Source organism: Sturnus vulgaris, chromosome 12 (assembly GCF_052056855.1).
Source record: "Sturnus vulgaris isolate bStuVul1 chromosome 12, bStuVul1.hap1, whole genome shotgun sequence".
Lineage (NCBI taxonomy): Eukaryota > Metazoa > Chordata > Aves > Passeriformes > Sturnidae > Sturnus > Sturnus vulgaris.
The window spans coordinates 9,482,104-9,626,282 of NC_142254.1; the positions used below are offsets into that span (position 1 = coordinate 9,482,104).

The 144,179-nt window shown below is 40.7% G+C and overlaps 1 protein-coding gene across 1 annotated transcript; it reads left to right on the forward strand.

Annotated features, from left to right (window-relative positions):
• The first annotated feature begins 13,282 nt into the window (after nucleotides 1-13,282).
• Nucleotides 13,283-117,972, forward strand: NKD1 (NKD inhibitor of Wnt signaling pathway 1). The gene is made up of 10 exons (XM_014882816.2): nucleotides 13,283-13,434; nucleotides 13,576-13,608; nucleotides 13,967-14,124; nucleotides 82,033-82,090; nucleotides 99,836-99,942; nucleotides 102,503-102,598; nucleotides 110,795-110,942; nucleotides 111,973-112,057; nucleotides 115,805-115,935; nucleotides 116,671-117,972. The coding sequence occupies exons 1-10, from the start codon at nucleotides 13,410-13,412 to the stop codon at nucleotides 117,243-117,245; spliced, it is 1,416 nt and encodes a 471-aa protein (XP_014738302.1). The 5' UTR covers nucleotides 13,283-13,409; the 3' UTR covers nucleotides 117,246-117,972.
• Nucleotides 117,973-144,179: the final 26,207 nt, after the last annotated feature.

A 144,179-nucleotide genomic window follows, 5' to 3' on the forward strand; every position in this document is an offset into this window, starting at 1 on the left:
ATGTGCACATCTGCCAGCAGAATAAGGGCTCGTGTCTGAACTGCCAACAGCAATAGACTGCGCATGTATCAGGAAGGGTTTGTCAACTGCTCCCTTCTTTTAATTTGCACGGTTAGTGCTGTGAGGTTTATGCAAGGCAGCTCTCAGGGGAGGGGACTGAAAGTTCTTTGAAGTCCTTTGTGGTGGCTGTCTAATCTGGAGAAGAGGATTACTTTCTTTCTGCCAGAAGCACATGACAGTTTGGTAATTAATGAGCATCATAAAGTTCTCTTTTTCTATTAGATACCCATTAGTAAACCTGGGATGGTTGTCATTTTGGACAAAACCATGCATATCCTCATTTTATCCCAACATCAAAGGGGATCTCCTACTGTCTGATGCTGAATGCTCTAATTGTGTTTGCGTTTGGTGGAGTTGGTGCAGAATGCATCTGAAACAAGCCTTGACATAAACTGTAGGTCCTGTGATTGGACACACAGCCTGAGCCTTCCCAGAGCTAACAGCTTAAATGAGTGGTGGGTTTCTCTATTATTTTAAACATACTGCTCTCTTCCTCTCCTGTCTGTCTGTTTATGCTATTTGTTTTCCTTTGAGAATACGGGAATTAACATACTTTCCACATCCATATCATGCTGAAAAAAGGAAAGCACTGTGTTGGGCTATTTCCCTTTCCCCTTTTGATATAGTATTACAAAAAGTCTTTCTTTAGGATTTAAGAGCATTTCAGGTATTAAAGCTCTCTTGGGTTGTCTTTTTCACATTATTCTGAAAGTACAGAATGGTTTCCTGCTCTTTATATTTGGCTCTTTTATACTGAAACAGTTGAAAAGTCCTAGTCTGTGGACTTTTTCTTTTTGAGAAAATGTCACCCTTTCTTCCAAAGGGTCCAGTTTCTGAATGCAGTGTAGTTTCTTCAACTGCATTTAATCTCCTTTAGAAATAAGAAGAATGGCTAAGCAGCCTGTTTTATATATTCTGAATTTAAGATTTTTTAAAGGTCAGATGCTCATCCTATACTCAAAATCTGTGCCGAATGCAGGCTGGAAAGAACTCAAGGATCTGCAGCTGCCTTTTCTATGCACAGGGTTGGACCAGAAAGCTCCACTGTAATGAAATGTGATGGCTTCAGAGGGACTGCTCAGTTGTGAAGCCTAAAGAGGAATATACATACTTAAGATTCTTTTTGCTTTGTTTTCTCTTATATTATTTTATCTTTTTAATAGGATTATGTCTGTACTATTTGGAATATCTGATGGGCCCAGAGTTCTTGTTCAGGGTCAGGCTGGATGCTGTATGTAGTGACTGTTAACTCAGTATTAGCAAAACAAAGTATTATTAATTTTTGCATCTCATGTGGTGAAAAAGCCCTGGTGTCCTAACAAAGGAAATGTAAAAATCTGCAGTGTAAAAACACATAAAATAAAGCTGACTGGCTTTAACTGGCCCAAATGTTTAGCATAATCAGAGGCACCCTGCAGTATGGCTGTAAAGGAAACTGACAGAAAAAAATGTTCTTCCTTTATAGCAAAACTGAAATGGAGACACTGAATTACTTCTGAAATGAAAGTGTACCTTCCTTAATAAAATCTCTGGGAAGATGAACCTAGGTAAATAAAGAGTCAGAATTGGAAACTATTTTTTTTCAGATGATATCCTAAATCTTTAAAATAGATAAAATAATAAATATAATTACTATATTTGTTATATCTAGGACCTGAATTTTCGATCATGTTTTTCTGAGTCATCCTTGCCCTTAAGAGATGAAAAGGAAAAGTAATACCATTGAAGATACAAAACTACTTGTAACACATAATCTCTGTATTCTCTCACATTTCAAATTGGAACTGGTCAGAAAATTTATTGTGGAACTGCTCTTCATTGCAAAATGGCAATCCACATAAATGCTTCACTTTTGACAACGCTCTGTGTATTAAAATACTGGAGCAGAATATTTGAATAGACTTGAAACAGAAGTTCTTTATATTTTTGGAATAGAACATTTTGACCTTGTAAAATAGCTTTTTTAGCCCATTGTTTAAAATTAAGAAGACAAACTCTTTTGTAATAGGAAAAGCCTAAAAAATCAGAACCATCAGTTTAAACTCAAAAAGAACTTTAAAAAAATTATGAAAATAAAGAAAGAGTTTTTTCCTCATTTAGAATGAAAAATGAAATTGTGGAATTTCCTACATAGCTGAAAACCTATTTTCTGCAGAGCTCTGATCCCAGCTGTAAGCATGACAAAGGGTTGGACCATTGTAGCAACTTGAAACCCTTTACTTGTAATATTTACTTTTGTCTAATTTTCTTTAAATGAATGCAGAGAATCACATCTGGATTCTTTTAATTGCTAAAGTGAAAATTATGGATGGCTGGGATAGTTTGTGGTCCTTGCAAAATCAGTCTCCTGCCAGTTTGTACACAAAAGACCATTCCATGTTTACTTCTGAGGTTGGTACACGGAATTTGTGATTGGCACAAACTCCAGGCGTGTTCCAGCAGCCCACGCAAATGTGGGGCTGGAGCTGGGAAAGTTCAGAGCCCAGCTGGTGTCTAATCAGGAAAGGGATGGGAAGGGCAACACAAAGGGTTTCTGCAAGTGTATCAGCAGGTAAAATGTGGGTCTGCTGCTGAATGAGGCGGTGGGCTTGGTGACAAAGGACACACAGAAGGTCGAGGCACTCACTGAACTCTTCAGCTCCTTCTCTCCTGGTAAAACCAGCCCCCAGCAATCCCAGGGTCTTGAACCCAGTGAGAAAATCTGCAGCAGTGAAGACTCACCCTCAGTGAAAAATGTCAGGTCAGGGGGTGTTTAAAGAAGCTGGATGTACACGAGCCCTTGGGAAGCAATGGGATGCACTCATGGGGGAGCTGGCTGATGTCTCTGAGAGGCCACTCTCAGCTATCATTGAAAGGTCACCTCTGTCAGGGGAGGCTTCTGAGGACAGAAATAAAGCAAATGTGACACATCTTCAAGGAGGACAAAGAGAGTTACAGACCAGTCAGCTTCACCCTGATCCCAGGGAAGGCTATGGAACAAATGCCCTGGAACCCATTTCCAAGCACACTTAGAACAGAAGGTGACTGGGAGCACTCAGCATTGATTATGCAGGGGGGGAAATCATCCCTGGCAAACCTGGTAGCCTTCTATAAGAAAGGTGGATGTTGCAGAGGCTATTGTTCATTTTGATTTTGATAAAACTTTTGACACTGTCTAACAGTAAGATCCTTGCTGACAGAGGGATGGAGGATGGTCTGGATGAAGGCACAGGCAGGTGGGCTGAGCCCTGGCTGAACTGCTGGGCTTGGAGCCTTGTGATCAGCTGGAGGTGGCACCAGTGCTGTACCCAAGGAACCAATACAGCAGCCAAATACTGTTACACCCCTTCCTTCATGACCAGGGGGAGGCTATGTCAGCTTTAAGTTGTTAGTCCTGTTTGGGCCTGATTTAAGACTGATACATTTAGAATGCTTAACTATTTGCCAGGGTGCCATAATTCTGAGTATGATTCCATTGTGTGAAAAATGAGCTATTAAAATATTAGACGTTATAGTAAAGAGAATATAGAATTTAAAAACAAAAGTTCTATTATTCGTCTCATTGGTTTTTGCTACAGAAAAGAATTTGTGGAGAACCATAGGGTATTCAACAATAATCCAACAGTGGGGAAGAGCTGAAATATATTCTTTTTCCATAGAGATTTATGCTGATTTGTAGAATTTTAAATCCAGTTTTATTAATGCCTTCCCACTCTCAGTAGGAAATACTCAGAACATACGAGGAAACTGTCTTATGAAACAAGATTTTATTTTAATAATGTGGATATTATTGTACAGTTACTCAGACATGAAGAGACTGAATAGTACCTCATGGGTCTCTTGAAATCAGTATGGAGCCTCCAGACCAGCTCAGTGGCTTAGTTGAACTCAGTGCAAGAATTTTCTTCTTCTCTTCCATGGGGACTATACTAATTGAACTTCTTCAATTGGTCTGAAACACTCATGATCCACTTTATTTTTTTTTGTGGTAGGTAGATCAAGAATTGCTGAACAGGGCACTGGTCTCTAACAGTGACCAAAAGAAGATGCCTGGGGAAGAATATAATAGGGTTAACATATCATGATACTTCCACTCAGTCATCTCTCACAACTTGTTATTCAGGGAATTCTTGAGTCTGAAGTGACTTCTCTGTATTGAGAAACTGTCTCTGGATTTCCCTTATGTTGGTTTGCCCAAACTTTCCCTGAGCCTATGTAAGCTATGGTACTCCCACTGTTTGGTTGGTTAGGAGCACCAGAGGAGCAGAGATTGCATGGCTGCTCTTGCATGTGTTTGTCTGCCTGAGGCTGATGGGAATGGCTGATCTGGTCACAGTATTTTTCTGGACAGTATCTCTCTGCACAAGAGGGCTGATTAGAGCAAACTCTAAGAGCAGTAAGAAACTTTTTGTGACGACATTCTAACTCCTTGCAGAAACAGAAACAAAATATTCCACAGATGCACAACTGCACATTAAAAAAATGGGCTTAACACACCTGTAACTTACACATTGTCTTCTGTACAGTGACAGAGCTATGATCTCCCAAACTTTTGTGCATCCCACTTAAGCCTTGTCCAGCAAAATAGCATTTTGTTCCCTCTGATCTCCTGAATGTTTTACAAAGCATAGGATGCAGAAGTATCCTTTCTTATGATTGAAAAAATAAAGTCACCTCTCCCTTCGAGATCAGAGGGAAGAAGAACTTTAAAATCTTGCTCCATATGCACAAAGTGGAATGCATCTCACTCAGCTTTAGCTATCTACAATATCTTCACTTGATCTGGTCACCTGGTCTCCCCTTATAGCCAAGGGAGGGGAATAACCTGTTCATCTGACCTATTTTAAGTGTCTATATTAAGATGAGACAAATCATGTTCTAATAGGTACTTTTAGAAGATGATTCATTTCAACTTCATAGAGACATATAAAATAGGTCACATAAATCACCCATTACTCTCCATTGAGTATAGAGGAAGATAAATTCTACCTAGTATATGTTCAGGAATTTGTATTTTTTAAAATGTAAATTTAGATGAATAAATAAGACACTGTTCTCTTATATTGTGAATGTGATATTAGCAGCACTTCCCCAGCCAGAGTCCTATACCTGCCTCATGATACTGAAGGACTCGTCTAGGGAAAAATTCTCATAAGATATTGCAAGAGGCTTTTACAAGGGAGGCTGTGAGGAAGTACAAAGTGTGTGATTTATGTACCCAAGCTCTTTCACTCGTCTGCCCTTTGGCTGCCAGAACAGAGGCAAAAGGGGAAGCATGCTATGATGCACCCTGCCTTTGCAGGACGCTGGCAGAAATGCTGCCTTGGTTAGATGTGGTCTGGCACTGGTTCAAAACCACCATGGCAAAATTATGAATGCCAGGAGAAGAATTGAGGGCTTGTTGGTTTTTTCTGTTGTCCCAGAATTCCTGTAGCTTCTGTCATGTATTTGAAAATGCACAATGTAAAAGGACATAGAAAGTAGAACAGAGCAGCAAAGTGGATCTCCATGGGTTATCTTCATTCAAACTAATGCAGCCTATCTGAATGCAATAATTATGTCATTAATGCCATAAGAAAATGTTTCAGAGGTACAGTGAAGAGGCCATGTATCAATCACACAAATTAAATCAATGTGCAGTGTGCTTGGTAGAAGCAAAGTCTTGTAACACTGATAGTTAATGGTAAAAGAAAAGCAGAGAAATAGAAATTAAATGTTCAGAGCTTACTTGGTCATTTTGTATCTGTCCATCTGCCATTCCTTCAGAAGTGTCCATGTAGAAGTGAAGAAGACTTTGATTTTAAGCTCATTTAAGATAGTGTCTTACCTATATGAGTCAGTGTTGTGGCTCCTTTGGATGCACCTTGTGAAAAAACGAGGAAAATTTTGAAAACAAAGCTGTTTTCCACAGCAAAGTTTAGAGAATATAGGTAAGCAGCAAGGACAACTTAGATCAAGCCGTGTGTGCTGTGCTGGTGACCTCAAGATAGTTGAACTGCTCTAGTGATTTCTGTTTTCCTTGCAAGGAGCTCCTTGCACACGGGGTTCTGTGCATGTCTCATCACCTGGAGATGAGTGTGCTGGGCAGTGCTGACACCTCTGTGCTCCTGCATCTCCCTGGGTCTGTGCCTGAAACCAGTCTGCTCCTGATTCAACAGCCTTGGTAAGTGCACAAAGGCTGAGCACTGAGCCAGGACCATGCTCAGCAGTTACAGTTTGAATATTTTCTGTTGTACTCTGGGGTAATTCATCCCCAAGACTGTCTGTGGGTACAGGCAGCTGGGCTCTGCTTGGTACTGCAGAGCAGAAAAACACACACAGGGAAATGGAGAGGGGCAGCTCCTGTGCCTCACCCCTCACCTGTGCCAGTCTCTGTATTCCTGCTGCATCACAGGCTTTGCACCACCACCACTCCTTGGTGTGCACCGGGTACCTGTGGGGAAACTCAGCAGTAACCAATGACTCAACGTGTAAAGACCTTGGAGATAAATCTGATCATTTATTCTGCTGTATCTTAATTTTCAAAGAAGGCATTCTTTTATAGCCAAGTTTATTTTAGGATGACAAAATACTTGTGGCACGTTACTGGAGCCAGATTTGTATAGTGACATGGTGGTCCAGGCAGAGTTTTTAGAGCAAAGTTTTCTTTCCCAGTACGATATGGTTATGAGTGTTTGCTAAAACACTTTGGAATTGTTATAATTCATGCAGAGCTTAAAAGGTAGTTTTGCTAACATTTTTCATCCTTTTCAGATATTTATTAAGTTAACACTTCTTACACTTACTTATTTGTAAGCACAGCACCAACTCTGTTTACTATACCAACAGAATTTCAATAAACTTTCTGCTTATTAAAAAAAAACCCCAGCAAAACTAACATAGAAGTGCTGTGCTGAACCACCACACATTGAATTCAAGCCTTTCACGTTTCATGAAAGTTTTGCAAATGCTATCATATTGGAAATCAGGTCTGGGTGACTGTCAAAGTCTTTAGTTTCAAAAATACTGAAAATACTCCAGACGTGGAACCTAAATACAAAATATAAGTGCAGATCCTGATTCTTACATTTTCTTTCCAAAGGTCACGGGTTTGTCAACATGTGACAGTATAAGACTATACCACACCATAGTGGTAAATAATGAGACAGTGATCAAGCAACTTTCTCCTTTCTCCACCCCTTGCTGTGGGTTGCCACTATGTCAGAAGTGACTTCTACACAAGCAGTGTGCTCTGTGTGTAAGGTCTGACTGGTCTTACTTTGATCCCATGCCAATTGTTTTTCCAGCCATAATTTTTCCTTTTTCAGAAAGAAAAGCACCAGTGAGTTACAAAATGAAAAATGAAAACAGAAATCCAGCTTCTTGTAGTTTAAAAAACCCCAACAACACCGAGCAAGTAGCAGCAGAGTGGAGAAGCTCAGCTGGCTTATCTGACAGTAGCCATTTGCTTTAATGCAAGACAAGTTTCTTTTGTCCATGTGCAGTGAGTATCCTCTAGAATGGATATGAAAAGTAATAGGGAATTGTATGATTTAATGGTGACCCTCAGTGCCATGCTTTGAACAGATCTATGATGTCTGTGTTGTCAGCTGTGGAGTGGGGCTCTCTTCAGTCATCAAAGCATTTTAGCAGAGTTTACAGTCTGCTGTTTATGTTATTGGCCAGTACTTTACTCTCCTGAATACAGTCTAACTATTCCACCGCCCCTGTGATGAGTATTCTTTTCGGCAGCAGCAGTCCTCACAGCCTTGGAACATTGTTTTTGGACACAAACATACACAAGTTATTAGAACACAAGATCAAAGGAGGTGTCCCACTGTCTTCCTTTCAATGCTCCCATTGTGTTTGTATGCTGAAGCCTGCTAGAGAGTTAGAACCAGAGAAGGGGGAGAGGGGGGGAGGAAACCTTTGTACAAAGGTACTTGTCACTGAGAGAAGCCCATAAAAGATGATGTGAGAAAAGACACCAGGTGGAGTATAAACCACCCTTATTGTTAAGAAATGCAAATAAAAATTCTCTCCTATATTAAAACTTTCTTACTTGTCATTTCTTAGATGGCAAAGGAAAGGTTCTGATTATTGAAGTCATGGCAGTACTTTCTACTTTGCTTCTTTTTATGTGTAGTACACTATATATGATGTGGAAAAAAGTTATTTTTCCACTTTCTCTGCATATTGTTAGTTACAGTTGTAAGCAAATTTCATCTCAGCAAAATATCCACTGGAAAAAGAAAACTCAGAAAAATCACACTTTAAAATATCTCAAGGATTCCCTTTTAGGAAGAACATCCATAGTTTTGGATTAGTAAATAATTTGCAAGTTCATTTTATTTGGATAGAAACAGTGTTTTCCTTCGGGAAACGATGACAGAAAATTTCCTGCTAATCTTGTATGATCTTTGAATTTAAATTAGTGGGGGGGTCTAACACCCACTAAAATATGTGAAAAAGCCAATTGTTTCTACATTACTGGGAATGTCCTGGCCTGCTATAAAGAGCTATATGGTGGAAGGAGTCTCACTAATTTTAGGCAGCATCAACTGTTTTTTTTTCACCTTTTCACTCTTCTAGTGAGCTGAAATCTGGATTACTGAATTAGCTATGCAAAGGTCTTTGAGAGAGAAGTTGCAGGACAACAAGTTACAGGTGACAATTAGGAATTCACAAAAACAAAGCATTTCTAAGCTCAGGCCTTCACTGAAGGCAGTTGCTGATGAGGACTTTCAGAGTAATAGATAGAGAAAACAAATTAACAAAATTAACCTGGCATGAACCTTTATCCTCATCATCATGGATTCTTCCATTTTAAGACCTCTGAAATGAATTTTCCTGAATACCATGAAAAGAAGATGTGATACTACCTGAAAAAGAGCATTTTAGTGGGGGCAGTACAAAGGACAACTGGGGGGCTCCTGGTGGTTGTGGAAAACAGCTCATCTACCAAATCAGCACTTGTCACCCTGAACTATCAATCTCTATCTGATGGGTTTTCTTGCCTTGAAGAGAAGTGAAAGAGAAAATACTTTAATAGTGGAAACTATATCCACTGGAGTGTGGAGACACAGTAGTCTTACAATCCGGGACTATGAAGTTTGCCGGGGTTTTCTCCAGACAATCATCACAGGCTCTCAGAAGATTTATAGGAATAATCTTGAAGAAGGCCTGGAAAAGTTTCTCATGGTACCTGAGCATGTGCAATATCTGGCAAGTGATGTAGTGAATGTGCTCATTTGTGATAGACATCTTTCTGCTGCACAGACACTGTTTGAACTTGCTGATCAGTCTTTCTTCCCCCTCTAGGGTCAGGGCAGTTGCTGACATCCAAGAAAAACCCAAGGAAAACCTGTGAAGCGAGTATGTTTGGAGTTGAAAGGATGCCACAGTGCAGACTCATGCCAAAGCTTTGAGGCAATAAGCTAAGGCTGCAAAGTTGCTAAAGCCAGGAGGTGCTAACATGCCAGATTGCAAAAATGCCTAAGGCAAAAATGCTGAAAAAACTGCCAAGACCAGAGGTACAAGGACAAAAGCCCAAAAGCTAAAACAGTGTCTTGTGACTGGCATCCCATTTATGTGTTGGGAATGAGCAGTCAGAGCACTCATGTGGTCACCAAACCAAAATTTAAATGTTCATAAAAGAGTTTGTGGCCCTAAGTGCATCAGCAAGGTAGTAATTGAGGCAACTGTTGAAGAGGTATCATTGCTGTGGGCAGCTCTTTGTTGATGGAGTAAAAGGGATTTGGCTGGTAAGTGGTTGAAATGGAGGCTGAGTGTGGTTTGTGACCATCTGTGATTCTGAGAGTGATGAGGTTAAAAATTCTGTATCAGCTGGATCCTGGAAATATGAAGATCTTACACATGATCCATGTTGTCCCTGGTAAAGCTGCTGAGAGCACCAGAAGCATCTTTAGAAACATATAAAACATATGTGTTTCCTTCACAACTGAGCAACCTTTTCTTAAAACCCTTCTGTTCAATATGGACTTAGATTGTTTAACACAGAGGAGGAAACATACAGTTTGCACTTTACTGCTTCTGTGTGCCTTTTTTTTTTTTTAAGAATTACATGGGGCTTTTCAACTTCAAAAAACACGTCAACTCTCACTTATTCTGGAGGTGGTGTAGCATGACCAGCATGGCACTTCCAGGTGGAAGAGAACAGCACCCACCTGAGACTGTGGGAGGCCAATACCAGACTTCTTTCATCTCCAGCTGGAGGGAACATGGCAGGAGAGGGGAAGAAAAGGAAGGAGATAAAGCAGAAGAACTGGAAAGCAGTATCTTACCACTACCCAGACAGGAAAATCAGAGTGGTGTTTTCATCTATCAGGTAACTCTTGCTATTGCAACTATTTTCCTTAATTTTGCTATGCCATTGAATATTGACAATGAATTCCTAGGACAGTCTTACGCACTTGTTCCTTAGCTAAGATGCATTTCCTATCATCAACTGCTTTATAGTATAGCAAGGCTTCAAAAGGTTTTCCATCTTCTGAAGAAGTAGCTTGGAGTCAGCACTAATGAAAGGGCAATGAATAATACTCTATGTCATAGCTTTCGAACTTTAAGAATTCCACTGAGGTCACTGGGTTGGAGATCCTTTAATCATTAGTACTGTTTTGTGAATGGTGTACTTTACTCTGATATTTTACTAGACTTCACTACTTAACACAGTTCTGGCCCCATGGAAGGAAAAACAAAAGGCTTTGTATGCCTTGAGGTCCCTGTTGTTTGAGAGTCTGATTCAAATCTTGAAGTTCCTGTTTAGTTGTTACACCATGTTAAATTCTCCTGAAATCAACGGGAATTTGATGTCTGAGCAAAACCATGCTATGAATTGCAAGATTTGTCACTTTGAGAGTAGCTAAAACTTTCTTGCTCCCAGATGGAGCAAGAATTAGCTGCAGTTGTGATTCATACCCAGGGTAAAATAACCAGCTTGTAATTGTGTTACTCCTGTGCCCAAGCAGCACAGTCATGAATCCCATTGCACATGGAGTCAGTTACTGACGTTTAGGATTCTTTTGTCAGATTTGCTCTCCTGTGAAAACCTTGGTTTTGCAGGGTATGTCATGGGCTGTAATTAGAAAGGGCTTGCTTTAAACCCTAACAAGTTGTGTATGGGAAGCAGTTCTGCACAAGAGTGGCTGTGTTATGAATGCAAGTTCCTTGATACAAGTGGACCTCTGTAATCTGCTGTGAAAGCCAAGGCTTCTTCCCCTGGCCACTTAAGCAGACCTGCTGAACTCAAGACATTTCTAAGGCCTTGTTTTATTCCCAAGAGCAGAATGTGAGCACCATCTCACAAGACAGACCCATCCCATTTGGGATCACTTATGCTAAGCTGTTCTCTATTTCTCATAAACAGTGAAGGTAAGTGATAGTCCAAATAAAATATTTGTTGATGAAGTTTTAAAGGGTACTTGTGTATATGCCAACGTGAGGTATTAGGATTTCGAATTTCTTCATATGGTTCAGAAAATTTTTTCTAGTTTTCACAGTCTAGGTGGGGCTCGTACCCCAATGAACTGCTTCATCTAAATCACTTTCTTCCCCTCTTTCACCTCCCCAAAACAAGAGACAATCTTCAAAGGAACAAATATGTCACTTTAAATACACAATATAAAAAATGGGCCAAATTATTAAAATACATAAAAAAGAAATTCACAAAAGATTCCTGTTATTAGCTATTTGACAAGCGATTGATGCTGTTGCAATGGTTGCATTTCACAATGCAAGGGCTTTCTCTTCTAGACAGATAAATAGTTGGAATAATGTGAGAAATGACTTTGCAATCATCGAAAGAACAATTTGGGTTGAAACGGTCCATTTAATGGCATTGCATTGGCTGTGCTGTACAGTTGTTTCATACCAGACATTCACCACATCCATGTGCTTTGGAATTCCTTCTAAAAATGAGCTCCAAGCCTGACCCTCCTCTCCCAGTCCCAATTCCCTGCAGAAGTGTTACTACATATGCTTTGAATCTTTTTTTCAGATGAGCTCCCAAGTCTAACTCCTTCCTCCCTGTGCTTGAAACATATGGATTTGAAAGCACAGATGTGGCCTTGAAGTTTTTGGATCAGGCCCATCTGGGTCAAACCCTACATAGTTTGACTAGTAGTTTCTTGAGTTAAATTCTCAGAAGTCTTCATTTTTTCTTGTTCTGAATCTACTACGCACTCCCTTTTATCTCTCCTAGTTGAACTACAAGGATCTCAAGGGAGATGTGATTTTCATAAACAGAAATATAATGACCAGCCAGAGGAAAAAAAGCAAATTTTTAATGACTGTGAGAATTATCTTTATGAAACAGCAAATTTCCTTTTAGTTTATGCTATATGTAAAAAATACACCATTCATAATTTGGAGAAGTAGGGGAGATTCTTTGTAAATCTCACCTACTTAACTAATAATGAAAAAAAAGCTGAGAGAGACTTTGTCCTCCTGCTGCCAACATCTTGAATCACTGAGAAAGGGCTCCGGACCTGACCCTGAGAACTGCTTTTTGGCATTAACAGTGACTTCATTAGGATCACTTGTGTGCGAAGGGATGCCCGTGAAAAACAATCTGCGCGCCTAAGTCAGCGGAACAGCCGCTTTTCCAGGCGGGCTGTCTCCCTTCGCCATGCAGGGAGCGCAGCAGGGCAGAGCAGCGCAGCCGGGGCAGGGTGCGGGGATCCCGGGCAGCCCGGGCAGCCCGGGCAGCCCGTGGGGAGCGGAGCGGAGCGGCGGGGGCGCGGCCCGCGGGATCCGCGCTCGCTGCGGGCGGAGGGCGGCGCTGGCGGCGGGGCCGGGCCGGACCGGGCCGGGCCGGGGACAGCGGAGCATTGTCCGCCCCCGGGGCTGTGCGGAGCGGGGCCGGCCGCGCCGCCCGTGCCTGGCTGGAAGTGAAACGCGCCCCGGCTGCTGCTCCTTTTTCTTTTTTTTTTCTTCTTCTTTTTTTTTTTTTTTTTTTTTTTTTTTTTTTTTTTTTTCCTCCCTTTTTCCTTTTTGAGCCTCCAAAAGGCTCACTCGCCCCTTTCATCTGCCGCCGCGGCCCAATGGGAAGGCGGAGGCTGCCTGCAAGTGGTCTAATCTCAATGAGGTGTCAATCATGTTCCCCGGTGGGTGAAGTAAGGTCTTTTGTAACCGCCTCTGTCTTTGGGAAAGAGAGGAGAGAGGAGGAAGGCTGGAGCGGAGAGGGGGACGCCGGACCGTGCTGCAGGAGAGGAGCTGAGATATGAGCTCGCTCGTGTGTTAGCAGGGAGAAGCGGAGCACATGGATTTCTAAACACGCTGGGATTTTATATATCTACAAAAAATAACAACAAGCGAACCAGACCCTACTGAAAACAGTCAAATGAATCGTAATTGCAGATCAATGCAGAGAGATGGGGAAACTTCACTCGAAACATGGTTAGTTCCTTTCACTTGCTACTTCCTTAGCCCCTTCCCTTTATTCGGATTTTATTCGGTTTGGTGCTGTGATTTTTATTCTGGTGTCTAACGATCTTCCTTTATTATTTCCCTCACACACTTTCCTCCGGATCTGCCTAGCTGCCGTTTGTAAACCCAGAGAAAGTCCAGAAGGTAGGGATGGCTCCTCACTGTTAGTAACTTTGAACGCCCTCCCCCGGTCCGGCTGGCTGCCCCCGGCCCCCTGCCCTGTCCCCTCAACTTTCCGCCGCGCTTTGCTCTCTGCGCGGCCGGTCCCGGTCCCAGCTCCCGTGCCGGTACCGGTCCCAGCCCCGGACCCGGTTCCCGCTCCAGCCCCAGCCCCGGTTCCCGCTCCAGCCCCAGCCCCGGTCCCCGCTCCGCTCCCAGCCCCGGTGCCGGTCCAAGCCCCGGTGCCGGTGTCAGCCCAGCCCCAGCCTGGCTCGGGGATGGCCGCGGGGGTCGGGCGGGCTCTGCGGGCGGCTCAGCGGCGGCATTGTCTCCTCTTTTCTAGGTGATAGTTTCGCGGTGAACGCCTCTCTGGCTCGCAGAGGGCTGGAGGACTGGATGGTGAAGCAGAAATACTCCGGGGGCAGCAGCAGCGGCGGCAGCAGCTCGGGACTCCAGCACGGCTGCCAGCACCGCGCCGTGTGCAGGCTCTCCAGCGCCAGGGTATGTCAGCTCCTCGCTGCCCCCCCGCCCCTTCCCTTTGAAATAGTGAAAAGCAAAAGCTCTTTCTACATCCCTCTTTCCCTCCCAAGGGGCGGTTGTGCAAAGGAAGGTTTTCTTTGCCCTAATGTTGCTCCGAGGCGCTGCCCCGTGGGTGGTTTCCTTCAGTTCCTTTGATGAAGTTAGAAGCTGCAGAGCAAACTTGGTGAGGGTACAAAAGCCAGAGGAGTAAGGGAACCTGAGTGCCGGTGTCTGGGCAGTACGATTAGAACAAAACCTTTCACAAACAGGAACAAACAATGTCTGGGGAAAGCCCAGCACCCAGCCAGTGTGCGATAGCTTGTGAACCCTGATTAGTGCACAAGTTTGCCTGTGACATTTTGGGAGGCAAGGAGAAGTCCCCGAAGAGTTATTGTTATTTATTTGCTCGTTGCTAAAACCGTGAGGCTGACTCTCTCCACGAGAGTAACTGTGCCAGTCACTTGTCCTGGCTGTTTCACCCCTTCTCTTTCCTTCAGTCCTCCATGTAAAGCAGGGCTGCAGGAAATGTTTCAGTTGCCGTTTTCTTTTATTTATTTTTAATGTTGTCTCTTTAAACAAAGAGGCATGATGGGAGGTAAACAGACTTAACGTTACTTAGATATAGTCCTCATAGTGTTTCAGGGTGTGATCCAGAGCTTATTGATGTTTACTGAAAGACTCCCATTGACTTTGGATCAAGCCCTGAAAGCTTCATCACTGGAAAGGTAACCTGAGAGATGGGGAGATTGGAATCTGTGCTTCCCAGCAAGCAGTGTGGCTTTGAAAGCACAGCAGAGCCAGGGCCACCAAACCTCCTGCAGACTCTTTGCTTTGTTAGCTACCAGTTGTATTGTCAGAAGCCTGGGCTTCTTGTGTCTCAGGAAAAATTAACTTGCAAGTCAAGAATACTAAATTTTAGGTTGGACGTGTAAGTGAGTAGAAGATGTGTAGTATGGGAAAAGCTAATGATGACATTTTACATTCCACCAGTATTGTATTTTGAGAGTCACTAGAAGTAAGGCAAAGGAGGTAAGAAGTTGATTTGTTTGTAACTGATTAACATAATCACCTTCAACTTGCAGGTATGGTTGGTTGAAGTGATATTTATTGTGCTTTACTTGGAAACAGTATGATCAAAGAAAGAAGTTCTCATTAACTATGAGAGTACAGATGCAAAGAGTAAAAACGCTTGTTTTTAATTATTTTCTAATTATCCCAATTTTTGTAAGTCATGGCTTTTACATATGTTCTGCCTTTCACATGTATATTTTCTAGAAAAGAAGCTCAACTCACCAAACTAAACATAGATTTAATATACAAGAGTTAAAAGCAAAACCTCTGACTTTAATTTGTGAAATGTATTTTCTTGCCCAAAGATGATTTGCTTTCTGGAAAGAAGGGGGAAATATCTTTTGCAAAGATACTTTCTATTCACAACACTCTTCAGTTGGCAGTTTCGTGAGGTCTGCTCAGCTGGAATGACAGTAGAAGAGTATTTCCCCTCTTACTCAAGAGGAAGTCCTCCTCATGATGGCTCAGCAATTAGCAAGCTATTAACTAAATATTAGTCTACAGTTTTAGTACATTATAAAACTGTAAATAGGTTTAAGTGTGTTTAAAAGCACTGTTCCCATGAGGCTTTTTACTGTCATCCTTATAGAGATGTTTCTGAACGTTCAAAAATATTTGCCATTTATTGCCTAATATATTTGGTAGGATCTGTGTGCATGCATGGCCTGCTCATTGATTTAGTTTGTCATCCTGTCACAGGCACACTGTGACAGCTACATTAAAGTTCCTTTAAAATACTAACTTTTGGAATATGGAAGGATGCATTTCTAATCCTACATTGGAACCAGATGTGCCATATGTACAGTCATTTTGACAAGGATTATGGAGTCACAGCTATTGACTCCATAACTGAGATTGCACGACTGCTTCTCTTCTGAGATCTCTTTGATGTCTTGTGTAATTATACCAAGATACAAAGGGAATTGTAGCCTAACCTCTTGGTTCCTTGGTCTCCTCAAGATGTAGAAATAGTGGTTTCTTTTGCTAATGGTTAGTCACGGGTTTGTGTGGGACAGTGGTGTAGTCCCCAATAGCGTACTAGTGTTGCACTTGAATTGACCAAGGACTCTTCTCTTTACTGCTTCAAAGTTGATCCTAAAATGTTCAATAAGCTTGCAAGACTCCGTGGAATGGTACAGTTTTATTGTGTCACAGCTGAAACTGTGATTTCTCAGTAAAACATGTTTTTTCTCCTCCAAAATAGAAGCCAATTTGCTGCATTTGTGACTTATGGCAGAGAGAGCTAGATCAAACGCTGATGAAAATACCTGCATTCACAGAAACATACAGCTGTGGACCTAGAAATAATTTTCCTGGTAGGCGTCCTTAACCAGAGCTTTGTTGATGGTGGTTTTGTTAGAATGTAGGGCCTATTGGATGAAGTTCAGTTTACTTCCAAAGACCTGTTGATGGGAGAGGAGAACTAGCCTGAAGACCTTCCAAGACTGAAATTCAAAATTTGGATTATTTTTATCAGAACTTGGATGTGATAGTGCAGTTTGATTTATTTTACTGTCTATAAGCCAAAAATTCTGTCTTGGTTGTAGTTGGAAGGCTGTTTGTCTCAAGAACAGACAGTGAATTGTTCTGCTAAAGTTAGGGGAGATGACACTGAAGTTCAGGGGATTCGTGCAGTGTTTTACAAGAGGAATGAGTGACTAATAGAGGAAAGCAGTAAAGTTTCATTTGTAGTCCTCTCTAGAATGACTGAATTTACAATTGTTGTGGAGGGGAGGTCTTTACATCACTTCACTCGAGGAGAGTTTAGTTGTATTGACACCTTTCCTTTTCCTGAGCAGAAGTTTTGAGAGTTTCTGGGTTGGAGAGCTTCCCTCGGCCGATGCGTTGTCCGTGTCGTGTCCATGTGTCTGTCCCCTCCGGATCACTGGAGGAACAGTAACTCGTGTCCAGCTGTTGCCCAGAGCAGCAGCGTTCCGAGCAGGGTGCCGTGGCAGATGGCTGGGTGGAGGCATGTGCCAGGGGAGGGGAGTGTGTCCGGAACGAGCGCTGTGCCGTGCGTGCCGAGAGCTCGCTCTCATTAAACCATTGCCACCCGCCCAGCAGGGGCTGCTCTGCTCCAAGTGTTTTAATGACTCCGAGGGCTGGCCCGCAGCTTCCATGGAGATTAAAGAGAAAAGGAGTTCTGTTGCATCCATGAAAAGTATGAGGTCCAGAGTCATCTTCTGCTTTCAAAGCTAATTGAAACCACTGAGGCTGTAAATCTGCTAGCAACTGAATACACTTCTTTTGCTGCTTTATGAATGAGTTAACTTGTATCCAGAACTGATACTGTGGATTATCCCGTATAATTCTTCATCTTAAATTTATTCAGTGTGTTTACTTTTACAAACTATTTTTGGAAATCAACATTGTTTGCAAATATTCATGTATTTTTTTATTTCACTGAGAAATGGTTCTATGCTAGAGGGGGGAATATTAAATATGACATTTGCTTAGTTCCATTTACTTTTATCTTCAAAGCCATGAGAAATTTTACTGGGTTCTTGTGCGTCTCATTGACATCTGTGCTTGGGAATGGAAAAAATATCATATTTTTAATTAAATTTCAAACCAACTCTCAGTGAGTTACATTGTAGGTAATAATTTTAGGTAAAATAGAAATTACTTTAGCCTACTACTTCTTCTGGACTCGTTGGTGCTAGTGATCCTCATGTTCAACTCTAATTGATAATAATTAGAGTTGAGTATCTGGTTTGGGACTAACACAGTATGAAATTCTGAGGCACATCAGTACTTCAGAGGTGGGGCTTGTTCTCCATTTGTTCTGTGCCTGTAACTGCCAGTGACATTAATGGGCATTCCTTGCATGGCTGAGAGGAGACAACACCAGTGTCAACTTCACTGCTCCTCTAGTATGATCAATCTTAAATTAAAAAAGAAGCCTTCCCTGTCCCCCACTGTTAAATACTGTGTGTGTGTGTACATATTAAAAATACATTGCCTTGTGGAAGACAGAGCTGGGTAGGTCATTCATCCAAAATGAAAATAACAAACAGAAATGAGACTTTTTTAGTGTTGTGCACATACTAGGGCTTAAAGGCTGTTGAAATGCAAGATTTAATTGTGGCATTACTTTGGGGTCATTTCATGGGTAAAGTGACATTTGAAAGACTGCCTTCTTACTGGTATGGTGACAAGAGCAATGAAAGTTTCCTTGGATGTTATCTTCTATGACTGCTTGAAGAGATCTTTTTAACGGAAATATTTTCAAGTCCACTAATGTCAGTACTATATAAATAGTTATTTTTATTGACTGTGAAGATTAAAATAAACAACTGGCTAGAAGTTCTTGATATTGGTATGACTAAAAAGTATTTTAGTGTGCAAAAATATTGTCTGTGACATTTAAAATAAAATTACCAAAATTTGTATTGAGAGAGAGAAAAGCAGAATCTTATTTAGTGTTGAAATTTGGTGCCAACAAGCCAAGATAATTTAATTAGTGGTGTACATAGTATATCTTGACAGCTCTGGTTTGGGAAAATTATAATATGAATATTAACAATCAAAGAGTCTCTGAAAGTATTAGTGCCATGGTGATGAGATTAGTGAATTGGCCAATACTGTAGCAGAAAGCTGGATTCCAAGGGAATTATCCTTGAATGATACCAGTTGGTGCAATTAAAAGCCACAATTCAGTTGCCATATGGAAAGTGTTAGGCATCCTTATATGGTTTCAAAGCTATGTGCCAGAGGTTAAATTGACATATGAAGAAAAGCATAAATTAAATATTTTGTGTTATGAAATTAAAAGTTGACTTTGCTTGAGCCATATGGAGGAGGTAGATGGAAGACTTGTCTGTATTTCATCAGGGCTCGTTTTATAGGTGTTTCAGATTTAATGTGGTGCACTTTTAATTTGGCATGTTGATTGGAAAGCCGAATGGCCCATGAAGTTTCTGCAAACAATCTCATTAAAGGAACTTTTTTTTGATCTCTAACAACCCTCTTTCTCCCGCCCCTGCTAAAGTGGAGTTACTTAGGTTGGTGTTTGTAAGAAGAAAACATACTCTCTGTAGTAGCTGGGTCAAGTCCTCGTGTGTCTCTTGGGCTCTTGACAGTCCCTGTTGGCTTAGTGAAACCTTAATTCTTCTGAATGAGAAGGCCTTGGTTATGGAGGAGATATTCTTCTGTAATCCAGGATGAAAAGTAACAACAATACGTTATATTCTTTAATGTCTTAAATGAAAATAATGCACTCCAGACTTCAGACTAAAACTTTAGTTATAACAAAAATGGGACATTTCTAGCATATGATTGTTGACATATGGGAATGTTCTTTACAGCAGCATGCATTAACAGAAGGGTTTTCTGTAGGTTTTGAGATCTGCAATGAGACCCAGGAGAGGAGCTCAGTAAGTGGCTATTTGTATGCACCCTTCAGAAGAAGATCTTAGTTGACTTTTATGGTTTCTTTTGCGTTGAGTTATGAACAGAGGAAAGAGAAGTCTCTTGAGTACTGAAACTTTGTAGGAGTTAGTTTTTCCAAAGTTGGGGAAATAATTGTTCGGTGATGATATTTAAATCAGAATGGAACATTGCTCCCAGTGCTGCAGATGTTGGCCTTTATAGAAATCCTTGCAGACAGATTTTTCTTCGTGAATGTCAGCAGCAAAGCCTGGTTGGGAAGCAAATGGTAGATGTTCAGACGTACAAAAGACTGGAAGTTGGGTTTGTTTTTTTTGGGGAATGGAACTACTTTTCATCTTCATATACCAGTTACTTTGAATACTTGTGAGTTTTCAAAGTATGTGATATTTATAGATATATTTTCATGGAAAGTGAGGTAAAGTTTTAGTTTAAAAAATTGATGTGGAGGAATGGTCAAATATACTTTCCCTGTGAATTTATTTAGTCATATCTGCCAGCATTGGCAACAAAACTAAGCCTGTATTTACTCCTACAGAGTAACTACAGCTATGGGGGACTGAGCTGGACTGTATTCCATTCAAGAATTATTAACCAAGTTCCAAATTCAAAATCTTCATTGTGTCTGATTTTTGAGCCAGCAAAGCATGTTTGTATTGCAATATCTCATGACATTTCTGTTGCAGTGGTGGAAGGCCAGTGGTGTTAGCTGTGGTGAAAGGGCTGTGCTGGCTTTTAGTGTAAGCTAAGAGAAAGGGAAATTATTTGTGTACCTTCAACCACTGCTCCCCTGGTGTCTCTGCAAGGGGTACTGTTGTACAGGGCATTCACTTTTTGTAGGCTTCTGGGTTTATTGTCATCAGAGCAATATGGCATGTGTTTTGTTTTCTAACTAGAGGAATTACAAGGGCACTTCTGAACATGAGGTGGAAAGTCCTGTGTAGTCAGTGTATTCCAAACGTATTGCTGCCATGTAACCTGATGCCCACTGTTTAATAAGGTGATCCATTGGCCTGCCATGGGACTTGGCTTTCCAACAGGCTTGTGTCTGTAAGCAAGAGTTCAACTGGATTCCCTAATCTTTGTTTGTGTCTCACATCGCCTTATAGGTGCCCATCATATGTCAGGAATATTGTGGTTTAAGGAAGGGAGTGCTGCAGTGTCTTTTGAGGAGATCCTGTAGCACTTTCAGAAAAGGTGACTGAGAGGGGACCTCATCAATGTCTATCAGTACTTGGAGGGAGGATGTCAAGAGGCTGGAGCCAGGCTCTGCTTGGTGTAGTGCTAAGTAATAGGAGAAGAGACAATTGGAAGAAACTGATGCACAGAAATTTCCACCTGAACACGAGGAAGAATTTCCTTCCTGTGCAGTGACCAAGCCCTGGAACACATTGTCCAAGAGGCTGTGGAGTCTGCCTTCACTGGAGAGATTCAAGAACCTTCTGGACACAATCCTGTGGCCTGTGCTCTGGAATGGCCCTGCTGGAGCAGGGAGCTTGGATCAGATGATGTGATCCCTTCAACTCTGCCATTCTATGGTTTGGCCTGTTGTATATTACAGGGCAATAAATGATCCTGTTGTTTTGGTCTATAAAACTTCTGGAGGTGTAAACCTTTTTGCTCTTCAGATGACCAGGCAGTGGCCACAGGAGTCTGAAATGCCATCAGTGCCTGAGAAGCTCCTCAATGGCCAAGAAGAGCCCTGTAAAAATACACCTAAAGGGTCCTCCCCAGACACCAACCCCTCAGCAGGGGGAGCAGAACATCCTGTGGTTCCTTGGTTCAAAACAAGGTCCCTACCAAACATTCATGAAAAGTAGTTGTTCCTTAAACCTAGGGCTATTGTTAATAAAGTTTAATACTTGTGAACAAGACTTACCAGGCAAGCAGTTTTTCTACTTTTTGTCAAAGCTCCAATAGTTTGGTAATTTTGTCCAATAACCCTTCTCAGTCTGAGAATTCAGTGGACTCTGAAACTCATTGAGTGGACTGTGATGGGGTGTGGGGGGTCTTGAAAGGGGACATTATCAGCCTTGCTTTCAGTTTTAGTGGGTTTGGATTTAAATGCAGGTTCAGTGGCTCTCGTTCCTTGTGTCATTTGCAATGAGAATGCCTTGAGAATGTGAGATCCTCCCTTAAATGTTCAGTTATGTTTTGAGCAAAATTTGCAGCAGAGAACATTTAAGGTGCCTGGAATTTTCAGCCATGTATCCTTGGACTTCTGACTAACAAATGCAGGCAGTGTATGTTGCTTTAGCTCAGAGGTGGATTGGCATGTGGTCAGAACAGTCTGTTCACTGTCCATCCAGAGAAATACTTTGTATTTTGCGATTAGGGTGGAATTTAATGCATTTGGGGGCATTACCGTGGCAGCTTTAAAGGGATTAAATATATTGAGGTTCCTATTAAAGTATAACATTGTGATTCAAGATCTGTGAAAGAAAATCATGCATGGGTGTTTGATCTTGGGGTGCAGCCACACATGCTGTGAGGCATAAAATAAGGGGATAGACTCAGTAGGGAAGTGACAGAACAAAGTACCGTCTTGCAGGAGAAATGGGATTTGGGAGCAGCCTTGGATCTTTTGATCCATGCTCTGATGCGAATGATGAGTGGTATGGAGGTGACAGATTTGTCTTGGGGGAGGAAGGAGAACGGTGGGTAGTGTGTCACATTGCCCTCGGAGGCGGTTTGCTGTCTGATTCCCCAAAGATTTGACAGTGGTAGGTAAGGACTAAGCTGCTTCTTGTCCTATCTTAAAAATCTTTCATGCTTCCAGGACAGTTAGTTTCAAGAGAGTTAGGTAAAGAGGGTAGTAGCTGTAAGGCTAAGCCTTGTGCGTTAAGTGCATAGAAGGAACAAATGCCTTTTGGGGGAGTGGGGATTTTCTCTGAGCAGAGAGTGTCCCAGTCCTGAGCTCAGAATAACAAGCAGTCTCTGTATTGTGTAAGATGCTGTGGTTAAGCCTGTATCAGTGTTTCTGTAATAAACCACTCTTTTTGAAACAATAAATAATAATTTTGCCTGTGAACTTTCCAAGTCTCCCTCTGTTGGTGTAGCGTACGTGTGTATACACTACGGACACTCGTTCCCCTGTAAAGAGAGAACATCACAGTCTAGCAAACAGAATATCTGTCATTCCAGCTGAGCAAAGGTCTAAGGCAATAACCCAAAATATCCTGGAAGAAATTCTAAAAAGCATTGAAGAAATCAATCGTCTGATCCTAGAGGAAGGTCTTTGATGTAATCCTGGTAAGTTTATACTGGGAGCCTGCCTATTTATGGTCAGCCATAGACTTTCTATATGAAAAGTGGATCAAATAATTTCATAAGCTCCTGCTGTAAAAAAAGATGGTTGATAATTTTCTGAAGTGTACACACTGTTTAAATGTAGATTGTGGCTTTTAGCAGAAGGCCAGGTGGGGAGGAAAGGCTTTTCAAAACAAGTACCTACAGGAAAATAAATAATACTTTGATATTTTTTCCCATGGAAAAACTGTGCCTCATTTAGCCATCCCGAATATTTAATTTTATTTTGAGGATAAACTTCATAGGTTATCTCAGTTAAAGCCACTTTTATTTATGCAAAACTTATGTGCGAGGTCTTGTTCTTGATGTGGATATATATGTAAAAGGAGGTTTTTCAAGTATCATAAATAAATTACATTTAAATGTGTATTTTTAACTAACTCAGTGCAGTTAGGTAAGACTGTTTCTATAATTTTTAAAAATTCTGAGTTATTTCTGTTATGCTTTGATGCAAAAGTCCTGCTGTAATAGAGGGGAAGCTTCTCATTGGTTTTAGTGGTTTTGTGTTGGGTTCTCTGCCACATCAGTGGAAGATGAGGGAAGGTTCAAGAGACTAATGTTCTTTTAATCTGGCAGCTACATTGCTGGTGTAATGGCAGTGTATTTTCCCCTGCAGATGCAGTTTATCTGATCATTTTATGACAGATTCACAAAAGTTTTTCCCAGCTGTACTGCCACTTAAATTCCCATTTGTAATTAGCAATGTAATTTTCCAGATAGGTTTAAAAAGCATGTTTTGAAAGAGGCTATTCCCACAGCACTGCTTAATACCCATTAAAATGCCACATTTTTATTGTATGAAGGTGTTTTTTTATCTAATTAGGTTGGTTTGTTAAAGTATTGAACCACAGTCTCGTTCTTTTTTTTTTTTTTTTCTTCTACTCTAAGGGTGTTTTCAATCATTTATTTATGACTAATAGGAAGCACACAGATCTTTAACTCTGGACTAATGCACAGCATAAAGAGGTAAATGAGATCTCTTCCTGTGTAAGCTATTGTGAAGGGCTTTACTTTGAAAGACGGTTGCTCTTGGACTGCAACATGGTGATGTGTAACAGAAAAGAAAAAACCCCAGAATTTGGAAAGGGAGTATTGTATTCACTGATGCTATATAGACTTCAGTGGAATTTGGTTATCAGCCTTACCATGGCACTCTTTTCCAGATGGGTGTTGGATTTCTTTTTTTTTTAAATGCCATTTAGGAAAAAAAAACCAAAAAACCCCCAAAAAATGTTGTGACAACTCTGTGCTGAAATTCAAAGTAAGGCACGTTGAAGTAGCTCTGTGTCCTTGGACATTTGCTGCTTTCCAGGAAGGACTAGCTCGACTGCAGCATGCAGGTGTTGCTTGTGCTTATTCATTAAACATACATGTGCTGTTCAAATACAGAACAAACCTCTGTTAAAACAATCTGTCCTTATCTATGGCCACCTCTGATTTTCCCCATTTTGGAAAGACAGAAACCAAAGGCACTGCAGTGGGAAGCCCCCTAGATTTGTCAGTAATTGAATAACAGACAATGGGTAGTGTCCTGTGGGAGAAGCAGAAAAGCTGTGAGGTCCCTTATTAGCTCTGCAAGGGTAATCTGACCCTCCTCATGTGTTTCTGATGGCAGCACTGGCAGTCCTGTCTCCTCAAAAATGAGGGGAATTTCACCACCACTGGGGAAAGTAGGAAAGCTACAGAAGAGCAGAATGGTTAGATGAGAAAAATAATGATGTGCCTTTAGGGGTATGTTTTAAGAAAGGAAAGAGTCCTGGCCTAGCATACAGTCTTAGTGTCTCCTAACCCTATGCAAAAGCAGGGTGAGGCTTGTTCCTTCCACAGTCTGAGCTGGCACGGGCTCTAGTCAGGATTGTCTGCTGTTTCACATCTATTCCAGTATCCAGAGTATGAGGATTGGGTAGCCACTGCTGCCTTCTGACTCTTCTGAGAGGCACTCCAGCCTGAGAGAGCTGCCAGGTCTGGGGGTGGACGTGCTTTAAATTTGGGCTGGCACAGCACACTGGTGCTGGCTGGCTGGGTGCTAATAGCTGATGGCAGGGCTGGGTGGAGGGAGCTGACTTTCCTAGAAAAGTCTTCTGATGTTCAGTTCTCTGTGTGTAAGTGGGAGAGGAAAAAGCCCCTTGTGTTACCTGGACTCAGCCATCCACAGCCAAGGATCTTCCTTCTCCTGCCGAGGGTGAGGAGCCCTGTTCTGTGTCACGCCTGGCTGGGTTCCAAACTCTGCTGTGCCTTGTGCAGCACTGCTTTGCAGTGGCTCTTCTTGCAGGGTGCTGCCTTCCCTCTGTCAGCACTGCTGTGCCCAGGGAGAGTGCCCTTTCTTCTGCTGACTTCCCCAAACTTCAGGTCTGCTGGAACCGCCTGCCTGTGTTGTACAGAGAGGGAAATGGAACGTGCTTTGCCTCGCAGTTTAGTGACTGTGCTGTTGATAGGAGAGGTTTTGGAGTGAGTGATCCTGTGGAATATAAAGGGTTACGTTGTTGAAGTTACCCAGGCGCCAATCCACTGGCACACCGCAGGTGATCTCCAGTGAATGTTGTTTAAAGCGCCTGTCCCACGGTTTCACAAATGTGCTCTGACCAGAGGATGTTTTTCTAACTTCAAAGGGCTTCTCAGGCTGGCTCGGTGCCTCACTGACTGAGTCCACAATTCCTCTCTGCTCATGATGTGTTCTAACCATGTGTGATTTTTTTGGTATGTGATGTTTTCTTAAAGAGGCATTGACCTGTGTTCAAGCGAAACTTGCTCTTAAGCTTGTAAACACAAACTTGTCGTGTGGGCAGTTTTCATCTTAACTTGATGTGTGTGGTTTTTTTAAGGGCAAGAATAGATATCAAAAGGAGAGATAATTTATAGGGGAAAAAAAAAAAGAAATAAACTTGTAGCAGCCTTTTGAGTTGCACCATCCAGAGTCTTTTCCTTGAAGATCAAAGTGTGTGTCCTTTGCTGGCCATAAGGAGAAGAGCGTGTTCCCACCTCGGCACTGGGAGCGTTACAGGGGTGCTTTGTCCAAAATGTGCCTCTGCACACGGGGAGTGCAAGGGGGCAAAGCAAGGCAAGGAGGAGTAGAAAGCAGAAAGAACCTAGGACACTTGTGAGTGACCTGATTTATTTCTTTTCTTCTCTCCTTCTTTAACAGTTATATTAAATTAAACTTTTAGGAACATGTTTGTATGTTTCTAAATATGTAAGGTTTCTTTTTCTTCTGTAGTACTTTGTAGTGTAGTTTTTTGAGGGGGACTGGATTTGCTTTTTAACAGTGAGAATTAGAAATGGCTGAGATTTTGTAGGCCAAATCCTTTTACTGTTGAAGTTCAGTAACTCTCTGTTAATTCTGCTGAGAGCAGGATGAGGCTATTAGTGAAAGATCTTCTGAGGTACACTCTGCTACATTAGCTGTGGTTGTGGATCTGGGAGGGTTTAGTTAGTGTTCACTAAGCTGCACTGGTGGACACTATTTTTTGCAATTCTTTTTTTGTATTTAGTAAAGCTAGAAGAAGTAGGCTAATTTAAGATTTTAAAGTAGTAATTCTTAGTTTACTGTTATTGCTACTATGGATGGGTTTCAGTTTATTAAAAAAAAAAAAAAACCAACAAAAAATCACAGTAGCAAAACAAACTCTTTCTTCAAAGAAACCAATACCTTGTAAGCCAGACCATAATACTTTCTGTTTGGCAAGGGATTAAGAAGTATCATCTGCTGTGGGAGTAAAACATCACACTGTGAATGGCATGCCGTGAACAATATATCTCAGCTGTGCAATGAGGTTTTGCTCCTCTTGAGTAACAGTACTGCAAACTAGCACTTAATAATTAATCCAGCTTTCAGATGCAGCTTGATCCCAAGGTCCTCATCCACATGAAATCCTGGAGAAGTTAGTGATGTCTAGGACCTAAGCCCTAGCAGCAAATAACCTGTGCTACCCTGCCATCCCATGGTTATCAACAGGAACCATCCCACCACGTTTATTTTGGCTGGTTTTAAAGCAGGTGGCCAGAATGAGTTCCTAGTTTCAAAGTCACAGCTGCTGCTTTGAAATTGTGTAAGAAGGGCTTTGGTTTCTTAACACAAAATAACTGAGCTGCTGTTTAGTATTAGAGCATCATTATTCTGGGAAATGCACTCTTCGTTTTAAAAATATCTTCCCTATGGAAGTTGAAAGTTTATACCTCATGATTCTAAGGTCAAAGAGCTGAAATGGTTCCTTGTTTGACTGATTGTAAATACTTCAGAATTTCTCAGTGACTTAAAATGAGTGGAATCTGGAGGTAGTATTAAAATGGTAGCATTAGAAACACAGAATTACTGCAGGGATCTCTTGTTTGATGGCATTAAGTAAATTAGGGGAGGATGGTTTTGGGCAACTATAACTTAAGTTTTTTCCTCTTTTAAATGGATGTCTTTGTGGGAGTTATCCCCAAAATAGTATGTTTATCAGTAAATCAATTAAAAGACCAAATGGACTTTATACCATCACAGTAATGATGCTGTAATTAAGTAAAAGGAAATATTCTATTGCAGATCCCCATTTTGTCTCCTAGTAAAATTTTGTTTTAAAATGAGCCATCTTGGGTGACTTTTTCAGTAGCGTCAGCAACAGTGTCAGCAGAATGGTGAATTTGTGTCACTGGAAGTATAAAGAGAATTCATGAAGGAGTTTGTGTTAAGCATACTTTTCTTTTTTATAAAAAAGAATTCTATTCGCTGTGGTTTTTTTCTTCTTTTGTATTTCTTGCCACCTTATGATATTATAATGCTTTTTGCCTACTTTCAAAATTTCATAGATATATATTTATAAAAAATATATGTCATGTAAGCCTTTTTCTAGTGTAAGAGAAAGTACATTTTATGCAAGGTACACAGCATGGGGCTTTCTGGGCCTTCAATCTCATTTGATCCTGTCTCACAAGAAATGCATCAAACAGGAATGAGCAAAATGCAATCCACTCAGACTGGGTGAAAATATTCTCCTAAAAAAGAAGATGAGAGAGGGCTGGTAAGAGGAAAGGCTTGACCTCTCCTCTGAAAGGAGGCCTGAATAAAGCAAGTGGACAGAGAGTGTGTCTTCAACTGATGTAGACAGCCTTGGTGAAGGATGGAAAGGGCAAAATTAGGGTATTGGGGACACTGTCAAAGATATTAGTCCAATTTGCATGTACACAGTATAACAAAATCATTGACTTGGCTGTTAAAGGGAAGAGGTGAGAATGGGCACATCAGAACACCCAGTACAGCTGGGATATCTGGGCTGTGCCCTTAATCCTTTTTGCTTCAATCATAAAATATTTTTGTTTGTATTTGCATTTTGTGACTGAAATGTCTAGTAGCTCAGTCTGTTGAGAACTGCATGTTCTAGTGCAGCACATCTTAGATTTATCCATTTGCACGTGGTGCTGGACCACATTTTATATTCAGGTGTACGTGGCAGAAAGTTCCCTCCGAAGTTAAAGCTGTCTGTGGTGCAGCCACAGGCTCTGATAACAGGGTGTGCCTCTCCTGACTGGGCTGCTGGGGCTGCCCCTTGGGTCTCTGCTTTGTGGTTGGGATTTTCGTGGGTAGGCTGTCAGCCCTGTTGTACTTAAGGAGATGGGGTAATAGGTTAAACACAGCTTTCTTAAGCTCTCTGGATCCCCAAGGCTTTGAAGTCATCTGAGATTAGCAGACTGGTCTGGCGGCTGGGATGTGAAGCTGGGAGGTGTTTGTGATGTGGGTGGCCAGGGATGGATAGCCACTGCTCTGCTGCTACCTGGTCTCTGAAACTCTGAATTTATGGTTTAAGAGTGACACCCAGGAGCCGTGCATTCTAGTCCAGATCCTAGCTTCGGGTGTATATATTTTCTAAGGTTGTTCATATCTTCACAAAAACCCAGAATAGCTGAACACTTGCCACTCATTTAGTCTCATTTGTCTTCTCTTAGAACCTACTGGTTTCATTCATTTTTTCCCATTTCCCCATCAGAGAAATATTTATAGTTCATTAAGAACTTCAATGTCAGCTGTACTCTTCATTCATTGCTATGTTTTTATGAACAAGCCAGGTATTTATTGCCTACTTTCTTGAGCAAAGTAAGAATGAAAAAGAATGTTTGAATTCTCCTTGAAGTTTATATAATCTCCCCATGCAAAATAGCCCAACCTCTTAGATTGTTTCTTTTGATCTACAGTAATCTTCCTAAAATGTTCCAGAAAGGGGCCTTTCTGAACTGTCCAGCTTTTGTTACAATCCAGTGGCTCAAGAAGTCTAATTCTAAAAAGTTTGCATTAATCAAAGCAGTTCTGACATAGAGAGAAAAGACATTTTACTTCTCACTCATCCTGATAAGACTTTGGACAAGATTGTAGAAGGTGGTGACAGGGATGTGTCTTCATATATGAGCTGAATCTCCACTCTCCTGGAGGCCTGTCCAAGGATATGTGCATTCAAGTGATGTGGGCTTTCTGCTTTTTGCTGTACTTTGCTCATGGTGATGCATATAAAGTCAGGGCAAGATTAATAGGAATGTAGAGTGTATGGGTGACACGTGTGTAAATTATGATAGGTATGCAATACAGCATGAAGAGAATGCCAGACTTTCATCACTGTAACTAAATGAAATGCTGTACACAGACATAACTAAATTGGGAAGGAAAAGGTTTGTTCAAAGTTGACTGAAGACAAGCTCTGATGCACCCCTTAGACTGGAAGCTTTGCAAGGAGAAGAAGTTTTTCTGGTTTGCTCGAATAATGAAATTACCCTCTCTTGAAGGTTATTCTCTGGAGCAGCAGAGTTTGTACATGAGTGAAATGCATGTCAAAATGTTTACAAAGAGCTGGAGTGGGGTGGTGAGTCAAAGCAGTAGGCTTTTCTTCGCACCGGCTTTGTAAAGGAGAGCCTTATAATGAGGGTGAACTGTGCCTCCGATGCCTTTGTGCGATCTGGAGCACAAAGTGAGCAGGTTTACAGGTTAATTAACACCTCTTCCCTCCTCCTTTGGTGCTGTCTGTGATGCATCACCCACGGTCATGTTTAGAAAGGGTGACTGATCTTTCGTGATGGGTACTCCCGAGCTTTTTAGTTGGTGCTGCTAAATTCTCTGCTGCGAATGTAATTTGTTCTTTTAAACAATAGAGGACACAGCTGAATATCTGGTGCTGAAGAGGCACTTATTGTCCTGTCAGCCTGGCAGCAGTGAGCACACCCCCAGAGCTGCATGTTGCAGCCAGGCACATCCCAGTCTGTAGCTTCCCTGCTCCACACTCCTTGTAAATATGAAGAGAATTCAGGAATATTCTGCCTATCTAAAGAGGATTTTATGGCATCTCAAACCCTATTATTATGTATTTAAGGATGATTTCTCTGAATATTGAGTTGTAAGGATGGTTTTAATCTAGCAGCTTTGTGGTTTTGGAGAATTTGGTCAGTCTGGCTGGAATCAGGGTACTTTAGTCTGTGTGTTGGATATGGGCATTTATTGTTGTTTTCAAGGTTTTTCACCCTCTCCCTTTGGACACTGAAAGCTTTCTTTGCCGCCTATTGCTCACAGATCACACTTTCTCGGTATTTGCCCTGTGCTTCTTCCCTTCCCTCCCAGTTCCTCAGGCCTCAAAAAGTGTTTGATAGTTCTATTTCAACAGCTATTGCTTTTCCCTTGGCTTGATTGAAATGCTACATTCTTCAGAAACGAAGTCTTGGGAGAGAAACAAAGCCACATGATGGTCTAACTTGCAGGATGTGCATTTGGTGTGGAGCACCTTTGCAATTGTGTGTTGTCTAGCACACCAAACTAAGATTTGAGGCAGGTACCCACCATATCCACTGAGTAACCACACCTTGCTATACCATAGCCACTGTACAGATGGCTAACAGAAAACATGTGTAGCCTATACATATTTTTGGAGCTTAAAGAATTTCTCCTCAAATCTCTTACTTCCTTACTTGCCTGGTTATGAGTGGAAAGACAGTGGAGCATAGCCCAGCTCATGAGCAGGATTATTTCGGGAAGAGGACAGTGCAGAGGCAGTGCTTGCTGCCTTACTTGAGACAGAGTGGAAATTGGAAAGGAAACTGTGATTCAGTGCATCAGTCATCTCTCAGACAGCTCCAGGGCAGTGCAGCTCTCAGCTGCTGCCTTGCTTGCTGTGGATTATAGGGTCATAATACAGCCCACTATGCTGAAGCAGAAAAGCAGTAAATTCATCCTCAGGACCTGCTTTATGCTGTCTAGAAATGAGGAATTCCTCTGTAAGAATGTAATACTTTTTATCCAACTTCCCAATTCCCATGTTTCAGCAGTATATTTATCTTCATCGTTTTCATGCTGTGAATAGAGGAAGGCCAAGAAACTTGTATAAAGGACTTCCTTTGCAGCCAGTGATATGTGCACTGTAGCATCCTATAAAGTTAACAGGGATTAAGGTGAATGACCATGTGAGCAAAGGAGGCATCCCATCAGGAAATATGTCTGTTTCTGTGTAGCAACTAAAGCAATACTATCTACAGACTTTGAATCAAAGGCTTGGACAGCTAAACAAAGCTAATCCCCAAAGATGTACTACTGAACTCATTTCCTGTGTATGGAACAAATATTGTAGGAGATTCGAAAAGCATTTTCCAGCCATTGTTAAGAGAGGAGTTGGGGTGTGAGCTATAAAATTCAGATCTGCATTCAGACTTTCGCCATATTTGTGGTTTTTGGTTTGAGCCTGTGTCTAGTTAGCAGGGATATAAATGTTAAAATTCACCCATGTGGCTTGAGATGTTCTCTGCTAGGAGTGCAAGTCTCACTTTTTCAGCAGTCTTTGTTTTAGAAAATATTTCTTTCTGCTGAAGTCAGATCCTTTCTTTTACAAGGCAAATTCTGAATATTTAGGCAAAGAAGGACAACTTGATTAAGTCTAGTAGAGCTGAAAATGTACCATTAATTGTCTATTAAAAATAATGGTTCTCTTATCTATTCTCTTGAAGTAAAATCTTGTATGTGCTTACAGAGAAGAAAATAAATGTCCAGTGATGCTATGTTTTTGGGAAAGCTTTTCTTCCTTTGTTTCAGTTTGATAGTGTGATACATTTCATTACTCAAATAATTGAAATTAATTGTTTGATGGTAAAGAGTTAAACTAAACATATGAATAAACATGAATATCCTTGGTTTTGGAAAACTTTAAACAGGGAAGAGGAAAGCGTTAAGAAATTCTCACACTGGGTAAAAGCTGCCTGCTCAGATCTGTTAAGCTGGGTCTGGCTCAGCAGTGTATTTGAAGAGTGGGAGGCTAGGGCTCTAAATCTGAATTCTCTTCAGAAGACATGATTTATGAATGGCAGTGAGAATCACTTATCCAGAAGGAACAGGACAGATTATCTGGGCACAGAACATGCTTTCCCCTGGGCTGTCACCCATTGTATCTGTAGCCTGGTGTGTGACACTTAATGTAATTTCAGACTGGCCTCTCTCTGAGCAGAGGCTGATAATGTGTGAACACGTGTGATGGTCCTGGGATGGTGGGAGCAGAGTCCATGGGACACTGCAGGGTGTCTGCTTTCAGAGGGGGTTTAGTGCTGACTTCCGTGGAGTCAGGCTCTGGCTGTTATAATCGTGTAGCAGAGAATATTACAGAACCAACAATCTCAAATGCTTGGCACTTTGTTGTAAATTTAATCTATTTACATATTTCCTGTGCCACTGTACAAACAAACCAGTGGGCAGAGTCCTGAAACCATTTTCTCAGGCCAAGTTCCAATTGATACCAAAGAGGTCAGAATTGAAAGGAATCTCTTGTTTAGAAGCACTTGAATGTGACCTTTAGAGAAATAATTTTCCTTGTGCTGACTTTTTGCAGCTCTCATTAGGGAATATTGAAAATCAGTAGGAAATTTCAATGAGTGCAGGCTACAACGCTGGCTGAGTTGTTACTTGCTGTTCCTTTTGGAGTATTGCAGGGGACATCACCTCTTCTGAAACTAGCATGGATCTCAAGTATTGTTACTCTGCTCTCTCTGTCGTTCCTTGTTGAGTTTGTAAATGTTCATCTTGGCCCTGCTAGGTCTGTGGGTACCTGTGTGTGTGGAGCTTGGGTGTATTGCAGTGTGGATGCTGAGGCCAGCACAAGCCTGGTAGTGTGCACAGGCAGTGTGCAATCTATGATTGTCTGCCACTATTATAAATCTTTTTGTTCCCAGAAAAAAAACAAAAACAAAACCAAAAAGATAATGGACAAGCTTGAAGAAGTTCACAGAAGAGCTAAGGGTGGTTGAACCAGAAGACTGAAAAGGCAAATTATTTACTGCTTGTTTATGTAGGGGAGCTGATAAGACCCTTTGTTATAGACATAGAATGAAAGAATAAAAAGTGCTTTTATTTATCAGTAATTAATGTGCTTACTTGTGTAGACTTTTATTGTGATACAGAGTGTCTGCAGAGCAGCTATTCTGGAATACCTATTGCAATCTGTTTCCATATGTAAACATGCCAGTAAATACTGAAGTAAAGGCTGAATGAGAATTTAGTCTATGTTGTCTGATGCCTTAAAAAAGGTTACTCAGATCTGTGAAGGAGAATGATGAGGAATAACAGTGGGACTTGGGAAAAATTGTGTTTGAAGACATTGCAGTAGCAGTCTGTTTGAATGTGTAATAATTATTGGAAAGTGGTGCAGGTTTTAGTTCCACTCAGAATTGTTAAAGCTGCAGTTTACAACTCTTAACTTACTCAAGTATGTAATGGAAAAGGGTCTTCAAAGTTGAGTTCATTGAACTCTGTCCATTTCTCTTTCTTCTACTGAAAATATAGAATAATTGTGTGTATCTATGCCAGCAAAATTGAGATGTATGGGATTTCCCCCCCCCTCAATGAATATCTTTTACATGATACCATTTGACATAGAAGTGTTGTTACTTTAAGCATGGCTTTAACAGTTTATGCTGACAGCAGTTAGTTATAACTCAGAGCTCTGTCCTTTATAGAGATTAATGATCCTTGAAATAATAAATATATTGGAAATGCCAACCCTGGAAGTTGTTTTCAGTTCATAAATAGAATTGTTTGTGTAAGAGCAGACATCTTCGCCTGCTATTTCCTATAATAGAGCAGTAAGGTTTCAGTATCTCAAAGGTGCTATTGGAGAGAAAAGATCCCTTCATGAGGAATATATGTGTTGGGAAGGGCAGGAAGAGGGTGATGACAAGCCGTTTTGCAGTATCACATTTGCTTATGGCTTATGGGGAGTGCTGCAAAGAGCTTGAAGCTTTTAACACATCTGAGAATTGTTGACTTTTATTCTGGTTGCCATCATTCAGTAGGCAGAAAACAGCTCAGCAGGCACAGGGACCAACAGCTTGGCTTTTGTGGGTGGGCATTGTTTCAGGGGAGAACCAGTAACTTAAAAATAAGTCTGTTACAATATAGTTCTAACAGTAAATTAATCATGACATTAAGAGGGAGTGCATGCATAGACATTACTTCACAGAGTTGTCATAAATTCTGCTCTTGCCATATTTTAATTTCCAAGGCTTTTGAATCTCAGACAAGGTGTTATAGATGTAGTTATTAAATTCTGCAGAAATATTTTTATTGGGTAAGACATTGCTTGATGATGTAGCTGTGAAAGGCAAATTCAGAGACTAGCAAAAGGTCCTTTATCCATGCATTTAGGAGGAAAAATACCATTTTGTAACACTCACTTATTATTGAAGCACTTGTTTTAAATTTGCCTTCTTTTTTGTGAATGTATGTGTATAGATGTAGTCACAGTCTTGACAATGTGGGGTTTATTCTGTTTGTTACTGGGTCATCAATAACATTGTCACCAATAACACAAGTGAAAACACAGCTTTGGAAATAGTAATTTCTACTCTTGGGGTGCAGAAGACACTTCCTACTGTAGAGTCACCTGAGGAGATGATGCCCTTTTCCAGCTTTTCTCAATACTCTTGAGAGAAGACATTGGATAGGATACAAAGGAAAGAAAATGTTAAAAAGTTTACACAGTGTATTTCTTTCAGTGCAGAAGTGAGTGTAGGTGGAGGCTGAGTTAGACTAAATATTGCTGGGGAAACAGTGTCTAGTTCCCTGCTTTTCCAAGGATTTTCCTTGGTGTGCTTTGAGAGGGAATGCCATGTTCTGTGCCCGTGGTTTGTTTGGTTTCTCTTAGGGGCTGTTCTTTTGGGTGGTGGTTTGCCATGCCCTTTAAGCCTATAGGGACAGCCAATATCAGGGGGAGCTTAAAACACGTTGTCTGCACTGAAGATGTTTGGCAACCAGGCAAAGAATGGAATGGCAGTGCTGGGAGAGTTAAACTCCCCTCATCCCCTCTTGTCCATGTAGCAAACTGTGCCTGGTTAGGGTGGAGATCTCAGGACCAAGTGCTTTGGAGGCTGATATGGGAGTTTGGTTGTGGTCCTGGGGAGATGTCTCTGCATAAGTGAGGTGCTGGACACACCAATAGCTGGCTGCTCCACGGAGTTCTGTCTGCATTCCCCTGTACCTCACAGTAAATACAAGGTCATTTGAGGCAGCTTATGCCTTTATTTACCCCAGTAGAAGTGCTGACACGAGCTATTACTGTAGAATGCCTGCCATGTAGCCATACTAGCCTGAAGCACTTTGCTGAGGTTCATCCAGTAAAATTTCATAGCTTAGTCATTTGCTCCATAAACCGTGATAGCAGAGCTGTATCAGGTGGCAAGGTCCTACAGCTTCTAGTTTCAAACAAAATTTAAGTGTTACTTCGAGTTTAATTTGATGCAATAATAATTTATATAGTGTAAACACACTAGACATATCTCCTGTTGCTGGAATTAATCAGGCAAAACTCTTGTAAGTAAAATTCTCCTCTTCATCTTTCTTTTAAAAACACAAGCTCACTCCTGGTTCCTTTTGAACAGCACAGGTTAAATGAAGTCCTTTGCCACAGAACAGGTGTAAGCCACTGTCCTGCCCTGCCAGCACACTTTGGTCACAGCTTGGAGAGCCAGGGCTTGGCCTGTCTGTTCAAACTGCCAGTGGTGTGTTGCAGGCACTTAACAGAAACTGGAAGTGAAATCCCTGTTTTATTCAACATTGGCCACCTGTTGGATAATAGCTTTCAGCCACCATTAGACTGGGCTGAATTTGGAACAGCAGCCTGTTATTCAAAGGCACCATTTTCCTTTCTGATCTGCTGAGCCAGCTCGTCCTCCAGAAGCATTTGGAAAAATGTGAGGGGTGGGTGAGAATAAGAAATTTTTCTTCTGCTTCAAATGCGTTTGCCTATGACTTGTTCTCACACAAGCTGTTTAAGTCTGCAGTTCACTCTCAGTCCATAGTTCTCAGGTGCCATTTGGCTTCAATTTCTGTGTAAAGATTTTGGAAATCACAGATGATTTGGAAGGGGACAAAACCCTGCAAGACCCTTCCTGAAGCAGGCAAAATGTTTTTCTTGTAAGGAGCAAGTGCATGTTCAGAGAGCCAGCTTTGTTCCTCACTGCCTGCTCTTGACATGCACGGCTCAGGACACTTCTGCCAAGAGTTTTACTTGCACTTATGTTAGTGGAAATATCCCTGATAAGAAGGAGTTGTTGTTGAAATCTTGTGGCTTCAACTGTGAAGGATTTTATTATATTTTTTTTTTTTTTTGCATGAAGACCGCTGATCCATTTGTTGTTACATAAAAATGTGAGTGAAGGTTTATCTTTTCCTTTGAGATGTATGGCACTAGCTCTGGAATGGCTTCCAAGTTTACAAAATGAGTCTGTGGTTTAGACCTCTCTGATAAACATTTTTTTGTTGTTGTTGCAAAGTTGGATCAGATTTTTGTTGTCATAATGGTTGGTGCACTTGGCAGCTTGCATTTTAAATAATTAGGAGATAAAATTGGACTGTGCTGGAAATCCAGCATGTCTGGTATTTTCTTGCTTAGTGATGTTTTTAATCCCCCTTTTAACTTTGAAGACTAATGTAAGGCAGTTAACAACTGAGGGTTGATAATTTTTTTGTCATTTTTGAAACCTAGATCCAAGCCAGCTTCCCTTGCAATATTTCAGCCTCAACCTCCCAGGACACTTTGAGATAAATCAGTGTCTTTATCAAAAGAAGTAGTCCTTTTGTGGTGGTAGCAGTGTAACATTAAATATTCATTCTAATTTGCAGAATTGAGACAATTATTCTGAGGTTCCCAATAAAGTTTACTTTGGAATTTGAAGCTTTGAATATATGCTACTTGCTTAATTTCAATTATCAGTAGCCAGTGATGGAATTTAATTCTCAGATGCATCAGAACTGAGATGTTTTGAATGGCATACTTTGAGGTGTGGGGTTTTTTTGTTTGTTTTTGCCTTTTAACCCACTTCTTTTTGTTGCCCACCATGCCATGGGAATGGTGAGGGAGGAAGCAAAAGATAAGGCTGAATTAGGAAACAAGCTTCCACCTTAAGGATCTTTGCTATGTGAAAAGTATATGTTGAAAATGTCCTATAGAATTTTGAATCCAATCACATTTAGGAAAAGGATGCTCAGTATTGTTCTGCTGTTGGTTCTAGTGCTGGCCTACAAGTGGATTCATTTCAGCAGCTGAAGTAATTCTCTGTATCATCAGCATCACATTCTCAAAAGACAAACAAAACCCAACAAACTTGGTCTAACTGACCATAATTTCACAAATACACTCTGCATTCAATAGAGGATTAAGACAAAAGTTGCATGATGTGACTTAGGCTGTATCTGCCATATCCAGACTTGGGAAAGGAAGTGCATTTTGGAATTAAGAGATAATACACTGCAAGCATCAGAGTTTAACTCACATGCAGATTTTTTTTTTTTAATGACTGTCTTGATTTTGCTGAGTTAGCTTCTTTAGCCAAGAATAAATCATCTGAGGAAGGAGAGCTAGGAGCTAGTTATATGGCTGCAAATACTTCCAAGAAAACATTTTTTGTTAACAGTCTACCAAATATGCCACAGGAGGACAGTTGTGGCACCTGCTCTCATTTCAAATTCCTGTAGTCATCTTCAAACAGAAAGCACAGAAATTGAGGGACTTTGAATTCAACTTGTTTCCTTTGTAGTAATGGTCCCTCAAGTACAGAACTGAACATGGCATCTTGCTCTTGTCTGAGCTGAGCCTGTTCAGAGGATAAATTGACTACTCAATCTGCTTTCTTTCAAAGGGTCTAAATTCACTTTATTGTTTTTACAGTTGATTTTCTATAAAGATTAGGCTTCTCAATTTTTTCCTCTGGGCAGCATATGCATGGGCAACTGGCAAAGCAATTTTGTTCTGCTGCTGGTGGCCTTAATTAATTATGTCTAGATTGATTCGTTGATCCATTTGTGGATGGAGTGTTTGGGAAAGAAAGTAACTGGGAGCATTGTGAGCCAAGAGTTAGGGCACTTTCTCAAATGTGAGTAAGAAAACATATTCTAGCTGGTATTCTCGGAGCAAATGGGCTCCCTCTTCATATTTCCTGTGCTTAGAAATACACAATTTTTAATGGTGAAAATAGAAGCTTAAAAAAAAACCTACTGAAGTTTGAATGGTAAAACTATATACATAAAATCAAGCTGTTTCTTTGTGGAATGTGACTTATGGAGTGGAACACCCAAGTTTTAAACTTCCTCCTTCAAAATTTATGGAAGGCTTAGAAAGTTTCTAAGTTGTTTTTTTTTTTTCCTTTTTTTTTGTCTCCTGTTTTTAATATGTTCGAATCTGTTTCAAGATTTAACTTTTTTTTTTTTAAACATATTACAAAGTATGTTTCACAACTTGATTTAATGTAGCTTCCATGTGTCTTGAATACAATAGTAACTTCTGAAACCAATATTTCTTTAGAGAGCAGTAAAGTTGTTTCTTCATGACACCAGTAAGTAGTTTTCTTGCCAAGAAGTATATTGTAAGATTTATTAGACTCTCCATTGCCCTCCCCCAAGTAACCCAGATTTTAGCTTCAAGTAAAGCAAACATGTTCAAAAAGTGCTCTTTAACTTTAGGCTAGGCGGATACAAAATAAAATCCTCCAGGGGTACATTACAACTAAAAGATTCACAAGCCCTCTAGGGGGTTTAACTTTTTAAGCAGGCATTTCACAAGTATTTGTTGCATAAACCATTATATGCTCCAGGCTGGGGTTCTTGTAGGATTTTATTTTTTAAAAAATATATTTTTTAAATATAAAACATTGAGTAATAAATGTATTTTTGTGAAAAATTAATATCTCATCTTTGCTTAGAAGTGATGTTATGTTCTATTCTTCAAAGCATGTGTTTGCTTCATTTAATATTTAATATCAAATTTTTTGGACTGTCATTTTAGTCCACTCAGTACCTTGAGGTGCTGCTGAATGGAAATGGGGATCATCCATTCCAGTTTACTCCTTTCACTCATTTTTCAAAATCTATTGCTTTTGGTCTACTGCAACTCCATCTGTGGCAGTTGGAAAAACAGATTTTGGAGGCTGCAAAAGTCAAATGACAGACATTTATATGTTGGTCTTGCATAATTGAATAGACCAGATGGGCACAAGTGCTCTGGGAAAGAGAATATCAGATGGAGGACATGGGGAGCCCTTCAACTCTAGGGGATCTGGCCTCTCTTTCTGTATCTTTCAGAGACTTCCTTGTAAGCTTGGGCAAATCTTGTTTCTGTATTTTGCTTGTTCATCCTTCCCACAAAGATAATGATCCTTTCTCTGTTTCTTTCCATTTCTAACTCCTGGGGCAGAGCCCCTCTATTCCAGTGCTCTAATGTGCAAACCAGTTTCGTTGGGACCTCCAAGTGCTACTGAAGTGCAAATGACAAAGAAGTATATGAAGAATGGAAAGAAAGTAATGTAAGACACAAAGAGAGTCCTTTTAAGATTGTAACAGAAAGCAATATAAGAAGTTTAATCCAACCTTGAGTCTTCCAGAAGTGAATGAGGAGCTGTAATTCAAAGAGATTTTTGGAATAGAAGCCCTTGAGTATTATAGGCTAGCAAGTGACAAGAAAATGTAGGAAAAGGAGTCTTGATTATCTTTTTAGACAACTTGTTAACTGAACTGTTGCATTTAAATCAGAATGATGATCAGTTCGAAGTGGAAAGACGAGCAGAAACACTTGTAAGGAGGGAAATGATGTGTCTGTCAGAACAGTGATATTCAAATCATCAGACATGAAGGATAAAGACAGAATACCAAGAGCTTCAGAAAAACAGAAAGGGAATATAAATCCCAGCAAATTTCTTTCTTTCTAGATCAGAGGCCCGTACAGAAGAAAAAGGAGAGCCCTGATACCTGTAAGAATGTCTTCTTGAGAGAGAGACTGAGGCTGATGTATTGTGTGCATCAGAGTTTAGAGTCATAATAGAAAGGCTTAGCTCTGTGACAGACAGTGGTGGGCAGACACTGTCATCTTGTAGCCAGAGATATTCTGGGGTCCAAATGGAGGAGAATAATTGCTAGACATTACTAAAGTGAAATAGTACTAATCTTGAGACTTCAGTGTTGGCAAAGCACTTGATAACATGAATTCCAAAGTGGTCACTGCCTGTACCTCCATTTCCCAGAAAAGCCCAATTCTGCCTGGTTTTTGCAGGGGCATCCTTTTCTCCAACAGGATCTCATCAAGCTCTGGCAAGAAGACAGATATGTTTGTTTCTGCCAACCACTGCTTTCAAAAATGTAATCCAAGAGTAAGCCTCGCTGCATAAAGTTCAGTGGTGTATTGTCTGATTGCCCAAGGACTCTGCTTATGCTTTGCCTCATGCAGGAATTTGTAAACCGTTCATGAGAGAGCAGATTTGCTCAATTATTGATTCATTCCACATGCTGTGTGATTTTTAAGTCATATTTTGCTTAAAAGCACTTGGCTGTCACAACCACAGGGACATCAGTAGTTAAACTAACTGGCACGATAACCTCCTGGATTTGTGCACAGCATAAATAAATTACTCCTGGTGAGGGCATGTGCTGGTTAGGGAGAAAAGAGGTGACAGAAAAAGTTACCATTAACTGGAATTTTTAAAATTTTTTTTTTGTAAACAGAAGCATGCTACTTGTGATAAATCTCCTTTTTTTCCACATCCCGAATTCCGTACTCTACTTTACCTTTCCTGCACTGGAGGAACTAATTATATTAACAGGCTTGTCCTCAATTATTTATTTTCAAGTGTGTTTCTCTGTAATTTCTGCAAGTATTTTGATGTCTATTGCAGATCCTCTTTGAGGTTTTAGTGTTCTGTCTCTGTCATTTCCATTTGTATTCTTGCATTTGGACCTGACAAATTATATCCATTTCTGTTGTGGTTTTAGCTGATGCTGGTTTTCCACTTTATGGGCCAAATAAAGTTCTTGGATTCATATGTGCAGTCCCCATTTACTTCAATCATCTCTATATTTTATTTATAGAATTTTTTTTTTCTCCCAGATGCTCAAGATTTCAGCATGAGAGTAGTATCCAAATGTTGCCACCTCCTGGTCTTGTGTGGCCTAAATAAAGTGAAAATGAGCCAATTTTTTTTTCATGTTTACACTTTGAGAGTGAATGTGTGAAAAGGAGAGATTTGTTTTAATGTGCCTGAGGCCTTTATGCCTCATCCTTGTTCATACAACTTGTGCAATTTTTGTAAACTCTAGCTGCATTAATTAAGAAGCAAATATGATTATTAGGAAGCAGTGCATATTAGTTGAATAATGTGCAGGAATGAGATAGTTGGCAATAAGAAGTGGTATTATTTGAACTCTGTCTCGTTAAAAATAACTAAAGTGAAGTCTAAATTGTATAAATAAAATTGCTGCAGGGCCTTTGAGGGCATCATTGTTATAGAGCAGCTCATTCATTGTTCACCTGGGATGGACAGGAATACTTGAATTTGAGAGGACACACTGATTCTATAATTCAACCTGGCTTGTTTCACGAGTAGAAATAATGCACAGTGACTGTTCTGCATCTTTAGATATGCATTTCTAGTGTCTTAATGATCCTCTAAGAGTTTGTTGGTTTGTTTTTTGTTTGCTTGTTTTGTTTTTTTTTTCCCAGATGCTTACTAGAAATAAAAGTCCTTGATAAAGATTCACTTGCATTTAATTTTTTTATGACAGTCTACAGAGCAAACAGTTCACCAAGCTGGAGATTCAGGGCACAAGATCAGATTTTCTCCATCTGTGGGAAATTCATTGGAAACTTAACATGGAAAGAGAAAAACTATCTTTGGTGTCTTTCTGGTGAATTTCTTCATTTCTGTGACTTATTTTCTGAAACAGAAGGAAGCCAGGATACATTTGCAGCCAGAGAGGTGCTTGGATGCTGCCCCAGCCTGGGCTCCTGAGAGCTCAGCAGCTCCTGTGCAGAGTGGCCTCTTGGCTGGGACAGTCTGTCTTGAGAGTCAATGGAAAGTCTAACCCAGTTCTAGATTGCATTCTCTCTCCTTTGGGACTAAAGAAGATTTGGAAGGGAGGCAGGATGACGAATCTCATGAGTTTTCTTTCTCCATGGGTTTCTCTTCCTGGCCATGTGACATGAAGCATTTCCTTACAACAGCAGAGCAGCATTGTGATGGAAACTCATTTTTGTGTTGCAGATCCAGCTAGACTCCTTTCTACATCTACTTACAGCAGAAAGGGGCAAGATTAACCTCATTTAGCTGCCAACCTATTACCTTGAACAGTCTGGACTGAAATCTGAACAGTGGCTGTGGCCGAATGCTTGCTGGCTGATTTCTATGGAAAGCATGTCTCATTTTAATTTTTCTTCATTTTAAAAAATATTTTTCCCCTTGATTCTTCTTTTTATAGTCACTTGAAATAGGGAATGTAACTTGAAACTGGAAATAAAAAAATTTGCTTTGAGAGATCAAGAGTCTTTTTAAGCAGCTTACAGGATCAGCAGTTGCAAAGTTATCATGAGGCCTGAACTCTTTCTATGGGTTTAAGGGAGGCAGCACAGTGCAGGAGCAAACATCACAACTCTGTATCCTCAAGGGAAGACTTAGTGCTTTACACATACAAGCAGAACTAAATACTGTACTTTGATGTACTCCTCTCTCCTTTTTTATTTTGTTATTAGTTTCAACCTGTTGGGAGTAAGTTTTTCTGCACTCCTGGTTAAGATTTCCCTTGATGTTTTGTGGATCTCATGTACATTATATAGAGCTGAAAAGAAGGACACTTCATGTAGATAGTAAGCACCCTAATAGCTATTAGCTATGGATTTGTGTCAGTGTGAGTTTTATACAGTTCCACATGTAAAACAGAAGTCACCACGTGACAGGGCTGTTGCAATGTGTAATATTTGATGTTTGGTGAAAGCAGAGTGGATGCCCAGTGTCCACTCCACCGGGGTGGGTGAGATGTTGTTCCATGTGTTGAGTAGACTCAAACCACATTCAGCACCAGGGCTCAGTTTTCAGACATGCATGTGGAGTTCCTACAGCACACTGACTTTGTCCCTAGTCAAAGTTTGCTAGTTTGTGTTATCTGCCAAATCTGGGTGCTGGCAGCAGACATCACTCCAGCAGAAGTATATTTTAAAAGCCCAGAGTTCTGAGTTGTGGGCTGTCTCAGGGTGGGAGCACAGCAAAGACAAGGTGCTGTACAAGGGGCTTCAGCTGTGCCCAAGGGCTGGCCCCACAAGGTCGGCACCAGCCAGGGGCTGGCTCTGTCTAATTTGCCATACACTCAGAAACCTTCTATCTCTGTCTTGGGTGTCACATGTGCAGTAGAAAAAGTGAGGCAAAGGGCTGGAGTAATCCTCTGGGTTCTCAAGGTTATCCCCTGTAGTTACATCCAGCCATATAAGCACATTTATAAACTGACCAAGATCCAGTAAAATAAAATAACCCAATAATGCTGCAGGGGGTTTGATTGCTTTGTGGGGCAGGGAAAGAGAAGATTTCCCAGTTTTTTTGTTGGAAAGGTTCCTCTTTTCTTAACCATTGGGTAGCAAACTATGTCTAATTTTAGCTTAAGTTATCTTGAAAGGTAGAAACACACCTTTTTAGCAGGAAAAATAAGGCCTCAGAGAAAGAAAACGAATGACTGGTTGATAGAAGCATCATGTTTCAGCCACTGAAATGCCATGGCATAGGAGATCCAAATCCTGGCAGTGTCTCTGTTTGTCCTCCAAAGGTAAATAAATTAAGAACAATGGATTTCACCAGCCGGGAATCTGTCACAGGAGTGTAAAATTTCCTTCTGTTCTTTTTCTTTAAGACTGTAGGACAGTTTCCTTAATAAATACAAATTGCCCTGATGTCCCTTAATTAAATTTTGTCTTTCCCATTCTTCACTGTGTAAGGCATGTTGAAAACTTCCATGATAAAATGTTGTGGTAACAGTAACAGCTGAAATACAGATGTTTGTGTGAAATAGAACGTAACAAAAAGGTACTTTAACCTTTTTCAGGGTTAATTTCAAAGGGAAAATTTTACAGTAAAAAAAAAAAATCTATATGTGTTCCTTGTGAGGTTCTGCAATACCTGCAGTACTTCGTCATATCCCAGAATCTGGACTTAACCAAATTTCCTACTGAAATCAGCAATCTTGCCTAGATAAGGTGACTAAAGAGGGTGGGAGAACCCAGAACTGATTTGGGATCCTACAGTGAATTTTATTTCCCAGACAATATAATCTGTCAAAATAAACTGACTGTGTCACCAAACTTATTTTCAAAAAATGTCACATTTTATTCAAAATTGCTGAAACATCAGATTTTTACATTCTTGGAAATGAATCTTTACTTCTAATGTTTTCATCCTTCTTTAAGCTGTAATTTTTTTGAAGTTTTGAAAATTCTTGTCCAGCTGTCCAAGTTTTTTGGCTCACATTACTGTAGGTAAGTTGTAGGATCATCACAGAATGGTTTGGGTTTGAAAGGTCTTTAATGACTGTCCAGGTGCTGCCCCTCTGCCACAGGCAGGGACACCTCCCACTAGACCAGGTGGCTCAAAGCCCACGTTTAAAGTTTGCTTTGATCTTTCTTTGTGTATAGGACTATATGCTATGAACATTTTATAGTTTGTTTGTTACCCTGAGTAATTGGGACTGGCAATAATAGTGTGTGAAGCAGCACTGTAGTGAAATAATGCTGAACTTCCCATGTGCAGCACAAATGTTGCCTCAGATCCAAGGACTCACGTGACAGCTCTTCAAGAAGGTTTAGCTGTACTTGGCTTTAAAGGGTGTCTTAGCTAATTAGTGTATTAGAACTCATGGGCCATGGCTTGTGAGTTCAGAGCTTCTGCTAATTAAGTTTTGAATGTAATTTTAGTTAAACTATTAAAGCTTTGTCCCAGGGCTGTTCTCATTAAGCAGAACTCCAGCTCTCCTGGATTTTCTTTGTTCAGAGCTCTCTTGCAAGTGCGTGGAGGCACATCTGGTATTGGCTATGGCATTCACATGGATCTAAAACTGCTGCAAAAGAAACAATGCAGTGAAATTTATCTGGGAAAACAGTGAGATCACAGCATAACATTTCCCTAGAGAAAAGCCTGAACCTTTTTTATGATCTGTCTTAGTACTTAGTACAGCACTTTTAACCATCAAACTTCAGGGTGTATGAAATCCCAAAGGGTGGAAATGGAAATATTTTTTTGTTTAGTGAAGGCTAAGTATACCAAGATAATTATTTCATCTCCTCCTCCAGGAAACATTTGGGGGCACTAAGCCCCAGTGTGTAACATGTACAAAAAAAGTACAGTAGGTAGTTACTGCAAAGGGATTCAGGGACTGTGAACCACCTGTGACTTGAGTTACATTGAAACCTCACAAAACTGTATATTTCTGGTGTCATAATATCACTTTGTTTTCCAGCTTTGGGCTTTTAATTAAATTTTACAGGATACTTGCCCACAATATGGATTAGGCCCATTATGCTACTTGGGAAAAAAAAAAATATTATCAAACACAAGGCTTTAAATTTGGCAGTTGCTCAATTTTTTTTTTCCTAAGCCTTAATAGGCATGTCCAAATGAACATGGCAATTTCTTTAGAATAGAAATGAATACACTGTTTTGTTGTATCTGAGGTCTGTGTAATGGACTGTGACAGTTCCTGCTGTGATACCAGGTGAAAAAGCCCTTTGCAGAGGGCCAGCCCCTGGCCATTCCCACTGCTGGTAGCCGGTCCCTGCAGGTGGCTGAGCCCCCACACGAGTGTTCCTGCCTAGCACGGACAGGGAAAGAGAAAACTGACAGGGAAACTTGGAAGCCCATGTGCTGTGGAGATGAAGGGAAGTAGTTAATTCTAATTACAGGCAAACTTTCCCCCTTTTTATCTCTATGGAGAGCCCTGTATAGCAAAAGATACTTGTTGCTGTTTATCTTCCTTTTCAGCTCTTGTGTACTCTAAGGTTTTCATCCCACTTTGAGCCTTCTGCCCTTGTTTTCTATCCTTGCTGTTGTGCAGTATGCCTTCTTCCTGTTTATTATTTTTGTTCCCTTTGTATCTGCCTTTGCCCAGATCACTCTTTTCCCCTCTACTTCTCATTTTTCGTTTCTGTCATCTTTCTGTTTGTTTGTGGAGCAAGAAGCTGCTGGAGTGGCAGCAGAGGGGTTGGGTGGCTCTGCTAGGGCTGCAGCTGCTGCTCATGCAGTGGGTCACAGAGGGAGCTGGAGGGGCACAGGGAAGACCAGAACCACACTTGGTTTGCCCCATAGGAACACCCAGCACCTCTGTGTGCTGATCTTACCCTGGGAGGTGCTGCCCTGGGTGCTCTGGGGTGTTCCCCTGTGTTTGTGTGTGTGATGAAAGGGAGCTTTCTCTTGATTGCTGAGTTTGCCTTGAGTCCCTGGACTGGGGGGAAATGAACTTTAGAAGCTGCTTTAGGGAACCATAGCCATGGCCTTGTTTTACCTAAACAGTGGCAACTCAGCCTACTCAGCTCTGGGAGAACTTTTGGTCATGTCCCTTACACCTGGCTCATGGACCTGTCCTGTTAACTTCCCTCCATGTGAGTCACAGTCCTGCCAGTTCTTCCTGAGGCAAGAACTCAGCCCAAGCACCAGCAGCATTTCAGATTCCAGCTCTTTTCTTCATGTTGTTTCTCTGACAGCACTTGTCGGGACTGTGGCATGTTTTAGTCAAATTTTGGTTTTCTTTTTTACCAAGGAGGAACCACACCATTCCCTCAGCTGGCTTGGCAGAGTACCACAGGGAGTTAGCAGTCTGAAGGTCTTTGAGGCTTCTGTTACTGCCCAAAGTTTGAACCCTTTTATTTATTATGTGTCAGGGAAGAGTTATTGCTTCTGAGACTGCAGAAAGATAGCTCAACTCTCATCCTGTGAGCTGGTTGTCTGGTCCTTTATCTAAAGTGAATATTGAGAAACAACATTGTATATACGTTTTATCCGTTTCACCTTGCATTAATTTTTCTCTTTGCATACTCCAGGTTAAACATCAAAAAAAAGATAATATCTTGTGAGTTTAGTTTGTTGTGTAGTAAGTCTCATCTTTACTTACATCTTTGCTACTAATAATATGTGATACTTCTTTGGGGGCAAACAATTTTTGAGGATGACTAGAACCTGGTTAATGTGAGACCAAACACAAGGACAGCACTTGTTCTCTCACAAAGGAGATGTTTGCATAACAGAGGTATTGGTGTATTTCTTGGATGTTGCCTTGGGATGAGAATGCAGCTCTTGGAGGCAATAAACCATTCCTCATTTCCTGTCAAAGACTAGCACCTGATGGATAGGAAAAGCAAATCCATCTGCAGATCTATGTTTTGTGTAAAATCTATTTATTGAACGCTTTGCTTTCTCTAATAGTTGATCCTAAAGGGTATGATGTTCATGTTAGAGGCAAGAAATCACATTGATTTGGTGGTGAGGTTATTACTACTAAGAATAATTGTGTCTAAGTGTTACTTGACATGATATCCTGAAGCTGAGTGGTGTGGATGATTAGAATGATACTATCTGGCAATGCAAATATTCTTTGAATGGTTGTAATTGTGCTCAGAACAGGCCAGTGTACACATGTACCCCATCCAGACTAAGGGGAATGCCATGGAGTTCCATGGAGAGAGCACGAATTGGAGCTGGGCCTGCTTCCCCAGGCTTTTCATGCTCTAGTTCGTGCCCTCCACTGCAGTAAGGCTCTGCCCAGAGCAGTGTGCCAGCAGGTCCCACCAGCAGAGCCTGAGTCTCTCATTCCTGACTGTGCTTCCTACAGCAGCCTGGTGCATTGGCATGTCACTGGGAAATGTGCCAGGGAAAAGGACAAGCTTCCCTGGAGCTGTCTTGAGAGCCCAGTATTAAGTAGAGCTTTCCTGAAGCCATGGACTAATACTTTGTTTAGCCATATTAGGTCTTTTAACCAATATTTTCGTTTTCTGTCTCATCAGTTTTTAATTCTTCTTTTTGCCAACTCAGCCTCTCACCTCGACCTGTCTTGGACATTCCTTTTTCTCTTTCTCTTCCATGTCTGTTCTTTCTCTCCATGTCTTGGTCTCTGTAAAACAGCAAATTTTCTTCTGTGTCCTAGGGCAAAATTATACCATGAGATTTTTTTTTTTTTTTTTTGGACCAGTACACCAAAGCTGCACCTGAGTTTGCCTTTTCTCCTTCTTCCCCAGAGGCATGAAATATCCAATATAGAGATGTGGGAAAGAATAAAAATTTAACTTTACTTTGAATACTGCTAAAACTGCCTGGCATTGTGTCTGTGTCTATTCAAGAAGGATGACAAAGCAAGTATTACATGGAACATTTTATTATATTTCTGTAATTATGTACAGCCTCAGGGTCATCATTCAGGAGATGGGATGGAGGGACTTCCACACTATTTTCAATTCTCTATTGGATCCTTCTGTGACTGGAAATAAGTAGTTTAATTTCCTTTGGATCTTTTTGTCCAGTACTATGTTTACTTATGTCCCTCACCTCCTAAAACTGTGTATGGCAGAATATATCTTCCACTTGTGTTTAAGAGTGGGAGTATTTGGATTTTTAGACACTTCCAAAATGCAACTGATAGTTTCAAAGTTTGCCTAATTGTGTAATCAACTGCATTACTATGGCAATAAAGTTCTCTTGTTTTAGGCATGACAGCTTTCTCAAATCTATCATAGGTACCATTTTAGAGGAAGTAGACTTCCTTTTGTTTATATCAGATTTGTTTAGTGGAATTAACCATCCTCCTACCAGAATTATTTTGATGACTTAATCTCTGTGGAATTTGTTAGAAAATGTAATCTTGTTTTGGCATGTGGCACTTTAGTTAAGATCTGCACAGCTGTGAACTGGGTTTCCATCATTCCTCTTTTACTTCCCCTGCCTCTGTTAATACTAATTTGGCCAAGTGTGGTTTATAGTTCAATTTCATGCTCATTACAGTGTGACACGAATTGGTAGCTGGCTGAAATGGGCATTCAGAGACTTGAGAGCAGGGAGGCTTGCTAGTGCATTCAAAAAATAAACACTGTGAGGATGTTTCTTCATTAGATGGAGCTGGGAACTATAAACCCTGGGAATTTGAGAATTATCTATGTACATATCTGAGCACTTAGAGCTAAACCAGGGAAGGTGTGAGATTTCAGCTTTAAGTCATACCTGTCAAGGGTTAATGGGAGTTGAAGCTGGGCTACTTCCTTTGCAGCAGTATCCTTTTACACACATGCTTTTAAAAACCTGCTAACCAAATACAAGCTGGCCCTCGCTTAAAAACCCATTCTCACTTTCCTAAGGTTTAACTGGGGCTGACTGTCCAAATCTGCTCATGTACCATTCGATATCACATGAAAGAATCATAACTACCAGTGCAAGAGGCCACACATTTATCCAAAGGGCAAAGTTTTCCAAGAGTCCATCTCCTGAATGACACCCGAGCTAAGAGCTCAGGATTTTGTACCTACTTGGAGACATTGCTTTGCTACTTCAGTTTGCCTTAAATTTGATACTTGTATACAAAGTTGCCCAACATCTTATAAATACATAAGAAAAATATTTTCTTTGGTGTTTTCCAGAATTTGCCTTTAACGTATATGTTGCTCTCCTTATTAATTTTTAAGGAGGACATCTGATGGCGTGAATGACTGACACAAAGAAAGAAAAACTCATAACTTCAAAAGCACACACAAGTTGATAAAAAGTTGCTTTTTTAATGAATTTCAGTTAAGAAGAACTTCTGCCAAATAGAGATGTAGATTTGCCTTTTACAGCCTTCTCCCATGACCAAATTTGTCAGAGGAAACTGTTCTCTTTTAAATCAGATTCATGAATTAGTACCATGAATGTTAAGGAGAGCTGTCAGATAGAAGAAGACTGGGTTGAAAGAGTTCTACAGGTTGCCAGATGTGTGTGAGTTCACAGTTTGATAATCCTTTCCCTGGGACTGGTGTAAATGACTGCTCAAATAAGTTTGAGGGATGGATGGAAAAGCCTGTTTAGTTTTAGTTTTTATAGGACATGGTGAATGGTGGGGAAGCCTCTGAACTCTCTTATCCTACTGCAAGCCCAGCATGTGGCAGAAAACATGGGGTGTCTGAACATATCTCTTACCAGAGAGGGGTGAGAGTTGTTTTATTTTCTTTTGCTTCAATTAATTTTTTTCTTCCTAAATTATATAAAAAAATTTCAATATTCTAGTTAGTTCAAAAAATTGCTCAGTGCAAAGACTTGCTCAGTGTTTGTAAAACAGTGAGAGAATTTGACTCTTGCCTTTAATTTAACCACAGCAGATGCTGCTAACAATACTCTGCTTCCCAATGAAGTAATTTACCTTGAAGATGAGAAGTGGAAGCACATTGTTTAAACAGCTGACTTGATTGCTCAGAAATGAGGCTGACCAAAATTACTTGATGACTTATATCTGAGGACTAGGTTATTAAACAAACTAAGCATACAATAATATCAGCAAAAGCTGTCTGGAAGAATCAGCCCTCATTGCAATGGGGACGTTACGAGCATTTTTTAAGCAAATAAAGCATATTGAATCAAGCAGTAATGAAAGTCAGGCTGTGATTTGCCTGCAAAATTGCCATTAAAGGTTAAGAATGAAATTAAGTGGGAAAAACAGCAGAGCACCAAGAAAGAGGGTACTGAGGGCATGAATGTTGTCTGTAACAGCAAATAGGAAAAACAAATGTGCTGCATATGACACAACACGGAAAATTATTCTGGATTTGTTAATGACTTGAGCTATGAAGAGTTTTTTGAATTATAACTAACCTGTAAAACTTTGAAATCTCAACTCAGTGAAGCTGCAGTCAAAATCTGCAGTACCTACTCAGATAATTGCCATAGTTTTTTTTATTCTAAGACTTTCGGCTTGTACAAATAGGATCATTATTTCTAATTTGATAACAATTTTGTTATCTTATTTAAATAAAATGGGCACAGGAAAATGTCCCGATTTTATAGTACTCCCATGCAGAATGTGTGTTTAGTTTCTGGTTCCCCTTTGTCTTTACCAGCACCCTCGTCACAGCTGCTGAGGCTCTGTGCAGTGCCCCGTACTCCTTGTCATGTCTGCAGCTCCGCTCAGCTAACTTTAGATGTCTACAAGGTAAATGTTGACATCTGAGCCAGTCATGCTGTCTCCTTTCATCAGTGGAAAGAAACAGAAACTCCAGTGAGGTCAGTTTTAACACTGAGACTGTTTCTGGTAAGCCACGTGAGCAGGGATGTCTGATGTGGCAGAATGAGACCTCAGCTCTGGCTGACTCCTCTGGGTGCTATTGATATCTACAGACCAGGGCTGAGAATTTTCTTACAGCATGGAGAACGCTGCTGTTATTTTTGAATATATAGCAGGAGGTAAGTAAGGTAGGATTAGCTGCTCAGTGTCTAGCTGCTTTGAAATTTTACAGTTAGTTGTGCTATTTTAACCAGAGGAGGTATATCAGGTTTCCATGGATAGACTCATGTCCACTGGGTGTGCTGCAAGTCACTGTGTCCAAAAGTGTCACTGTCTGTCAGGGGAAAAGGAAAACCCCACCATGTCCAATGGCTGAGAAGGGGAGACTTAACAAAAGAAATGCTGTGGTGAAAATCTGGGAGAGGACATGTATATGTATGAATGGAGAAGAGCAGATGACAGAAAAAGGAGAAAGGAAAGCTGCTGACTGTCCTTTCTTTATTCATTGCTTTAAGGAAGACCTTTAAGCTGGAGAGCAAATTGGAATGTCAGCAGGCTGACACGAAAACATTAATCTCATCTATCTGAAAAGGGGCAGATTTAGGAACCTTTGCCTGTGAAGCTTGGCCTCTGTTGCACTTTGTTAAGTGTGGGTGTTTAAGGGACAGTGTGTTTGTGTGTACACGTGTCAGAGAGAGAGAAAACAGAGGACCGAGGACTTATCTTTGCAGAAGCAGAACATGACACCCACTATCAACAGTGGGTGCATCTCTTCTGCAGATAAAGGATTGATCATCATGTTCTTTATGTTTTCAGTGTTTGCTTGTGTGTCAAAGAAATGGATAAGCACTTGCAGTACTTCTCAACCTTGTGCTAAACTATGACTTATCCCATACCTCTTTGTATCTGCCTTTTACATTGAACAGACAGAAAATCCTTGCATTTGCCCCAGCAGCACAGCTCAAAGTAACAGCTCCACTGTTAGAGGTGAGATGTGTGTGTTTGTGTAAATAACCTGAACGATGAGAAGCTGTTTTAATTTGTGCTTTTTTTTTTTTTTTAATTCTCAGAATGGTTGAAAATATTGGATGTCTTTTTTACCATATGTATAATTAGCATGAGGAAGAAGTAATAACCCTGTCACTTTGCTGTGGAAGGATTATTGGCTGAAGGTTACAAAGTAGGTGAGGTTATAAGAAATCCTGTGTTCTGTGATTGGTTCTCTCAAATTCTTTAACTTCTGCATGACATACTTTATCATTCTTGAAAATTCCTTAAAGTTTTTTCAACCCCCATTGCATTCTGTAGCAACCTATCACTTGCCATCATTGCTCATACCATAGCTAGATCTCATGCTTGTTTTACAAGCATTACATCTTAATGTCTGTAAAACAGTTTGTAGTTAGTTTCAGTCATGGATCTCAATACTTTCTTAGTATCCTCCTGGTGGTATGGTATTTAGGGACACAATTTTGTCTGCTGAATAACTTTTCATTTGAGAGTGAGTAATTCCAGTGCTAGAGGCTTTCTTGAACAAAAGATGATATCAGCCTCTTGCAGGAAGGAAGAAGCCTTGCCTTTCAGTGGCATAGATAAAGGGAGGGGACAAAAATTCCTTCCCTGGATAGTTGTGCTTGAAGTAGGAGGAGCTCCTATCACTCAGATCTTGAGCTGCTTTATTGTAGCCTGCTCTTCCTCTTTGATGCCTTTTTTTCCTTTAGAACCCTGTAGTTAATTAACTCACTTGATTAAAAGCAGAATGTCCAAACTCATGGGTCACCACACTTGGGAAGTTTAGATGTCCTGTTTAAAAATAGGCATCAGCACCTGATATGCCTTTTGAAGACAGCAGGAGCCAGTCCTGCATGAGCTGGCTAAATATAGTGGCAGCCCCAGCACTTGCCAGAGAGATTAATAAAGGGAAGAAATTCCACTTGGGCAGGTAGGGTGCAGCAGATCCAGATCTCCCAGCTGTGCTGTCTGGTGGCGTGGGCTCTTAGTTAAGAGGAGAATTGCTTTGATTTTTATTTTTTCAGTATGGCAGTATAGAGAAACTTGTTCTGTCAGATGTTCTCAAATTGTGAACAAGAAGGGGTTTATATCCCTTTTACTCGGTTATTACTTGGACAGAGCAGAAATACTTGAAAATTGCTTTTTTACTTCAGAGTGAAAACTTCAGCCACTTGCAGAGATCAGCCCTGTGTGCAACCTTCACTTAGTGAAATAGAAAATTAAATGATCCTAATTGCACAGTGCACCATGACTCCATGTTTCATCTTTCTTTCATTTTAGTTTTATTTTTGCTACCCTTTCACACAGACCTATTTTTCATTTCACTTGTATTATTGTAAATTATTGGTATCAGCTGAAAGGGAAGGATGGTGAAGATGAAGTTAGAGCAGCTGGTCTGGTAAATTACTTGGGGTTTAATTCTGCAAATTTATTTCTTGTGTTTCTCAGTTTAGGCACACATTTTAAGTCTGTGATGTTTGGCACGTTGGAATGTTTTCGTGTATGTTGACTCCTGTACATAAACACAAACCTCCAACTGCCCAGAAAAAGAAAAGCTAATGTGATGAAAAGGCTGAGATTTGAAATAAGAGATAGAAAGAGCTGGAAAGAGCAGAAATGGGAAAGATTGGCCATAATAAAGATGCAGGAACAAATTCTGAAGGCTGACAAATACTTTTTGAAGTTTTCACTAGGTAACCCATTCTTTGAATTCAAGCTGGAAAAATTTACCTTTCACCAGCCAAAAAAAAAATCCCTGAGTGAAGGGGTGGGAAGGTCCTACAGAGGAAGTTTGGATCCCTATGATCAGTATAAACTTCCTTTGCCTAACTGTACACTTAACCTAACCTGCCACTTCTGGACAGAGTGCTGCTGAGTGTGATGTCCCCACACCTGCCTTTGTCTGTAGGCAATACCAGAGCTTGTGACAGCTTCTACAGCATTCTTACATTTCAGAAGTGTGAGCAGCTACTGCCCAGGACAGTTTGGAACAGCATCAAACAATCTTCTGCTGCTTAGGAAAAAATTGTAAATCATTCATATGTCACTAAAGGTGTAAAATAAACTCACTGTTGTCCCAATTTTGGCACACAGTACATTACAATAGTTCACTGTCATAACCCAGATTCATCAAAGATCAATCAAATGCAGCAAATAAATCCAACATAGTGGAATCCAACATCCAATAAATAATAAATCCAACGTAGTGGAACATAGGAGGCCCTGAAAAACTGTCAGAGACAGTGCACTTCTGTGAGTATGGCACCTTCAGGAACTGAGAAGGAGAAGGTTGATTATTTACCATAATATTATCTCTGTAAAGATATAAAAATAAGTTGATTTAATGACATTTGGCCCTGCCATTTCATTTGGTGTATAGTGAACAGCATAGGGGTACCATGTACATAAAGCAAGTCCCTTGGGAAAGAGCTTTACATGGAAAGAAAATTTTAACCTTGATTTGTAGGGTTACTATTTGAAATAAGTGATGTGAATAAATCTTTCACCTTTGCATTTGTAGACGATTTCAGCTCCAAATATCTGATATTTAGAAACACACCTACTTACTGCCTACAGATATTCAGAGCTGGGGACTCTCTTCAGGTGATTATTTGGCCTCTTTGAACTTAAAAGCTTTGATTTTCCCCACGGACCACTTGAAGCTGAAACAGATGCCTGCCTGACCAGGAGGGCAGGCTGATGAACACCAGACTGTCTGAATATTAGTGAAAGAAGGAAAGAACAGTGATAGGAAAGGGTGGGGGAAAACATCCTTCAATAAACTTACTATGGCCTCTGGGTACATGGTCAAAATACACATAGAATTAATTCAAACACCCCTAGCACAGTGGGGACACTCCTCTCAGTGAGCTGTGTCCTCTGTTTCCTCCCAAGAGACGTGTGATGCAGGCAGGCAGATCCAACATTCCAGGTGGGGCTTTCCTTTAATTTTTGGGCCGAGATTAATGAATATAATTTTCTGATAGGGAGTGTTTACCAATGCCACCTTCTCACTCCACATGAAATATGCTGCTGAAATAATCCCTGTCCAGGAATGAAAAAAATAAAAAAGACAATAGAGATATGGAACTACTAAAGATGGTTGGTTTCAGCAGTTTCAGGAGAGAGTTAGGATCCAGATGAGTACTGCAACTGAATGGAAAAGAGGCTGAAAAAAGTATGTATTCCATGGGGACCCTCAAGTAAATTCTTGCCCCTTCATAAGAAGGAAAACAAAGCATGTTCCTTGGCTCTGCTTACATTTTGTTCATTCTCTATTTAATCTTTTAGAAGGGAAAAGATAGAGAAGCTCTTTCCAACAACCTGTCTGCATTGGGCGAAAAATAAATGTATTTTTAGTACTTGAGCTGCTCTGGCTGTGGCTTGTCTGTAGAGAGCCTCATGTACTCCCCTCTGTGATAATCTAGTGCAGTTGAGGCAGGGTGGTGCTGATTCCTGGGGGAGTGCTTTTCCTTGGGATGACAAGGAGTCACTTGCACAGGGACAGCAGGAGCCTGGTGAGCCCCCACAGGCTCAGGTCCGTGGTTGTTCAGTGCTCAGTGTCAGAGGGCTCCAGCTCCTCTAGTCGTGGCTGCAATGCAAATAATTGTGGTTACTGGCCTGTCACATTTCAGGAGTAAACAGACATGGAGGATAAAATGCCATATGGAGTGAAGTTAGATGGAGGCAGCAAGGAAGAGCTTTATGGCCACTGTTGAAGAGGGCAGCACATAAAGGCTGTCAGGCTCATCTGCTTTCAGGGGGTCTTCCTTTGTGCAAAATATTCATACAGTAGGTAAATCTCTCTATAAAAGTCTACTAGTGTTGAAACCTCTTCTTAAAAGTTTTACCTTTTTGGGAAGATTGAACAGAGTAAAACTCTTTATTTTCAGAGTATGTGCTGGTAGCATCTTCTGAATACTCAGCTGCTTAGTTTTTTCATTGTAGCTACACCCTTTTCCCTTTTGCAGAAGATAGTTATATATTTTAAGTATATTGTATCAATTTTTTCTTAAAAAAAGAACATATGGTTGAAACTATGCAGATTTCAGGTTGACCTGGGTGGCGGTGGTTGTTCTCCTGAGATGTTGACAGTATTTCTGATGGTAGCTTCATTTTATACAGATATTATTGAAACATAGCCCAAATCTTCAAACCCACATTATCTTTTTGCCTGTATTTCCCCTGCAAGTAGTCAAGTCTATGTCTCATGAAATTGCTGAAAGTAATTTTTTCAAAAGACATTTGATCCTAAGAAGATATTTTTTATCGTCTCTGTTCCTAAAACAGTAATTGCCTTTCTGAACTCTTGAGCTGTTTTTGCTTCTGTTGAAAAACTTGGCCAAATCAGATTTAAGGAAAAGAGAAAGGGATGGAAGGTCAAGAGAGATGGAAAGTATTTAGTGGCATGTTTTTTAAAAAAGTGTTGTACAAAGATACTGTACTATCAGTCTGAACTGCTGTGTAGTTTCTAAATGTGTGTGTTTCATGAATTTTACGGTAAGAAAATTACATCTTTTAGCAGGAGTTGTTTCTTTGGAGCCTTTCCCAACTTTTCTTTGGGTCTCAAAGAAGGTGTATAGAACCTTTTGGAAATGTTCAGCATGCTCCTAATGCTAACTGTGGGACAGATAGGTAAATCTGATAGACCAAGACAAATTACATGCACTTGCCTGTCTGTAAGAGACAGTAATACACTGGAAAAATATTTCTTTGCCAGCACCTTTCCCGCATTGATTCATCTCGTTCCAGCAGCTTAATCATGGCCATTTAAATGTGCTATTGCAGATATTAATTCAGTTTGACACATCCATTTTCCATACACTTGGGAAGGAAATCTCTTTTACTGGTTCCCTACTTCAAGACACAAAGGAAAACAAAATACAAAGGAATGTTATGTGATTGGTACCAGCACCGGATGCTCTATTTGTTTGTAAGTTCTTGTTCTTTTTGAAATAAGCTGCAGTGGCAAGAGAGGCCTTTAGACAATCTGGAGGGGATATAAAGAATGTGCTTTGTTTATACTGAGATAAAATAATTGAGCTTTTCTGTTGCTGCCTGAAAGCCATGTCTCCAGTTTCTGGGGCCTGTTTACTGTGTACTGTACAGAGCCTGCAGCCTTTCTGCAGCAGATCGGGACTCCCCTGGCCTGTCTGCCGTTTCCTTTTTTATGGCTGGGTTTTTGAGCAGCACTGGTATGCCCCAAACACCTGCCAGATTTGCATATCATTCTTGCTTGGCTTGAGCATCCACTGCAAAGTTGGCACACGAACTGTGGAGAAGCAGGGCTAGTGTTTTGATTGCACGCCAGAGCCTGATACTGAAATAGGCAGTGGGAAGGAATCCAGTAATTGTTGGCCTCTGATCAATGAAAACTGTCGTTAGGCCAGTAAATCGTCGGTATGTGGGCTTAGTTCTATATATCATCTTTGGGCTGGTGTCACCCTGACTCCAGGACGAGAACATTATCAACATGTCATCAAGTCTGCCGGGAGCTTTTTATTACTTTTTCTCCCTTTGATTTATATCCATTCTCAAATTTCACACAGGTCAGGTTTGACAACACACTGGAGGGACGTTGAAGGGATTGTTTCTTTGGCACAGAAATAGATCTGCCAGCCCCATCTAGCAGGAAGCCTGTCTCCCTCTTCCCTGTATAGTCCAGACTGGTCTTCCTCTGGACTGAAGAGCCTTCCTCCCTCATTGCTAGATGCTGTGGCAGGAAGCAGGGGTTGCCATTATCTCTGCTCAGACTGTTTGCTGGGATTGTGATGAGACACCACTTGATCAGCGTTGGCCTTGTCCATGCACAACTTTAGTTTAAATAAACTGCTGCTTTCATCTGGATTGAGTGGTGAAGACTCTGTTGTGGGCATTAAGGATTCTGGCTATCTTTTTTATTTGGCTTTAAATGATTCAGAATCAATTAAACCAAATAAAAATAAACCACATGAAATAAACGTCCACGTGGCTTTTTGCACTTGAACTCTGTTTAAAACTCAGCCTCCCGTTTAAATCCAGCAGAGCTTCCTTTTGCAGACAAGCCCATCCACCAGCAGTGCTGTGGAGTAAGGCCAAGCAGCCTCTCTGGAGTGTGCAGATGTACCTGCTCAGGAAAAACTGCCCCCTCTTCCCACTGGGAAAATTAATTCTGTACTGCCTATAAAAGCTGCAGCTTCTGTGGCTTTGCTAATGTTTTTCTAAACAGCTAAGTGGATGGTCATTGCTATGTGTGGATGTGGGACAATGTAATTTCTTCTTTAGGGTAAATTTCTGTGAAATAAAGATTTTTTTTCTGCAGTAACACCTGCAAGAGGGCACTGCTAAAGCAATAGCAGATTAATAGTAATTGTGATGAAGAACTAAACCTGCTTTTAAATGAAATCATGAGTGTTCACAGTGTAAAACACTGGCTTTATCTTCGAGTTGGAGAAGTACATGGTATTTCTTTTGGTAAATTTTTCCCTTATTTCTAACTACATCCCATATTTTCAAGGCCAAGTGAGGCTATTTCTCAGTTGCTGCTCTTGAGAATGATTAGTGTTTCAAAGTATGTGGTACATAAAATTAGAGCCTATTGTAACCTTAAGGTTTGAATTCAATTCCTTTTGCATGCAAGTAACGACTGAAATCTGGAAAAAAAATCATAACTGAAAAGAACTTGGCCAGAAAATACAGATGCTGCCTGTTGAATTACCAAAGCAAGACAGCACATTGAGAGTTAAGGCTGAATGCCCAAGTGGCTGTGGTACACCAGGGATTATGTGCTGCTGCCTTCTACATATAGGCACAGTGAGTCCGGACACAGTTCAGAGTCCAGGCTCTGATTTTTCCCAGATTTAGCTGAACTTGAAATGTTCTGTTTAAAATAACTCTTTGTGGATTCCACCCTTAAATGCAGGATAGCTTTATTTAAAAGCAAAATTAGATAAAAAGTTGCTGGTTAAGGTGAATGACTGGCTTTTAACAGGCTGAGTGGCTTTTCTGGAGGCCTTTTATTCTAATGAATAAATCCTCATTAAAGGACACTGTTTAAATCTGATCATGGCCCCATTTCAGCAAAGCACTTAGTGTTTCCTGAACTATGGGGGAAGTCAGTGAGATTACTTACTTGCTTAAAGTTAAGCAAGTGCTGTACCAAATTGGGATGTGCATGAGCACAAGATTAGTAGCTACACAAATATAGACCTTATTACCCAAAGTTAAATATTTTGAATTCTTTTTTAATCTTCTTAATGGGAAAGTGAGTAGGCTGCCTTGAAACTTCTTTCTTGCCAAATTCCATTTCTTAAATCAAAGCTCACATTTGAATTACATGACCACAAAAAGCATTATAAACTAATAAACCTCCGAATTTGTTTACAGTTGTGTAAATTGAAAAACAGACAAACCAGCTTAAGATTTCTTTGTTCTTATTTTTCCTTTTCCTTTTTTTTTTTTTTTTAAGCATTTGCTCTCAGGCTCAGGCCTTTGAACCGTGTTCTTTCCTTGGCTGTGTTTCACTCTTCCCTAGGTCGAGCAGGCAGGGAGGGCTGTGACAGCTGTCTGTGCTGAAGTGCAGAGCCTGCCTGCTTACCCAGGCTGTTCAAAGGAGCTGCAGTTTGCTGGCAGTGGAGTTTCACATGTCCAGAGTGACAGACCTGCCTGCCCTGGGCTGGTAGCAGAAGGTTTAAATGCAGCCCTGGCTGTAGAGGGCTGACTCAGAGTGTCCTGGTGTGGGGATGTGCTCTGTGTACAGCTGGGAAACTTGTTCTCCTCGAATTCCCCTCCTGCTTCCATGAGATGAGCAGAATGCACACTGCAAGGGGAGAGCTAAGGCTCTGTGTACAATGGCATAACAAAAATAAACACAGTGACAGGAGGAAAAAAAAAGAAGAGCAGAGGTGTCTAAACAAGCTTTTGTGTGCTACCTCCAGCAAACTTGTAAGAGAATTCACAGTGTGAATTCATGTATGTGTGTGATCATTGGCCTGAGCATGTGGGCTTTAAAGTCTGGTACAAATTGTATTTGTTAGTATTGTCCTTTGTCCTAAATTCTATCCAGAGAGTGAGATTTTGAAGCAATGATAGTTTCCTGTTCCATTTATTTATTTATTTTTAAACTTTTAAATTTGTTACTCTTAAATGGAAAAGACACTAAAGCAGAGGGAAGGAGCTCTGCCTATCAAAACAGGCCTATGGAAATAGACCTAGCTAAAATAAATGGAGCTTTATTGGGTACATTTAGGATTCAGTCAGCATGCAAAGGAGTACCCAACCCATAACAAGCTCAGCAGCTGCAAAGTTTTCTTTGCAAGCGTTGTGTAAGAGATTCACAAAATTAAGCTGTTAACAGAGATTCTGGTGCCACATTACAATGGATAAATACTGGGTATGCAGAGTTATTTGCCATAAAAGCAGATGAACTTGAGCTGAAATGGTCTGGTTTTAGTACTGTGTGAGAAAATGGAGAATGCCTCAGACTTCAGTGTGAAATCCATATACTGCCAGCCTATGTGAAACACCTCAGCCCATCCTAGGGCAGAGAATTTTTTAACTGGTGTGCCAAAACCATCCCACACACTGTGTTTTGTGATCTAAGACAGGTTGTGTTCAGCTTTTCCAAAGCTAAAAGCTTGTCACATGTTAACAGACACTCTCCCCCAGGGCTTCCCGGCAGTATTTGAGTCTCCAGTATCCATCAATTCAAATGGACCAGAAAATTGTGTACAGTTCTGTTCCTATGCACTGCAAACCCTCTGCATCTTGTTTGCAGAGCCTGCAACAAGTGAATTTTTAGGGCCGCTCCTCTAATTCAAGCTGCTGGGGCTTCTCCTTTGGCCCTGGAGAGCCTGGAGACTGTGAGTTTACAATAAACATCTGAGAGTTCATTTTTCCATCAACTTGATGTAACTTTCAGGGCTTTTACTTTCAGGAAATGTATTTTTCTAGCCTATCTCTCTGGACTTTTCCCACTTCTCAGGTCTTTATTGTTTTCTATCATCCCTGTTACGGGTGACTATGTTCGAGCTATGTCCCTGGAGACAGTTACTGCTTTCTGCCCCATGCAGCACATTTGAGGGTGAGGTCTGTTCTGGAAACACTGATGTAAGAACAGCTCATTGAGGATCTTTGGGGATTGCTTTGAAAAGATTGCACAGGGAGCTGGTGCTGGGTGAGGACCTGCACTGTCAGCTGCCCATGCTGCTTCAGCAGGGTGACACCACGGGCAGAAATTTGTTCAGAGAAATTTGATAGAGAATTCATCTGCCTTTCTCTCCATAATAAAAGGTTGTAGAAGAGCTTTACTGAAAGATGTCATCCATGGAATTATTTTCTCCCTATCCGTTTTTTTCTTTTGAATTCTTTCTAATTTGTTTTGATTTTTTTTAAAGGAGTTCTATGTATGCACTAGATGTTGATACCTAACCTGTATTTTACACATACATGATCTGAGGAAATATCATTTACATGCCACAGAAACTTTTCTCACTAGGGCAGTATTCTCAGTGCTTTCTGGTGTCAGCCAGCAGCCCATCTCATTTCTGTCAGATGAGCAGTAGAATCTGTTCATAACTTCTTGGAAATATTAGTCTCCACTGGATATCTGTCTCTGCATTGCACCACATTTTGTCACACTCCCAGCAGTTCATTCTCACTTGGATAAGGCTGTGGCTGTTGGAACTGTATTGTAAGAAATTTGGAGCTCAGAAACGGCTGTGAGCTAATGATCAAACCCTGCAGATGCTCAAGTGTGTGCTCATTTAGAAAGGAAGCCCCTGCAACTCCAAATCTAGGAATATCCTTAAGAGTTAGACCCAGGTCGTTGAAATTCACAGTAATGGTCATGGCTTTAGTCTTTTTATCAGGTGACAAATGTTTCTGGGTTGTGGCTCTGAATAAATCGAGAATAAAACATCTGGGCACATTCTTCATGTACACATGTCCCATCTGCCTTCCTGCTGTAGGCCTTGCTGGTTTCCCTTTTTTGCTTTAGTCTTTCTGATTACTCCCTTTTCACTGCATGTGCTATTCTATGCCTTAGCCTCGATTCTATCATCACTTTTAGATCTTACCTATATTACCATTTAGGCTTCTTGTACCACTTTGAAGTTTGTTTTTAATGAGGGATGATTAACATTAGTATTAGTGCAACGCAGTATTTCATGTACTGGTATTCTGATATCTTGTATCTTTCTTTCATTTATTTTAAGCATTCATTTTAGATGATTGATCCCAGAAATTTAAATTTACTTATTTAAGGAGTCAGGTTGGTTTCAAAAGAACTATTCATTTGAGTAAGCTTTAGTGCCTGTGCAAAAGTTTCCATTACTGGCTATCTCTGATTTCTTCTCTACATCTGTTTTACAGTCTTCATGTGTCTTTAAGCCTCGTCTCTTAACTTTTTCCATTCTTGATGTCTTTTCTGTTTTTAAAAATAGCAATAATAATAAAAAAAGAATCAAACTTCTCCTGGATTTCTTACTTTATCTTCTTCTATTGTTATTATCCTAGTTCTGTGTGAAACTGCCTTGCTCCTTCAAAAGCAGTCAGTTGGTAGTTTCCAGTAGTAACTGTAAGGTGATAGTTGAAGCAAATAAAGGCAGATTGACAGCAGTTTGTTTGGGAGGAAAGAAAATTGTAGTCTAAAGTGAGATCTGCAAGGCACGACGTATGGTCTAGGGCATCAATCTGCAGCTGGCCTATGCTAAGCATTGGAAATAAGGCCTCCTTCCATGAAAATCCATGACAAAGCTTCCATTTACTTAAATGGGAGATTGCAAATCCACAGTGTGTATTTGTATAATTGCACACATCATTCATACGTTCAAACCTCCCTTCTAACCTTTTGAGGAATTTTGCATTTTCCAGTGCAATGCCCAGGTGAGTTAGTGTGGTGAGATTGTTGGTGTCTCATCTAGGAGAATGTGGAGGTTCCAAGCTGTGCTTCTCCTTTTCCAAAGTCCCCAAATGCCTTCTTGCTCCACTCAGTCATTTCTCTTTCTCTGTCTCTCATAACCTTTTCTTTTAGAAGCAAAGGAGCAAAGCAGGCTTTTATACATAACAGGTAAATAGAGCAAAGTTTGTAGAATACTTAAGGCTGGTTGTAGTGAAGAACACTAACTTTAATAGACAGTTCAGATACTGTTCTCTGGTTTTCAGGACCTGAAAGTGGAATAGATCTCAGGAATTAAGCAGTTGGTTAGGGACAGTTGTTGACCTGCCTTGTTTCAGCTATGTATGTGAGCTCCAGAATAATTCTTCACATTTTGTGCAGCCACATGCCCTCAAACCAAATTGTGCAATAGAAAACTTGGTAGAAATTGATAATGAGGTAAAAACACAATCAGAGCATCCTTAGACTGTATGGAAAGAATTAACCAGTCCTTGTTCTGGTTTTCCCATAGAATACCAAAGGCTGTGCATTTGCAATACTGAATCTTAAATTCTGTGTCACTCTGAATCAAATCTGCATTTAGTTGAAAATGGCAGTGTATCCTAACTGGAGAACAATAACCTTTCTATAACCGTTGTTGAGATTTATGAGTGAATTTGTATCTTAAGGCAATACTTTGTTCAGCTATTGTACATGGTTACAGCTCTGGGCTGGGGCACTGTTAGCAGCAGTGCCTGGGACATCTGGAGTAAATCTTAATAGTATCAAGAGGACAGATTCATCAAAGTTTCAGGTCATTTGCAGCCTTGTGCTTCCTTCTTGTGTATCAGGAATTTCTTTCTCACTGCCCTCTTTCTTTTCTGTTTGCAATATTTTTCTTTATGGTCAAAGAGGAGCTGTAGCCTCGCAAGAGGTAAAGAAAAAATGAGGAAACTCTTCAGTGACTAACATGAGCAGACAACTGATTCAGTAATGAGGTTCATTAAATATGGTGTAAATAGTGGTGCAAATGCCTTCGTCAGGCACGTGGCCCTTTAGAAGCCTTTGGAGCCAGGATATTTCCTTTCATCATCAGGGCTTTGTCGAGGTGCACTGTTGATTAGGAGCACAAATGTCAGGCTGTCAGTGTGCTGAGTTGGGAAAGCATGTCTGAACAGATTCCCAGCAGGAAAATCACTGAGCTACACTTAACAGGTGAAGTAAGGGAAGAACTGAGAGAGAAAACCACTGTTAATGGAAGGCAGCTGACTGGGGAAGAGTTGTTGCAAAAATCCTCATTATTATTATTTGTTTTATGATAGATGTCATCCTCTCTCCCTGTATAGTGTCTTCTGAGGAAAGACTGTGCACAGTAAACTGAAGGTTCCTTTTTGCACCATCACTGAGGCTCTTCACCAGTCACTGTTGCAGACACTTGGGATGCTCTAAGAAAGATCTTTTGCAAGGTGCTTTTCTCCATTATATATTTAAAAGGTAGAATGACTGTCCTTGCAGACAGTAGGGATACTGCTACACTGCCTGGCTACTTACTGAACTTACAAACGAGGATAAGTCCGGAGCAGTACAAGGGACTAGGACCTAAAAGTCAAGTTTTAAGGTCAAGTCACTAATTTAAAACCAAATCCCTGTTGTATGGCTTTTTGATTTCCACTGTATGTCAGAAGAGAGTGACCCACTAGATGTAAATATTTCTTAAAAGATAAAACAGGTGACACAACTTTTCTAACACAGGGTTGTCACAACACAGACCTCAGCAGAGAGGCAAGCTGGTGTGCCTGGTGTTGGTGCAACCACTCCTGGTTCTGTTATGGTGTGCTTAAATATTGTGAGGTTTATCTGCCCATTGCTGGCAGGGCACCAGTCCAATGCTCACCTGTGCTATCACATTCATGGGTTACTGTGTCATTTGGAAGTATTGGCTAAAATGCCAAAAAAATGCCTAAAAGCATTTTTGTTCCCTGCAATGCAGTTAGAACCAAAATTTGTCCTTGCAGTTGAGTTAGAAATATGAGCTATTGCAGACCAGACCACAGGCAAGTGTTCCTTATACTTAGATTTTGAGACCTTTAATACAGATGTCTTAATCTCTGCTTGTTGCTTCTGACTGACTTGGTTGTGTGGCTCCCTTGTGCACTCCTGGCCTTGGTCAGTTTGGTCAGTTTCTGTATTTCCAAAGAACAAAACCTCAGGTGCAGACAGCAATTGGCACCAATAGACCCTGTGGCAGGAGGATGGCAGCGATCCTCTTGGAGTGGACATGACTTTCGGGTCTCTGTAAGGTCCTGAGAACATGATGCCTGAAAAATCCTTCTTGTTAAATCACCCTTCATGGTCTGTGACATGCATGGCAGCTGAGGTGCTTTCCAGTGGCTTCCTGCATCTTCCCAGTGTGTGTTCCTGATTACATAGAGCCAGCAGCCCGTGTAGCAGAGTATCTGTATCTGTGCTGTGACTGTGGTACTGACAGCTGGGAGGGTGGGCTGCTCCAGGGATGAGGGATTATACAGCAGCTTGGAGTGGGAGCAATATAATGGTGTTGGCTTTGTGCATGGTTAATGGAACAACTTCTTCATATGGCTTCTAGCCCTTATTTTAGTGATTTTTAAATAAAAGCTTTCCTTTTAAGAAAGGATGTTGCTGGTTCTTTTTAATGTACCTATTTGCAGGAATGATTTTCATTCTCATCTGCTTCCCTCTGCCCTTTTTTTGTTGTATGGTTTCTTTCTTTGGTTTTTTTTTGTTTTTTTTTATTTGTTTGTGCTAAGACCTTTTTTCCTTTGCAATTTGATTGATCCTCCTTCTTTCAATTTCACATTGGCTGGCTGCATATGGAACCCCGCCTGGCTTTAGCTGAGACAAAATCGACTGCACACAATTTCCCTCTGACAGCTTGTACAAGAGCAAACATTTCCGAAGAGCTGAAAGTCTAGAAATTCAATCAGCGGAAAACCTACTGTGTGGAACAGCTTTGCTAGTGCTACAGCTCCCTGCTGGGTAGAAAAGCAATCCAGTTACAATAAATCCTTAAGAGTGGAGTCATTTGGGTAAAAGGAAAAACAAAAGCTGGTTTATACAAACTGATTGGAGTCAGACGTTTTGACTTCCCATTGAAAAAGGAGTCAAAGCCCAGGCTTGCTTGGTAATTTAAAGGGGAGATTGGCTCCTTTTATCTTTCTCTAGGCCAGAGTTCTTAATATTTTGCTTGTGGAAGAAATATAAAGAGTTTTCAATTTAAGTTAAAATATTTACTTTGATATCGATATTGATGCTGTAACTGACTAGAAAATGAGTTGGTCTTAAATGTCCAGCAAAGGCACAATTTTATTTCCAGCCACTCTGATTTTGTTCTGCTGCAGTTACAGAAATGTGAAACTAGGGCAAAACTGGGATCAAAATCAAGGTTTGCATGTCCTGCCAGGACAGCTTGGGCAACAGTTTGTGCTGTGCTGCTGGTGTGTCATGAGCTCATGAAGCTGTTGATGCAATCTGGGCTGCCTGACAGACTTTTCTGACTGAACATAAAAGTTGTGCCTAGTGAGAAAGGTCTGTTTGTGTTAATTTTATCTCATTCTTTAAATACAAGCTGTTAAAAATTAGCAGCATTCAACAGCATTTGACATGAAAATAATGTCAACCGAGATGCCAGTAGTGACTGTGATGGAATATTTCCCCTAATAGATATTAAAAAATTTAAATGAAGGTAGTTTGGGGTAGTAAAGTCTTCTTGTCGTTTTTCTTTGTTTTCATGATTATTTGCACCACTCCTCTTTTTGTGCCTTTCTTACTGGAGCATATTAAAAGCACCACCAGGCTTGAATTGAAACAATCTTTCTAAAGTCAAAGTGAACTATCTGGAAATGCTGAGACTTTCTTCTTCCTTTAATACTTTTCTGGTGTTCACATAAGACTAGGTAAAACTTTTCTGGGCAAATGTGAATTTTAAAATGTTTCTGTCCCTTTAATAGGTGCATAGGGCCAGTCAAGCCTGCTGTTTTCCCTATAATCTGCATTGGTTTGTCATCCTTCCTCACTCCCCTCCCAAATGTGTCTGGTCCTCATGGAAAACATTATATAAACATTGTAAAGGATTTCCATGGGCCTTTATGTTTAAATAAGATGTTATAAATCATAGCAAATGAGTACAAAACCTTGCCACAAAGATGGAGCTGGTTCAAAAAAGAAAGGTGGAATGGTAACTTGATGAGACTGTCAGAACTCCAGTTTCTGTCACAATCTCATGCTGAAGGCTTTGTGGATTGGTAATGAAACTGAAGTGCCCTGAGTTTCCCTTTCAGCTTTCTCCCACCCTCTGTGGGAAGAGAAAATGTCTGTGATCCCAAGTGACTCCACTTTAGTCCAAGTGTTTTGTGCTAGTCACAGAGCAGCGTTTCCTATGGCACCTGTGTAAAGGGGGGCTGTACCTTTCCAAGGGGAGCACACTGAGGATTTGCTAGCCCTGCTGATGTGCTCAGAACGTGGATGGCTTTTGACAACACCCTTGGTTTGGCTGGCTTCTCACAGTGCTCATTTTGGCCTCTCCCATTTTGTGTGGAGTCTGATGCCAAGGCCAGCTTCTGTCAGGTACCCTCCCTGTGTCTGAAATCAAACATAACATTGATCCTGGGGACACACCCCTGGCACTGGGCTGGATCCTGAAGTACCTGTGCACTGGTGAACCCTGGGCTGAGTGATGCAGTTTCACTGCCCAAGACCTCTGCATGCACCTTTCTCGGGCTTGGCCACTGCAAGAAGCTCTACTGGTAAAAAATAAACCCCCATGTACCCTTTTGGGTGTGTTCCCCTGGGCTGGGGAGGCTCTGTGTATCTGTGTGAGGAGCAGGCACTGCTCCCTGCCAGGGTGTACTGCAGAAGGGTAGTGCCTAAGCAACACAGTACTGCTAAGTAATACAGTAATTCTTGTTAATGGAAATAGGAGAACAAGGCAAAAAAAAGCCTTTGAAAGAGGTCCTATAAATATTACCTCCCTCGGTGCTTCAGCAACCCAGGCTTGACTGGGTCATTGCAAGTTCAATTCCTTTGTTTGAGGACAAGAACTGTCCATATTTGTGAGACTCCATTATGTTTTTCTATCAGTGTTTCTTGAGAGGAAACTTAATATTTGGCAAAACTAATCTTTTTTACTTAGCCTTTCTGTTGTTGCAATGTAACAAACAAAACCTACACACTCCAAACCACAGCATCAGAAAACCAAACATTTTCCCTGAAATGGTGAAAACAGCCTCAAATGCCCTTCCAAGGTCTTTGGATGTCTCTAGGCATCATTCTGCTCAGCTCAGGAGACAAAACCATAGCATTGGCCCTAAGCTTAGGGTTTTGCATATGCAGAGTGTCAGAGTTGCATCAAAATGAGGATCTGCTCTATCCTGGCTGGCTGAAGTAGGGTATTTTTCCTCCTACCTGTAGCACAATTCCTGTGCATATCACCAGAAGTTCTGTTTAAAGAAGATATACACATCTACATGGTTTCTGTCTACACCTCTACAGTTCAGGGCAACACAACTGAACAGTGTTGAAAATCTATTGATCTTTGACGTGTATCTTTGGCAGTTAAAAAAGAATTTGTGAAAATTAAATTAATTTTATATCTGTTTGTCTGCTTGAGAATGGAAAGGAATTACAAGTTTCAATATTGCTGGTCTCCTGCTACTGAGACCATTTGAAGTAGAAGCACTTGACAGGTTCTGTGCTCTGGATTGTCTGTAAATTGGGGAGGGGTGAGTTTGGCAAATTCTAGCAAAGGTAAGTTAACCTATTGAGCATAAATTTTAGTTTTATAGAAACAGCTGAGAGAGTGCAACAAGACTGCTGATAAGCTGGATGTATTGTTTGCTCTGTGGTTAAAGTTTTGAGTATAGAAAGCAGAGCCATGGTATGAAGTCAGGATTCTGCTGTAGGTGCAGATTTCTGAGGCAAAGCATCACCAGCTTTAGGAGGAAGCCCAGACTGGAGTTCAACCTCTCTTTAATGTAAAACCTCAGTCACTGCTGCTCCTGTTGTTCTTCATCTTACATGAAGGAAACTCCAGCTCATGCTGCCAACAGCCACTAAAAGTAATAGCTTCTAAGTTTTTGGTCTGGGTGAGGTTTTTTTCCTTCTAATTATTATTTGCTATTTTTTTCAGCCTAAAGGTCAAATTATTTTGCTGTCACAAAATAGTCATGATAGGGCTGAGCTGAAACTAAAACCAGGTCTAGCCAGGAAAATTAAAACATAATATTTATATTATATTGTATATTTCATGATTTTGGGTTTGGTTTTTTCCCCCTCACTGTGTTCTGGTACATGTGGGACAGAAGGAGCATGTAATTAGCCCACATTGGAATATGCAGTTTGACTGGGGAGAAAAACATGGGCAGTGCACTTGGTGGAGTCCAAAGGCAGCTCCTGGCCCAGTGCTGCCCTGGTAGCTCAGAATGCATGGTTTGATGGCAATGGAGCCACTGCCAGCAGGCAGCCCCACAGCTGAGAGTGCTCCTGCCCAGCCTCCCCACCTGCTCAGCACTTCCCTCAGGTCAGAGAGGATGGGGAGTTTTGAACAAACTTGGAACCCAGATCATAAAGGTCCATTATTTTGAGAATTCAGCAAGGCTTTGCATTTGTGGATTCGAATTCCAAATCTTCTGATTCCCTAAGGGCTCAGTAGGGTTTGGTACTTCTGTGCCATCTCCCGTCTTCTGATGTTTTCCACCTTGGCCCCAGTCAGTCACAGACTAGATTTGAGTTACCTGAGCAGCTCTGCTCCCTGCTCTCCTGCTGAAGCTTCCTAATGCTCTGAAATGTGGTGGATGACCTCAGTAATGCGGTATTTAACTTACAAAGCCACAAGGCTTGAGGATACCTTCCTTGTGATTCCCTAGAGGAAATGACCTATCTCCAAACAGTGAGGCAGGAGAGATAATAAGGAATCATTTTACGAGGAACCACATTTTATCCTCAACAAATCTGATAAAGGATTTTAGTTCTGGTTTTCCTAAGCTGTTTACCAGTGTGTTTGAGGGATAATTATTTTGCAAAGAAGGTGTGAACGGGAGTAGCGGCAGCTAAACTGGGGAGTCTATTGAGCTGCTACAAGGAAAATTTTTATGCAGATATGAGTGGATGTAAAGTGTGGTGCTTGCAAGCAAGCAGCAATGAAAAGATAATGTTTCACATATTGTGCTATTGTATTATGATTTGTATTTGAATGGTTCAGAAAGAGACCATGGGTTGTTGCTGCTGTTGCAGCAGGGCTCTTTCTCCTCTTCTAACTAAACCCCTGGAAAAAAAAAAAAAAACAAGCAGTAGAATACACCTGCTTGTCTAAAACCTTTAAACTCTTTGCTTTCTAGTTGTTAGATGAGAGATGTCAATGTATGCCTCCCCCTGATATTTTCTTTCTCATTGTTACTTGCTTTGTGTGAAATCTGCAGTACAGTGGCGGCAACTTTATACAGACTTTTATACAGTAACTGCTGTGGTGGATTTTTAGGAGTTTGTATATGAGGAGAGAAGAGATTTAACATCGGTGTTATTTTTTTTGTTTGTTGTGATTTGATATCCATCCCGATGGAGGGCAGAGAACCACTGAGAGAGGTGCTGCCAGGTGTGGCTTCCTACTGCTTTTTAATTCTGTGATCACAGAACACACGATTCTGCAGTCCTCGCACAGACGAGTCCCCCACTGATTTCAATGGGAAATCTGCCTGCATCAGGGATAAAAGAGTGGGCCCCAAGTTGTGTACAATGATGCAATCTGATCCCCCTGCTGTGGAAATTGATGTAATCGCATTCTCGCCCTCCCCCCTTCTCCCTGCCAACCCCTGGTGACTCCTGGGGGGCTTCTCACCAAACGGAGGGGAGGATGCAGCTGTGTGCTGAAACAGCAGAGGAGAGGAGGAGACCTGCTAGCAAAATTTATGGAGGGTTGTATCCTACATGTAACCCTAGAAAACAGCTAAGAATATGGACCTGCCTGCTCTGAAAAATGCAATCACCTGCTTTTGCTAAATGAGGAGTGTTTCTTGTTTTTAGTTGTGACATTGATGACGCATCCTCCTCATGTGTTTAAGGCTGATTTTCAGTGCTCCATGAACTGAGCAATCTCGCTGCCGTCTGCATTCATTCTGTGCAGAGGGACAGGGTTAGCTTTTTCTAGGGCTCTCTGCGTTGTTATTGTTGACAGTCTCTGCTTTTCAGCCGTGCTTTTGTGCCCTCGCACACTGCAGGTTGCTTGGGAATAGTGAACCTTGAGAATGCTGCACTTTGTTGCTGGGCGAGCCGGGAGACCTCTCAGATGCTTCCCCCTGCCTTGCCATTTGTACGGGGTTTGGGTTTATTTTTTCCCTTTGGGAATTCTAGGCTCAGCTGAATTTGTTCTGTGTTTTGCGGAAGAAAGAGCTTGTTAAAGAATTCCCTGATGACTTTGAAGTGAACTATTTATTTTCTCTCAAGGCTTACTCAGTGTAGCCATTTGCCCCCTCTCCTCTGTTTTTTCACCCCAGTGTTTCCTGAGCTACAAGCATTCTTGGAATATATTAGTTGTAATGAGTTATGTGGGCATCAAAAGTTTTCTTTGAAACTATATGGCATCAACATCTGTTAGCTCTTAGAGAACAGAGACACAGACAAAGGGGCTGATGGGGGGAGGGAGGAAAAAGATATTAAATTCTGGAGTATGAAGTCTCCGTCTCAAAGACTCAGGGGGAGGGGAAGGGGAAATCTGCTAAACTCCATGCTTTGATGTGGGCCGCTGGCCCTGCGATTCCATTTATGGGAATGTGCGTGGCAGACGGGCCTGCACGGCTGTGCTGGGCTGGGCTGGGCTGGGCTGGATTGCCTATGCTGGGCTGGGCTGGGCTGGATTGCCTATGCTGGGCTGTGCTGGGCTGCCTGTGCTGGGCTGTGCTGTGCTGGATTGCTTGTGCTGGGCTGTGCTGGGCTGTGCTGGGCTGCCTGTGCTGGGCTGTGCTGTGCTGGATTGCTTGTGCTGGGCTGTGCTGGGCTGTGCTAGGCTGGCTGTGCTGGGCTGTCTATGCTGGGCTGTGCTGGGCTGGGCTGTGCTGGATTGCCTGTGCTGGGCTGCCTGTGCTGGGCTGGGCTGGGCTGAGCTGCTTGTGCTGGACTGCCTGTGCTGCTTGTGCTGGGCTGTGCTGGGCTGCCTGCCCTGTGCTGCCTGCCCTGCCTTCTCTTGCTGCCTGCTCTTACTACCTGCTTTGCCCTGCCTTTTTGCCCACTCTGCCCTGCCTGCTCCGCCCACTCTGCTTTGCCCAGCCCTGCCCTGCCATGCCCTGCCATGCTCTGCCATGCTTGCTTTTCCCTGCCTGTTCTTTCTGCCTGCTCTGCCTATTGCCCTGCCCCACCAGCCCAAGCACTCTTTGTCCAGCCTGCCCAGCCTGCAGTCCAAATCCTGCCCCAGCCCTTGTTGCTACAGTATGATTTTCAAGGAAAATGCCATATGCTCAGTTTTCAGTTATTGAGATAGGCAATTGGAATTTCTAACAATAGAGGCAACTCTTAAGTTAAAAAGAAAATGTTTGGAAGGGAACTTTTTATTTGCTTGTAATTCTCCTGACATCCTTGTGAATCAGCATGCAATTGTTGGTCTAAATCAGGTTTTCAAACGGTGTGCATCTGTGGGATTTATTGCCTGTAATTAAAAAACATGTGTCTGTTTTCATGTACTCAGTATCAGTCACCAGTCAGGCATGGTCACTGATGCTGGACTGCTTATAGGAATGTGTGGAGATAGGTTCTGCTTTTTATTTTATCTTTTTCCGCAGAGCCTCACAGTGCTTGTCCTACACGCCAGGCTGCAGAGGGGAAAAGAAACCTCCATGTCTGTCTTTTCCTCCTGTTGGCTCTGTTTTTAGCCTTAATGTTGATGGCATTGTGCTTTGCTGGGACTTCCTGGCCCATTAAAACCCTGACCAGTTATAAAATGATTAGTTGACATACCTGGGCTCTGGGGACAAAGAGGTGGTTTAAAAAGGAATGTGAACCATCTGTTTTGCCAGCACCTCCTGTTGACAGATTTATGGCTCAACATTAGCATATGTGTCCAGGGTCACACACCTGTGCTTCCTAACAAGGTAATATTATTTAGCAGGAATGTTTTCATCCTGAGGATTCAGAGCTCTTTGCAAAGGTGGGCATCAAGAATTCCGCTTTACAGTTGAAAAATGAAGGCACAGAGAGATTTAAGTGATTTACCCTACACCACACAGTGAGTCTGTGGTGGAGCAGTTATTGAATCCAGGTTTCCTCCAGCTGCATAAATATACGTCATCCATTAGCAGGAAAAGCCTTAGAGCCATAAACATAATAGAGAAGCATTGATTATCATTCTGGGGGAGCTTTAAGCCCTTGTGCTGTATGAAAACCTGAGCCATATAGGAAGACACAGGCTATTCTCACAAGAAAGGTTCAGAATGCACTACGTTGAAGCTGTAATGACCACTGAAGTTGGTGATCACATCTCAAACGAGCAAGCTCTGTAGCCATTTTCTGCAAGCTTGCTTCCCAGTGCATGCCTGGATACAATCACTTCAGTGCACTTAAACCTGCCTGTTAAAGAGTTTCTTGGTAACCAAATCTGTCATGAAAGGAATTGAACAGAAAATCAGATTTATTACATAGCTACGCCCATCTGTCTGCTGTGGTGAAGAAGCCCAAAATAAGCAATTCAGAGAAGTTATTGAGCTTCTCCAGGCTGGAAGGAAGATGAAGATTTGTCCTCTTTCGTTCATGTCCTTAGACATGTTCCTCAGTATGTTGAAGATAAGATCTTGGGGAACATGGGACAATTGATTTTCCAATAAGCAAGGAGATTAGAGGATAGTCAGAACAAAGGTAAATAGCTGAATCTGTAAAGTGATTTCATTTTTTCTTCTGAAGTAGCTTCAAAGTGAATTTAAATATAGCAAAAAGCAGTCATTTCTTGTTTCAGCTCTGTTTAATCTCAAAGACTGATGATCTTTTCTAGTTGAAGATGGCTGGACCCTTCAGGAGGAAAGTAACTGCTGATTCTGTACATCTGTTCTAACAGTTGCTCTCAATTATATGATCTCTTATCTGGCAGAAGTCCTTGAAAAACTGTGTTTTATCCTATCACCTTAAAAATTAGAAGCCTTAATAGTTACAGAATTCCAATAACAGTGTTAATGGAAGATGCCACTTTGCAAACACCTAGCAAGGGTTTATAAAAATCTACGAAATCCAGGATTAAAACATCATAAAAATAGTAATGTTCTGGCTTGAATCTGGAATAATCTAAATAAAAGTGTACCCTAAATTGATCTTCTGAGTATCTACAGGTTTTAACAAACATTGCATAAAAATTTCTAGTATTTTAAGCTATTATTTCTGGTCTTTTCTTTTTCTCTATAGATTTATGTATAGTTAAATGAGTTAATGAGTTAAATGAGCAGGCAGGTAGCCTTTGTTGGGTGCAGGTTGTGGTGACAGACCACTGAAAAAGAATGCTCATATGCCCAATACAGTAGAGGTGACAAAGATTCTTGCAAAGAGCCTGTTTCATTGTTGTCACTACCTGATTTCCACAGGTTGGTGAAAATAAATAGTTTAGAAATATGAAGAGAGGATTTGTGTTTCATCCTGTTGGAAAGCCTGGTCCACATGTTTGTTTTGGGCAAAAGAGGTTCAGTTGTATGTTCCTAGCAACCAGGAACAAAAAGTACCATGTTTCCTTTCTTATTCAGGTGTCCACCATGAAAGCTTTTGTGCAAGTGTCCATCTGCTGTCCATGGTCACTTCCTCAACAGGCTCATGTTCATATTCCTGTGAATGGGCTATCCTTAAAAGTGTGTCTTACAGGAACTGTTCCTGGTACCCATTTGAGGGCCTCTAACAGGGATACAAAGGTATTGGGGATGCTTTCTGCCTCATAACCTTTAATAGTGCATGATCCTTTGTGACTGGAGTTTAAGAGTGGGGGTTTTATTTGCCATCCTGTCTTTACCATCACAGTATTTTAGCAGCAGCTGGAATTGCTCTATAGGTAACTTCTGTGAGATGAGACTGTAGGAGTGCCAATTCTGTCAAATTGGTGAATACAGATGTGTGATTTCAAAGAGTGTTGCCATGTTATTATGGCTGGGAGTTACTGCTCCCAGAGACCAGAGGCAGCCAAATTGAAGGCATTTGTGTTTCACCATTTTATTTTTGGAGCTGGTAGATTAGTGTAATCTTTATGCTAAGGTACCAAGGAATGAATTTTGATATCTGTGGTATAAAATCCATTGTATTCTGCTCTCTCTGCTTGAAAGATCATAACTTTGGGCACACAGCCCAACAAGGAAGATAAAGGCAGTAAAATCCTGAGCCACAGCACTTAAACCCATCCAAGATCATCTGTAACAGATCTTAGAGGAAAAGTCTGTTTTCTTAAGAACTCTACCTGCTGTGATTATATGATGAAGAAATTTTATCTGAGAGACACTTCAATGCATGGTGGAGGAAGAAAACCTCTTCTGTAATGACAGAGGACAGGTTCTTATTTCAGAGAAAGAAAACATTATAGAAGTTGAGCTTGTTTCTTCTGCTGAACAATCTACATTATTGCAGTTGAAGTGTGGATTTCAATGCAGGTCTCAAAATCAGTCACCTTGACTTTTTCAAGTGTGAGCTGGTTTTTGCATTCTCTACAGAAGGTTGCATCCTAGTGAATTGTCTTTATTAGTAAATTATCCAGAATGGCAAGCTTCAAAAAAGCAAGACCTGATGATTGCAGAAGAAAAAGGGAAATATGCTGTAGAAGAATAATATTAGGTTTAAAACAAGACATAAATGTGTATTGCTCTGTAGTGTTGTTCTGTATGGCATATGTTTAATTCTTACGTGTATTCACCTGGTTTCAATTTTCATTATAGTGAGGCTTGGCATATATACTTTTATCTGTGTAAGGCCCTGGGTTTATAGATTACTTTTGAACAGAGAAGAAAAGGAAGCTCTTGTACTAAATGGAATACTGTAATACCAGGAGTGTATGGTTTATTTGAAAAAGCTTATGAGGGGGATCTTCAAGCATTTTTGAAAGAGAATATTACAATGAAGTCTTCATTTCCAAATGCTGAGAGAGCCAGATGCATGCCCAAAGCACGTTCCTCTCTTTTGCCTGTACGTAGAGATTGCACAAAATTGTGTGCATAAATACCTGCTTTCATGTTTGCCTGCATGGGTACCTGTGCATGGAAGCTGCTGGCCTGGCACAATGTCCTCCCACGTGTGTCTGACTATGAGCAGTTTATTTATTTCCTTATTTATTTCAAGTTTTAAGCCTGGCTATAAACCTGTATTTAAAGAATGATAACCACTTCAGGATAACTGAGTATCTGCTTCCACTTACATTGGCCTAAAAGAAACTCTATTATTTGAGGTGTCAGGAGACTTCCTGGTGCTGGAGCCTAGGCTTGAGCTGATCATTGTTACACATGGCTGTGTTCCTAGGCCATGGGAAATTTCAGATACCCAAAGGGGATCGAGCTTCCTTCCATCAACTGTTTTTCAGAAGTATTTTTCCTCTTTCTCTTCAAGTCTGGACAAGACTAAAAATAAAGTAAAACAATAATGACTTCTTTGGGATTTGGATGTGTTTCCTGAAGCATCTTCAATAGAAGAGGTTTTCACATTTTCACAGTCTGCTAAGGACTTGCTGTATGAAAATTAGACTTATTTTGGAAACTTGCTTCCTGCAAGTGAGACTGAAACATTCAGAATGGCCACTTAGCACCTGACAGGCCCTCAGTGGTTTGGTTGAAAGGCCAAAGGGCATCCTCATTCTCTTGAGCCTCTATTTCCTGGGATTGTTTTTTCTACATCAAGAATTGAAGTTTGTGTATAGGTGACACAGCATTCTTGTTGGCAGTGACTTTAAAAACATTTAAAATCTACACAAGACATTAGAATTACCACATATCTTGTCCCTTGCAGTCCTGTTGTGAAATGCATTTCTTCAACTTTGCTCATTCCAAAACTTTATTGCATCAGTATGAGAATAAAGAGAGAGAACCTCATGTTTCAGTCAGATGGTTAAAAATAGGGAGGAAAGGTTTTTGGTTGGTGATTTGTCATTCTGCACGTGTTGTGCAAAAAAAAAAAAAAAAGGTATATATGATTCCTCAACAAAAACTTCATTAAACAGGAAATATGTGCACATTTTCTGCCAAAAATGTGGAAAATTTAGTATCTCCAGGCTAAATCAAAGTATTTTAACGAGGTGTTTGAAGAAGGAGAGAGGTAAAGCAACTTGTTTCTACTTGAGAAGAGCAACACCTTTTAGAAAAATGTTAATTAACGCAATATTGACTTGAGATGTAATACAAGGGGTAGGGGTACCCAGGCTTTGAAAATGTGCTTGTTATCAGGATAACCTGCTCAAATCAAAGGTTATCCTTTGAAATATCTAATATATGTATGGATGTATCTGTCTGTACTTATCACTGGAGCAAAACTGTATTGAGCACCGTGTTAGGTGAGGCACAGGCTGCTGAAATGCACACGCTGGTTGCAGTCAGGAGCTTTGGCTGTGCCTTAAATGTGCTGGGGGTCATGGGGGTGAAGTGGAAAGGCAGAGGCAGGACAGAGAGGGGTGGTACTGCAGAGCAAGGTTGGAGCAACCAGTGGATGTAGGACTAGGAGGCAGGACTAGGGGATGTGACTGCAAATACACCAGTGCAGTCTGGAAGATGAAGTCAGGGAGTTTAACCTCAAGGCAGAAACAGAAAGGGAGCCAGCAAAGGTGATGCAGGCAGAATGAAGGGTGAGTGTTTGGATTGCAGCATTTTCAGATGGCCCTTGAGAAGGTAGTCAATAGCTGGAAGCCCCAGAGGGAGTGCCTGGCCTTTGTCTCCAGAGACTTGTATCAGGAAGAAGACTACACAGAGTAGTTAGGGCTGAAGTTGAGGTTAAAAAAAATTAAATTTCCATTGAGTTAAAATTCACTGATGTCTGCACAGTGAAGGTGGGAAGTGAGTGACGATTGCTGGACTTGTACCCAACTGAATAAAAGCCCTGGGGTGTGGGAGCTTTTAAAGGTTGTTCCTCTTCTCATATATGTATATACTCAGCAACATTTCTGAGGGAGTTGTGCTAATTAATTCTTCTCTCCACCCCTGCCCAATAAATCTGAGCTGAGCACAGCAGCACCTATCCCAGCAGGGTACATGGGGCACAAGGTCCTTCCCAGCCAGGCCAGGCAGCCAGCTGTTCTGGGTTTTGAAGCACATGTTTGAGCCTGAATCTTACTCATTCACTGTGAGTTGTGTTGGTAGCTAAGAGAGGCCAACTTATTTATCTGGGAAACTCCTGGTGAGGCAGAGACACTTACTCTAGATGGGTTTATGTTCAGCAACCCATAGCAATGGCATGCTGCAATAATCCTTCTGTGTAAATGTTTCTTTTCTTTATTCTTTCAAGTGCTCGCTGACCTCATTGATGTAGTATTTCACAGGGTACATCTGGTTTTGGTTGTTTCATGACTCAGTGTTCCAGTTTGAAAACGCAGTGCTGTGATTTAAAGCATCGTGTCAGGACAGTGATATACAACTGCCTATGACCCAAATGTTGTTGCTGTTGCTCTTGGGCACTGGTCCTGCCTGTGGCAGAGCCTGGCTGAATGCAGAGCTGCTCCTGGCTTTTTCCTCCCCTCGAGCCCGTGTCCTCTTTGTGCTTGAACACACTTGTCCCCAGTGTCACATATTCCTACCTGGCTGTTGTGTTTGCTTCCCACTGGAATGCCTTGAGCTGTGAGTTCTGTTTTATCCATTGACCCTCTTCTCTCACTCTAGCCCACTTAATGAATTTGGGTTGCTGGGGGTAGATGCATTGTTTTATCCACTCTAACACAATTGGGGGGGGGTTACTGGGAGAATATTTTGCAGGATGAGCTGCAGTCAGAATTGTTTTCTCTGATGCTTGCTCAGCTTTTATACTTGTCTGTTGTGTGAGTTCACATACGCTGCCCAGAAGCCTTTTCTCAGGCAGGTGCATTCGGGTGTTTATCCAGGTTGCAACATCTATCTTGGTGGTGCTAAAAATATTCAGGTAACTCTCTTGCAGTTTTTTTGACAGAAAAATTAATGATGATAAGATGAATGAGACAGTGTATATTTTTTCTCCTGCATTTTTTTTTCCCTGTAAAATCTTAAGAGTTGCCCACACCATTCTCAGATACATGTCTGTCTATCAAAGATAATTCATGTCAGAATCTTCCACAGAGGAATACCTTTGAGTGGGAGCTGAGGAAGTCTGCTTAAATGTGTCACTAAATGTTCAAACGATACTCTCATCAGTTTCAGGATGGATTGTCAATTTATGTGCCGTCTAACAGTTATATTATGGTTCAACAGCATGAAAAACAGTTTTAAGAATGTGTTAATTTATAATAATTTGGTTTAAGGCAGAAACACTTACTGGAAATTTGCTTGCATTAAGTTACTACTATAACTTAAATAACTAGGAGCTAGAGAAGGAGTGAAACTAGACTGGAATATAAAACATATTTGCTTAAGACCCATGTAATGATTAAAAGTGAGGAAATAAGGAAGCTAGTGTAATGAATATTAATGCTTCACTCCGCTGTTTTACACTCCCCGTCTTCCACTGTTTTCCTTTGAGTTACTTGATAGTGCATTTTTCATCAACAAATGTAAGCTTATTTTTAAGTGATGTCTTTTGACATATGAAAAATCATGACAATTAATGACCTGTGAGTTTGGTAGAGCATGAGATTAATGACATCATTTTAACAGGCAGTGTTTGATACCCAGATGCAATGCTCGCTTAGCTAAAATTTTAGGAGGTGAAAGGTACCATCCAGATAATATTCTCAGAGATACACCACAGCTGCCTACCCATTGCATATTTTCTGGTCAGGTTAACAGAAAATATTTTTTTTTCCAAGGAGAGTGGAATTCCAACACAAAACCCCAAATGAAACAGTTATTCAATATTTGCAATTGTGGGAGAACAGAGTCACTTCTATATATCATTATCTATGGGAGCTCTCACAGCTTCATGGAAAACTGTGACATGGGGGAATTTGATCAAACAAAAGTATACTAACTTTTAGATGGTCTTGAGAAGATCATCATCTTGCAATATGATGCACCATGCCAACCTTTTGCGTCTACTTTTCATTCTCTGTTTGTTCTTTCCATAATTTTTAAGGTAATGATTGATTTTAATCAGCACATGCCCAGAAAAAGAGAGTTTTTTTACTGGGACAAAAGTAGTTTTTTGATTTTTTTAACCTGGAAAGACAAATCCAGAACGTCAGCTTTGATAGCAGCGTTGTGCTGTGCTGTATCCCAGCATTTCAGGCCAGTTTGCCAGTATTTCTCAGAGACATTTGTCCTTCAAGGTCTACCTTAACTTCAGGGGATGTGAATGTGAAGAGGCAATATTTTCAGGGTTTCTGGGCTAGGTATCCAGTATTGTAAGTGAAATCTAATTTTTAACATGCTGTTGCAAAAATTGATACTGAAGAATTCCTAAGATATGCTTTTGTGGCTTAGTTACTCTGTTATAACTAATCTCAAAGGATAACATTTGGGCATGTGGAAGGTAAAGAACCTCTGCCAGCTTTTTCAAGAAGAAGAGGTGAACTGCCTTTATCATGATCGAATTCCTTAACAGTAAAGCTAATGAATACAGCCAGACATTAACTTTCACAGGTTACTCCCTTGTCCTTATCTTCTACTAAAAGCTCTCCAAGGTCAGCTTCCAGCCCACAGGTTGGTGCTGAGAATTCTGGCTCTGTGCTGCTGGTCTGTTTTTGCAGATGCAGTTGGAATGGCTGTGAGTGCAGCACAGCAGTTTTTTAGGCCCATATCCTTCTGTGTCACCATAACTTTATCAGAGGCAGAGAGTGTCTGGGGGAGAATCCAGGGAGCTGGGCTGCAGTGTAAGGTCAGTGACACTGGTGCTGCCAAAGCTTTGGAATGGCTGAGAGCAGTCAGGATATTAGGATAGGTGCCGTTGTTTATGGTTTAGCTGGGGTGGGGTGATGGAGCTGGAGGGTTTGTTAATAAGAGAGTAAGAATGCTCTTTGGTGTCTTTGTAACTGGGATTAGCTCCAAATCCCACTGATGTCCTTTATAACTGCTTCAGCACCACTGGAGAAGTGTTTTTTGGGTCTAAGTTCATCGGTGTATCTATGGCATCTGCTTCTGTAATGTTCTAGACATACCGGGGCTGACAGAATTTCATTAATTTCAGAACTCAAGGCTCAGGCAGCTTGTCAGAATCTGGTATCTGCTTTTCTTGGATGACCTCTGGCATATGGAAGTTTTCTGTTTGTTGGTGGAACCTAGTGATAACATTCCTCTCTGGGTAGTGAAGGGCTTATTTCTCCTTTATCATTTCCATTTTTTTAATCTTGAGTTTTTTTAATCTTGATTGAAAGAACATTGAAACGCTAAATATTACTTTATATAATTATTTAAATACGGTCTTTTTTTTTCTTTCCCCTATATAGTCAATTCATCTTCACTTAATTGTTGTCCAGAAGTATGTCCAGAGCAGTGTAAAATAGCACCAAATGCATTGACTACCACTAATAAGGTGATTGACTTCTTTCCTGGAAAACAGTTTCTGTGTTCTCATTCATGTTATAAATTAATTCTGGCAATCATAAATACGTATTGTTAACACCTCAATACTTTATATATAGTATATTTGTAGTTAATTTGTTTTATTTTGTTTTAAACAGGATTTATCTGGGGAAGGCTACAGAGACACTATTGGTGATGAACACTTTCATCTAGAAGGTATTTAAAAAACAAAATTTTCTGGTTAATATAAAGGGAGAAAGTTAGTGAATAAATAAGTGTAAGAATGCATATATTTAGAGTGCAGTTCTTGATCTACTGATGTGTCATTTGCCTGAAAAGACTGTCAAGATGGAAATAGGGTATTATTTCTGTATCTGCTACTTACTTGTATTGGAAAAAGTCACCCAGCTGAATCACAGGGACCAAGTATTTTAATTCAGGGTCTTACCATTTTCTCCAGGTACTTCTGCTGACATTGGTAGGAGTGGTGCATGTCACTGTCCCTGGCAGATGTGGCAAATGAGTGAAACTGTTAGCATTGAGTTGTGTGGGACTCTGCACTCCCTTCTGGGTTACACAAACCAGCCTCAGAAACTCCCATGCTAATTTCTAATAAGGACTAGAGACTCTTACTCAACACATTTTTCTTGAATATGAATGGAATCATTATTGCCTCACAGTTTCCCTTTCCAACTCATCTCCTCCATGATCAGGCAGATGAGATGGAATCGTTGTTGTGGTGGGAAGGACCTTTGGTGCCTGTGAGCATGGGTGCTGTGCTCTGCCAGAGAACACATCTGGGGTACCTTGAGCTTCAGGGACAAGTGGGGGTTCATGAATGGAGGAGATTGAGATTCATTGTTGCTCATTCCTCCCACGGAAATGAGATGTCAGAAACTCTCTAGAATATCAAGTGGTTGCATGTGCTGTGTGCTGGATTTATATTATATGCTAGTGGAAACAATATGCCCAGTTCATTTAGAGCAATGAACTATGTCAAGCTTAATCTGGAAGTTTCTACACTTTTATAATCCAATCATTTGTTTCTGGTATTAGAAGCTTTTGTATAAACAGAACATGAAAGATTCTTTGTTAAGAATGTCTGCCTTCCAGTTCCTTACCTGTGCAATGTGTTAATATACCATCATTCCTGGATTCCAAGTTTCTCTCATCTCTGTAGTTTACAAAGGCTGCATGTCTGTATGTGCCATAACATAGGAACTCAGGTTTGGCTGGTGCTTGTAGGCTACTGTTAATCACAAAGGCAAACTATACTTGCCATGATGGAGTCAGTGTTTGTTGAGTGGTTTTGCATTTAACTTCACCACAGTTTTCCAATCTCCGCTTAGCAGGACATAGAGTAGGATTTTAATTTTAGAATTATAGGAGAAACTACTTCAGACAGGATATTAAATGTCAGCAAGGTGAATAATTTTTGTCTCATTCTGTCTTTCCTTGCCTCTAATTATTTCTTTCTTTGTTGTGTAGCATTATCTTGCATAGCAAACATAATGTTCAATATATAATATTTTAAAACTAGTCAGCAACAAGATTCTTTTTATTAGAGTGCAAAGCCTTCTAGGTAACTGTAATTTCAGTCTTTCAGCAGTTTCACATTATTGCTTCTGATGAGTCTCGTTTGTTATGAGCTAGCTGAGTAGTGAACACCAGATTTAGATACCAGCAGTGGTCGATCCTTTGTGTACTGTCACCATGGAGGAGCTGTTCTGTGGCATCTTTCCAGCTGGGAGGAAGATGACTGTTCCCACCCCGTGCTCAGGCAAATGCACACAGGTTGTCAAAGCTTGCTCCTCATCCCTTCTGCTCTCAGATCTCCAGGCTGTGCTTTCCATGTTGGGGATGGTGTTAACCACTTATTATTTCATTCAGATATTGAAAATCTTATAATTATCAGACAGTACAACAATCATTGTGTTAAAGCATCCTTTTTGTGTAATTTTTTACTTGCATCATACTTTAATGATTGTGCTAGTACTAGCACAAAATTGTGATATTAGATAAAGTGAAGCTGAAACATGATTTGAGATCTTTGATAGGGCACAGCTTGAATTCTTAGGTACAAGATGGCAACTGTCATGCCTCTTCTCTGCATAGAAATGTTTCTGTGGGAAAATGTAATTAATACTCTAGAACACAGATTGATCTTTCCCTCTAAAATCATTGTTCTGCCTCTATTTTGCTGCCTCATGATCTTGACATACATACTGGTATAACACGTGCTGCATGATTATATGCTCATGTGTCATAAGATAACATCAAAATCACCAACAGCTTCAGAGACAGGGATCTGTAACCCAGAAAATGGTTGGTTAGACTAAGCTCAGAGAGAGGACATGAATGGCAAATACCATGGTCTACCAAATACCATGCATCAGTGAACTGTATTCTGTCTTCAAAAATACATGTTAGGGATGAAAAAGAAACATTTCTTAGATTTGCAAAAAAAGCACAGCAAGTGCCACAGTTCTGGATTAGGGGAATGTTAGAGCCTTCTCTCTCAGGAGTTCTACTGGAGAATAAATCTGAGTTCTTTAGAAGACTCTCACTGAAAAGACAAAGTGGCAATAAGAGAAATAATTGAATTCCTTATTTTGTTTTACATAGCCAAGTTCATTACCTTTTTTTTCCTTCCCTCTCTTTTTTTTCCCCCCTCTTAGCTGTCTGAGCACTACAGATAAAAAGAACTCTCTTTGCTGGATTTAACTTCTGTGTTGTTATGTAAAGCTTGATCAAATCCTTTCGTCTTAACAGACTTAACTGGCCAACAGCAAAAGGCTCGGGATTCTGGGATTAAGATTGTATTTGGTAAGAGGACTGGTGCATTAGTGCTTTCTTTTGAACTATACAAAGAACAAAGTAAACATCAAAAGCATTAAGCCATGAGAGCGGATTGTTGACTCAATGTTGCTGCATGACAAGAGGTTAGAACTCAATAGCAGCGACTCTGTTTATTGAGTGCTGTGCAGAAACAGTTTGACCAGCATTGCCTATTATATCCACCACCTGCCTTTGATTGTGCTGCTGGGCAAGTCGCTAAATTGAAATTTTTGGATTTTCTCTTATGTGGTCAGTTGAGAGACTGATTCCTTAGATAAGAGACACCAATGGAAACCTCAGTCTCATATTACTCTGTTTTCCTTCTTCCTCTTTCATTAATAACGCAACAATTGAGCGTGCTGGATATAGGTTCTGTAGTGGATTTGTTTTTGCATCTTGCATTCCAGGTGATTTCCCAGACTTGGAGTACTTGTGCATTCTGCTGTTGCTGTGTCGGAATGTTTCGTGTTCAAACTTCCTTGTCCCCCAGTTTCTGCACAGGAAGGACATGCTTCATAACCCTTCACATGTAGGGTAAAAGAGCTCCCACTTTCTTCCTTATCCCTAGCTAGAAAAATGGGTTACCAGAACTGAATGACTGGGGTGGCTCTGGAAGAAGTCACAAAAACTAGCACAGATATTAGGAGATATTTTCTATTTCGTGTTGGTGGAGAAGCTAAAATGGCAGGCAGGAATTGAGTGCAGAATCAAACAGCAAGTCACGGAGAAAAGCAAGGAGTTGAGAAAGACATCTCCTATTTGTGTGTCAATAATGGTATCCCAGTTCTCCCTCAACTCTTCTAAGGCATAAGTAAGCTTCTGAAAAATTGTTCGAGAGTCCTGCTCTTGTTTTCCAGAACTTTTTCCACCTCTTTTCCCCCGACCCTTTCAGAAATGTTTGCAGCTAAAACCTGTAGACCAGGAGAGCTTTCTTATCTTGACCACTCCATGTCTTTCTGAAATGAACTGGAGTTTCTCCATCTTATCACTTGAATATTTAAAAACTTTTCAGAAAGTTCAGCTCAGGAAGGATCTGATGCAGACTGATTGTATAAAGGGGTGATTTCTTCCTTGTCCCAGTACAAGCTCTTTGGAGCCCTGTGGGATACAGCTGCCCTTTGGAGTTCACAGTGAAGTCTTGAGCTTCACCTTGATACCTAACCTATTGCCCCAATTACTTATGCAATAATGTGATTTCTCATGTCACTGCTCTCTTGAAAAGTATGACCTAAGTATTTCTATTAATCAGAAATCTTGCATCTCTTGAGATCAATCTAGTCCTGTAGCTGTCAGAGGAGCTGCCTCTTACACTGATAGCAATCTGTTCCCTGTTTCATTTGTCAGCTGAGGGTGATGTCTTGATTATTATTCTCTCAACAGAAGACTGGAGAAGATCCAAGCCTTCCTGGTGCCTTATCTGAACATGATATCCAAAGCCCTGCTGAAAGCAGTGACAGAGCTTGGCCTGAATCAACAAACCCAGTTTTTTATATGTTTCCCAAGACAGATGTATCTAAATCCCTAGATGTAAGATGTTCTCTGTCCTGTTACCAAAAAGTACAAATTATTCAGGTCATCTTCTTGCCCATTAATATTAGAAAGCCCTCCAGCAGAGTTCAAAGCAAATGTTGTTGCTGAAGAAAAATCTAGCAGATCTGTAAAAGAGCTACTTGTTGCATGTTTCACATATTTACAAGCTTTCATGGAATTTTTGGATCTGCAATTAAAGCATTCTGTATTCAACAAAGCAGAAAAGTAATTAATTATATTCTTAACATTGTTATGTTTTTCAACTTTTTACTAGTGCAGTCTGTCCTTCACATCTTCCTCCCCAGCATCCAAGGAATCTGTGGTCGAGTGGGAGCTGAGATGTGGTTAGCAGTGCTCCAGCATGAAGAGCTGTGTTGTTATTTTTGATTTTAATAAGAACTGATAAACAAACAAGGAACCAATAACAAAAAATGAACTGGTGGTTTAAGGCTGCTGATCTTATGCCCAGCTCTGACAGGCTGCCTGGACCCCCCAGCTGCTTCCCCCTCCACACTGATCCCAGACATCCCAGTGATGGGAGCACGTTGGCTTCCAGGTGGGTGCTTCCCTTTGCTGGGACTGCAGCAGCAGGGGAGGACAGGAGAGCATCCTTCCCAATGCACCTGGCATTGAGGCTGCCCCTGTGGCAGCTTACTCCCTTTTCTCTCTCTCTCCATTCAGGAAAGATTCAGTGAAGGCTTTAGTTCCTGGAGCTTTCTCTAAAATTAGTAATTGGAAGAGTATTTGTATTGTTGTCAGCTCAGAGGAAGGGTGATAAGGTATGGTACTTGGGCCCAAATTGTTTATAAACTTGTCAGCAAAGGAAAACTTGAATAAGCATTTTAGCTAGTTTTAGCCAACCTTCTACTTGCCTGGAGGACACTTTTTAGTAAACTTCCTTAATTTCTTAATTCTAATAAATTAATTCATTGTTCTAAGCTGAGCTGTGAATAGGTAATAAAAGGCAGCAATTGCAAATTGCATTCCCCTCCCTAGTTAATGCTTTTAGTTATAATAGTTATTCATTTTCTAAAGCTTAAAAAATTTGTTGTATTTTATACACATGAAATTCCAGTGTATTTATAGAAAAGGCATAGATGGCATCTTGCACATAGGCAAATTTTCTCTATGTTGGCACCACTGTTATTACCTGTATGGGTATGCAGGCGTGGTGCTTTGCAGAAAATGATGGTCCCTTCTCAGATTCTTAAAGAGAAATACCTATTTATCCCTGACATTGCAAGTAGAGTGTTAATAATTCTACCTTAAAAGTGATCTTGTGGTCAGCCTTCTGGGATGTTATATGGGAACTCTGCATTTTAATGACTTGTTGCTAATCCTATGCACTTATCATAGATTTGCTATGCATGAGTATATGCTGTGTGATCACCTCAGACTGCTGATCACTTGCTCTCTGGCTGTATTTTGTTCAGCTCCCAAGAGGTTTCTGCTGTATCCTTTCCTACTACTCAATATGACATGGAAAAATGTCTTTGGCCACAGGGTGACCCACTGGCAGCAGGCACCAGTGTGTGACAAGCAGCAGGTCCCTGCTGGGGCTGGCAGCTGATAAGCTGGTTACTGTGGGCTGCAAGGAGCAGCGAGGGACGTGGGGTGTGGGGAGGAAGGAGCAGGGGAGAGTGCCAAGAGAAAACTGCTTAGTTTGGCAGTTAGAATAAAAGTCACCAAAGAACATGAGACTGGTAGGATTAGCAGAAGTTTTCCTGTGGTTGTGCACAGATCCAGGAAATTATAAGAAGCAGGTAGGCTGCTTGCCATGAGTGGGAGGAAAATCTTACGGCATGAGGCCCTTTAAAAAAAAAATTAAAAAAATACAAAATTGTACAAGTGTTTCTTAACATTAGCTGTTCCAGTTGAGGGGGGTTGGTATTTGGATCAGAAGCTTTTACTTCTGGAGCTGCTGTTTCAAGTGCAGCCAGGTCAGTAGTGATGAAAGACTATTGCCATCCAACGGTTGCCCATGGCCTGTGTGTAATGAGTTAGTGGTCTCCAGGTGTTTCCAAATGAACCTTTACAGTGTGTCTAACAGCTCCCACCCATGTTGGCAAGCAGAGCACAGAAAGGCAGTGAAAAGTGGGCTGTTAGGACACCTCAGAGGGTGAGCTTTCCTCCTCACACTGCATTGCTGCTGTGTGGAGCGTGTGCTCTCCTCCCCGTGTCCTGCGTGTTCCCTGCACGGAGCTCGTCACTCTCCTTAGCTGACACCCCAGCAGCTCCTGCTGGTGCTGCCTAACAGGCCGTGATAGATGATGTGTTTTGTCTATGGTTCGAGAGTGTCCTGGGTTATGATCCTCTGCATTAGACTGGGAAGATCATACCTGCTGGAAGCAGTAGTTTCACACTGATCATTCTACACAGCTGGAAAGTTGTTACACTGAACACAAGCAAGTTGCATGTTTGGTTCAGGAGCAGCATAGCAAGGCTGAGAATGAAGCTTGGGATTTGCTGCAACCATGTCTGTCCCTTAGTATATGATAGAGAGAGAGTTTTAAAGTATAGTAGACAAAAAAAGCCTTCCAAACTTACTAGTGGTTTATATTCTTTATGATAGCTGAAGAAAGCCAAATGTTAATAGGGAAGTGAACAAGCACCTCAAAAAAAGCAAAGAATTGATCCTTAATGAATGTCTTAAATATGGAAAGCTTTAAAATAATATGTGCATGGTATTTATAATAATATTGGTTTTCCATGTTCTTTCCATCTACCTAAGACTGGCAACTTTTCCTTCTGCCATAGAGAAGCTAATGCTCTCTATGGTGGTCATTTGAAAAATAATCAATTAACAATAAAAATATTCTTTTATTCCCAGCTCTGGGCTAGTCATGTACTAGTTTGCTAGGAGGCAAAAAGTCACCTGTTGGAAAATCTATGTCTACAGATCTCTCAAGCTGCTTCTCCCATAGCATGTGAGAGCAAGACGATCAGGGGGCATGTGGGAAGCAGAAGAATCAAAGGCCAGAAGGGTGTAGCTCAGGGAGATCTCATCAAAGGGCAGGAGGGCTCTTGGATTTCCTTTGGCATCCCAAAGGTGAGCGAGGTGGATGTTGGGCAGCAGACTGTCAGCACCCAAGGGGTTGCTCACATCAGTGGGTGAAGCTCAGGGAAGGTGCCCTGTAGCACCAGGGGTGTGAGGTTTGTGGTTTGTCCATGCAGCTGGAAAGGGCTGTGCCTCAGTGCTGTGTGCCCACTGGCTGGGTGAGCTGCTGGTTGGGGCTGGGCTGGGGCACCCAAGGCAGGCTGAGCCCAGCTCTGCTCCAGCTGCCCACCCTGTGGGCACACCTGGCAGAGCCTGAGCCCAGCTGGGGGTCACCCCTGCCTGGGGCTGTCCTGCCTCTGCCTGGGTGCTGCTGGCTACCAGCTCAGCTGTGCCTGGCAGAGCTGGGCTCAGGGGTACCTGTGAGACAGGATCCCTGTGCTCACAGATAAAGCTGCACTACTGTACATGGGCAGCAGCCTGATAATGTACTTCAACTTTGCCCCAGGACATCCACCACCAAGAACAAAGAATGAAATATGGGAACGAGTCAGGAGTTTGAAAACAATCTCTCTGGAAACATGATGAATACCAGTGGTTTCATTTATTCTACTTGAACAAAGGTCCTTTTCTACTTTTAATTTCCCAGCAACGATTATTACCAGTTATTTTTCTTGTAGCTTTGACCACAGTTCATGGAGGTTTTATTAAACATGTTTTTGAAAAGTGATTCAAAATGCCATTCTTCTCTGACTCTCTTGTGACTCTCTCTTATTTTCTTTTTTTTTATTATTTTTTAATCCATATGAAGCTAGTGCATGTTTCCAGTCAAAGATTTTGGACTAGATAACACTCTCACGCTGGTGTTCCTAGAATTATTCCAGTTTTTTGCCCTTGTAATTGAAAGAAGTTTTAGCCTTTGATATTTCAGAAGACAACATATATATATTTCAGATCCCTTGCCTTTACATGAAACACTGCACGCATTTTTAGCTCATTTTTTGAAACCTTGAACATTGCATTTAATAGGCAATATGTCCTGCTGTAGTGCCCAAATATTCATATGTTGCAGATTTTCTAGTGTTTCACTGACCTGTGACAGAGCCAGGCAACTGAGCTCGAGTGCTGCCTTTGCTGGGTCTTGGTAGCTTTCTGCAAAAGGTTTTTGTTTAGATGCCATGTGTGTGATTCTGTTAATGCCCTTCTCTCCTGCCTGTGGGGATTTCATACCTTGGATTGTCTCATATGTGGACATGCATTATGACAGGATGGAATAATTCTTGCATTTCTGGGGCTGAGTTTAGGAGCAGTTTTATGCAGATGCCTGCCTGACAGATGCAAAGTTAGGCAGAAGCCCGAGCCTGTGCTGGGTAGTTCAGCCACGAGAGCCCTCTGAACCTTGCAAACACGGGTGTGTAGATGCAGAGCTGTGGAGGCAATTTCCATGACAAGCATGTTGCTTTGCCAGTTGCTGTTCCAAATTCAAAGTGTGTATCAGTCAGGGTGCTTTTGTGTGTTTCAACTCCACTTCTGCTGCAGTAGCTACAGAAACCCAAAGTTTTACCTCACCAGGCAGAACAAGTGCCCTTTGTTACCTAGACAGATTACAGGTTTTTCTAAAGTCTGCTCTTCATAAAAGCCCAGCTTGAACAGTGGAAATTCTGACTTGCCTCAGATACTGAGGAGACTTTTATAGTTTCAAGTAGCTCCAGGGTTATATTTTAAAAGTTGAATTTCATCACATGTTTCAAGTTTGGTGGAAAAAAAAAAGGCATGATATTTTTAGCAGAAAAAAAGTCCCCCCACACCTTTTTTCTTAACAGATGTTTCATCTCAATCATATCCAAACCTCAAAGCACAAGTAGCAGTCAACCTTATTCTCCTGTGGAGAAAGAGATAAAATGTCATTTGTTTGGAAGACAAGCTTTTTTTTGTAACCACAACTAGTTTGTGAGTAAAAGCAAATAATAAATGCAGCACTGTGGGGTTGTGGAAATGAACCTGAAGCAACATTTCTGCTCTTGAAAGAGCTTGGAGTCCAGCCGCTCTTGTTAGATGGAAAGTCCCAACCCCCAGTCTACAAAAAAAACCCCAAAAAACTACCAGCAATGAGTTTTTTCTTGCATTATAAATCTGATCCAGAAATCCAGGTCCTTTCACCAATAAAATACGTCATCCAGAGTTCTCAACTTCGTACCAAAAAGGATTTAGAACTGTAAAGGTAACAGAAAGAGAGGAAAGGAATAGTAGTTGTAAGCTGAAATATCCAGAAGTAAAAGTGCTGCTACCCAAGGAATTTTCAGAGGGCTCTGGAGGAGTGGAGAGCATTTCTGTGCCTGGCAGCCAGGGCTGCTCTCAGGGCTCAGGGCTGGCACGGGAGCTGCCCAGGGAAGCCAAGGCAGCCCTGGACTCTGTGCATGAAAGATATTTTTAGGAGGGAGTTAGAGTCCATCCTAAGGATGTGGAGGCACAAAGCTGAAGTCTGGTTCTGTGTTTCTGTGTACTCTTCAGACTTCAAGTGGTTGGGTCAAGCCTTGATGAAATGTATTTCTCTGCATGTTTAGCAGTATGTGGTGTATCATCTCAGTACCATTCCTCACCCGTGCATAAATGTGAAAAGGGGAAGAGACATGTGCCCATGTATGTGCTGGGCTACTAATACTAACCACAATCATGCCTTTCTCCTGTTCTGTGGATCAGTCTCCATTCTCCTCCCCTGCCCAGTGTAAAATGTATGGCTGTGAGGATGGGAACACTGAATCTGCTACTGAATATTGACTATTAAAGAGTTGTCAGATCTGTAACAATTCATCACAGCCAAAATAATGTTACAGCATAGGTCGACAACACTGCTCTCTCTGAAAGGTTAGTTCTGTGAGGGTCAGAGTGACATTCATCCTCATGGGAAGCAATTCTGATGAATTGAAAATTACAGTTCAGATACCTTTAGAGGTCCTGTTATCACAGCAAAGGTGGTAGAAACACGTTTTTCTTATTGAAGGTGTAAGTTAGATGGGAGCAAGTTAATATCAAAGCCTACATTATTAATAACATTACCTACTCAGTCTTCATTTGAATAAAGGGTCATGCAGGGACTGGGTTCTTTTCTTCTTTCTCTTCCCTTGTGAATCTCAGGGGGAAGAAATCCAAAGAGAAAAGGCAAAGGAAATTTAACATAGAAAATCTTACGTGAACATGCGTGTCTGCAACTTACACTGAGAATGGTTTTTAAAAAGCAAAATTATTGCCAGTTACTAACCAAAATCAGTGTAGGACCAGCTCTAGAGAAGGCTTTTTTCTTTGAAGTCACAAGTGATCAGTTGCTGTCCCCATCGGTCCCTGTTCAGTAACAGAATTCAGCACTTCACAGGCCCATTCAGAGCCCCGGGGACACACAGTGCTGTAAGAAAGTGCTAAGTGGTCCATGGGACACTGACAGCTTTCACTTAAGGAGCACTTACCCATGTTAAATGATACAACAGGCTGCATTCTGTTCCTGGGGATTTTGATATGTCCACTCATGAAAAAAAAAAATCTTCTACAGGTATCATCCTGAACTATTCTGACCAAAGCTTACAGAGATTCTTCCCCGTTTTCATTTTCCCCTCTTTTTTTTTTCCTAAAGATAGGGGTGGGAATGAGAAATTATCTTCTTTGATCTCCAATGAGGTAGAAAAAAAAAAAAAAGACTGCTCTGTTCAGGCTTTTGGCTTACACAACAAACAGTGTTTAAAATTTAACTTTGCTTAATTAATTAGTAATTCTGTTTAGTGCTGTCTGATCTTCATCCAAAAGGTATCTTGAAGCTTGAGAACTGAACATCAAAGTGTTTTGGGTGAAGATGGTCAAGTAAGGCATTTAATCTGGCAGTTTCTGTTGATGAAATACAGCCAGTTGGGGAACTAATTGGAAAAGGGAATCATAATCTGGCAAAATTCAGCAAACTCCCTCCCTTTAGCAAACTCACTCCAGAGAGAGTGTGAGAAATCTAGGTTTAGTGTTTATGCATGTATGAGTTACACCCTGGCTAACAGAGAGAGACCATATTGTCTTTTTATCTACATCTTTAGTATTAAACTTTCTTTGTAAGGAAATAGTAAAAAAATCCACCCCCGTCTCCCCAGCATAATAGCAAAAAAAAAAAACCAAACAAAACAACAAAACCCCAAACCACCAAACCAACAAAGCCAGACCTAGATAGAAACCTGTGAATCTGCATCATAGTATTTTTGAAATATTTCTACTCAGAAATGTCAAATTATTTGGATTAGCAAAAGGAATTGAACCCTTAAGGGACGTGGTGTTGCAAAGACCTGTGAGTTTGACTAAATTCTATTCAGGAGACTAACTGTTCTGTGAGTTTTTGAGTGAATTTCAGTTTAGCCATACCTCATAGTCCTAGTAGTGTCTTGTCAGTTAGAACCATGCCTGGATGTTTAAAACATATTCTGGTAGTCTGTTTTTGTTGGGGTTTGGTTTGGTTTTTTTCTTTTTTTTCAAGCTGCCACAAGGTCTGAGTCACTACCCCTCTGCTCTGTCTCCTCCTGGTCAGGTGCTGGCAGTATGTCTTGTGACATTGTGGCTCTTTTTTCCCCCTATGGTGTGCAATTGAGCCTTTAATTTGTGTTGTGACTGTCAACAAGAAACCACGAAATAGAGGAACATGGGTTCTCTCCATATTTTCAGGTTGAAATACCCATCCCAGATTGGTAGGAGGCACTGCTAGTACAGCTTCCTCTAAATTGGTTTTGACTTGTCCCACTGGATGTAAAATGGACAATTAATTTCCCTGCAGTCAGTTTCAGAGAAGGCAGCTTGATCTTTGTTGTTTTGAAGGGTGTGTCTAATTCATCAGCTTCAGCTTTCAGTCAGGGAAAGCTAAATACGTTCTTCTGGCTCTGACCCAGGACCAGCCTGTTTTTCTATGTGCTTGTTCTGGTGGCTGTGGAACAGGAATGTTCTCCCCTGATCCCGTTCTCCCTGTGTTCATTTGCCACTGGAGAAGAGGCCCTTTGCTCAAGCAAAGTTATCTCCATCGGGGATGTATTTCAGTCAAATGAGTGGAATAAAACAATGTGTGTTTAATGGGGGTGATATTTCTTAATTCATGGCCTCCAGGAGAACTTAAAAGTGAAATCTGAATGTGAATGTAATTGTTAATTAAAGGACTTCTCCTCAATTTAGGCTTTCAAATATTGTTGTTATTGCTCTGGTTGTTGCGCAGTCAGTGAGGAATGTCAGTAATGTTTGTCAAACCTGATTTGCAATGAGAAAAATGTTGGCAGAACCAGATAACTTAGACATCAGAGACCTCAGATAAAACAGTGAAATTAATTCTCTTTCTCTCCCTTTGGTTCTCATAGTCTCTAAGTCCTGCTGCATCTGCTAGGTCTGTAAATTGGAAGGGAAACCCTGACCCTGTTGATGTCCATAGGAATTTTTCTGCTGAGCTTGGCTAGCTCTTAGATGCTAAATTCCACCAGCTGAAGTTCAATTTATAGAAGTGCTTATGACTTCCCCTCCTTGTCTTAATAGGTAATTTTTAAATTTTGCTTTTATCCTACTCCCCCACATGTCTCAGGTTCTAGTGTGTGGTTTGTTCTTCTTTTCCCCACATACAGATAATTCTGTCCCTTTGCTTCTGGTAGTAGTTTTAAAGAATTGCTGTGGACTCCCATCTATCCAAAATGAGAGGAAGTCTAATAATATCTCACTTCAAATGTTTGGTTTCATGTATGGCAGGTGCTGACTTTCATGGGAGGCATTTTTGCCAATTCTCCAATTTTACCTTTACTCTGGTTTGTCCCAGTAATGACCCTGACATTATGATAGGTAATGTCCACTCATAATTTACCACTATGGAATTGCACAGCTTCTCCCATAGTTCTGTTTTTTGAATTAAGGTGATGCAACAATCACGTACCTTTTGGAATGGCTGTCCTTCCAAAGAGGTTCTGAAGTTGTTTGTCTGTTTAACCTGAATTCTCCTAACTGCTCTGCAAAATTTGGAGTTGGTAGCCCAGATTTGGACATTCAGCACAGTTGCACGCTTTGGTTCTGGCCTCAAGGTCCTGTTAATCCATCTGACTAAAATGCAAAGTATGGTTGAAAACTAAAGAGAGGCTGTCCTTACTTTGAGGAGGCAGATCATTTGACAAAGCACATGGTCCTTTGCTGGAATGAGCCTTTGAGAAATGTGGAATGACGCCACCTGAGTGAGGGTGAAAGTTTCAACAGACACTTTTCCACCTGAGTGCATCTCTGTTTTGGTGTTTTCTTTTTTCTCCCTTATTGTCAGACGAAGGATGAAGGCAAAATAAAAATGTTTTGTCTGCCCGAAGCTTACTATTCCAACCTCATTCAATACACAGAGCACAACAGTCAGTTTACCTCATTTCTGGGATATTTTGGTGATTCCTAAGGAACATTTTGAATTATTATCCCCTTTCCTTAGGAATGAAAAAAGAAACACAGAAAAAAAGGCTTAATTCTTCTGGGATGAGTCTTAATATCTTTAAACTGGTGTTCATTCTCTCACTCTTTTCCTCCCCCACTTCAATTACGAGCAATTGGGTGGTAGTAATTAACAATTGTAGAGGGAAACATCTGCTAGTACACTTAAGCCAGTCAGTTTGTTTTTCGTGAAAGAATGGTATTTCACAATTTTTCCAAGTTAATATTTTTCCTTTATTGTCTTTCCAATTTCAAATATTGTCCAGACGCATTTTTATAGTGTCTTAAGGTTATAGAAGTGAATACAAGACCATTAATAATGAACAAGAAAAGAACATAATAAAGAAAACATATGCAATATTTCAATTCATGAAACATTCTGTTAGGGAACATTGTTTTTGAGAGCATATGGTTATTCCCATGAGAAGCAATATATATACTTTTTTTTCCCCTCCACTTGTGGATTCCCACAACAAGGGTATGTTTCTCTGTGTATTTGTCTATGTAGCACGTTCTTTTTGTCAGGACTTGTTATCTGAGCAGGGAGGTAGGTAAGTATTTTTGCACAGATGATGCATTGTATGCAGACCTATTTCTGATGACCTAGACTTTGGAAACACAAGTCTATTAATTCTCCACACTCCTTTGAGATAGCTATCTTGTCTGGTCTGGTTTAATATCATTGGCAGAGCTGAAAGGAAGTTCACATTGTGAATATATCTGAGCCTTGGCATGCAGCTCACTGGTGGATCTCTGTTTACAGGCTGCCAGTTTTAACTGTCCCAAGCAGACATTCTCGTTTTATTTATAAGTAGGCTCTGCATGTGTTTGTATCCCTCATGAAATTGAGCACATGTCAATAGTCAAAACTAAGTATAGCTGCAAGATACCAAACACTTCTCCTTCTCTTCTCAGACAAAACAGTATATATTTTAAAATGTTCATTGGGTTTGGATAAGGCACATGGGGATATATGTACAGACACATTATTTGGTCACTCGTAAATACTATTTTAGTATCTCCATATTGCCCTTTAAAGTTTCCTCAGTTAGATTTCATTTTTCTTCGCTGAATGGAACTTGACATCAGGATGAGATCACCAGATTTCCCCATTTCATTTGAGCTCCAAAATGAGTAACTGATTTCAAAGTATAATTCCCTGGAGCAGCAAGGCCAGTAAGTTCTTCAGATCAAAGGTCAGCAAAGCTCAAAGAGGATAATTTCTGGCATACAGTATTTAAAGTCTCCCAAGGAGTGTACTGCAAGATGTATCCCCTCCTTCCCCAATAGCTGAACCCTTGTTTTTTGAGAAGACTAATTTGTCAGTGCACATTTTTTTCCTCTGTTACATAAATTATACATTAAAGTGAAAGCTTCCTGTCTGAGCACACAAAGTGCACACCAGAAAGGTTGTTAAGTGTGCCAGGGGAAGGGCTGCTCCTGGCAGCAGAAGGTAACTCTGTGCTTTTCCTCTCTGAAGCACCTGGTGGACTGGAGGACTCTGGTGCTCTATGCTTATGCCAGAGGCCTTCAGCACAGTGCAGGAGCATGGTGGTGGAAAGGGGAATGCTCTGTAAGACACTTTGTTCTGACAGAACACCCAACAAAGGGCGCTGTGGCAGGGAATAGTCACCTCGTGCAGGATCTGCCTCACAGTGCTATGCCTAATGCAGTCTGCCATGCCATTGCCATTTGGGATGCTGACCCTCAACAGATAAAAGACCACCATAGAAGTCTTTTGGCTGTCATGTACTTTTCAACATTTAAAAGAATGTGTGGTAACAGGAGTAGATTTTTTTTTCCAAATGGGTGTTCACTGTCCCGAAGAAGCTAGGGGTCATACCAGCCCAGTTTTCATTTATTTCACATTCCCTAGAGCAAGATTGGGATGGATTGCAAAAGCCTCTTTTACAGAAGTTTTTATCAGGTTCTGACTGTGCATGTGGAGATCTAGGAGTGTGTCTGATAGCTATGAAGAACCACTCTCAGTGTAACTGTCCTTGTTATGAAGGCCCAGTTTACCTTTTCATTCCTTGTTGATTTTAGGATGAAGCAACAAAGCTGGACTGAAGTAGACAAAAAATGTTGTCTTTTGTTATATGAGGGTCGTTTTGTGACCTTAGCTTTGAACTTCTAGGAATGTGGAATTGTATTTATGGGCAAAGCGAGTATAAAGCAACAGCATTTTGTCAGATATACTTCAAAGTTATTATTGGAAATAATACTTATTTTAATACCTGTCTTACCTATGATAAACACTATACAAAAACCTCCTAATAAACAGTCCCTGCTCATCCAATAACACCAGCTTAAAAGAATCAAGGAAGAAACTGCTGTGAAGCCACTTTGTCTTCCTTTGTCTGACCTTCCTTCCTAGTTATGTTTGGTGAAAGGAATTCTAACATGGCTTGGAGTAGAAATCAAAGTGTCTCAACACGTCAGTATGTGTGCAATAAACACCATTGCGTTGGTATAATGTAAATTACATGTGTGTGTTAGGAAGCTGGTGTTAGTGTAACATCAAAACCACCAGTAAGTATCAAAGACAGGAAATTCCCAAGGTCAGCATTTCTACTTTATTCTCTTTTCTTTACATGCATCCATCTTATATAGCATACCATAGTTTCGAAAACAAACAAACAAAAGTAATAGAATAATGTTAAATTTAAACAAATGAATGAGACTGTGGTATGTATTGCAGTGTGACAATGTGAATAGGGCAGAAATCCTCTGGAATTTCTGAGAGTATGAAGCTCTGGTAATGGGATTTGTAAGAGGTTTTCTGTGGTTTTTTTTTTTGTTTCTTTGTTTGGTTGGTTTTGTTCTTGGATTTTGTTGTTATTGTTGTTGATTGGTTGATTTCTTAAAGCTTATTTTCTATTTTAAACATGAAAGTAAGTCCTGGAAGATGGCTAATGGAATATCTTAGCTTCTAGCACATTAGTGACTTGCTTTCCTGGAAGAATGGTTGGGAGGCAGCTCAGCAGTGTGGAACACCAGGAGAGCCAGTAAACCCAGTTTGAAATGGGTTACCCTGAACTGGAGGGGACCACCATGTCACCTTTTTTGTAAGCAATCTGACTTGATTGAGCTGGCACTTAATGAGATGCTGCTGCCAAAGGCATCCTCAAGAAACAGCTTCTAACATAGTGTTAGGACAAAGGCTTTGGTAGATGCAAATGCTGCAGTGCAAGAGAAGAAGATGATGACTTTAGGACCTGTGTTTTTGCAATTTTGCTGGGTTTTGGGGAGTTGGAAGGATTGCTGCTGTATGTAATGGAGTATGGGTGTAACGTTGGCAGAGGTGTGTGGATGTATAAAAATCATGTTAAAAGTCTGAGAGTAGGGTTAAAAAGTCTTTGTATATTTTCGTAATGCTAATGAAGATAGAATTAGTTTTAACAGAATTAGTTTTCTTCAGATATAGGGTTTCATCATGTGCAAGGCTGAATGCCCCTACAGAAGCCAAAGGAACAGCTATTAAATTCTAGGCATTTTCTTTTAATCCATATGAGAAGTGTATATTTTTCTGTTATATATCTGATATATGTTATGATGTGTTGTGATATTAATATTGATGCTCTTTATGAGTGCTATTGATTTATGCAAGTGCCTGATGTTTTAACTTGAAACTCAAGTGAAATATGCTATTTTATGCATTGAAAAAATGCAGCTTAACCTTTTTGGCAGGTAGTGTTACCTTCTTGGAAGGCATGAAGCTTTGTGTGTGTTTGAAGAGTGAACCTGGAACAGAATGAGGGCTTTATTTCAGCTTCATTACTTCACTCACTGCTGGTGAATGTGATGGGTTTTTGCAATATGTCAGAAACTTTCAATATTTTGCAAATTATTCAACTTATTTGCAGTAACAGTTCTGCTATTTTATATTCTCATAATACTGTGTTTGAACTTCTTGTGACTCTAGTGATGTTTGTAGGAGAGGTTGTGTACCAAAAGCTGTTGGTAGATTGTCTGCTGAAATTATCCCAGATGTGTAGTGAACACAAAAGCAAATCAAGTATAATGATCCTCTCATACAAGTTTGCTGATACCAATTTCACCCTAAATATAAAGACAGATTTGCAAATATGAGACTGCTTTGACATTTCCTTATAAGCATTTTTCCTTAAATATGCTTTTCGCAGTGGCTTTGCCTCCAGAGAAGACAGATGGAGTTTGCAGTGGAGATGAAAAGAAAGCAGAAAAAGAAAGTGACACACGCACAAGTTCCAAGAAGCAACTGAAATTTGAAGTAAGTCCTTTGTATTTTAAAGTTTCACTGTACTGACATAATTATAGTAGAAAAATAACCTGTGGACCAAATAGTGTCATCTGATGCATGTTTATTGCTCCCAATGTTTGTAGTGGGTACAGGAGGCATCAGAACTGGCACAAATCAGTGCCTGACTATTGGTGCTCCATAGGAAGTGATTAGTGACACTTATTTCCAGGTTTGGAGGGAATCAAATGATGATTATTTCTCTGCAGGATCTGAAATGCATAGTAAGAAGAAGCTTTCAGTTTAACCCTTTATTTATTAAGCCAGCTACCATATTATCAAATCTTTAGATTGACTTTCATGGATTATTGCACTTGGTTAATCTGCCTGATGTAAAAGATTCCTGTGAAAGCTTCTTCAGTGATTGATCTTCTGTGCCCAGGTCTCCAAAGTGAAATAACCCCAACCTGCTCCATCTGATCACCTGGCAGAAGAAGAGGGAGGATGATGAGTCCTATGGGCTATTTCCTTGTAGACTTGCAAACATCACATAACTGTCAAATATTGTGTGTAGTTGGCAGATTTTGTTTCTGTAAGGAGTGTTTTCATAAATATGAGTATGGAAATATGCAGTCACCTAGCTAGTAGGTTGTCTGTCTTGATGAGGAGGAGGATATTCTGGCACCAGCAAAAAACAGCACAAATATTCATCTCTGCTCTCCAGCGGATATGGCAAATATCTGCCTTTTGGTGCTGTCAGCCTCTATAAGTAATGAACTTTATGTTTCTTCAATTGATGTTTAAAAGACCATGCAACCACCTTGCATCATGGCTGGAGTGTTCTTTTTCTTCTCAGTCTGGCACAGTTTTTTTGGGGTTTTTTTGCTTGCTTGTTCGTTTTGGGTTTTTTTTTTTTTTGTTTTAAAGCAGATTAGGGGAAGGTAGGATTCCAACAGGTAGTTCAGGTGCTGTTTGTGTGCCTTCTGGGGAGGTGACTTTTCTTCTTTTTAAAAATTTCCCCCCCCCCCCTTACACAGCTATAACTCTTTTTCTAGGCCCATTTTATATTGTATCTCAAGTAGCAGACATTTGCAGACAGGAAAGGCATGATAAATTGCAATTAGCAGTGCCTTGACATTTGAACGTTGGAGGACACCTGTCAACATGGTTGGTGCCAGAGTAGCTGGAGCTGCCCTGTACCAGCAAAGTCTGCGTTTGTTCCCAAGTAGTTCTTGGCATGCCATAAAGGTTAGCACTTGGTTCTAGGCACCGTGACTAATGCAGGGAAGGTTTCCATGGCTCTTAACTAAGCAGAGCACATCCTCACATAAAGATGTTATGTTAGGCAATGTGGGACAGGGAAGTATTAATATGTGGCAAGAAACCAAGTATTGATATTTTTTCCCCCTTGTTCTACAAATGAAAGTTTTCCAGCGATGTAGGCTGGGAGTGAAGAGACTGTAAATGCTTCAAAGGTATAAAAGAATCAGAAACGCGAGTGTTGCGACAAGAGGTCTGAATCTGAGGTGAAAGTGATTTGGCTTTTAAAGGTGCCGGGAATGTTTATGTAATACGAAACTGTGTTTCCACAGCGGAGTGTGGGGCATTGGCAGCTCTCAGCCGGGCTTGTTACAGCTGAGAGGAGGCTGCTTTGAACTCGGCAGGGGACGGGGTGCCCACAACTGCTGCAGGGAATTGGTTTCAAGTCAGAAGATCAACCAGGTGTTTTGAGGTCTATCATGCCGAAGCTATTTGGGGCTGTTTATTTTACTTGCTTACAGTGACTTTCATTTTAATTGCACTGTAACTTCTCTGTTTTGCCTTTTTGTGGCTCTGGAATAATTCTGATTGCACAGGGCTTGAGAGACAGTGAACGATTTGCACCCAGGTGACTGGAGTCAGTCAAAGTGCATCCTTTGTTCTTGGTTTTGGTTTGTGGATTTTTTTTCCCGTTTAACAAATTGATTCTTTCAGGCTTTCCACAGATCACACTCTCACTAACAGAAGCATAGTTAAAACAAGGAGCAGGCACTACTCCCAGGTTGTTCTTGCCAATTCCAAGGCAGGCTCTATTTCAGGAGCTTCAGTGGCATGATGTTGTACTGCACTAACTCTGACAACCTTTGCCTGTCAAATATCTGTGTCAAGGACAGGTCTCTCTGGTGGGGATTTGTGTCCGGATTTGTGTCCACACTGCATTAATCCTTGCTCCTGGCCCTGTGGTGTGCCACCTCCTTCTGTGAGTCTGCTTCTGTTGTCTTCCTCTTCCTGAGTTAAGCGTAGTTTTCATTCTCAGTCTTACTATGTTTCAAGAGCTCCAGGGAACAGTCTTCTTGTACCTTTTCCTGTTTTCTACCATGTCGTAGAAAGCAAGTAGCGAATTCCCTGAGGTGTAGCCCAGAGAGCCAGGAGTGTTGTGTGACTGTGATGGGACCTCTTCGTTGTGGTGGACAGAGCCTCTCTGGGACATGTCCTGAGAGCTCGCTCCCCCAAGGGAGGGAGGAAGGAAGAAAGCAAGCAGCCTCCTACAGAGCCTCCTCTGCAAACAGGCCTTTTGCTTTAGGTAATCAGCTGCTCTTTGCATGTTTCTTAGGAATTGCAATGTGATGTATCTGTAGAGGAAGATAACAGGCAAGAATGGACCTTCACACTGTATGACTTTGATAACAACGGAAGAGTCACACGTGAGGTAAGCAAAGTACAGCTGCCCCTTTCTGTGCAGCGCTTGCTAACAAGAGAAGTGTTTTATAACAGGAACATTTGTTCTACTGTGAAGTAGAGGTGTCCTGCCAACTTAAACAGCAGTTTCCATGGACCCTTCCCTCCTAGAAACAATCCCACCAGTAGTTTACTGTTTTCAGCTCTACTGTACCATTTTTTAAGCTGGTTGTTGTTCAATACCTGAGATAAGCCTTTAAAAAATAGTACTGGCATTTGAGGAGGAAAAATATCTGAAACAACTGAACAACTAAACACATTGTCAAAATAAACCCCTGCAAATGTATATTGTTCTGGCTTCTCTCCTACTTTTCAGAGTTAAGCTAACCAAATAGCAAGGTTGCTTGCTGACATTCTTTCCAACAGTACTAACTATACTCTTCTATTGTTTTCATGAATATTGGGCTGCTCTCTGCTTTTTCCCTCCAAGTGTAAATAACACTGATGATGTTCTCTGGAAGACCATAAAGAATGGCTGTCAAAGCATACCTGTGTGTATTTTTTATTATCAGGATGTCTTCAAGCCAAATAAGAGGACGTATAGATTAGGATATAGTTCTTTTTGAGAACTATTTCTGCCCAAATTGAATAATACTTCCTCTAGAAGAATGTCTTTTACTTGGGATTTATGCTATGTGCTGTCATTGATTTTTGTGATGTATGTTTACTGGCTCCCAGGCCTTTAGATAATCAACTGAAAATCAAAGGCTTTTTCTCTCTTAGATCTAATGCTGATGCCTGTGACAATTGCTAAAAACTGTTTGAAAGCAAAAGGGCAAATACTGAAAGTGTAGTGGCCTTAGATGCCAAGTGAGGGCAGAATATTTTTCTGTAACTCTGAAGCAAATTTCTTTTGACATGGCCAAATGTGGTGATTGTTCAGGGTTTTTAACATGTATTTGAACATCATTACAAGGCTGTTTTTATTGTCTCTCCTCTGATAGTGTTTTGAATAGTCAAGTGATATCTGTGCCCCTCATGCACAAGAACAAGCAGATAAAAAGTTGCAGGCTAAGTACAGACTTTCAAATAGGCAGATGGGTAGAGAGGGCAAGAAGGAGGAGTGAGGTGAGGAAGTAGTATTGTATTTATTAATGTTTGTGGAACAGAGACTAGGAAAAGGAAATAACTTGGCAGAAGTCCTGCAGAACCTAGTGGCAGATTGAACCCAGGTCTTTCAAGACCCAAGGCTAAGTCTTCATTACAAGATTATTGTGACTCTCAAAAATAGGGGAATAGCACACAAAACCCAAACCCACACACATGGGTGTCTTTTACATTCAGGCATGGAATTCCCATTAATGTCAGTGGGGGTTCCATGTGTTGAACATAACGAAAATATGCTTTCAAGTATGTATACAATAATTGCTTGTGATTATGTGGTACACCAAAGAGCTTAATTTGACTGTACTTTGAGAATATGTTACAGCCAAGTTCTACCTCTCCCTGCTACAAGAGCAGACTATAGCTTTACTGAAACCAAATCTGTGCAAAGATTGAATATTATACTGTTCTGAGGTCTGGAGGTTGCTACATTGAGGCTTGAACCTGTGCCAGAAAAAAATTCTTTGAACGAGGGACCAAATAGATTGATAATTTTCAGCTCTTTACATGTGACCAAAGATAGAAACAAGTAGTATGCTCCATTCAAAATCTTCCCCTTTATGTCACATACTTCTTTTGCAAACTGTTCTAGGGCCATTTGTATAAGCCATCTTCTTGGTTATCTTTTGTTGAATCCAGGTGCAATTTATGAGGGGTTTTTTGAGCAAGAATGACCAACAATAGCAGCTCATAGATAATCGTGGCCACAAAAGAGGAATTTTAGTCTCTTAATATGACATAGAATTTCTTGTTCTCTTGGCCCCTGGGAGATGGGTAGACATAGTGTACCTGATACTGGCCTTTGCTGAGCAACTCTGCTCCTGTTCCAGCAAATGACTTGGGGGAACATTAAACATTTGAATAGTTTCAATTAAAATGAATAAGAGACATGTTTTCAGTTAAAAGTATGTGAAGTACATTGCTGGAGCAGGGACAAAATGGGCAGTGTGAGGAAGAGGCAGATCTGTACCAGTGCCCTTTAGTGAGCTGATGAAAATGCATTCAGAACCAGTCAGCTTTTCTTAACAAAGGTCCAGTGTTCTGGTGAGAAAAGCTTAATATGGACCTTTTCTCATTCTTGGAAAATTTCCCTTTCATGTCTCCTAGATTTATATCTGGATTTAACAGAGAGATGAAATTTTCTCAGTTAGTTTTTTACCTGTAGATCTGGAGGTGCTTTACAAAAAGAAGTCAGTACCATTATTCTTGCTTTTCACCACGTTGTAAAAGTGAGACAGTGGAAAAGAAGTGGCTTGCCCACCAAAACCATTTCATTTGATTCCAAATCATTGTGTTTAAAACATTGTACCTCATGTCCAGAGAGTTTCCAAAGGAATCCACCGTGTTAAATTAAGTTTGTAAGACACACATAGGTGGGGAGCAATTTTTCTGATGGACTGAATGGGCTTTTTCATTTAAATGTTTAAAAATTGTAAATAAGGTGCATACTTAGTTGATAAAACTTCCCTTGGGTTCTAGAGAATGACAGATCACTGCTAAAGCATTCAAATTCCATTTCAGTGAAATTTCCTCTGGATTTAACAATGTCTTCAGAACTTAATGCTGCTTTGATTTCCTCTTAGAGTCTGTATGACTTATTCTGTAGTCCTTATAATTTGAAATTCACATCTAGTCATGCTTCTTGAAGAGATACACTCATTATAAAAGCATAATTACTGGGATGGCAAATTATAAATTAACATTACTGTATGTTATTAAACTTCTGCTTTTTCTGTCATAAAGATGACCGGTTCTCAATCCTTTTTTGGTTTAGTGAGAGATAACTTTTCCTGCTCTAATATGTATATTACACAACTTGGCTAATACCACTTCCCTTCATTCCATGAGCCATAAGAGGACAATTCATTATGTACAGCAGGCCTTTTTAAAACTGACAGCTGTGCTGTAATTATCTTCACACGAATATTTGTAATCGGACTTGAAACTGGGATAATTGAACTAATGTGTTTTGATCCGTGAGGTTTTATATTGAGCTCTCTGGACATAATTATACTTCATAAACACTAGCTTTTTAATTTTTTTTTTTTAATCAGTTCTTCCTTGTAAAATTGAGTTTCTTTGGTGAGTGGCTGCACAGGAATAAGCACACAAGAAAGTTGCTTGTCAGGACAAAAAAAAAAAAAAAAGAAATATCTTCTAGAGCAGCTTTTGAGCAGATAACAAGTGAAGTTCCTTTTGCATTCCAAATAAGAATGATTCAAAAATGTATGTGATCAAACAGAGCTGATGTTGCAATAAAAACATCCTGCTGTATGTAGAAATCAGACTACAAACAAAGTACAAATGAGACATTTGTATTTATCTTTTTCCAAGGGAAAGGTAATGAACTGGTATTGATGTTTCTCTTCATGCATTTTTAATGCTAAAATTGTTCTTTGTATCTTACATTAAATACCCAATTTTTCCTCTTATGTTTCCTTTGTGACTTGTTCTTTGCCTTTTTAGATTTTTTTTACTCCTATGCTCTGATGAATAAAAAGGTTTGAGGTTATATCTACATCCAGAACTCAGCACCAATCATTGACTTGGGGAAGGATATTGGTTTTTTGGGGCAACCATTTATCAGCCTGACCCTTATCTTGAAAGTTGTTGGTTTTCACTGTGGTTGCACTAACTCGGGATACAGAAAGAACAATGAAACCAATGCAGAGAGGAGCAGTGCCTGTCTGTATCTGTGGCCATCATTTCAGTCATTACAAATGGTGGCTTCATGTCAGATAGAAATATTAAGATAAAATATAACTTTTACTCTTGGTTTTAGGAGTAGTCAAAGAGTTCTCTCTCAGGCAAGCTACAGAGACTCAAACTTGAATCTTTCAATTTTATTAAACTCTTTGGTTTTGGGGGTGTTCTGTGGTTTTTTTTTTTGTTTTGTTTTTTTCTGAGGGGAGGCTGGTAGTTTAGGGGTTTTTGGGCTTTTGCTGGTGGGTTTTTTTCAGTACAAATATCTCATTCTGTTAAATTAATTCTAATGGAAAATCCTATTAGAGTCTTCAACAAAAATCTCTAATTTGCTAACTAGTCTTGTGATGATAACCTATGCTAATATGGGAAAAATAAGGTCATTCCTGTACCACTAATATTCCTTAAAAATAGAACATAATACCTGGAATAGGGACATTCTCAGTGTCACGTATGTTCTGTAAGGACTGAGGAATACTTCAGTGCTCTCATTCTTTTTTCAGCCCCATTGGTCTCTTTGGTTATAAATTACTGTTAATCTCCTACTGGAGATCCATAAAGTATTCTGCAGATAGATGTGTGAGTGCAGCATACATGTGTGGGCTTAACTGTTTGCTTTTTAATATTTTGAGCAATCTATTCAATTTTATCTTCCTAATATACTTTGTTGCATTGGCTGCTTGATAAAAAAGGATGGGGTTTTGACCCTGGAAAAACCAACCATGGTGTTCAATAAGCAAAAGACAAATCTGGGTATGGCATGTGCTGGCTTTTTGGATACTTCTCAATGAGCATTTGTTTTCCTCTCTGTGGAAAAATATCATAGTTTCAGCTTTTGTACTTGATTAACTTAGAGATTCCAGCATAAATTCTGCATACCAAAATCCCCTCAGAAGTTATGCAGCATACTTCCCTCTAAATATAATCCATTTGCTATGATATAGAGAAATATTTTTGTTCATTCTTGTTTCTCTTTACCCATTTAATACAGTAGTCTAAAAATCCACTTTTTGTGGGGGAAGGGCCAAGCAGTCTAAAGCAAAAGAATTGCAAAATCCCACGATTTGTAAAACTCATAATTCATTGTGCAGAAATGATTGATTCTTTGGTAGGTGGGCTTTGTGTCATGCTGGTTTATGTATTAGACAAGAGGCACATTTAAGTAGGTTTTATTCTTGATCTTTGATGCTAAATTTCTTGAGGATGGTGAAATGCACAAGTTGGTGTGTAGAAGGTAAAGCTAACTCAATGGACTGGGACGTTTTTTAAGGAATTTGAATACTGATAATGTTCAGTGGGACAGCTTTTAAGGGAAACAAGTCTGCTGGCAGGCTACTGGAAGATGAAAATACTTTTGGGGATAAATATACATGTAACTATAAAATTCAGAGTGTGTATCATATATCTTAATGGTCTATTGCTACCAATTTGACAAGTAAGCGTTACCATATTAGCTGCCAAAACAGGGCTGTGAGAAAGGAATTTTAGTCACAGTTCAAATTTTATTGACAGAGGCCATTCCCAGTAGAGCAGTGCCTCAGAAGTTCATATGTTATAATTATGAAGCAAAAATTGTGAAGCCAACAGGAGGCTCAAGCTGCCTTGTAGCTGGTACCTGCTCAGCAGGACCGTGGTGTGAGAGAGGCAGAACAACTGTCCATTGTCTGAAATTCCCATCCCCAAATTAGGACCACAAGTAAATGAATCCTGTAATAAAAAGGTTGTTGTGAGTGTTTAAAAGATCAGCATCAGCACTAAGTGGTTGCCCATGGCTATCCCTGACCTGGATCTTGGACACATCCAGTGTGACAACCCCGTTCCTGCAGTGCCAGAACGCAGAGTTCAGAGCTCTGTGGAGGAAGCTGCATGTTAAACACAGAACAGAATGCAAAGGCAGCAGTGTGTAAGTCCACAAAGGTGGGCTGAGTCCTCTGTGAGGTCATTGCACAGCCTGGACATTATTTTGGGCCTGTTTGGCAGAGATGTAACTTGTCCTGATGTGATATGTGTGTGTACGTATTTGTGACTTGTGTCACATAAGTTTGCCCTTCCCTGACAGCATTTGGGAGTGCTTTTTAAACTTCTGAGTCAAACAGCTTGTTGAGAAAGACCCTCACAGAACACAAGATTGTCAGCCAGTTAACCAGTTAGACCTCAACCCTGAAAAAAATCATGTAAAAGGACAGTGGGGGTTTTTTGTCTTTGATTAGTGAGGGTAAAATAGATGTACAAACATCTGGTTTTACAAATATCTGGCATAGCTGAAAAAAGGAAGAAAGGCAGATTATTGTGAATGAAAGAGTTGATAATAACCTCTTGATAGCAGCCTCAAGTGGAAAGATGACATGTTGGCTAACCAACACTTGTTCAGGAATGTGTGGGAAAAACCCCATTCACCCATGTGCTGAGTGTATGGAGCCCAGTAAAGAATAAATACTGTGCTGAAATAGTTTGCTGAAGGCAAGGTTTATCAAAGTGTAGGATTATAGTACAATGTTCCTAGAACATGACTTATGGAGGATCTATAAAACAGCAGATATGGCTTGTTTGTCTGTTTATGTGCTTGCCTGGGTTTTTCCTCTTAGATGAAATAAAAATCCAAGCCTTCAAGCTGGCTGTCAAATGTGGCTCTGTCTGGCCACGGTTAGAGGTCTGGCTAGGTTTCAAATTAGGGAGATGGGAGATGTGTTAAAGAGCTGTGAGGTGTCCACCAGATGGACACAGAGCATTCTGTCCCACACTCAAGCTTTAGACAGTGATTGTCAAGAGCATGGAAAGCAGCTACTGATGTGTAGTAACAGCCCATATAGACTCATGCAGCAACGAGAGAAAAAATACCACTGGAAAAATAAAAGAGGCACTGCAAATTCTGCTCTCTTTTTATGAATATATTGTCTTGAACTTACAAGTCTGGAGAAATTACCCTGAGTGCAGAAAAGTTAGAGAGGTTACATGTTAAGACAAAGTCTGGACCCCTTAGGATTTAGTTATTCATTCTTCCTTTTGAGCTGGAAAATCATCTACTGTAATATCTTTGGTCCTAGCCATAAGGTCAGTATTCCCCTAAATTCTGTGTGACTAGAAATTAGTATTTCTGTGTCATCTTTAAAGCTGGCTCCATAATGAGGACTGTGTGGTATATTGACTACTAAAGTGGTGGGGCCTCCATTAGGGTGTATTAAACTTGGAGCTGCCCATGTTACAGGTGTGACTCCTGAGCAGAGGAAACGTTGTGGAGGTTTTGGATTTTTATAGACCTGACTGTTAATCCTCAGAACCAGTTATGCTTAACAAAAGGTGGTTTAGGTACTTCCTTTGTGCTTGCAGGCATCTGGAAAGAGCTTAGGAAGTAGGAGAGATTGAGGAAAAGGAAGACCAGCACAAAGTTCTCAGATATGCATTCAGTGGGCTCTTTATAGCCTGCAATGATCAGAATGCTTTATCAGAATGCTTTGGCCTTAGGTTGGTGCCCAAGACCAGTTTGGGTAAAATCCCTTTGAGGAAAAGCAGCGAGCCAAGAGATCCCCTTTTCATCCTGATTTAAGGTAGTACCCTCTTTGAGCCTGGCTGGATTAAATCAACCTGAGAGACCTCTGAGCATCACCAGCTACTAAACAGTGTTTCTCCTGTTTGAAACCATTGGCTTGTTAAAATTGGCTGTTGTTCTTTCCAATATAACCAGACATGTAAGCCTCTGTTCACATCCCATTGCCTTCAAAGAGATCTGTGAAGAAGGTTCTGTAATAGGCCTGACTGGATAATATTTGCAGTTCAAAATGTGTGTTTAAAACCGGTTGAATTTTGCAAAATTAGCTAGACCCCGAAACACAGATGGTAGGGTGGCATTCAGACAGATGTAATTTATTTCCAAACCTGAGGTTTACAGTTCTGCTACTTTACTTAGTGATTTTCCTCTATACAATCAACCATTTAATTATGCCAAGGAAAAAAAAGCCAAAACCAAGCAAAGAGGAAGACTGTAATATCCAATATTTTTTCAATTGATGTATTTGTTTTGGCCATGTGAACTGAATTTTTAGTGGAGTATGAATGATTATCCCTGGATTCTGTGCAAATCAAAGAAAAGAAAAGGTAGAACACCATTTGGGTGATTCAGAGCTTGGGAAACCTGCATATCTTGTGCTGTTATTATTCTCTTGATCTTCTTTGCCCCAATTCGTAAACCCACTTGCGAAGATTGTAATGCTCTGTGGCAGTTGAAGTTTTCTAAATTCAGTAGCTTTTGAGCATACTTCAGCATTTAATCGTGCCAAGTCCAAAACAATTGTAAGCATCAAAGCTGTAGGTTTCGTGCCATTTTCACAGTACTGTGTTCTTTTGTGTTTCAATCCAACTCCAGGACATTACCAGCTTGCTTCACACCATCTATGAGGTAGTTGATGCATCAGTAAACCATTCTCCTAGTTCCAGCAAAACTCTACGAGTGAAACTTACTGTGGCACCAGATGGCAGCCAGAAGAAAAAGAGTATCTTGTTAAATCATACTGGTAAGGATGTGCAATCAGCCATTTGAAAAAAATACAGAAAACTTCCAGAGTCCCTTGAAAAATCCATCTCTATGTTTTGGTAATACAAATACATATATACTTAAAGGCAAATAATTTTGTGGGTATTTTAAACCCCATGAACTTGTTTTATGATCTTGACTGGAAAATTACCTGCCCTCCTTTCAGTGTCTCATTAGCAAATGAGAGTTCTCCCTCCTGATGGATTGCTTCTTTTGGAAGCAGCAGTAACCCATCTGTAGTGTAATTGTCTGTGCACTGCAAAGCAGATCTAAGGCTTTCTTGACTTGCACCACTTTATCTCTGCTGATATTGCAGCACTTGGTTTGTGTGCAAGCAGGTGTAGGGATAGAAAATGTTTCTTGCCAGTGCATAGCTACCAGTGCTGCTGGGTAAAAATAACAATTAAGCATAAGTAAACTTAAAGAATCTGTGCGTAAAAATGGCACATTTTATGTGCTGGCAAAGTCTGGCATTATAAAAATGTTTGTACCATGATGGCTCATCCAACTTATCATCACTGTAATAATAATTGTATCAGCATAATTACTTCAGTAGGTAGAGTAGTACTGAATTGAAATACTTAAATTACTTAAAATACTTAAAGTATTCAAAGTAATACTTCAGTGGAAAATGTAAGCATCAGATCTAAAAGGAGAGGCTGGTCACCTCAGTTTTAACAAAACAATCAGTCCCTCAAGAGCAGACACAAGCAAACTCTGGCTGCTGGGGAGCTGCATTAGTGCAGCATGGAATTACCAACACTAAGCCTGTCAGAGTGGATGTGGCTCCACCTGGGCAGGGTAAACCTAACCCTGACTGGTATCCTGCAGTCGAGGTTACATCTGAGTAAAATCTGTCTTGTGGGCAAAAGCAAGACTGAGAAGGTTACAGGAGATGAAACATCACACCCTGATCTACTGACACCAACAGACACATTTGCAGTGTAGAATGTTAGTAGTGTTGATGTGCAAGGACAGCAGTGTGACAATAATGTCCTTTCTCTTGGCAGATCTGCAGAGTGCCAGGCACAGAGCTGAAAACAAAGCTAATGAAGAAGCAAGAAGCTCTGAGAAGAAGCAGAAGGCTTCCCTCAGGTAAGGGGAATGGACCCTGGCTCCTGACAGGCACTGGGTACCTCTGAGGAAGCCTCAACCAGTGATTTTCTTGCTTGCTTGTTTTATTTTTTAAAATTATTTTTAAATTGAAGAATTACAGGAGTTTTCATTGTGACTTAAGAGTAGATTCCATAGCTGGATACTTATAATAAAACAAACAAAAAAAAGAAAAAAAATCCTGACATTTTCTTCCTCTGTGAGCTCTTTGGAGGATCTGAATTGTCTTTTTAGATGCCATCTGCAAATAAGTGAGGTTAATAGCAGAGCTTTTTGGCTGAAAGTGTCCAAACCCCTTTTTGTCTCCTTAGAGGCCGTCTCCTGCCTTTCTCTGTCCTCCTTCCAGCCTATCTTTTTCACTCATCAACTCAAATAGTGCCAAGCTTTACCTGGGCTAACTTGGCTACCAGCTCACAACCCAACCAGAATGCTAACAGGTCATCTTGGTGTATATTTGATATATTTTGGGATTTTATGTTTCATAACAGAAACTGCTCATAAGGCAGAGGGAAGTGTTTGCTGAAATGTTGCAGTAATGACATTGACTCATTAGTTATGTTTGTTTCTTCAGCTGCAAATTTAAAAAAGAAAAAAAACAACACACTTTTGGCTTTCCCCAGATTTAAAGATATTTGTCTGGATACATAACAAATTTATCAGAAGGAGCATTCAGTCTTATTAAAACTGACAAGAAAACAGTACCTCCCTTTTTTGGATGGAGAAAAAGTGCTAGTGAGTTATCCCAGTCAGCAAATCCCAGTACAATCAAATTTCAGATTAAAAGAAGAATAAAATTACTATTAATCTTGTGTCAGCAACTCTGCACAAAATCTTCTGTGAACTGAGGAATACTCCCTGGTTTTATTTGCTGGCCTAGATGTAGTGTGCAGATTCCCTCTGCCATTAGCAAAGTTTTGCCCTGTGTGAATTCAACAGACTGGTTTTATTTGATAATCTAGTGCAAAAATCCCCTTTCAGTTTGAATCCCCCCTCTTATCCACTTTAAAGTCCTGGCTCTGCAAATGTAGTGTTTTTATGAGCAGTGGGCACTTCCAATTAAATCCACAGTCGTGGAAGCATCAAATGTTTGGACAAAATGTTTGTCCCTCTCATTCCTTTGGTGAGAGGCTTCGTCAACAGAACAAATCTGTCTTGAGCTGAGATCAGCATCAGACAATGGTCAGCATCTGCCAGTTTGTGTTGCATCCCCCTGAATGCAGGCAGGATGAAGAGTGTGCTGTTCACACTGGGTGTGTTTCAGGGATGTTTGTGCACTCTGGCCAAGTTGACAACCCTCAGAAAAGCTGCTGAGGCTCAGATCAGAATCTCACAATATTAATGCAGTTGCTTCCCCTTTGAAAGCAGCAATGAGAACTTGTGAGAAGTGCACACATTTCACATGTTCAGTCACTTAGGACTTCTAGGCAAAATGTGATTAATATTCAAGATAAAATGGGTAGAGATGTTTTTGTCCTGAAGGTTGGGAGATAGATGGGTTGGATTTTTCATTTGCTGGAAGCTACAGGCAGGAATTTTCACCTGTAGGGCTAATCTGAGTATCAAGATAAGTAGCTAGATTCATGGCTAGATAGCCTGGTTTTCCTGGCTGACTTAAACTCTGTGTTCTCAGTGAGTGAGGCTTTCAGGGGATGTTCCTGCATTTTCTGCCCTGTGCTCTGTCACTGCTGTAATCCCCTTTTCTGCTATATTGCTGTGTGCTTCGTGCCATCAGGATGACACATCAGTGTGGGAATTTTAGAAAGGACTTCCATACACTCCACAAACACTTCAGCAGATGCCATTTTTTATTAAAACCAAACCAGGCCAGGCCCAAACCCAGTAACAGCACTGTGTTTTTACACAGTCCTGGATGCATGGTTGATGCCTGCCCAAGTCTTCCCATGTGTTTGCAGCACTGTGGGCCTGGTTGCCAGACACTTCAGTTCTCAGAAGTACTTGCAGTTCCCTTTGACAGTGGAGCACATCTCTCATCAGTGTATAATTGCTTCACTGTGTATATTTGCATGGATATTGTTGAACGTCATCTTGCATGTAAGAAAGTTATTAGAATGTAGGGCTGTGGCAGTACTGGCATCATTTTTCCTCTCTGTCTTGATGAGAGATTGAATTTATTACAGTAACAAAATAACAGGTTCCCTGTTAGCTTCCTTTCCAACACAGTGCTGTATACAGTGTTGCTTAATTGTGTTGGATCAAACTCAAAGATGTTTTTTCTGGGTTAACTGTGCATTGTCTTCAGCACATGTGTGCAAGTGCCAGTGGTTTCTGTAGGTGATTCATGCCTGGCAACTGCAGTTAGGTGAGTTCTAGCCCCACAGGTCTTTTATGTTGACATGCTGAAGTGTAACAACCTGTAAAGCTGTGTCTGAGATAGGAAAGGTACTGAGTTGGTTAGGTATCCAAAAGGTAGAGAATATCTGGACATTCCCTTTTTTATTTTAAGAGTGCCCCATGTCATTTCTGGAGTTCAAAGCTGACTCAGAATCTTTAAACCTTACCTGCTTTCCAGGCAGACTCTCCTCCATTCAGGAGACTCTACCTCTATCAAAGTAGAGCAAAAATGATCTTCCAGGTAGGTCAAGTCTTGTGACTTTTATCAAAGAAGCTGCAGACCTGTGTCTGACAGAGGCACGAGGGCCTCAGTTCTGTAATGTCCCTGAGCACTATAAGCTAGACCAGGAAAGCCATTTGTGCCAAAGCTCAGGGGGATCAGCAGCCTCTGGAAACTTGGAAATGTGTTAAGAGACTAAAAGCAGAGAGCTGGGCAACACACAGTACAGAGCTCATATTTAGCAACTGGTGTAGGATACAAGGCCAAATTCTGGTGTTAGGTTGACATCAGTGCACTTGCACAGAGGAATAGCAAAGCCAGTCTCATGGTCTTGGAGACTGAGCTGTCTGAATGACAAGCAGCAATGTAATCAAAATTTTTCTGCTTATCCTGTTTGTTAGATTGAAAATGTTGTTCATATTTGCAGACTTCCCATTTAAATTGCTGAATTAAATTGTTTGGCATTATGGGCTACAATACTATAAACTTCTGTCTGATTTTTTTCTGCCTCATAAATGAATGGTATTTCAGATATTCATTCTCAGGAAATAGTTCTGCTATAAATAAAATTGCAAAGCTGAGCAGGAAAAGGAGTTGAGATTCTGATGCCAGTGTCTGATCTGACCTTATTAATTATATTTTGGAAAGCAGCAGTTACCTCTGAGTGTCCTACCAACACCTTCTCTTCCCAGGCTCTCTCTAGTTACTACACCTGTGCTGCTGCCTGTCTTTCTGAGGCAGGAACACATGAACATTTATCTGGATTACCCCAGCACTTCCTCACAGTGGTGGGAATGATTGTGAATCAAACAGCAGATTTTCTTTGGCATGTCCACATTGGAGAATGAGTTGAATGATTTGGCCCTAAGACAGAAAGTAATAAATGCTAGGAGTGGTTTTATTTGCTTTTGCACATGTAATGCAATTTGAAAGCCTCCTTTGCTTTGCAACATCAGGGTTGATTTATATGAGGGGAAGGAACAGCCAGTTTAGGCCTATCGTCATAGCAAATCTGGTCATCCCGAATTTCAAGTGTTTGTTGTTTCTTTCTGAGCAGCTCCTGTCACTTCAAAGGGTCCATTAGTTGTTGGTTTGCAGATGGTGATAAGAACTTTAAAGAAGTTCTGCTGAATTGTGATTTTGCTTCCTGCTGACAGATACCACCAGAGTGAGAACAATCCAGAGCAAAGTGGGTGCTATCGCCATTGTGTTGATGAGAACATTGAAAGGAGAAACCACTATTTGGATCTTGCAGGAATAGAAAACTACACATCAAAGTTTGGGCCAGGTAATTTATATTGTGACCTCATAATCTTTTCTTTCTTCAGTTACGTGTTCCATATCATGGACAGTGAATTGTGAAGCTGGTGATTTGTCTGTAGTGACTCAGGAACAGGACTGTGAATACTTCAATAAAATAATTACTGGTGAAGGTGGTATCACAACAGAGTGGCTAATGTGCTGCAAGGCTGCTTTGATGTACCTGTTTGTGTAGCTAAACTTGGAGTTGAGCCTAGGAGAACAATCTTTACATCTAAATTATTAAGTTTAGTCTACGGGTGAGGCAAGGATTGACTTTTGGATGTTGAAGCCTGTTCCCAAGATGAGACCAGCACATATTTTATACTCACTACTGACCCAAAAATAGGAGAATGTGTGTTCATACCTGGAATTTTGGCTCTAGTCCCCAAATCAAAGAGATTTGGATTTTCTTCATTTCCCTGTCCTCTGCCAGGGTTTTACTATTCCCCTCACGTTTAATTTGATAACCAAGGGTTGGTAACATAAAGATTTTTATACACATACACACACTCACGTATGTTCAGTCTTCTCTAGATAGGTATTCATATTTGTGTATTATTTACTGGCCAGAATTATTAAATGTAATTAAACTAGACAGCTATAATTGCATTCACTTCCTTAGGAAAAAATTGTTCTGCCGATAATGCTATCCCTGCCAACTGCATGCTACTAATTAAAACTTTGAAATACTAGATGACTAACTCAGCTTGTTATTTCCTAGGATCTCCTCCAGCAGCTCAAAAACATGACCCACCAGGCAGAATTGTGAATCAAACTAGATCTCGTTCTCATGAGCCTGAGACCTTCCATGCTCACCATAGGAAATCTCAAGTGGTGGATCCAAACCACATCAACCTGGCTGAAAGTTCGTATGCCAAGATTGCAGAAATCCAACAGAGGCTCCGGAACCAGGACTCAAACAAGCACTTTGTGAGGTCTCCCAAAGCCCAGGGCAAAAATGTGGCCCCTGTGCATCCTGGAAGGGCAGTTAGAAATAAACCTTTCCAAGGGGTGCCCTTGCCCATGGCTTCCCCAAGTGCACGGGTGGGCCAGAACCTCCCGTACCTTCCCCTGCAATCCCAACAGATCCACAAGAAGCATAAGCAGAGGGCAAAGGAGAATCACCAAATGTGCAAAACCTTCCAGTCTCCGGGGACAGTTGTGGAAAAGGAACATGTGAGAGACCTGCCCACAGTCATTTTGTATGAAGGCCAAGTGGGACAAATGATACAAAGACATGAGCACCACCACCATCACGAGCACCACCACCACTACCACCACTTCTACCAGACATAGAAGAGATCCCACCAACATCCTCCAAGAATCATCCCAAATGAAGGAAATGCATTCTTGTGATACCAGAACTATGATTAATATTATCATTACTCCATTAATATTCAGCTAGCTTATATTTTAGAGGTTATATGGAACTCTTGAATCTCACCGTATTTATATGTTGTGGAACTGCATAGCTTACTCAAACACCTTGTGGATTTTTTTTTTTTTTTTTAAAGTGGCTTGTAAAACAGCAAACAGCCATAGCTTTTTGAGCTGTGATTTAATACAGGTCGTCAACGCACTTGTGTACAAGTACTGCTTCCACTGTACTCGGGAAGATACTTCAAACACTCCTGCAGACATCCAGCTTTCCACTCTGCTGTACGCCGGCTGATCGCACACAAGCCTTTCATCAGGGGAGCAATGTTCGAAGGGTTGGACTCCAGAGACACTCAGATAATGGGAAATACAAACAGCTGCTACCTCTAGTATTATTCAGATTTTATTTTCTTTTTATTGATTGTAATGTGCTACAGGGGGGAATTTTAATATACTGTGTTCATGTAGCCTGTTTGTGTTCACATCCTTTCAAATCAACTTAATTACAAGGAAATATTAGCTAAACTTGTCAACAGGGCTACATTTGTATGACTCACACTTTATTTTCTTGGAGATTCTTCATTGACACAAGTACAGTCTGTTATATATACTGGGTAATATTTAAATATACTTCTTTTATTTTTGGTTTTTCTCTTGCTTATTCTCCACTCTATTTGGGGTACCATTTGAAAAGAGGAGGATGTGAAATGGGGTTTTCCAAAGCATCACTAGACTTTAGTGCTTGGGCCATAAGTATCATTCATGGGGGTTTGAGAAGGAGAGGGGTTGATTGGGGGGGTTGTTTTGTTTAAATCCACAGTTCTTTGTTTTGAGAAAGAATTGAGGAAAATATACTTTCTCACTTTAAATGTTGGCAAATATATATAAAATATAAATATAAATATATATATATAAATATGCACACTCTCAGGTACATTTTGTTGTGTTTTAGAAATCTGTGGTTTGAATATTAACATTATATTTGTTTTTTTCCACAACAGTGACTTTTTAGTAACATATGCCATGGCATTTTCTTGGTGCCTCCAATTTGAATTTCCCAAGCACCTATCAATTCATGCTTCTCCCATTTCAGAGACATGTATAAAAAATTTCATTCACAATCTTTCTGGATTCTTCTACTTTTTCCATATCAAAGGGCTTCCTTTCCTGAAGGAGAATCAGACCACACTCACAAGACCTTAATGGCTGCTGAGAAATTTGAAGGTCAAAAGAAAATTGGAAAAATGACAAAAAAAAACCAACAAAAAAACCGGGGTCAGTACATAGAAGTTTTACTTTGTGTGGAGCCCAGATTTTAAAATAGATTCAGTTGGGTTTTGTACAGATCACCATTTTGCAGGTAGGAAGTGACTGGAAAACACCTACATTTCTTTTGGAACATTAAAGTAGAGAACTCCTACAAAAAGACATAATTGTTCTATAAATGTATTTGCTTTTGGTTTTAATTATTTTTAATGTTGTGGTATTTTGTCAATAGTATATATTGTAAAATGTAACTATCCGACATTGTTATAAGCCCTTTATGATTAGGGTATTTTTTGTTTTCTGACTAGAGTTTTGATCAGTCCAAAATGGGGTATTACTTTACTGCTGACCAGTTTTAGAGGGATGTTGTCCTTTCTAAGAACACAGAGACATCACCTTGTAAAGAACAGTGGGAAGCCTTGCCTGCTTGTGGAATTGGAATAGAATCACTGCTTCATGGTAATTAAGTCCATCTCTTGTCTCCCTGGATCAGCAGATGTTTAGACTTATTGTCCCCTTTAAAAAATCTGGTTTATTTTATTTTACTTTTTTTAGCTGTCAACAGCGTGTTCTGTAAAATCTAACAAAATGTTTTTAAAATGTGTTTGATCTGTGTGACAACTATACTGTTCTGTTTATTTTAAAATTCCTAAAGTCCAAAAATATTTATATGCAGAATTTTCTGTGTTGAAAATATGAAAAGGCCACGAATTTGGTTAGTTACCACTGAGTTGTTCTAGTCTAAGCCTTTTTTGCTGCTTGTGTATCATTCTTTTTCAATGTATATATAATTATGGACTGCAAAAAAAAAAAAAAGGCATTTATATGTCTAGTAGAAGGAATAAGCTTATTTATATTATAGTGTTAAAAAGTCTGATGTATTCAAGTGACTTACATTATACCGCATGCAAACACACAGTGTACATTCCATCTAAGAAGGGATGCCATGCTATTTCTTTTGAAGAAGTAATTAAAGCTGTTCTCTTTTCAGAAGAGCATATGCCAGAAAGACTGAGAGGTGGAAATTGTTCTTAGTCAATTTTATTGTAGGTTGTTGCTGAAAACCAGAAGATATTCTGGAAAGCATGAGTGCTTTCAGAATTGTGGGATTTTCTAAGAAAGGGCAGCAAAGGGGTAAAACTGCTCCTTCCCCCAAAGATGTTTTAATGGAAAAGAAAACAGCACCACTACCAAAATCCCATCTGACCGAGAAGTGTGCAGTACTGGCTGTGCCCAGTGAACTCTGACGTGGAGCACCACTGACCATTTGTTACAGCCTGGCATTGATTTGTTTTGGTTTATTATATTTGGACATTCAAAAGACAAATTCTGCCTTGCTCACAGTCTGTGAAACACAAATTTTAATAACATGGCATCCCCTTACAAAAACTTTACACCAGCCATGTATGAATATACAGTATCTAAATACTGTGTTGCAGTTGTGTTATGTGCATTATAAGTGTGAATAACATGTAGCACAGTTTCTTTTCACAGAACCTTAAATTTCCGTATCTTTTAAATATGTTTGCTTTTCAGTATTTTGTATAGTAAATATAGATGGTTTTGACTAAATGCTTTATTTATTTAACAGCAAAAACTGTGCCAAGAGAACCCCCTGTTAATTAAAGTTTTACTAGTTCAGAAAGTATATTTCTTTCTTCTTGTTGTGGATTTCAGGGGCCTATTGCAATTGCTGTCAGTGCTTGCAGATCCCACTGATGAAAGAGCTTGCATTAACATTTTTGGGAACAGGATCAGGAAATTACGTATAGACTGGGTATGCTTTGGTCTAATATTTAAAATATCAAGTTTCAAAGTTAAATTTCTTGTCCCCTGCTGTTGGACCTGTGTTGAGTAACTGATATTTCATTTTGCTATTAATTCTGAAAATTTTTCCTTAAAAATATAAATATTGTTTTAAGTTGTTCAAAACCATAGCTGAATCAAAATTTGAAAGAGTTTAGTTTCTGGTTAAACAAAACATTAATTTCCAAAGAAAAAATATCAGAGTTGAGTATATTGGTAATATTGAAAAGTAAAATGGAGGCATTAAGTAATTTCAGATGAAAACTCCAGACTTTTCACTTTCTTCTTCTGTTTTTACACAAGGCAGATCAGCAAAATGAAGTCAATCCTGAACTTTGCACTATTTGCTGAAAAATTTCAATTGAAAAATTTTGCTTATCTCTACCAGCTGCAATTCTGGGGAGGACAGTGTTTTGAAAAGAAGGATTGCTAAGCTCTTCTCACGACTTCATGACCATAATACAAATTTACCTAAGCTGAAGTAAAATTTCTGTTCCAGTGAAATCTCTGGCAAGACTGCCAGGTTCCACGGGCTGCAGGGTGCCTATAATTTCATTTCAGGAAGATGTGTTGGGAGTCTACATAATGTGCAGCCAGTAACTTCAGTATTTATTTTTTTCTACAACTTACTGCTGATGGATTTGCTAATAGTAAATGGAAGTTTTGCTCTAAGAGATCAAGCTGGTAAATTAATTAAGATTAGCAGCAAATACTCTTTACACCAATGTCATTGGAGGACCTCAAGGCACTTCCAAATGTCTTTGAAGCAGCCACGTGTTATTTTGTCATTTTGTCATTTTTAGAAATTTCACCAAGTTCTGCCCTTGGGTGATGGTACAGATTCTCCTGGCATATTGGCAGACCAGCCCCAAATATATGACCAAATATATGACCTCTAATATGGCCTTTCTACCCTAGTCATTGTGAGCATAGAACAGCAATGTTTAGCTGGACAAGTCCTTTAAAGGTGTGTGTGTGTGTGTGTGTTGTGTATATATATATGTTTATATTTATATATATATATATATATCTGTATGTGTGAGTGTGAGTGTGTCCTCTGGCAGAGTTACTGAGTGGAACAAAAGGGATTCTGACAGAGGTGATTTTTTCTAAAGGGATGAGCACTGTGTGTGCTCAAGAGTCCACAAGTTGCCACATAAACACACAGCTCTGATGAATGCATACTGTTCTCCATATGTCATCGTGTACCTCAATTACTGAATGACAGATTTCATTTGTATTCCAATTAACAGGAAAGTTGGGCCCCTTTGGGCCTAGATTATACTTGAGAAAAATTCATCATGCTAGAAAATTTACGAAAACATTCACCATAATTTTTGCCTGGAGTACAGGCAAGAATGTTCATGTTTGGAAACATGTCAGCTAATCAAGTCTCACCTTTAATTACCTTGATGCAATTCATCAAGATCTGAAAATACATTTTCAAACATGACTTATTCATGGCTTTGCTGGGAACCAAGTCTTATTCAGCATCCTATTAATTGCCAGACTTCTTTGGTTTTCTTTTTCTTTTTTTTTAATATACCAGCAGAAACATGTTTGAAAATCCTTGAACTAAAAATTGAACTTAATGTGTTTTCTAAATAGCTTCTGGAAGAAGATTTCTTTCCTAATGCACTTATCAGCAAAACCAGCCTCTATTTATGACATAATAATGTATTTTGTTTGCATATTTGAACAGATGTTGAGTTGATTTGATTTGGAAGGTTCTGTTTTAGGATTTTTTTTTGTCGTTCTGTGCACATTTAAAATGTGCTTTAAGTGGTCTAAAAGGAACAGATAGAAAAAAACCAGATTTTATTAAAATTATTCAATATACATTGAAATGCATCTTATTTGAAGCTTGGATTACAGTTATTAAATAATGAGTTTTTCAATGATGCTTTAATTTACTTTTATATTTCTATATATTTCTAGATAATTCAATCCTAAATGAGCTGAAATGATAGGAGTCTTCTAATGAGGTCTTCTAATTTCTTTGTTTTACACTCGCAGGATTTAAGGACTATTCTGGCAGATTACTGTGAGAGTTAGAGCTGTGAAGAAAGACTGGCAAGGGAAGGATGGAAAGATTTGAGGAGTGTAGGGATAGCAAAGAACTCCAACAGAGGGGCTGGGCCAGACACACTAGAGGCAGGGAATGGTTGTTTGGAGAAGTTTTTATTCATATTGCTTTTATGAATCTCTTATGGTACAGTTTTTGCTCATAAAACAGCAGCAGTAGTTTGTAGAATGCTTTTCACTGGGAAAACTTGAAGGACTTTCTATAAGAGGTGAATCTCCAGCATGCAGGGGGAGGCACAAGTAGGAAAGATGCAGATAATCACTGGGGTTATGGCAGAATGAAGAAGGATCCGTTTTCCTGAGTCCCTGTCCAAGCTGAGGGAAATGTTTGACATCAGTTCTTTTTGATTACAAACACAAAAGTTGGTCAAATGTTACCTAAAGTTTCAGTATCTGTTCTGATTTTTCTAAACACTAAGCACTAACTATGCCTGTGAAATCTACTGACACGAAGGATAATCTTTATACCACAAGGAATGACAGCCTGGGCCTGGAGGTTGTCTCATCAGGCTGGTGTTCTGGAGTCTGAGAGTCAAAAGTTCCAGAAGGTTTTTTAAGAATGTTGAAGATATAATGTTAAGGGGCTTCATAAATTTGACGATGAGCAAACATTTACAATAGCAGGCATACTGGTAATGATGTGCACTGTGCTTTCTGGTTTTTAGGACATGTCTGTGATGTGGGTGTGAGTCTTCCTTTGAGTGCCTAGAGACAAAGCTGCCTCTAATAACTACCAGCTAAGGGATATATGTACTCCTTTGGTGTTGTATTTTGTGGATGAAGATATGGGGTTCAGGTCCTTCTGGTGCTGAGTGCTTATTCTTGCATTTATTCCTTCCCATTCTGTTCTATTCACAAAGCATAGCATGCTGAGGCTTTGTGAATTTTTAATAAAACACCTAACAAACTGGGCCAAATTTGTTTTCAGCTTCATAAATGGAAGCAGAAGAGCCCCATGCTTGTCTTGGAATTTGGACCTTACAAATGCAGTTTGCTATGATTCATCATTTTTTCTTGTACTAATTTCAGATATTTGATAAGCTCTTTTTATGGTTTACAAGTTTAAAAAGATAAATAAAACTTTGTAGATTAAAACATTGGTTTGGAGGTTGTATTTTGTCTGCTCTCTGATGATCTGTGAATAGCCTTTTTTCTGTGGGCTTCAGCTTAAACCTACAGAGTGACTTTGGAGTGGGTGTTTATAGTTCTTTGCTTGCTTGTTCACAGGGTAAGGCTGTTGATAGATGAATAAAGTGCCACTTGAGGTTGTTAACAACCATGACTGGTAATGCTAGTTCGACTAAGATAAACAGTGAAATGCTACGGCAATTAGCGTTAAGGTCTCGCTTGGCCAGGGCTGATTTTCAAAGCCACAGATATGGTGCTCTATAGATACCCCCGGCTGGGAGGTCTGGAGCTGTTCTCATCCCATGTTTGGGGGGTCTGGAGCTGTTCTCATCCCATTTTTGGGATGTCTGGAGCTGTTCTCATCCCATGTTTGGGATGTCTGGAGCTGTTCTCATCCCATTTTTGGGATGTCTGGAGCTGTTCTCATCCCATTTTTGGGATGTCTGGAGCTGTTCTCATCCATTCTCTGAGTTCTGGGGGGCTCTATATGGTGTGTGCACACAGCCTCTCTGCATACTCAACGTGCCAGCAGGAAGCAGGAGTACAAAAACTGTACAAAAACTGTAATGTTTCAGTCCAAAGCAATTAACCCTCTCACCCTGCAAGGAGTGGAGGGAGGAAAAGCTCAATTAAAGAGACTCGGAGTTTCCAGTAAGTGCAAAAGTATGAAGGGAAGCAATAAGGCAGCACTGTGGGCCTCACATTCCTCCAGTCTCTTTACAGCCTTTTCAGGGAATATTTTTTACTTTTGATGTCTATAATCACAACTTGCTGTTTGAGTGTGCCATCTGCTAGGGCCACAACCCTCAGTGGCTCTGAGCATGTGACTTCTATAGGTTTCGCTGGAAATTTTGTGCAGCTTCCCTGGATCAACAGAAGTACTTCAATATATACCCTCGTGGAACCAGGGCCCTGGGACACTCAGAGCTTGCACTGGTTAGGGACAGGTTTTTATTAGAACTTTCCTGGTCTAATAAATGGATGCTAAAATAAATTAATTTAAAGATTACAATCTTGATATCTTATGAGCCTGAAACACGGAGTCATTTTTGCTGGTAACTATGAATTAAAGGAGTAAGTCATGTTTTCAGGAGCAGGGCAAGACTTTCCTTTCTCTGCTAAAATCATCACTGCAACTCCTTTTGCTATAATTGAATCAGGAATTCGGCATTCACAGGATATTATGTGTCTGCTGATCTTTCTAACAATAGTTAATGAAGTTTGTTTTACTTGGAGCCTGTGTTCTTTGGGTATTGCTTCTGTAGCCCGCAACAGCAAAGGAAATCCACGGAACAGCAGATCTCACCATGAGCATGCCCTCTCACTCATGTCCCCAAGGATGTGCAGGATGGAGCCACTCCAAAGGAATGGGCCAAAAGTTCTCCTTCCTGGCACACGAGAGGTGTGTTCACTACGTCTGTGACACCAGCAGAGAAAACCGAGGAGCCAAAGTCACTGAGACAAGTAAGTGTTCCTTGTCCTCAAGAGGGGTCTCAGTGTCTCATCATCCCCCTCAGCCCCAGCACTGGGTTTTTGTGGAGGCTCTGGTACATGTGACAAGCAGGTGCAGTAAGATTCCAGAATAGTCTTCCATCCCTTTAGTCACTTTAGAAAGATGTCACCATAAAAAGAACTTGAACAAGACAATTTTTTGCTGTTGTCTCTCTGTTGTGCCCTTTCATGGATTTAAAATCCACTTATCTGAAAGTGTGCAGTTTCATTTTGTCCTTTTTCATCATTTAAATGCATCTTCTTGATCTGAAGAAATAAAAGCAATTTAAAAAATTAGAGATTTTGTTTTCATATGTGCTGCCAAGTCTGATACTGCAAAGTAACTGCTGAATTGGCACAAGCAGTTTGAGAGAGCCAGCAGATTTAGGAAGGGAGAAGATAAACCTTATTATGTTTCTTTGCCAAAGGAGAAAAGAAACGATATTGACTTAAATGTGGGAAATTTAAAAGGGGCCATATGTTCTCACTTTGTGCTTTGTTTCTAATAGATAGACAGAAATCTTTGAAGTGTGGATTGGCACAGTAGGGTGCATGCTTCTGTAGAGAAAAGATGCTAAATGGGGAGGATGTGAGGGGGCACATGAAACTCTATTAGCCATGCAACAGCAAAGAGAGAAAGGCAAATCCAATGATAATGTACATCTGTTTCAGGGAATTTATAAGCTTTGAACATTTTTTATGTGCAGATAAGTGGATCCTTTTCTTACCATAACTTAGAACTTCAAAGCAGATTGTGTGGATAATGCAAATTGCTGAAATATGAGATTTTCCTACAAAGAGGTTTCCAAAAAAGAAAAAAAAAAAGAATTAAGGCTAATTGATGCCACAGTCTTTTATGTACAGTGTAAAAACTCTACAAAAATTGATTTTTATGAACTAAGAAATTGATGAAAAAAATATTGAAGTCTGCTGTTTGCATTCAGGGACTGTAGTTAGAAACTGAGTTTCTGTGAATTAAACATTTGTCTCTGATATCACTGCAGCAATATTGTAACATAAATTAAGATATGTAGCCAAGCTGTAATTGTATCAAAGTCTGGCATGTCATAGGAATGTAAAACTCATGAGTGTGGCATGATGTAGAGCACCTGATGATAACATCACTGTCAAGATAGAGAAGTAGGGATTTCTAGAATATGAGAAAAAAATGATTACAAGAGACAAAAACTAATGGGGGCAGGCAGGAGGTGGAATGTACTGATATGGTTAAACCTCAGGAGTAGATGAATGTGTGACTTCTTAACTGCTCAGAAAAATTAGTTGCATTTTGAGCTGGGAGGTTACAGCCAGGCTTGGGGATGCCAGCTGCATTCCAGCTGGGAGATATGAATGTCCCAGCTGAAAGGCCAAGGCTGTGACACCCTGTGCAAGAAATGACATCAGCCAAGGGACTTTGAAGACCTTCATTTATTAGATGTAGTGCATAGGGGCATTCCCTGGCTCCCTGGGCAGGCTCGGGCTATAAAAGCCAGCTTTGTCCTCCTTCCTGTGCTGGAAATAGGGGTGCTGAGACTTAACCTGATGCTGAACACAGAGGCAACCAGGAGTGGGAGCTCACGCCTCATTCCTGAGTCTTTCCCCAATTTTGTCTTCATTGGCCAGCTGGGCATCTTCAGTAGATATTTTTTTCCTGCATTTTAGTATGAATGGATCACCACAACCTCAGTCCTGGAGCATTTTTTTTATTCCTAAATCCTTGCACAAACTTGGTCACTGTCTCCCATAGCAGGCCATTGGAAAAGTGCCAGGTCTCGTTATCCTGAAATAATCTAGATCCCTTCATACTTCATGTCCAGGGCTTGTTCTTCTGCCACAAATCCACCTCAGCTGAGATGGGAAGCAGAACGAGCTCTGTCCCCTCACCTCATGCTGACAGTGACTCAAAAATGCTTCCCCTTCACCCCAGTAGGTAAGATTGCCCTGAAATGGGTTCATTTTTTTTTTTTCTTTTTAGCATTTTGGCTCTGAAGAGTGGCCCTGTGATGGGATCAGCACCCTGAGACTGTGGGATTCCTCCCCATCCCTGGGAAGGGATGTGGGAAAACTCCCATGAGTACTGAAACAATTTACCTCATGATTTGGGCTAAAATGTTTTGGTTTAGGCAATCAGCAAGGGCTGGCAGAGGGTTAAACTCGAGGGAATCCCTCCTTTTCTATTTTCCAGTGTACCCCAACAGCAGGGAAAGGGCAGTAGGCAGCGATGCTGAAAAGAACAGCTGTATGCCATCAGACTAAAGATAGAAACATGAAGCATGTGGACTAATTAAGTTCCCAAGTGGCAGTGTACAAAGTGTACAGACCAAACAGAACAGTGCCTTCTGCTTGTTTAGATCAGCTCTGTTTCTATCACTTTGATGACAGTAACTGTGTGATTTGTCGCTGGCTGTGGCTGCCCAGGGATCCCCCGCAGGATCCAGGGCTCTGCTGCTGCTGCCCTCATCCCTTCACCCAGCAGTGCCTGTGCCTGCCCCGTCTGCAGGGGGGCCCTCAGCAGCACTGAGTGTCAGGGAAAAGCGTGGAAAATGCTCAGAACTTTTGAATTAAGTTTCTTGCTTTTTTATTTTTTTTCCCCAGTCAGATATAATATTGGACATTTTCACCCTAAATAGGATGAAGTGGGCATGCTCTGATCAGCTTAGCACAACAGGATGGACTTTAATTTTTTATTTTTCCTCCTCTGATGTCTTTCAGCCATTTCTTTTTCCTTCAGGGGGCCCAGCAGTCTCTTGCTTAGGTCTGTCAGCTTGGCTTCCTAACCGGTTTGTAGCCCTGGTAACTTTTGATGTAGACTGTGTATGAGCCAGAATTCACCACACCCCCACACCCTCCTGTCCCCCTTTATTTTCCTCAGAGTTCTGAGTGGAAAACTACCTTAAGGATAAACATGACGAGAAAAATTAATCTGAAAATCATCTTCCATGTGGAAAATGAATTTGTGGTGTTTCAGGTTCTCTTCTGCTCCAACAGGAGGCAATAGGCACACTTTGGGGCAATAATCCCGTGAGCTGCTCTAGCAAGTTCCAAGAAAGGCTTGACTCAAGTGTGGTTTGCAGCAGGTTATAAGTTGTAAAGCTGGAGAGGCTGTGACAGGTTTGAATTGTTTGCTTGTAATGACGCTGAGCTAGAGACTGAAGGATGGAAATGCTGTGTGGAGAGATGCTCTTTTCTTCTAAGTGTTATAGTCAGACTTGATCTCTCAGCTGAAACCTTGAGTTTTCAGAAGGGTGTAACATTGTTGGCTACTTCATGCCTGGTCACCAGCAATCCAGTTAAGATGAGATACACACACTTTCTTTATTGTGACCTTTTTTTCTAAGGTGTTCCTGATTTAATCTTTTAAACGTCCCATTTTTCAGTCTTTGAGATCTAAGTGCTTGACCCAAACTTTTTAACTTCAACCCTCAAGTAATTGACTCCTTGAGGGAACCATGGATGAAAAAGCTACATCTGCATGCACAGGAGACCTGATGTCCTGTAAGCTGGACCTGGAACATACAAACACATTGCTAAGGATGCTGTGCTGTGAATAAATAAAATAAAATATTGTTGTTTTTTTTTACAGTAAGAGCCTAAATTGCTCATGTATTTTGTTAAACCCAGCTAAGTCTTTAATAATTTTGTTTGATGTTCTAGCCCCTCAATTAGCAATGAGTGTCAGCTCTTATTTGCTGTATTGGTCATTTGCAATAGATTGATTTTCTTTTTTCCCCTCTTCCTTGTTTGCCTATTGCTGATGGAGCTCACATGTCTAAGTTCCACTTCTGAGCTCTTCAGATAAGGATACAAGTGTGTAGATGATATTTTAAGATGGATGTGTGCAATAATTCAAAGTCCAGTAGCATTTCTTAGGTCTTTAAGGACAGGTGAAGTGGCTTTCTCCCAAAATTGCAGAAGTGCAATTGGGGAGAATCTGACATTACAGTGGTGCTATGTTCTGGAACTCTAGTGCCAAGCAAAAAAATACCACATAGCCCTCGTTTTCTGGGAGATTTCACAGAAGTGTTTGGGTCACTGCTGTGTAATGCTTGTTATCTGCCAGTGTGGAGGAAATGGACAAGTTTCCTTAACCAGAATTTACAGCTACATGAGATGGGTTCATTATGCTAGTAATGAACAGGTTTATTTATGAAATATTCAGAGACCATGATGCAGCACAGAGTCCCAAATCTGTGCTACCAAATATTGCCAGAATAGGCAGTGCTAGCAGGTGTTTCTGCATTGCAGCACAGTTCAGACAGCAGCCAGTGCTGCATGTGTTTAAGGCATGGGGTAAACTCCTGGGTGTTGAGAAGTTGCTTCCCAAGGCTTCTCAGCAGGCAGAGACTGCCTTGAGGGATGCAACAAACAGGTCCTGTCCTCCCCAGAGCTCTCAGGCATTTGTGCTGGGTGCTGGAATTGCTGTTGTGATTCTGAATTTGCTCTTATTGACTGCAGAGTATTTAGGCCTCTACTTTTGTTTGTGGCTGGTTTAGTCTTCTAGTACAGGGTGGGATTTCAGAAAGGGTGGAGGGCATTGTTTTTTCTCTTGGGGAGGTACTTGGTGTGTTCAAGCAAGACCCTGGGGTGTCAGAGAGTCCTGGCAGTGCTGCAAGGAGGCTGCAGGGAGTGCAGGAGCAGCAGAAGCTGCAGTCCCTGTTGGCTGCAGCTCACTAAGTCCTGGGACTGGCTGAAACCATGCCAAGAAATGAGACCCTTGCAGGCTGGGGGATTTCCTTGATGACTGAACACATCAAAAAACGGTAGAGAACTGACTATGGTAGAGAAGTGCTGCTGCTACAGACGAGGGTGTAGTTTGTGACAGGATGTGGGCATCTAAAACTGGCACTACACTGCATGAGAACTTAATCTGCTTCCTTTACCTTCCCATCTCTGGGCTGCTGCTACACAGCTTTTACAAAACTGAACAGGACTTCTTGCAATTGATACTGACAACTATTTCCTCAAGAATGAGCTAATGCTTAATGAGAATATCTATGGTGATTTGACCGGACCTTATTTTGGGCTCACAAAAAGGAGTCATAAGTATGGTTTATAGATGGTATGCTTTTCAGTGTTTGGCCTATGAAACAAAGGGATCACACAGGATTTCACCTTGCTAATCCTTATGTCTCCAAACAGCTCTTTTCAACATCTGATAGGCAGCCTGAAACTGGGGCCATGGGGTGGGACTTGGGCAGTAGCAGCAAAGCAGTTTGGAAATGAATGTGATGCTGACAAACAGTTCTTAAAAATGTTCAACCTTCAAGCACAGCAAAACACTAAATTGTGAAATTTCTTTTCAGTTAAATGTTTTAATCCTGACATTTTGGCCAGTTACTAATAATAATGAAACTAGAAATATTAATTTCTCTCTTAGACATCAACAGCTCCTGAGAGTTTTCTAAGGTAGACTGAGCCAGTACTTTGACAGGGAGGGAATATCACTGGAATATTGTTGAAAGCAGAGAGCAGAATAACAATGAGTGTCAGGAGCACTGAGGGTTCAGAGGAGTTGAATGCAGAGGGCAACAGTGACAGAGACTAAACTCCAAAAGGCAGAAATAAAAAGGTTAAGTCACACACACAACTTCATATAGTCAGAAGGTGCTATAGAAACCTGCCAAGTGTGTCAGAAAAGCCTGTACTAACAATGGTATTTTTAGGCAATATCATTCTCCTCAAAATCCACATTAATTCATGACGGTTTTTTTTTTCCCCTGACACTCAAAATATTTGCTGGAAAACCTCTTCTGTTCTTTTGCAAGAGCCTGTCAGCCAAGGGGAAAGGACTGATGCTCTGAGGCTTCCATTCTCAAACCTGGCATATTTCAGGAGCTGTCTCTGAAAACTCAGTGCTCTTTGGTCAGAGGCATCCTTTCATTTGTTTGGCTCTAGCAGCCCAGGTAGGATTTTTCATCTAATGTGATTTTGGATTGTATAGGGACAAAAGACAAAATATAACCATATACTGAACCATCTTTCACCCTTGGTACCTACAATCTTGCTCATTCTGCTGCTCAGTAATGGCAGCAAAGACAGACCTTTACAATAAAATGGGCTCAGCTGTTTGTTTTCTTTAAACTGCTTGAGAGACATAAACTACCTTTCTGGTTTCTTCAGTATTTCAAGTTGCATTGACAGTTTATAGGTTTGGATCTTTGCAAAAAAACAGAAGGAGTCATTTGGATTGACCCACTGTGTGAGTGATTTGCTCTTTAATCTTGTTCCACTTTTAGCTTGGTTTCTGCATCTTTCAAAGTAAGCTTTGAGCCATGCCTTTGGTGGAGAAGGGCTTCCTCAAAATATAGTCTTAATAAAAGGTTTATTTGGTGCAAGCTTAACTGGATAGAGACTGCTGGCAGTTTGATGAAGATAGGCTAATGAGGATTGTCTCTGGGCTCCCTGCACACTTTGGGCCAGAGGAGAAGGTACATTGTGAGCAGAGCTACTTGGGGCTCATCCACACAGAGTCTCATCTGTGAGTTTTTGCAGAGCCATCTTCAAAACTCCATTATTCATTTCTTTCCAAGACAGGCATTGGTTTATGCCAAACTTATATTTTAGGTCAGTCAGAACTTCACAAGCTTGAATAAATAAAAAGCAAGGTAGGCAAGGTTTAGCTATTAAATCTCTCTTTGGCCATGCTTAGCTGCCTGGCAGAATTAGGATCACCTGGGCTCCACTGAGTAATAAGAGCAGCCCAGCTGCTGTAGAGGTGCCACCTGGGCAGCAGAGTAATACAGAGCTCTGGAGAAGCTTCTGTGGTAGTGGAGGGCAGTCACAGGATTAGACATATGAAACCCCATCCAAACTCGCAGTAAAATCAAATGGCATCTTTCCTTCCACTGACAGAAGCTGGATCAGGCCTCCCCTGAATTGTAATGAATAGTTATATTAATCCACTGCTATGTAGCTGTGAAAATCCTGCATCCCCTTCTCTGGGATGATGGTGCAAGGCTAAATCACCATGGATATTCGATTGCATTCTGGCTCATGTAGCTGTAAGAGCATTACCAGGCAGCATTTTATCTAAGACTAGTGCTCTCTACAGTACTCACAACAAATCTCAACTTATTGAAACTCCAGTGATTAAATGTTTTACAGACCTCTGCAACATCAGAAGACTCTGTGCAATAGGCATGGCTGCTTTCAATATGATCTCATAGGGATGTGATTACCATTTTGGCTCTCTTCTCACAGCCATTCAAGTGGACCTTCAAGGAAGTGTAACCCTTTCACTTTCAGATTTTTTAATATGCAAAACACTTGCTAGAGGGTGAAAGCCTTGAGTAAAAAACCTAAAACATCAGAGCCAAATAGCCAAACTGATCATATCTGTGCTGGTGTTGAGCACAATACAACAAAAAATGAGGTTGAAACAGCTATTTGTGTTGTTTTGGAAAAATTCAGGCCCTAAACTGAAAATAAAAAGTCTTTCTATAGCAGAAGGTCTAGACTGAACACATTCATCCTGATTTGGTTGTGGTTAAATGTTTGACATATGTTCTTGTGTTGGCACCAATTAGTGATAAAATTCTGTTTGAAAGGAGTAGCCAACAGTACAGTTTGTACATAGTCCATACACATCCAGTTGCTTAAAATGTAGTTCCTTCAGATTAACAGTGTGACCAAAGTTTTCATTCCCCTCCTTTTGGAGCAGGCACATTACAAATGCACATCAAAGAAAATGAGCTCTGTTCTGACTTAGAGTCTGGGCATGTTCCTGACAAACCACATCTGATGAAGAGTCTTAAAGAAATAGCACAAGCAACACTGCCGGCAGCAAAACAACAGAAGGGCTGGCCCCTTCCACCAGTGAAGGGAGGCTGGCTAATCAGAGGGTTTAGTGCCAGGGAGGGCGATTGTGCACTTTGTGTTGAAGCAATGCACTCGGATGATACACATACAATGACCTAGCTTGGCAGCATTGGAACAAATCACATTTAATTACATATCTTTTCCTCTCATGATATTCTTCTCAGTTCCACTGCACTCTGGGAAATCAATAACAAATGTTCATTTTGAAATGTCTCTGTTCTCTAGCCTTGGACTAATTATGCACATTCCTTCTGTCCTTATAAGGACAGGGCAGCTCTTCACTTCAGACAATGAAAGAAAACACGCAGAGCAAAGCTCCCTTCCCACTATTCCAAACAATAGGAACATGAGTTCTGAACCAAATCTGGGCTTTCCTCTTGTGCTGTGTGGCACCTTCTGGCAAGGTATGCCCGGCCTCTTCCCAGGCTTATTGGCAATTTTTGTGTCTGTTGTGGTGCTGAGGAAATCACCTTTGATTTCATGATCAGAGTGAGCGGCTGAGCCAAGTGTCTGCAAGGAACTGGGACAGCTCTGTTTTATTGCTGGCTATTTGCTCTCATGGCCAAACCAAATAACATCTCTCATTGCACAATTCCTTTATCTACAGCATAGGAATGACCATGTTTTTCTAAATATCTCTCAGTGACCTGTGAATGAAAAACACAGCACATGAACTGCCATTATCATTATTAGTGAGGTGATGCTGAGGGTCGTGACACTCGTAGTGTGCAAAGTCACAGGTGAGAAACAAAAAAGCTCTTGAAATAAAGGATGTGTTCAAGCCACTGTAGTTTAGGCCCTGGGGCCCATTTTTAACAGACTGCAATGAGATCTGGCTTGTTTTTTTACTGGGAACAAAATGTTTATACAGGTTTGGTGAAAATGGCAAAGATTTCCACATATTCATGGGGAAAGCAGTAGTATTTCTTTAAGGGGAAAAAAAAGAGTGAACTACAAGTTCCCCTGGTCTTGGCAAATCATGAGGCGTTTTTCATTTTGTAACATCAAAGTCGGCTCCTCTTCTTTGATGTCTTCGCATGCTGTTTAAGGTAAAGCATGAATGAAGAAATGTCAATCTGCAAGGTGTCCATGTAGTTTATGCTGAACACTGAAGAGGACTTGTAGATAAAAGGCAAACACAAGGTTTGATAATGAATGTCCAACAAGGAGGTGTGCATATCTAAAAGGAAACACTCAGCTGGAGAACAGCTCTGCAAACCTCAAAACTCTGCTTAGCCCAAGTTTAAGAGATTAAGAAAAAGTGGATTTTTTCAAAAGTGTGGAACCAAGACAGGAATTCTGTAAAAATCCTTGTTTTTCTATAAGAAATGAATGTTCTTTCATTGGCTTTACTTAACAATAATAAATGTGCCACCAACTGTGCTTAATTTTACAATGGGTAATTTTGAGAAGATACAGAGTTAATACTGGGAAAAGCATCAGAGAGGAAAGTCTAAACCAGCAAAGTGCATTTTGGAAATTTATAGTGGCTGCTTTGTGGTCTCTAGTGTCTGAACACTGGCAAAAGCTGTATGCTGGATCAAACAAAGGAAAGTGTCAATTATTTAACTTGGTTTGTTCCGAGGATCTAGAAACTCTAGCAGAGTGATAGTCACTTGGGGAGGCTGAGCAGTGCTGGGATGAAGGGGAAGGCACTTGCTGGACCCAAACCCCATAATTTTCAGGACCACAACGTCCAGTGATGTTAGTAGCAACTTAGCTGCAGAAGAGGGTGTTCCTACTCTATCTTCCAGCTGCTAGCATTAAATTTATGCCTCCTTTTCATTATTTCTGAAGCCGTAAAAAGTTGGTTTGATGAACTGTGTGTGCTTTGCTTGATTTACTCCCAGAGCAAGTGCACTGGGCACGGTGCCCTGGAAAAGGGAGCACCCATGGGGGCTGTGAGGGGAGCCCGGGCTTGGTGCCAACCAGGCTTTTGCTTTGCTGAGACAGCTCTGCAGGGGTCCAGTCTGAAATACTGCAATGTCTTAATATTACCATCTGTCTGCTGCAAACAGGACTGAGACAGCAAAATAGTTTAGGTTGAAGAGCAGGGCATAGAAACCTTGCAATGGTGCCTGTTGTAATGGGGTGTATCTGAATAAGGAATGTATATAGGGGGGTTTCCAGGCACAGCCAGGCTGCTCTTGTGTGTATTGACCTGTGTGACACTGAGTCTTGCCCATTAAGATCAGTAATACCTGTCAGAACACAGAAATGACTGGATGTTTTATGTATGATAGTTAAGGAATGGATATCCACAGGAATCCAGGGAAATAAGAGGTAAAACTGCATAGCTTCAGTTAAGGCACTTATATTCTCATCAGGCTTTTCTTCTGTCAGTTGAGAGTAACCACAAGAAAACAGCATTTCCTAGCACTTTGAATATGGGGAAGAGACAATCATAAACACTGAGTAACTTTTTCCGTTTAAGAACACATTTGGAGCTGCCTAAAACTCCCTGGAAAATTTGTAGCCTTGGGATAATAACTCATAAAAGAGAAAGGAGGGTATAATGCATGGGAACATTGACACCTTATCTGTTTTCTTTCTTACATGAGGGACATCTTGTGAGAAGATAACAATGTTATTAAAGAGAATGCCTACGTTTTCTCTGGAAAGCTATCTATTACTCTAAATAATCATCTCTTGTATTTCTTGAATTTTTCTTCCTCTCTATTCTACTTTAACAAAATAATGTGCGGAGCTGAAAAAGAAAATCTGGACAAAAGGGGACCTTTACTTCCTTCCAGATCTCCTTGCCAGATTCAGACTATTTTGACTGAAGAGGATTAGGTGTGGAAGAGGCTTGGGGAAAGTCCAAAGTCAACACTGAGATATGGTTTTTCTCAGTTAAGGTATGACAAAAGTGAAAATAGATCATCTGATTGGGACTTCTATGAGCTGGCTATAGCTGCTAACCTACAGATCATGGATATAAGCAAGGCAGATCTGGCCCAATTTTATGTCTCGACTGCTAAATAATCCCTCTAAACTTGGATTTTTTATAGTGTTATCATCAACCTGTGGATTTCATGTCCAATAAAGAAATGCTTTGGAAAGTTCAAGAATGGGAAAGCTTTCCTGTAGATGGTGTACAACTGCACTACCCTTTGGAGAGCTCTTGGAAAAATCCCTACTGAATATCATTGCACAGGTAGAGATTCACTGAGCCAAAGCTTCAAGACCATGTTTTGGGGTTTGAATTGAATATGGGAGCAAGAAAGAAGATCCTTGTGCAGCAGTGGTTAGAGGAGCATTGTATGGCAGCAGTAAAATAGAGGGTGAGTTCTTCATTCTGATCAAACTCTCACAAAGCTCTGTAATCACATCTCATGCTCTTAGGCACAGCTACAGGAAATGTTTCTGCAATAATCTGACTGATTAGGCCAAGGAGGTGACCTATAGCAAGAGGAACAGCTGAAATAATGTGTCTGATCATAAGTTGGTGTGCAACGTCTGAGACTTTCCAACTTAAGGTCTGAAAGGAATGCCTGAGGTCTCTTGTTGCCCTGCAAAACTTAGGCTTAAGTAGAAGTGCAATTGGATTGGATAGTTCTAAAAAATAATAACAATACCTAAGAAAAGGGATGGCAAAAATATTCCTGAGACACTGTCAAGGACTTTAGACATGTTCCTAGTGCAGTGGTGTGTTTCAATTTACCCTCCAGTTCACCTTAGCTGCCTCTGGAGCCTCTGGTGCCAGGGAAGCTGTCAGAGAGTGAAATTCAGCCCGGCCTGTAGAGCTCCTCTGGGCTGCTGAGCACACTCAGGTCTATCCTGTCACACAAGCACTGAGCTGTAGCCAGGCTGGGTTAAGAATGATTTGATACTCTGAATGCAACCATCACACCTCTCATGGCACTGTGGATATTTTCTGTGCTGAGAACCATGTTAGTATGCTGAAGGATTTGATCCACTATTCATAGAAACTCTGGATTCAGCAGACAATAGCATCAACCTTAGTATTGCATTCGCAGACAAAAATTTTAATTCAGATTATTATTGTTGTTTTCCTAAAGAATTGCAGTTACATAGAACTCCAGTCTGAAACTGACAGTATTTTGTCAAATTAAGTCCCATTCTTATACAGTCTTCCTCTTTTTGGTTGAACAGTTACAAGGAACACCTGCATTCACTTTATTTGTCTAGTATATATCCAAATAATTGCTGGGAAATATAACTTTTGAGAAGAGAGATTAGCTTTCAAGCTCTGAGTCTTTTAAATGTCATCTCTGTGAAAACTACTGACAGTCAGTAGGTGGAGAGTTACTATTGTCTGACAATGATATTCATGGGGAGCAACTTCAAAATGCAACGCCAAAGAAAAGAATTTCAGGACTCTCAAAAGACTTTGGAAGTAAGAAAGTTTTACCCCTCAACACTTGTGCAGAAGGAACTGTATTTGTTCTAGGAGGCTCAATCACCTCATTTTGTTATGATTCTCTCTCAGTTCAATTTCTCCAGACAAAGAGACTTGAAATAGGACTGGCAGGTAAGGGGTGATGCTGGCATTTGAATCTTTAAAAGATAGGAGAACCAGTGGATTAATTAGTTCAAAGCATGCTCCCTCTCTCGGCCTGCAGGATGTTCAATGGGGTGCACATTGCTCAGCCTACAGTGGGGGCAATGATGATGATGAATTTTTCTGTATCGTGTGTTCTGTAGTTGGGACTGAAAGCCCTATGCAGCTTCAGTTGTGTGAGGCACTTCATACAAATCTTATGCAAAGATAATCCCGGCTTAGTAGAGCAGATCTGTTACAGAATCTGACTTCTGTCATACTCAACTCTGCAGTTCAGGGCCGTTGTCACAGGAAGGCAGATGTCATTGCAAGAGCAAAAAAAGTGGGGATCTTCTTACATTTTCTGACACTAGAAGGTATGTGACAACAAAAGCCTTCCCCCTTCCCAATTTTGAAACTTTCCATCCCTTTAATCCCTTTTATATAATTTTTAAATTTTTTAGCTTTGATCTATTTTGTCCCGAGAGAACAACCATGGTTTTGTTCTGTCCCTCTTCTTGTTCCTTTTGTCTGTTTCACACTCCTCTGTCTTTATATCTGCTCCCTTGTTCAGCACAGTGTCATGTGCTGTGTGTCCTGAACCTGCAGCTTCCCTCCACACTCAAAAGCATGGCTGTTAACAGAATGTACAGTCTGTCCCTTGGCCAGCTCTGAAACCTGCAGCAGCTCCAGTGCAGTCCCCTTCTGGGGACACTGAACAGGAACCAGCTCCTGAATCACCCCCTGCATATTTGTTTGCTGCTCTCTTGGACTGCAGGGCTCCTTGGATCCACCTCTCTCCTGTAGGGCAGAGAACTCTGACAGCACTTAACAAGCAGTGACTGGTAACAATAAGAAGAGTCTTCAAAGAGTTATATTTACTTGTAAAAAGACACAGGGACATTTATGTATACCAGATGGCCCAAAGCAGGTGGATATGATAATGTAGCTGTGGATTACTGCAATGCCAGAGGAGGAGAGTGATGTTGTTACTAAAACAGCACCTCAGGGTCCTAACCTGGGCTGTGTTGTGACTCCTGTTTTACTGGCACTGTACAAATGTATCATGTCGATCACTGACACGAGGAGATCACAATCTAAACAGACAAGATAATTACAGACTGCAGTGGATACAGAGAGACTTTCAAAGGTCCTGCAGTCTGCCAGAGCTGGGACTCCAGCTCAAGGGATCTTAATGCAAACTGAGCCCCTTGGTCATCGGTCCTTGCTGCTGTTGTCTGAATTGACTGGATTGTTTATTTGCCCTGGATACTGTAGATCCCTTAGGCTGCAACCCTCTTTCTGTAAACAAAGGGATCATTAGGAGCCAAACACCTGAACCTCTTAAAGGCTCTGTGTGTTCATTCTAAAGAACTTTACCATTGAAAAAAGTTTTAAAAAGAAAGTCTCCATAAGGGGCTGATTTCTGGCAGCAGTGAAGGTACAAAATGTTGTGTTTCTATCATATATCTAGGTGCAGCTGTAAGCTTTTTGTCACCCATTGCACCAGCAAATGGACTGAACCCATGGGATGCTGCAGGTTGTACTAGTGCTCAGAGACCACTCACACTGTAGCTGTGGCATTCGTGGAGTGAATTATGCCTGTAGAAGATGAGAAATTTCAGACTCCACCTGAGTGCTTCTGTCTGAGGTTACTCAAATGGTGACTAAATGAAATATTGAAAGAGCTTAGAGGGGATCCTGGGATAAACAGAACAATGAGTGCAGAGTGGGCAAGAGTTTCTGGAAAAGGAAGTCCTGATCTGCTACAGTTCAATGAGGTGTCAATAAGCATGTGCACCTCAACGTTTTGATTTTCAAAATATCTTTTTGAATATTAAACATGAAAGGCTATTGGAAGACTGCATTACAAAAATGTTAGTGGACAGGTTATTTTACTGAAAAGTGGCTAAGATACAGGAAATAAAGGGCTGAGCTTAAAGGTGGCTTCTCCATTGCTGCAGACAGAATACTGGTCTAGATGCACCACTGACCTAGTCCAGTATTTCTTATATTCTGGAATCAGTCACAGTCTCTTTTCCAGAATAAGTTTGAAGAGTGGTCATGTGAATGTCTTCTGCCTAAGCCAGAAGCAACTGAGAGTATTCTTCACTCTGTGTTTGGTCAGGAGGGCTTTGCAAAGGAGTGGTATGCACATTGTGCAGAACTATAAAGAATCAACTTTGAGCCATCCTTGTTAGCCTAACTTAGAAACTTCTGAAGTAAATCCTAAATTCCTGCAGGATATGAATGTCACTGTCTTGATCTCAGAGCACCTGGCAGCTAATTTACTTGTGGAGAGACAATTCGTTTTTACTGTTTCTGAATTTTGGTTTAAAACTGCATTAGACTGTGTAGCTTTTTACCACCATATTCATTAAATGCTTTACTGAAGAAATAAAGGGCAAATGAGCTGCTGGAGACCCAAATGGGATGATAGTAATTTTCAGTTTATTATGAGGAGAAAATACATCTGGAGTGATCAAAGCTAAAAGCTTTGCCCTCTGGAGCCAAGGCAGCCCCTGAGATGAGCAGACATATCGTGGCACACCTGGAGGTGAGCCATGGACGGGATGCCTGAGTCTTATATTTTAAATTTTCCATTTAGAGGAGGGGAGTAAAGATGAGAGCAAAGCCAAAGGAGGGGCAGGAGCTGAAAGGAAATAGGGCAGTGATTAAATCAGACCAGAGGATCCCATCCCCAGCCGGCACAACTTTGCTGCTGGGTCTCACATGCTGCCACAAGCTTTCAAACCCAGCAACAATCTTGTCTCACTACAAAAGGAATAAAACAATCTTTAGTTCCTGCTCAGTGTCTCTCCTGAAACAAAAAATTTTCAGTGTCAGTTAAGCTGGTTCCTTTTTTTTTGACAGAAGAAAGAATTTCCCAACATGTTATGGAAGAGGGGCAGCAATGTAAAATCTGCTTCTTTGTAATCTAAGGTATTGGGAATTGTAGTTTAAGTTTGTTAGCCTCCTAAAATGGGAGCCTGGAAGACAAGCAGAGCAGGAGCATATGGTTTTGTGACTTTAAGGCAGCTGGAATTGTAATTGAAATGTGCTCCTTCAAAGAATCTTGAGCCCCGAATGGTCATTTGATATCACATCATATCATGAGGAAAGAGAATATCCTAAATGACCTGCCTAGAAGAATGGGACATCCAGAGCTGTGACAAGAGTTCTCTGAAATTATAGGAGACCTTTGAATTGAAGATTTGAAATTGAAGAAAGTATCTGCTACCACGAAATGCCAGTGGAAGCAAAATCAAGAAGACAGCTTTATTTGTGAGAATTAGAGGTCTTTGTGCTCTTAATGTATTTAATAGCTCTTATGCAAATTCAAGAAGAGGAGGCATTCTGTGAGCCCTTACTTAGTACAAAACCAGGATAATACTACATTCCTTGTAAAAGATGCATATGAGTGTCATTTAAGCTCCTTCAGGTCCAGCAGAGAAAAATCTACAATAGTGGAGAAGAATGAAGGGATTAAAAAATTGCTGCTCAGGATGATGAACCTCTAAGAGAGATCTCTCTTTCAACAGCTTCATTCCTTGAGGTGTGTCCAACCAGGCCCCTGAGGTATGTCCTGGGCTGTGTGGGGTAAGAGTCCAGAAGCTGGACAGCATTTATGGGCCTCAGATCAAATCAAAAGGTGCTGTGAGGGAGGTTTGGGCTGGCAGGATGGAGTGCCATGCTGCACAGACTGTGTGTGACTCCTCGTGGCTGTGCTCTGCTCCAGGGCTCTGGAGGGTCCATGGCTGGATGGACAGAGCCCCAGAGCACTCAGGGCTCTGCCCTTGGCTGGAGTGCAAGCCATGGCCCATTCTCAGCCTGACCACCCACTCCAGGTGCTCCTGCAGGAAGGAGGAGTGCTGGGAACTGAGTCAGTGACAATGACAGTAACTGGGTTTTTCCATACTGGACATACCACTTACCACAAAGCTGATATTTTTGTGTCTCGTCAGTGCTAACAGAAGTTCTGGTTTGTTGCTCTCCTCCTGCCTCTCAGTGCCTGAAAGGAGACTGATGAGAGCCAAGCAGGGCTGTTCTGGTGTTTTTAATCCTTTGATTCTTCTTCTTTTCATTCTGCAAATTCCATTTGAGAGAAAAGGGAATATCCATCCAACTCGAGGCTTCAAAACTAGGGGAGGTATTTGACTAATGTGTCATGATATAAGTTCCAGTTTAAGCCACAGAAGAAGCCTAAAATGAGGCCAGAGTGTTCCAAAATAGCTTTGGAAATGGTTTTTTTTTTTTTTTTTTCTTTAGATGTGTTGTAACTTAACATTAAAGATGCTCCTAATTCTCCAAGTACAGTCAATGTAGACTTCCAAATCATTTGGCTCTTTTCATGCTGAATTATTGCCACATGGGGTGGAAACCAGTGAATAACTCTTCCTTTACTCTGCTCTTGTTAAGCCTCCCTCATCCCCCTCACCTTGGTGTAAGGAACACAGAAGTAAAGATTCACCAGGCCTAATGAAGTCTTGCCCTTTACAGATCCAAATTCACCTCTTTTTTTTCCCTTCTCTCTGAAGCACTTCTTGGTAAAACAACTAAGCTGAATTAGGTTCTATTTTAAAATGGTCTGCTGCTGACAGCCTCAGTTCTACAAGCAGTTGAAAATGGCTGGCAAACCTTTATACAAACAGCATGCAAAACATCACACAAAGCCCAGGGAAGAAATGGCTTTAGATGTAGGGATTATAAAAGAGTGAATACAATTTTAAGATAAAATACAAGTGATTAAGTTAATGATGGATAATTTCAGCAGTCTGAAAACTATAATTAATAGGAATTAATTGTATATTTAGACATTTAACATTACTCCACTAAAAACACTACATCAAACATAATGATATTGGAAGCCTATATAATGAAGAAATGATCCAGATGTTCATAAAAGCTTATAAAGCTTTAGAAAAAAAGGGGCTGCATGAAGAAGCTCTAATGATAAAAAGATGCCACTTGCTGTTCTGCTCTTCTTTTAAATACATCCTTTCTGAAATAATGATTATCATTTGCACTTTCATCTTAAGTGAAATAGCATATGGCTTTGGCTGATTAAAGCCCCCTCCTGGTATTAATCAGCATCTTAGTATCATGTTTCTAATGGAGGCAGCAGTTGCCCTGCTGATATTGTAAGCTTTTTAACAACATCTAAAGTCTGTGGATCACTGCTGCTGGCAAGAAATAGCTTTGAGCCTCCTATGTACAAGAGCATTGCAAAGATGTCACTTACAGGTGCAGTTTATATGAGCTCCTACAACACACTGTATTTTAAGCATTTGCTGAAACTTGAAGTTTAATGATTACCTTTAATAAGCAGGTACCAGTTTTTAAAAGAAAATCAGAGAACTTTTGGGCCTGGTAGCATTTGGTGCATAGAGATATCTTGGAAGCAGGGGTCACATGCTGGAGGGAAGGGTTTGTGTGTTTTTGAATGTCTATAAACCATAAGGTCTGTGTGCATGGCCACTGCCATGGCTGAGCCCTGCCCAGCAGTGATGCTCACAAGCTGACCTGACAGCTGTGGCACTGCCCATGCAGGAGTGGCCACCTCCAAGGGCTAAGCTGGGCTGTAGATTTGTCACCTCATCAGGGCAATCCCAAGGCAGAGCTGGGGGGAGCAGAGTAGCTCACACAACCACCCTGGTTTGTGGGAGCCCCTGCTCCTACAAGAGCAGCCTGGAGCGAGCACAGAGAGTCCTGACTGGGATTTAAGGGAGATGGCACTGTTCTCTGACATTGAAATATGTGGAGATGGGGTTTGTTGTAGTCTGGCATGTCCCACAGGGACTGTGCTAGTCCCAGCTGGGCTGTAGGGCAGGAGGGGTGCCCTGGGCAGGTCCTGAGTGCACAGTGCAGTCTGTACCACGCTTCCTCTGCCTGCTGGGGCTGGCTTTGTGTCTCTGGAGACTTCTTCTCACTGTACCACTGAGATTCAACCATGCCTTCCAATGTATGTACCAAACTCGCTCTGTTTCTGTTGGATGGCAAACCAACCAGACAAGCACAGAACAACAAAACTGGTGTTGACAAAAAAGGTTTAATAAGTGTTACTGCACAGAGATTGTCAAGGGAGGAATGTCCTGGTAGGGCTGACAGGCCAGACAGATCTCCTGCTTTTGCTAAGCACGAGGCAGTTCTCATGAGCTGTTATCTTGTGTATTTTAGTGATAATAGCCTACACGTATGGACACTTCCCCAGATCTGGTATTTCTGCTTTAGCACCTGGGAATGCTGTTGGACACTGCTTCCATTTGCTCTCTGATGTAGCTACCCTAGGGCATTGTGGATGCACAAAATCCTACAGCCCTCCACCCCTTTTCTCTCTGGATTGCTGTATTAGAAAAGTCTATCTAGCACGTAGTGCTTAATTCTTTCTTACAAATAAATTTTAGCATGACAATATTATAACTCCATTGCTGTCAATTTGTCCTTCATAAGCTCCCATCTTCCTTTCTTCATCATGGAAAGATGTTCATCTAACAACTTCTTATATAGGGACAAACAGTCCCTATATAGCTATTACTAAACTAATGTTTTGTCCCTGTCTTTTGAAGCTCTCTGGCTATCACCATCCACCACGTTCCTGACAATTATCTATCGTGACTCACAGGAGACTTGGATGTTTTGACTCTTGTGTTTCATTTATCTCACATATTTTTCTGGTAGCACATTCCAAAGGCCATGCTTGTCTGCTGCTTCTGTCCCACAGCTTAATTTGAATTTTGAATCTTTGGCAGGTGTGT

Bases quoted from the DNA above. Each gene is read 5' to 3' on its own strand.
- NKD1 (XM_014882816.2), top strand. From the start codon at position 13,410: ATGGGGAAACTTCACTCGAAACATG. The intron at 14,125-82,032 runs GTATGTCAGCTC...TGTTTTAAACAG, and splicing joins GCAGGCTCTCCAGCGCCAGG to GATTTATCTGGGGAAGGCTA. The intron at 115,936-116,670 runs GTAATTTATATT...GTTATTTCCTAG, and splicing joins CACATCAAAGTTTGGGCCAG to GATCTCCTCCAGCAGCTCAA.